The sequence below is a fragment of the Pantherophis guttatus genome, chromosome 4, assembly GCF_059756535.1.
Source record: "Pantherophis guttatus breed Tessera chromosome 4, ASM5975653v1, whole genome shotgun sequence".
NCBI lineage: Eukaryota > Metazoa > Chordata > Lepidosauria > Squamata > Colubridae > Pantherophis > Pantherophis guttatus.
Window position 1 is genome coordinate 159,699,149 of NC_142066.1, and position 122,669 is coordinate 159,821,817.

Below are 122,669 nucleotides of genomic sequence, written 5' to 3' on the forward strand. Positions count from 1 at the left end.
TGATTGTCCAGTCACTGGTGATCTCCTCAAGCCCAGGGAGAAAGAATGGTATGATCATGTCATCCATCTATCTAAACATCCATCTGTGTATCCATCCATCCATCCATCCATCCATCCATCCATCCATCCATCCATCCATCCATCCTTCCATCCATCCATGTATTTATCCACCCACCCATCCACCCACCCACCCACCCATCCATCTGTCCATCCATCTCTCCATCCCTGCATCCATCCATCCATGCATCTATTCATCCATCCCTCTCCATCACTCCATCCATCCATTCATCTCTCCACCCATCTATCATTCACCAATCTGTCCATCCATCCATCCAACTACACTCCCACACTCCCTGCAGAAGGATCAATTGCAGAACATTGTTCAAGGGTGAAGTCACACAATCCACAAGGGGTGTGTGTGTGTGTGAGAGAGAGAGAGAGAGAGAAAGAGAGAGGGAGAGAGGGGGGGGGCTACTTCGAGACTTTGCCGGCTCTGAGGACATTCAGTGTCAAAGTTCTCAGAGAAGTTCAGAAGACCTCCCCAAAAAACAAGCCAATATCTCATTTGACAGAACCACAGGACTCCTCCAGGCTGACCCCTTTCTCTGCTGCCCCTCGGTGGCAGGGACGCTCTGTCCCACAGAGGCAGGATCTATTTGCTGACCCCTCGGTCAAGCCAGCTTCCTTGCTTAACAACGAGCCCTACTTTCGCTTTCCAGGATCTGTGGAGATTTCTCAGAAATGCTTCAGCTGAACTGGAGCTTTCACTTTCCACTTCAACTTCCTCTTTCAGAGTTGCCCTCAGGGGAGGAGAAAAGCCAGTTGCTGAAACTGAGCTGATCCCTTCCAACTCTGGGATTCGGGGATTCTAAAGCCAAGGAAGAGGAAATGTGAGAGGTGAGGCCTGCTGGATCTCTGAGGAAGCTGAGAAGATCCACCTCCATATCTAGAAAGACGTCCAATCAAGCAGAATAGAGCTGGAAGGGACCTTGGAGGTCTTCTAGTCCATCCCCCTGCTTAGGCAGGCAATCCTATACCACCTCAGACAATGAGTTATCGAATCTCCTCTTAAAAGCCTCCAGTGTTGGAGCATTTACAACTTCTGGAGGCAAGTTGTTCCACTGATTTATTGTCCTCACCCTTAGGAGATTCCTCCTTAGTTCCAGGTTGCTTCTCTCCTCGATTAGTTTCCACCCATTGCTTCTTGTCCTGCCTTCAGGTGCTTTGGAGAATAGGTTGACCCCCTCTTCTTTGGGGCAGCCCCTCAAATATTGGAACACTGCCATCATATCCCCTCTAGTCCTTCTTTTCATCAAGCTAGACAGACCCAGTTTCTTTCTATGGTTTAGCCACCTAATGATCTTGGTTGCTCTTCTCTGCACGCTTTCTAGAGCCTCAACATCTCTTTTACATGGTGGCGACCAAAACTGGGTGCAGGATTCCAAGTGTGGCCTTACCAAGGCCTTATAAAGCGGTATTAACACTTCACGTGGTCTTGATTCTATCCCTCTGTTAATGCAATTTAGGATTGTGTCGGCTTGTGTGCAGCTGCTGCACACGGCTGGCTCATATCTAAATGGTTGTCCACTAGGACTCCAAGATCCTCTCACAGTTACTACTGTTGATTGAGGTCCCACCTATACTGTACCCGTGCCTTCGGTTTTTCGGGGGCCTGAGGAAAAAGTAGAGAGGCTGGAGGGAAAGGGAGAGAGAGAGAGAGGCCCGAGGCACCATCTCAACTTTCTTTTTTTTGAAAAAAAAAAATTATTTAAAAACAAAACGTAAAACATCAATCCATCATTCAATACAATTGCAAACAGTGTGTCTACCGGTTACAAATCTTTTGTGCTTCGTCCCCATTTTCAAAGTTTAATAAGTATCTGCTTTCTCATATATCAAACAAATCAGTATCCTCATTTATCCTTTATTTAACTGTGGCTTTATTGCTTCATAAAAATTATTTTCAAATATTATATTTATAACATTCATTTCATGTTTCATATTTCATTTCCATGTTTTATTATCTAGCCATAGATAAAATAAATCCCATATTTTATAATATTGTTTGTCTTCTTGTTCTCTAATTTCAAATGTCAATCTACTCATTTCAGCACATTCCATAATCTTCCTGATCACTTCGTCTTGAGTTGGTACTTTCTCATTTTTCCAATTTTTAGCAAACACAATTCTAGCCACTGTTAAAACTTTCACAATCAAATATCTCAATTCTCTATTGTATGTTTCTGGCACCATCCCTAATAAAAAAAAAAAATCTGGGTTAAAGTCTATGTGTCTTTTTGTCATTTTTTCCAACGTGTGTGGATTTTAGTCCAGTATCTTTTAGCTTCTACATATGTCCACCACATATGGTAATATGAGCCCGGTGTCTGATGACGTTTCCAACACTTTTCGGATTTATTCTTGAACATTCTGGCTATTCTCGTCAGGGGTAAATGCCACCTGTAAAACATCTTATACAAATTTTCCTTATATGCAGTTGACATTATTATTTTATAATTTTGCAACCACAGTTTTTGCCCTTTCTCTAAATCAAATCAACTTTTGACGACATCTGACGGACACTCCTGAAAATCAATGCGATTTCTGAGAGCATCATCGGAGTCTGCCAATCTCAGTTGTTTCAGAGAGAGCCTCAAAGTCCGAGGTCCCCCTCTGGACCCCTCCCCTCAGACCAATGGGAGGTCCCAGGGGGATAACCATGGGGTGGAGAGTGGGGAGGGTCTCTAACCTTAACAAGGGAAGATAGACGGGGGGGCAGTGGGAGGAAGACCTGCCTCCTTCCAGAAGACCCCAACTCTTCTCTCTCTTGGAATACTCCACATTCTGGAGGAATGTCAGTCAAATTCCCTATGAGCAGAAGCAGCTCTACAGAGCAGGGGGGTCTCCACACTTGGCAACTTTAAGGCTTGTGGACTTCAGCTCCCAGGATTCCCCACTCTGCAATGCTGATGGTTTAATTCTGGGAGTTGAAGTCCAGAAATCTTAAAGTTGTGGAGTTTGGAAACATCTGCCTAGAGGAGTGAAGGCCCAAGAGAGGTCTTTGCTGCCCTCTGCTGGACGGTTGTGGAACTCATTTCTCAAACACGTTTCCTGTTTATTTTTTCTTGCAAAGTACAGAGACTTCCACATGAATCATTCAAGAGGAAACGAACTTTTTTGTTTGTTTTTTCCTGGTCTTTTCTCTTTCGTTTTCTGAACGCCCTGAAGAGAAAGCAGAAGACGAGGCTTTCCTTACAATTCCCAGGCTGAGCCTTGAACCCGGGACTGGACGGGCAGAGCGGTGGTCCAGCCTTTGGAGGAAGTGGGCGGCAGCTGCACCCCCTTGCCGGGGTCAGGGGGAAGGGCAGGTAAGGGGCTTCCCAAGGGCAGCGGAGATCCTAATGTTAGCAAAGTCAATGGGGGAGGGGAGGGGGGCTAATGGAAGGACGTTAGTAGATGAGATCCTAACATTGGGAAGGGGATCCTGGGATGTTTAGGATCCCATCTTCCTTGGTAGGAAAGGCAACTTCAGGTTGGAGGGGGGGAAGGAGGAGAAAAGCAGGGAACTTAGCAACAATTGCTCCTTTTCTGAAGGCTGCTGAATTCTCTCCTGGCAGCCAAATAAGGTGAGACCACAAATCGGGAGTAGGGAAGCAACTCCTTCTTCCGACAACCCTCCTCCCCCAATTATCCTCCTCAATTCCATCTCCCCCGCCCACAATTCCAAATTTTGGTCTCCCTGGAGGGATCACGCTTTGCCCTCTGCGGGTGAGAGGGTGGGGGGGGTCTCACCTTGGTTCTAAGTTGCTTCTCTCCTTGGATGGTTTCCAAGAATGGACAGAAATTCATCAAGGGGAGAAACAATTTGGGATTAAGGAGAAACTTCCTAACAGTGAGAACAATTCACCAGTGGAACTGCTTTCCACCAGACGTCATGGGTGCTTCATCTCTGGACCTCCAAGGTGCCCTCCAACTCTGTGATTCTATGATTCTGTAAGGGTCTCATCCATGAGCAGGGGGTTGGACTAGATGACCTCTGAGGTCATCCAAAGATCAACCCATCTTCCTTTTGGGGGAAGTTTCTGGAGAGGGTGGCTGTGTGGCAGCTCCAGAGGTTTCTGGATGAAATGGATTATCCAAAACTTTAGCAGTCTTCATAATTCAGGCTTGGATATAGGACAGAAACGGCATTGGTTGCACTTATGGATGATCTGTGTACAAGATACAAGGTCAACCTCAGGACTGTATTGTCATGTGTGCAAACAGGCGACTAGTTGGCTGGCCATCGAGAAAACTGACTTCCGTTGCCAATTCCACGGCTGAGGCGGAGCTCATAGCATTGTCAGAATTGTGTTCAGAGTTATCACGGTAGACACAATAGTTAAAGGATGTGGATAGTGAAGCAAAGAGCATGAAACCAGTGTTTGAAGATAACACAACATGTACACAAATGGCAACAGGTGAGAGAGAAGCAAACATGTTGACCTAAAGTATTTATTACGTCAAGAGAAGCAATGAAAGAAAATGCAATAGACCCAGAGGTTCGCACCGGTTCTGGCAAACCGGTAGTTAAGATTAGGCGCAGTTTGGAGAACCGGCAATTCCCACCACTGGCTGGCCCCTCCCCCTCCTGGTTTTCGGCCTGTTTTTTGGGACAGCCCTAAAAAATGGCCTGAAAACGCCCCCCAAAACGGCCAAAAAACAGGCTGAACAATGGGAAGGGGCGGGGCCATCCAGTGGTGGGATTAGTCCTAACCGGCTGAATCCTACCTCTGCCTTTGAGGCAGGTGGACAGGAGGCGGGCTGGGTGTGATGAGTGACATCACCCCCCAGTCACATGATCAACTGGCCACGCCTACCCAGCCAGAGAACCAGTTGTTAAAAAATTTGCAGCCCACCACTGAATAGACCTAATTTATTCTCCACCAGAAAACAACTTGGCTGATGTCATCACAAAGCCATGGAGCATACAAAGACACAAAGATCTTGCGGGACAACTCGGTTTAAATGCTACCCAGCTATAAAATTGGAGTAGTTCTAAGACACGGGTGTCAAACTCACGGCCCGAAGCCACCCGCACCCACTGTTTAGCGAAGGGGGGAAAGTCCCAATACGTCACGTAACGACGATGTGACAACGTGAGTTTGACACCCCTGTTCTAAGATATTTCCTTTAATAACTCAAACAGCAAAGTGTACACTGGGCCAGAGAGCATGGTTGTCGCTGATTGGTTGGAAGGCACCGTGGGCCCCTGCCTGAGGCAATCTATGTTATGATTGGTTGCTGGGGGAGAAGGGGGAGTTTCTCTTTTTCCCGCCTTTTTTCTTCTGTCTCTGCTGTTCTGGGGTTTACCTGATGATTTACCTCACGATGCTCCTGCTCCCCTGGCCGCCTTGTTTGCCGCATCTTATAAATATATATTCGTTGTTATAAAACTTCAAGTTCACGTCAGAGTTTTCTGACTCCCTTTGGACACAGAAGGTGTGGAATTCCCTGACAAAGCAAACCGACATCAGTGGGTGGAGGGTGGCCACATCCTGCGTCCCCTCGGAGAGTCATCGGTCAGTTCTGGCATCCTCCAGAAGTTTCTCCTCTCTTACAGGGAACCAGAAGGACCAGCGGCACTCAGGAGCCAAGCATGGCCCAGGCAGAGGCCCCCATTGAGACCCCAGCCCTGGGCCGCCCCTTCCAGCTGGGGATGCTGTACGACTGCCGCAGGGATACCCTCATCCCAGGTAGGAGCCGGAAGACAAGAAGCGGATGGGCATCTCCTGCGGGAAACTCTGGCAGGAAGAAGACTGGAGCTGCCATCAGTGCATGGGCTCAGCCCAGCGATGCTTCAGAGTGGGACTCCTGGGCCCATGGCCTGCTAATACCCGTATTTCCCCCAAAATAAGACCCGGTCTTATTTTCTTTTGGGCCCTTAAATAAGCACTAGGGCTTATTTTCGGGAGTGTCTTAACTTTTTGAGTGCCACCATGACGAGGCAGGCATGGAAGTGCCCGACATGCACACCGGCTCCCCTTAGGAGCCCCGTGGCTCTACGCTCTGACCACTGCCTCACTGCGTCAGCACCTGCATGCGCAGTAGGAGTCCACGTGGCCACTGGCTCACTTCTTCCCGTACCAGCCCAGCACTGGAGCAGGAGGCCAAGCGACGCAGCCAGCCAAAATGCTCCATTAGCAAGTGATCCATAGGCGCCCAAACACTTTTTGCCCGGACAGAGAAATGAGGGACGCTCAAAGCTTCACCTGCTTGCAAATGGGAGACTTTGAAAAGGAGCAATTAGCTCTGTTTCAAAGTGTCCCATTTGCAAACAGATGAAGCTTCGTCTCCCTCTGGGTGAATAGTGTGGGGTGAAGCCAGGTAAAGCCAGAGGCACGGGGCTGGGGGTGGGGGGGAGGCAGGCAATCCCAATGTGCCACCCGCTCTGTCCCACTGTGACTTGGTTTGTGTGTGGCCCTGCCGGATAGGCGTCTGTGCGGGGCATCAGGATTGGCTGCCCCCACTCTCCTCCTCCACCTCTTGCCGGTGCTGCCGCACAAGCCTCCTACTCTCCTCCTGTGAGCCACGCAGTGTCAGCGTTCCAGAAAACCCCAACTCCAATTAAAAACTCCAAGGCAAGCATTTTCTCAACGTTCCATTTATTAGAATAGATATACTGGCACATCTGGAAAAGCCCAAATCTGAGAGTTCCGGGTTTTCCCTCAGTGACTCAAGACCCCCAAATCCATCCCCTGCACCCATCGGTCCCTCACACGTCCCAATCCCCATCCGTCCCATCTTGAGACATCACTCCGACCACTCCTTCTCCAGATGCAGGACTGTCACGACCTTGACCGAAAGGAAGAATGCTATTTTGTCTAACTACATTCCCTCTACTGAATCCCCCCTCCTACTTTCCCACACATGAGAAGGTGGCAGCGTGGAAACTTCCAGGGCTAATATGGCTTCCAAAGCTGACACGCAGCCATGCAGCCTGTCCAGATCTCTGTTACAGGGTTTATGTCTGCAGCCTTGGCAGGATCTGTTTGAGATGTATTCCTGACTCTCGAGGAGCTGCCTTCAGCTGCGTCTGTGAGGTAGTTATGGTTCCTGCCTTATGTAGATATATACCTGTAATGATGGTTTGTTAAGGGGGGAGAGGGGGCTTTTACTGACGAATAAATCTACCTTGAAACAATCTCCTTCCTCCCCACTGCATCTCCCTCTGCCCTTGGACTTAACAGTATCAGTGCTGTGCCAAGCGGCAAAGGGAAGTCCGGTTTTTCTCTGGGCTTGCTTGTGGCTGCATGGAGTAGGCATCAGGATTGTTCCCCCACCCCCCATGCCTCCATCTCCACCCTCTGCCCGTGATGCTGCATAAGCCTCCCACGAGCCTCCTGGGAGCCAGGCAACTGTGCGGCACATCTGGATCACCTCTCTCTCCCCCCACTCTGCCTCTGCGGCCAGAATTAGCAGTATCTGCACTGCACCAAGGGGCCGGTGGGCCACACCCAACAACCGGGTTTATTTTGGGGGAAGAGTTATATTAAGCCCACCACCACCCCAACAAAATCAGGGTGGGGCTTTTTGGGGGAAAATATGGTAGCAGCTAGGCAAGTAGGGACTTCTGCCTAGGAATGCATATCCACCCTTTGGCCAGGCACACAGCGGGGCACCCTTGACTGCCAATCGTGGGATGAATTTTCCTCTCCCGAACCAAAGTCACTGAAATGGTTTGGTAAATGATTTTAAAAAGGAGTTCAGATCTCACAGAGTGGTGAAGTGAGGGATGTGCCTTTCCTGAGGGGGGTCTGAACAGAGAAATCACGTCAGAACATGTGATGAAAATCACAGTTTCTCCAGGGAGTGGAGATCAAGAGGTGCATAGCAGTTCCCATTCCCCTCTACTCAGTCAAAAGCCTTTGGAGTTTGTGGTATTTTGCAAAACATGCAGGTGATGGTCAGACAGAACAAATGAAGGAGCCCACTAGAGGAAATGATGTCTCCCTTGTCCCATCTCTCTGGAGCTCCTCTGTCCAGCTGCAGGTGTTTTGGAAGACAGTGTTCAATTCATGTCCCTGTTTTCTTCTGTTCCATGCAGGAGTCACCCTTTGGGATTACGACTCTCTTCAGAAGGACCTGACCATCAAGCCTCAGCCCAAAACTGAATCTGAAATCATTGCATCCGACAGCATAGATGATAAGAGCTCTGCCCTGGACATCTCAGCCTCCCTCACGGCCAGTTTCCTGGGAGGGCTGGTTGAAGTGGGAGGGTCAGCCAAGTATCTTCATGACAAAAAGAAGTCCAAGAAACAGGCCAGAGTCACCGTTCAGTACAAAACCACCACCAGGTATGAACAGCTGACAATGAACCACCTAGGAATCCAGAATATCTCTCACAAAGCCGTCTTTGAGCATGGCACAGCCACCCATGTGGTCACCGCCATCCTCTATGGAGCCCAGGCCTTTTTTGTCTTTGACCGAGAAGTTTCTTCAAAGGAGATGGTAAAAAATATAGAGGGAAACCTCCGGGCTACACTCACGAAGGAAATATCTATTGGAGGAGAAGCAGAGGTCCAACTGACTGCGAAGGAGAAAGAGGATGCTCTGAAGTTCAGGTGCAAATTCCATGGAGACTTTTCTTTGGAGAGAAATCCAGTCACTTTCCAAGATGCCATGAAAGTTTATGAAACTCTCCCAAAAATGTTAGGGAAAGATGGGGAGAAGGCTGTGCCTATGAGGGTCTGGCTCTACCCTCTGACCAAGCTGGACACCACAGCAGCTAAGATGGTCCGTGAGATCAGCCTAACGTTGATCTTTGATGCTAAAATGATCTTGGAGGATCTCAATGAAATCCATATGCAAAGCAACGATCTAGCCAAGAATCCCATTGCTGAGACCTTTCCTGAGATCCAGAGGAAGATCCAGCAGTTCAAGGATCTCTGCAAGCAACACAGGCAGACTTTCCAGAAAGAGCTGGCCAGAATGTTGCCTTCCATCCGGGGAGGAGGGCAGGAGGAAGGGACCCTGGTGGACCTCTTGATGTCCGTCAACCAGTCGCCCTTCAACAGCCAAAGACTCCATCAATTTCTGGACAGCAAAAAAAGAGAAATTAACTTTGTCAAATCTTATCTGACTATTCTAAATAATATAGAAGTTATCTCATCTCAGAACAAGCTGGAAGAAATAGTTCTGGACCCCCAGAATGTACATGTGGTCTCCTTTACATTCATTTCTTTACGTGAAGAGGAGCCATTTCTGTTGAGCTTACAGAAGTGGCTTCAGGAGCAATTCTTGCAAGAATCAACCAAGTCCACAAGATCCAGTCCTGGGGTGAAGGAAGGCATGGCCTGGTTTGAAGACAAGGAGAGGACCCGCAATTCTCGCCAAGCTGCAAAATCCATCAAAGACTTTTTCAGTATCAATCAATCCAATGAGAAGGTCCGCTTTGTTGTGGCCTCAAAACCAGATGTGGACACCCCAGGAGCCTCAATACACTTTTATGAGGATGGAGAGCTGGTCAGCAAGAACTATGAGTTGCCCTCAAAACCACTCCAATTCCTGATCAGTGAACTGAGACACGACAGCATTCAACTGAAGTTTCAGCCAGCTGAATATGGAAAGGCTTCCATCTCCAACTATCTGGTAAAGTACAAGGTTGCAGGGGAAGATAACTGGAAGACCATGAGGACAGAGGACAACAGGGAGATGTTCCTGCTGAAAGATCTACCTCCAAACACAGAGTACCAGTTCCAGTATGCTGCTTGTTGCAAGGTAGGCCATGGTAGAACCAGTGACCTGAGCCCACCCATAAAGACCCTTCCCACCAGCCCTCCTGAGGAATTAAGAATGGTCACTGCAGCATCTTCTGTCATGTCTGTGGCCTGGATGAGTCCCAGCATCGTTGCCTCAGGAATTGTGGTCAAGGAGTACAAGGTGGAGTACAGAACGGTGGAGGCTGGAGTTGGGAAGGACCAATGGGCTGAAAAAAGGACTGGGAGAAAAACAGAATTTTACTCTATCGAAGGTCTGAATCCCCAGACAGTGTACAGAATACGGGTGTTGGCCGTGTGTGATAATGGAACTCTGGGTGTCCCCAGTGAGGAGTTGGAGGTCTCCACATCACTGGAAAAAGAAGGCAGAGACAACATAGCCCAACAGTTCCTTCAGAAAAGGTTCCTGGTGGAGGACAGCCAGCCATTAGTGTTTGCACTTACTCTGGAGGAAGTCCCCTCAGTTGCCTCCACCTCCTGTCTCATGTACCAGCTTGGAAAGGAGAGCCTGGAAGTGCCCAACAAAGTCATCCTGGTGATGGGAGCAACCCTGTCTGGGAAAACCACTCTGATCAACGGGATGATCAATTATATTCTGGGTGTCCAGTGGGAAGATAATTTCAGATTCAAACTCATTCATGAAATCACCCAAAGAAGTAAAGCTGGAAGCAGGACGTCTGAAGTGACAGCCTACATGGTGAACCATCAGAAATGTTTCCGAATTCCCTATTCTCTCACCATCATTGACACGCCAGGATTTGGCGATGCAGAGCAAGACAAACTGGTTGAGAAACAGCTCCTGGAGTTTTTCTCCACCCCAGGGGGCATTGACCACGTGGATGCCATCTGCTTGGTGGCCCAAGCCTTCCTTTCCCATTCAACTCATGCCCAGAAATGTGTCTTTGATTCCATGCTCTCCATGTTGGGAAAAGATGTGAAGGATAACATCCAACTCCTGATCACCTTTGCGGATGGGGGGACCCCACCTGTCCTGGAGGCCCTCAAGGAGGCTGACCTGCCGTGTGCTCAGGATGAGTCAGGAACCCCTCTGCACTTCAGATTCAACCATTCAGCTCTCTTTGCTCCCACCCAAAATGGAGGAAGCCGTAATGCGGTTGCTGAAATGTTCTGGAAAATGAGCACTGAGAGCATGAAGGATTTCTTTGACTCTTTAAAGATGGTGGAGACCAAAAGTTTAACCTTGACCATGGACATCCTCAAGGAACGTCAGGAGCTGGAAGCTGCTCTTAGAAGTCCTCCCTCTCTTAAGGTTCAGCCTGTCAAACCAAATAGTTTCCTGATCACTATTAATCCAATGGCCGAAGCGATGGGTTCAATCTCTGGGTACCAAGTGGCATATCGGGCTGCAGGAGAGGAGAACTGGAAAAGTCTCCATGTAGAAGGTTCTAAGAATGAATTCACCCTAGAAAATGTGCACCTCACTACTCAGTACCAATTCCGATGTGCTGCTGTGACACATCTTGAGATCAGCCGATGGAGTGAGGAGACCACTTGCATCTATCCTGCAGAGAAGACTGAACAGGTAATTCTCTTCTGGGTGAATGTGAGGAGGAGAGCAGAGAGAATTCCCTGGCATCTCCTACAGTGTTTGGAACCTCTGGTACCGCTTCCCACATTCCGACTGTAAAAGAGAGATTCTTAGAATCCCTGCTTTGTCCTGTTTCTCTTGCTTCTCTTTTGGATTAATTCCCAGCCATTGTTTCTTGCTCTGCCTTCTGGTCAGTGGTGAAATCCGAACCAGTTTGCTACCAGTTCTTTTTTTTCCTTTTCTTTCTTTTTTTATTAAAAAGTTTTACAAAAAAGAAAAAAAATTCAAATATTTCCCCTTCCCCCCCTTCCTTCCCCCCCTCCCCGCCCCCCTTGCCCCCCCCGGACTTCCCAGAACAAAATACAGGGTAAAACAATTAACAATCATATGCTAAGCTAAACTAACTAACTACAGATTCCTATCCCCCCCTCGACACTTTAACTCGCCTTTTACTTAACTAAATATACATACTCTTAACTTTTCTATTCATTCATTAGCTATTTGATACTTTTCCGATATTTGTTTTGAATATAATCAATCCATCTTCTCCATTCCGATATATATCTTTCTTGTGAATGATCTTTCAAATATGCTGAAATTTTCACCATTTCTGCCAAATTGGCCACTTTTAATGTCCATTCTTCAATAGTAGGCAAATCTTCCTTCTTCCAATATTGTGCTACCAAAAGTCTAGCTGCAGTTATTAAATTTAAAATCAATTTAGTCTCTATAACCGTATAATCTGTGATTATACCCAACAAAAACAATTGTGGAGTAAACTTTATCTTCTTTTTAAGAATATTTTGGATAATTCACCATATTTTAATCTAAAATACTTTAACTTTTTTACAAGTCCACCATATGTGATAATAAGTAGCATCATCACAATCACATCTCCAACACTTAGATTGCAAATTTGGATACATACAAGCCAACTTTTTAGGATCTAAATGCCATCTATAGAACATTTTATAAACATTTTCTCTTAAATTTTGTGCTTGCGTAAATTTTAAATTTCTAACCCATATTTTCTCCCAAGTTTCCATCATTATTGGTTCCTGAATGTTTTGTGCCCCATTTATCATGCAATCCTTAACTAATTCCGTTTCTGAGTCTATTTCTATCAATATATTATATAATCTTTTTATATGCATTTGGCTTTGATCTCTAATTTGTTTTACCAAATTTTCCTCCTTCTGCATGATACCAATTCTCTGGTCTTCTTTCCATCTAGCTTGCAACTGTCCATACTGAAACCAAGTTTGAATTATTTTTTCTTCTTTTAATGCCTTTATAGATTTTTAACTGCAATATACCGCCTTCCATTTTAAGAAGCTCTTTATAGGTAATCACCTCTTGCTTTTGTTCTACACTTATATTCTCTACCTCATGTCTGGGTATTGCCCATATAGGTATCTTATAATTTAACTTATATTGATACTTCTTCCAAGCTCGTAACAAGGCATTCCTTAGTATATGGCTTTTAAAGGTCTTATCCACCTTTTTGTCATATAATAAATAAGCATGCCAGCCATATAACAAATCATATCCTTCAATATTCAATATTCTTTCTTCTGTTGAATTAATCCACTCACTAATTATTATTAAAACAGCTGCTTCATAGTATAATCTTAGATTAGGCATTTTAAGACCTTCTCTTTCACATATATCTTGCATTATCTCGGTCTTTTCCCTGCCCAAACAAAATTATTAATACCCTTCTGCCATTCCCTCAAATTATCATCTTTCTTAAGTATTGGTATCATTTGAAACAAAAATAAAAACCTAGGTAAAACATTCATTTTTATTGCTGCTATTCTCCCCAACAGAGATAATTGTAGTTTTCCCCAATTCTCCATCTCTTTCTGTATTTTTTGCCATAGCAATTCATAATCATTTTTATATAATTTTACATTTGAGGCTGTAATATATACCCCTAAATATTTAACCTTTTTTACTATTTCAAATCCTGTTAGTCTTTCTAGTTCTTCTTTTTGCTTTACCGTCATATTTTTAGCTATTATCTTTGTTTTTTGTTTATTTATTTTAAATCCAGACATTTGACCGTATTGGCTAATTATATCCAGTAAGCCTGTAACTGATTGTACTGGTTGGGTTAAAGTAACAACCAAGTCATCCGCAAATGCTCTTAATCTATAGTCATGATGTCTAATTTTAATTCCCTTTATTTTATTTGACCCTCGTATTTTATTCAGTAAAGGTTCCAAAGTTAAAATAAGCAATAATGGTGATAAGGGGCATCCCTGTCTTGTTCCTTTTTCAATTTTAAAAGTTTCTGTTAAACCACCATTAATTATTTGTGCTGTTTGTCTCTGATATATTGCCCTAATAGATTGTGTAAAGTATTCTCCACACTGCATCTTTTCTATTATTTTCAATAAAAATTGCCAATTCAATTAATCAAATGCCTTCTCCGCATCCAAAAAGATAAGTGCTGCAGGGACTTGGTTGTTCCTTTCCAAATATTCCAATAAGTTTACAATTTGTCTTACATTACCTTTCATTTGTCTCCCACTTATAAATCCAGATTGGTCATTATGAATCATTTGTCGCATAATTACCATTAACCTATTTGCTAGTATTTCAGCAAAAATCTTATAATCAGTATTTAAAAGCAATATTGGCCTATAATTCTTAGGTTGACTATGATCTTTTTTATTATTATTATTATTATTATTATTATTATTATTATTATTATTATTATTATTATTATTATTATTATTATTATTTATTGAATTTATATACCGCCCTTCTCCCTGAAGGGACTCAGGTCAGTGAACAGCCGAAAATTAAAATAACATACAATATAAAAGTTAAGATAACTAAAAATAAATTAAATTAATCGGCCTCCTAATTTAAAACCCCAAGCTATACAATTAAAAACTAACCCATAAAACCTATTCAGGCCAGGCTGGCTTGCCGAAATAAAAACGTCTTCAGGGCCTTACGGAAAGTGCGGAGATCCGGTATCAACCGTATTCCAGGAGGTAGCTCATTCCAGAGGGCGGGTGCTCCCACACAAAAGGCTCTCCCCCTGGGGGACGCCAGCAGACATTGCCTGACCGACGGCACCCTGAGGAGGCCCTCTCTGTGAGAGCGTATTGGCCAGTGGGAGGTTATCGGTAGCAGAAGGCGGTCTCGTAAATACCCTGGCCCTAAGCCATGGAGTGCTTTAAAGGTGAGAACCAACACCTTGAAGCGCTCCTGGAAGACCACTGGGAGCCAGTGCAGCTCGCGCAGGAGAGGTCTTATATGGGAGCGCCATGTCGCTCCCGTAATCACCTGTGCGGCCGCATTCTGGACCAGTTGGAGCCTCTGGGTGCTCCTCAAGGGGAGCCCCATGTAGAGAGCGTTGCAGTAGTCCAGGCGAGAAGTGATGAGAGCATGAGTGACTGTGCATAAGGAATCCCGACTCAGAAAGGGGTACAACTGGCGTATCAGGCGAATTTGATAAAAAGCCCATCTGGCAACGGCCATTGTGTGCTCTTCTAAAGACAGCCGTGTGTCCAGGAGGATCCCAAGTTGCGAGCACCCTCTGTGGGGGTCAATGACTCGCCCCCAATAGCCAGCGATGGCATCAGCTGGCTATATCGGGATGCCGGCATCCACAGCCACTCGGTCTTGGAAGGGTTGAGTCGAAGCCTGTTCCTCCCCATCCAGACCTGCACGGCCTCCAGACACTGGGACATCACTTCAAGGGCATCGTTGGGGTGATTTGGGGTGGAGATGTACAGCTGAGTGTCATCAGCGTACAGATGGCACCGCACCCCAAATCCACGGATGATCTCACCCAGTGGCTTCACATAAATGTTGAACAGGAGTGGCGAGAGGACCGACCCTTGTGGCACCCCACAAACAAGGCACCTCGAGGTCGACCTCTGCCCCTCTGCCAACACAGACTGTGACCGGTCAGAGAGATAGGAGGAGAACCACCGCAACACAGTGCCTCCTACCCCAATCCCTCCAGCTGGTGCAGCATGATACCATGGTTGATGGTATCAAAAACTGTTGAGAGATCTAATAGGACCAGAACAGAGGAACAACCCCTGTCCCGAGCCCTCCAGAGATCATCAACCAACGCGACCAATGCCATTTCCGTGCTGTATCCAGGCCTGAAGCTGAACCGGCATGGGTCTAGATACACGGTTTCATCCAGGTACTGCGGAGGCTGTTGCGCAACCACACTCTCAACAACCTTCGCAATAAATCTTCTTCAATAAGCGAGGTCTCTCCTGCAGCTTGTGGCTGTTTACTTTCCTTCTGTCCCTGTATTGCCAGCTCTTCTTTTCTTCTCCTCATTTCCTGAGATGGTGGGCATCCAGCCTTTAATACATTAGTATAAAAATTTCTTGCCTTCCAAATTGTGTTAAGGCGATACCTTTCTCCCATATAATTCACCATCAGTCCAACTGGAACATCCCATCTAAACTGAATCTGTCGTTTTCTAAGTTCATCCACCAAGAAAGCAAACTCCTTTCTGCTTCTCAACATTTTTGGGGAAATTTCTTTCAGCACTAAAACCTCTTGTCCTGCAATTTGAAGTATATTTTTACAGAAAGCTTGTAAAATTTCATTTCGGGTCCTCCTCGTTGTAAAATAAATCACAATGTCTCTTGGCAATTGATTCTGTCTGGCAAACCAGGAATTAGCACGATATATTTTGTCAATTTGCAATGAGAGATCTGCTTGTTGCTCCCCATTATCTATGCAAAAGCCTCTGCAAAGATCTCTCTCAAGTTCTCTCGATTGTGTTCTCTCAAACCTCTTACTCTCAGGGCAAATTCCATCGCGCTATACTGTAACATCACCACTTCATCGTCTGCCCTTTCCACCTTGGTCTGAACTTCATCCATTTTATTTTCCAAATTCAGATTGGACTGGTTAATTTCTTCTACTCTTTCATCCAACAATTCAATGTGTTTTGCCAGACCCTGAAATGCCATTACTATGTCTTCTCTTATTTCCTTATTCCGAATTTGTATAACTTCTTTAATTTCAGCCATTTCTTCAAACACTCCCTTAATTTTCTCCTCTAAAAAAGAGGTTTGTTGCTTCAAAGCGTCCTGCAGAGATTCCTGTAGAACTTCCAAAGTCAATATTTGTGGGTTTGAAGTAGACAAAGATTGTAGTTTTGATGGTTGTGCTGGCGATCCTCCAGCACTTTTAAAGCCAGATTTTATCTGCTTAGAAGCCATTTTTAGCTTTCAATTTATACTTCCTACAGCAACCAAATCAATAAATCCAAATATTTTAAAATCTTTTTAAAGTATTATAGTTTATTTAAAGTCCAAAGTGTAGCCTTTCCACTTTAAATCTTTCTTTCTTTGTTGTAGAACCCAGCAATCTTAAACAGCCTCAGAAGCGCTAACGATGTTAACTATCACTTTCACTATCACTTTCACTTTCATGCCCTGTTACAGTTCAGGCGCCATTTTTGCTTTCATTTTAAAAGTCTTAGAAGGAAGAAATATAGACACAGAGTTAAAGTTCAGTACTTGCAGTTGCTAGGACTCCTGTTTTTGTTCTGCCTGCTTTAAGCTTATTTTGAATCTGAATGTTGATTGCATTGTTGAGGGGAAGGTTTCCAAGCCGCCAGACAGCTGATTTGCACTGTCTTGGCGGTTTTAACAAAATCGCGGGGCTGACGGTCCGAAAGGAGCATCTGTCAGCGCCTGCGATGCCACTGGAAGTCCTCCCGGTAGCTTTTTCTTTTACTACCGGTTTGCTCGAACTGGAGCAAACCGGTAGCATTTCGCCCCTGCCTATGGTGCTCTGGAGAATAATTTGATCCCATTTGACTTCATGGTGGGATTCAAAAATTTATGGCTGCAGTTCGGGTGTGTAGGTGTAATTGGGGACCCTCATGCTCTGGCTTGTGTGAAGGGGTGCCTGGAAGTCCATTCTGGAAGCTGGAGACATATGAGATGTTGGCCAAGGTTTACTCTCCAAGCTTGTTTCAATTTCATTTCTGAACATTTCATTACCAGGCTAGGTAACGTCATCAGCAGGATTTTCTTGTCCTATTTTTCTTAGCTTATCAATGTCTTGTGGGTCAGTAGGTCAGTAGGTCGTGTGATTGGTTGTTCCTTTGGAGCTATATTTGAATTCTGAGCAGCTGATTGGTTCGCTTGTTGATTGGTCGTTCGAATAGTCTGGTTTCTTATGTATTCATATCCTGGATCTAGATCCATATGCTTGTGAATTGCTCCTTTGGTAGAATAAGAAGGTAAAGGTTCCCCTCGCACATATGTGCTAGTCGTTCCCGACTCTAGGGGGCGGTGCTCATCTCCGTTTCAAAGCCAAAAAGCCAGCGCTGTCCGAAGACGTCTCCGTGGTCATGTGACCGGCATGACTGAATGCCAAAGGCGCACGGAACGCTGTAACCTTTCCACCAAAGGTGGTCCCTATTTTTCTACTTGCATTTTTTACCTACTTTCGAACTGCTAGGTTGGCAGAAGCTGTGACAAGTAATGGGAAATCACCCCGTTACGCGGCACTAGGGATTCGAACCGCTGAACTGCCAACCTTTTGATCGACAAGCTCAGTGTCTTAGCCACTGAGCCACTGCATCCCTTTTGATAGAATACCAGACTTCAATAAATTCATGTGTGTGGTGGGTGCTGATATGGCCGATGATTTTTGTTCCTTCCCAATCGAACTGCTGTTGTTCATTGTCAATGTGGGTCGAGATCAGGGATTTTTGGTTGTGCTGTTTAAGTTCTAGTTGATATTCACAAACCCTTGTTTTTAATTGCCTTCCTGTTTGTCCCACATAGGAGATGTAAAAGTCAAAGCGAGAGAAAAAATACTCACCACACCAAAATACCAAAGAGAGAATGTCGCTCTGTCTCTACTCGATCCTCCAAATCTTTAGGCTCCCAAGAATCAAAAGCAGCTCCTCTTCCTCCTCTTAGTCCAACAACGAGGCTCTGTGGGGCCTGATCCGTCTGTGGGTTCAATCATTGGGCTGTGGGAGCTGAGCAGGAGAGGCAGGTCTCTGAGCTGATGGAGACTTTGCAGAGAACTGTTTCCGAGAATTGGGGGAGATACGTCAACCGGCTGTAGTTGGAGCCCAACTTACGGGACAAGCACATCAGAGTGTCCCAAGGCTGAGTGGGACCTGGCAGGGCTACTTGGGGGAAACTCCTAGGGGGGGCCAGGCCTGATCCAAGTCACCTATGCTTGGGATGAGGGAGCATCAGAGTTGCTTGAATTCAGCAAGATTGCTGGAGGGATGGGCCCTTGAGGTCTTGAACATAGACTGTCAGGCTTGTCCCGACTGGATCATTTAGGAAAGAAAGACCCTCGATTCCATCGTTGAATTGAAGGTGTTGGTTTTAGTGGTCAAAGTCAAGTGGTTACAGCCAGTGGTGGGATTCAAGTAATTTAACAACCGGTTCTGTGCCCTAATGATTTCTTCCAACAACCAGTTTGCCAAACTGTTCAGAAAGTTAACCACCGGTTCTCCCGAAGTGGTGCGAACTGGTTGAATCCCATCACTGGTGACAGCACAAGCAAGGCCTGCATTTTTTACATCTCCCATTGCATTCCATCTTCCCAGCACTGTCCTTGATCAGCTGGACTGTTCCAGACTAACACCTCTGGTTCCTGACACCCTGTCATTCCCCCCTCCTATCACCCTGACTTCTCCCTACATTTCATGGCAAAATGCCAGCAAAGCTGCATATGTTGGAGATGGCAGACCTGACAGGAGTGCCAAAGGGCAGGGAAGTATCCTAGGAGGCAGCATCAGGTGGGGGCAGGCATGCATGGGTGCAATCAGCATTTCCAGCAAACGTTGCTTGCCCAGGATGGAAGGGGTTGGAACAAAGAGCCTCCACCACAGAGCTTCCCCTCAACCCCCGGGAAGGATTCCTACCAGCAAAGAGACAGGTGGGAGAGGAACCCGGAGGACGAGGGTCTGGGGAGCACTTGGTGTCATTCTGGAATTGCAGCTGAAGGCCCAGAGAACAGGATCCCTTCAGCATCGCATTGGCTGCGGGGAACTGCCAGCCATTTGGGGCATCAATGCCCACTGTTCCCGAAAGCCCCAAAGTGCAGAATCCAAAAGTTTGAAGGGTTGCATAAAAAGGGGGGAAGGGATCCGATGACTGCCTCAAGGGCAGTGAGGAGGGGGTGACCCTCTTTTAAGGCCCCTTCAGGTCCTGCCTGTTCGTTCTGGGAGAGGACACTTCCTGGCCACTTCTGAGCAAGGCAGCTTCTCCTTTGGCTGATTCTGTTTCTCTTTTCATGCAGAAACCGCCAGATCTGTCCTGGGCGACTCCTCTGGGTAGGACTGCAAACTTCGGAGGTAAAGCCATGAGCCCTGGGGGCTGGCAGGGTGGGGGTGGGGTGGGAAAAATGATGGAGCTGCTGACCACGTCTCCTTCTTGTTTCCCCGTTTGGTAGGACCTGAGCGGAGGATCGTCCTTGTGGGCAAAGGCGGAAACGGGAAAAGTGCAACAGGAAACACAATTCTGGGAAGAAAAGCCTTTGTGTCTGGGATGTCACTTAGACTACTGACCAAAACTTGCCAAAGAGAAGAGGCACAGCTGAATGGCAGGAAGGTTGTGGTGGTCGATACACCTGGCATCTTGGACACTGGCTATCCCATGAGAGAAACTCTTCCCGAAGTGAGCAAGTGTATGAAGTTTTGCTCCCCGGGTCCACATGTCATTCTGCGCATCGTGCGTCCTGGCCGTTTCTCCCATGAGGAGAGGGAAGTGGCTCAGCTGATCAGAGAGATGTTCAGCTTTAGGGCCCTGAATTACATGATCCTCTTGTTCACCCGGAAAGAGGACCTGGACGGAAGGTCTCTGGAGGAATACATATCTGGGGAAGGTGTCTGTTTTAGGGAAGAGGCATACCATTGTGGGAACCGGTTCTTGGCTTTCGACAACAAGGCCACAGGAGAAGAACGAGAGGCTCAGGTGGCCCAGCTGATGACCATGATTGATCAACTGGTGCAGAAGAATGGGGATGCTCCTTATTACACGGAAGACATGCTGATGGCGGAGAAGTTCAAGGAAAAACTCAAGTCCTGGTTGTTTTGTAGAGACTGATTGATCCTCTGCTCCACAGTGGCAACTCTCCCAAAGGCCCTCCATTTCCTTCCTTCTGTTCTGTGTTCTAATCCAGCCCTCGCCAGGTGACTTCCAAAGTACCTGAGACTCATGGCTGAGTCTCCCTGAGCCAATTCCTTCTCCTGAGAACCCAGTTTCTCCCCTTGGATGACAGGACTTTCTTCAAAGCCACGTGAAAATCCTGCCCCCCACCCCACCCCAGTATCAACCGGCCCCACAGCCTAATTCTCTCCCATCTTGGACCCCTGTCCCTTTGGAAGCACAGACACTCCCGGGCTTCCCATCTGTCAATCATTTGAGGTATATCAGGCTGAGAAGCCACCAACGCAAGAAATATTAGAAGAAAAGAAGTCGAAAGTAGAAATTGGGAAAATAGCATTATGTATCCTGAAATATAATAGCCTATTATAATTACTATGTATACACAAATATTCAAAATTGAAAGATTATGATTATGTATATTTAAATGGTAATATCATTATCAGAATTGTATGCAAAGTATATTAACCCAGACAATACACGGTTCCCCAAGCACGTTTGGATGTTAAAGAAAAAAATCATAAATAAAATTGAAGCCCCCACAACTTCTGAAAACAAGCAGTTGATTGTTCGTCTCTTCCACTCCACCTCCCTCCTCCCTTCTCTGCTTGCTTTTCCTCAGAGGAGGGTCTCAGCTCCCCCCACCCACCCATTTGCTTCCCCCAGAAAGGAAGGACCGCTCGTCCTCGGGTCAAAGGGGCAGCTCCTTGGCTTGCTTCCCACCGGAGGCCCAGAAGAAGCCCTTCCCTCGCCCCACTCCACTCCGCTGCCCCTAACTCTCAGAGCTTCTGGGGAGGGGTCTCACCTGGTTGCAGGGATCAGGAATCCCCGGCGGAGGGTGGATCTGCTGCTCTCCTTCTCTGCTTCGCCGCTCGATCTCTCCGTCCTTTTCAAAAAAAGGGGGGAACAGTGACCCCCCTCTCTTTAAGGTCTGCTTCTCCTTCCTTTAACCGTGCTCCAACCTGGGGTCCCAGGGGAGAGGAGGGGGAGCTTCCCTTAAAAGATGTCAGACTGGGGGAACGGAGAGTTCCTGGTTGAAGAAATCAAAGGATGTGATTGTGTGCATTGTGTGTGTGCATGTGTAAGGAAGATGGACCTGGAAGGGGGGATGTCTTCATTGCACTGATGGCACTCACTGCCAACATTAGCATCCTTTCCACTTCCATCGTCCTCTCCTGGTTATCCCTTGGGGCACTTCGGTGGGTCTGAGGGGTGTGTGTGTGTCCCCAGCTGCACCTCGGACTTCAGAGGGTCTCTCCCGAGATAGGAGGGTGAGTTCCTGAGATTTTTGGACTCGGATCATGGGGGAAATCACCATGATTTTCAGGAGTATCTGCAGGACGTGGTCAAAAGGTTGAGAGGGTGCCACCACGGAGCAGTAGAACCTCTCTCCGTCTTGTAGGCACCTCCGGTCTACTCCATTGCATTTGGTCCAGCCTCTGCTTCCAGCCCTGAGCATGGATTTCACACCAGGACAACGAGATGGTCTAGGACTCCCATTTTCTTAAGGAGGTTCCATAGCTTGAGAAGGTCCAAACAATCCAAGGTCTTTTTAGAACTTCCTTTGGGACATCTTGGCTTGCTCAGAGATCCAGCAGGCATCCTCCATCACTTCTTCCTTGATTGTCCAGTCACTGGTGATCTCCTCAAGCCCAGGGAGAAAGAATGGTATGATCATGTCATCCATCTATCTAAACATCCATCTGTGTATCCATCCATCCATCCATCCATCCATCCATCCATCCTTCCATCCATCCATGTATTTATCCACCCACCCACCCATCCATCTGTCCATCCATCTCTCCATCCCTGCATCCATCCATCCATGCATCTATTCATCCATCCCTCTCCATCACTCCATCCATCCATTCATCTCTCCACCCATCTATCATTCACCAATCTGTCCATCCATCCATCCAACTACACTCCCACACTCCCTGCAGAAGGGTCAATTGCAGAACATTGTTCAAGGGGGTGGGGGTGGGTAAAGTCACACAATCCACAAGGGGTGTGTGTGTGTGTGTGTGTGTGAGTGAGTGAGAGAGAGAGAGAGAGAGAGAGAGAGAGAGGCTACTTTGAAACTTTGCCGGCTCTGAGGACATTCAGTGTCAAAGTTCTCGGAGAAATTCAGAAGATCCCCCCAAAAAACAAGCCAATATCTCATTTGACGGAACCGCAGGACTCCTCCCGGCTGACCCCTTTCTCTGCTGCCCCACAGCGGCAGGGACGCTGAGATAAATCTCTGTCCCACAGAGGCAGGATCTATTTGCTGGCCCCTCGGTCAAGCCAGCTTCCTTGCTTAACAACGAGCCCTACTTTCGCTTTCCAGGATCTGTGGAGATTTCTCAGAAATGCTTCAGCTGAACTGGAGCTTTCACTTTCCACTTCAACTTCCTCTTTCAGAGTTGCCCTCAGGGGAGGAGAAAAGCCAGTTGCTGAAACTGAGCTGATCCCTTCCAACTCTGGGATTCGGGGATTCTAAAGCCAAGGAAGAGGAAATGTGAGAGGTGAGGCCTGCTGGATCTCTGAGGAAGCTGAGAAGATCCACCTCCATATCAAGCAGACGTCCAATCAAGCAGAATAGAGCTGGAAGGGACCTTGGAGGTCTTCTAGTCCATCCCCCTTCTTAGGCAGGCAATCCTATACCACCTCAGACAATGAGTTATCGAATCTCCTCTTAAAAGCCTCCAGTGTTGGAGCATTTACAACTTCTGGAGGCAAGTTGTTCCACTGATTTATTGTCCTCACCCTTAGGAGATTCCTCCTTAGTTCCAGGTTGCTTCTCTCCTCGATTAGTTTCCACCCTTTGCTTCTTGTCCTGCCTTCAGGTGCTTTGGAGAATAGGTTGACCCCCTCTTCTTTGGGGCAGCCCCTCAAATATTGGAACACTGCCATCATATCCCCTCTAGTCCTTCTTTTCATCAAGCTAGACAGACCCAGTTTCTTTCTATGGTTTAGCCACCTAATGATCTTGGTTGCTCTTCTCTGCACGCTTTCTAGAGCCTCAACATCTCTTTTACATGGTGGCGACCAAAACTGGGTGCAGGATTCCAAGTGTGGCCTTACCAAGGCCTTATAAAGCGGTATTAACACTTCACGTGGTCTTGATTCTATCCCTCTGTTAATGCAATTTAGGATTGTGTCGGCTTGTGTGCAGCTGCTGCACACGGCTGGCTCATATCTAAATGGTTGTCCACTAGGACTCCAAGATCCTCTCACAGTTACTACTGTTGATTGAGGTCCCACCTATACTGTACCCGTGCCTTCGGTTTTTCTGGGGCCTGAGGAAAAAATAGAGAGGCTGGAGGGAAAGGGAGAGAGAGAGAGAGGCCCGAGGCACCATCTCAACTTTCTTTTTTTTGAAAAAAAAAAATTATTTAAAAACAAAACGTAAAACATCAATCCATCATTCAATACAATTGCAAACAGTGTGTCTACCGGTTACAAATCTTTTGTGCTTCGTCCCCATATTCAAAGTTTAATAAGTATCTGCTTTCTCATATATCAAACAAATAAGTATCCTCATTTATCCTTTATTTAACTATGGCTTAATTGCTTCATAAAAATTATTTTCAAATATTATATTTATAACATTCATTTCATGTTTCATATTTCATTTCCATGTTTTATTATCTAGCCATAGATAAAATAAATCCCATATTTTATAATATTGTTTGTCTTCTTGTTCTCCAATTTCAAATGTCAATCTACTCATTTCAGCACATTCCATAATCTTCCTGATCACTTCGTCTTGAGTTGGTACTTTCTCATTTTTCCAATTTTTAGCAAACACAATTCTAGCCGCTGTTAAAACTTTCACAATCAAATATCTCAATTCTCTATTGTATGTTTCTGGCACCATCCCTAATTAAAAAAAAAAAATGTCTGGTTTAAAGTCTATGTGTCTTTTTGTCATTTTTTCCAACGTGTGGATTTTAGTCCAGTATCTTTTAGCTTCTACATATGTCCACCACATATGGTAATATGAGCCCGGTGTCTGATGACATTTCCAACACTTTTCGGATTTATTCTTGAACATTCTGGCTATTCTCGTCAGGGGTAAATGCCACCTGTAAAACATCTTATACAAATTTTCCTTATATGCAGTTGACATTATTATTTTATAATTTTGCAACCACAGTTTTTGCCCTTTCTCTAAATCAAATCAACTTTTGACGACATCTGACGGACACTCCTGAAAATCAATGCGATTTCTGAGAGCATCATCGGAGTCTGCCAATCTCAGTTGTTTCAGAGAGAGCCTCAAAGTCCGAGGTCCACCTCTGGACCCCTCCCCTCAGACCAATGGGAGGTCCCAGGGGGATAACCATGGGGTGGAGAGTGGGGAGGGTCTCTAACCTTAACAAGGGAAGATAGACGGGGGGGGCAGTGGGAGGAAGACCTGCCTCCTTCCAGAAGACCCCAACTCTTCTCTCTCTTGGAATACTCCACATTCTGGAGGAATGTCAGTCAAATTCCCTATGAGCAGAAGCAGCTCTACAGAGCAGGGGGGTCTCCACACTTGGCAACTTTAAGGCTTGTGGACTTCAGCTCCCAGGATTCCCCACTCTGCAATGCTGATGGTTTAATTCTGGGAGTTGAAGTCCAGAAATCTTAAAGTTGTGGAGTTTGGAAACATCTGCCTAGAGGAGTGAAGGCCCAAGAGAGGTCTTTGCTGCCCTCTGCTGGACGGTTGTGGAACTCATTTCTCAAACACATTTCCTGTTTATTTTTTCTTGCAAAGTACAGAGACTTCCACATGAATCATTCAAGAGGAAACGAACTTTTTTGTTTGTTTTTTCCTGGTCTTTTCTCTTTCGTTTTCTGAACGCCCTGAAGAGAAAGCAGAAGACGAGGCTTTCCTTACAATTCCCAGGCTGAGCCTTGAACCCGGGACTGGACGGGCAGAGCGGTGGTCCAGCCTTTGGAGGAAGTGGGCGGCAGCTGCACCCCCTTCCGGGCTCAGGGGGAAGGGCAGGTAAGGGGCTTCCCAGGGTCTCCTGCTTTGAGGAAGACCCTCTGTTTCCCTCATCCTTTTCCCCAGCCTCCCAGGCTGGAGCAGACACTGAAGAAGACCTCCAAGGACGGGGAGGAAAGGTTGTCCCCATTTCAGGGACCCTTTTTAGGATAGGAAACCCAGAAGAGCTGATGAGATGCGGCTGGAAAGGTCTATTGTCTCATCGGGTTTCCTGTGGACTTTGTTCCCAAGATAAACTCCACCCGCAGTTCAAAGGCCGGGGAGATCTGGCGGAGCAGAAGCAGAAGCAGAAGCAGAAGCAGAAGCAGAAGCAGAAGCAGAAGCAGAAGCAGAAGCAGAAGCAGAAGCAGAAGCAGAAGCAGAAGCAGAGGAGGACTGGCAGATCCACCTGCCACCCAGTATTCCGGATCCCTTCAACCAGGTGGGACCCCACAGAAGCCCCAGGACCCCCAAGCGGGCATTCCCCAGGGCCGCAGGGTGGAGCGGGGCGAGGGCAGAGCTCCTCCTGGGCCTGTGGTGGGGAAGCGGGTCAGGGAGCAGCCGAGAGCAAGAGGTTCCTTGTCTGTGGGGAATGCCAACGGATGGATGGGGCAGCGGAGATCCTAATGTTAGCAAAGTCAATGGGGGAGGAGAGGGGGGGCTAATGGAAGGACGTTAGTAGATGAGATCCTAACATTGGGAAGGGGATCCTGGGATGTTTAGGATCCCATCTTCCTTGGTAGGAAAGGGAACTTCAGGTTGGAGGGGGGGAAGGAGGAGAAAAGCAGGGAACTTAGCAACAATTGCTCCTTTTCTGAAGGCTGCTGAATTCTCTCCTGGCAGCCAAATAAGGTGAGACCACAAATCGGGAGTAGGGAAGCAACTCCTTCTTCCGACAACCCCCCCCCCACAATTATCCTCCTCAATTCCATCTCCCCCGCCCACAATTCCAAATTTTGGTCTCCCTGGAGGGATCACGCTTTGCCCTCTGCGGGTGAGAGGGTGGGGGGGGTCTCACCTTGGTTCTAGGTTGCTTCTCTCCTTGGATGGTTTCCAAGAATGGACAGAAATTCATCAAGGGGAGAAACAATTTGGGATTAAGGAGAAACTTCCTAACAGTGAGAACAATTCACCAGTGGAACTGCTTTCCACCAGACGTCATGGGTGCTTCATCTCTGGACCTCCAAGGTGCCCTCCAACTCTGTGATTCTATGATTCTGTAAGGGTCTCCTGCTTGAATAGGGGGTTGGACTAGATGACCTCTGAGGTCATCCAAAGATCAACCCATCTTCCTTTTGGGGGAAGTTTCTGGAGAGGGTGGCTGTGTGGCAGCTCCAGAGGTTTCTGGATGAAATGGATTATCCAAAACTTTAGCAGTCTTCATAATTCAGGCTTGGATATAGGACAGAAACGGCATTGGTTGCACTTAGGGATGATCTGTGTACAAGATACAAGGTCAACCTCAGGACTGTGTTGTCATGTGTGCAAACAGGCGACTAGTTGGCTGGCCATCGAGAAAACGGACTTCCGTTGCCAATTCCACGGCTGAGGTGGAGCTCATAGCGTTGTCAGAATTGTGTTCAGAGTTATCACGGTAGACACAATAGTTAAAGGATGTGGATAGTGAAGCAAAGAGCATGAAACCAGTGTTTGAAGATAACACAACATGTACACAAATGGCAACAGGTGAGAGAGAAGCAAACATGTTGACCTACAGTATTTATTACGTCAAGAGAAGCGACGAAAGAAAATGCAATAGACCCAGAGGTTCGCACCGGTTCTGGCAAACCGGTAGTTAAGATTAGGTGCAGTTTGGCAAACCAGCAAATCCCACCACTGGCTGGCCCCGCCCTCCTCCCATTTTTCGGCCTGCTTTTTTTTGGACGGGGCAGGGATCCCAACCAGCTGAATCTTACCTCCGTCTTTGAGGCGGATGGAGAGGAGGCGGGGCTGGGTATGATGACCCCCCCAGTCACATGATCAACTGGCCACGCCTACCCAGCCAGAGAACCGGCTGTTAAAAAATTTGCAGCCCATCACTGAATAGACCTAATTTATTCTCCATCAGAGAACAACTTGGTCAATGGTGCCTCTATCCAATATATTAGCCTCTGTACCTCTCTACTCTGTAATGACTGGCTTCTGTGAATATTGCTTCTGTGTTCCTGATTTTTTTTTTTTTTTTTGGCAAAAAGTTTATTTATTTTTATTTTTCTCGACACACAAATTACATGTTTTTGGAACAGAGTCCTGATCCGGTCATCAATTTACACAATTTTTCCCCCATCTTTAACATGATTTTATATATTCTGTTTTGCCATAATGCTTATTTCTTAATCTTAAATCACCTATCTCAACTAATACCATCTTAAAAAAAAATTACTCAAATTTACTTAATCAAAACATTTACCCTTCCATTAACCCCCCTTAAATCTTTTAAATAATTTTATTTTACATTTTAAACAAAATTAAAGCCCAGCTCCCCCCCATTACCCCCCTCCCCCTCCCCCAGACTTCCCAGAGCAGAGTACAGGGTATTACATCTAACAATCTTAAACAATGTTAGGGAATGGGGTTGAGGGGTCCCCCGGACCTGGAACCAGTTCATGAGCAAACGCACTAGGACTGAAATAAATCTGACAGAGGAGTCTTGTGTAAAAATATAATTTACTTTAAAATGTTTAAAAAGCACTATGTCTTTAAGAAAGCACATTAAAAACAAAGTCTTATCTTGGTTATGTGAAGCAAGGCTATCTCCCTAGATTCCTCTCCACAATACCGAAACAGTTCACAAGAGAATAAAGCTAACATGAAGATAAGCAGCTTCGGTGTCGATACATCATCGAGGTAGTAGAAGGGCGGCAGCACAAACTTCACAGCTAAAAGTCACCTGAAGTAAAAACAGTTCAAACAGCAAACGTAGCTTGAAGTTTGTGGGAGGAAGAATGTCCAGCAACAGCAGTTCCGATGATAGCTTGCGTGCTTCAAAACAGCAAAAGGCAAGCATCTGTAGGAGTATCTCTGCAACAGCGTCTGGAGTCCTTATCTGTGCTTCTCCTCCCATCTGCGACGTTGCACTGAGCTCTGCATGCAGCTTCCAGCAGGAACTCTTGCATCTAGGCCTAAAACAGGGTTTAGGCCCAAGTAGCAAGCGAAAAAGTCCTTGCTTATATGGGGAGTTAACCTGCAATTAACTAGGGCGGGGAAGGCTTGCAGGTAATTGCAAACAGGAGATGGCTTGATTGAAACCATATTGTTTGTGACTGATCAAGTAGCCACAGCAATCCTGAAAACACGTGACAATCCCCTTCTCTGCGGCTTTTTGATTTTGTTAACAAACATACATTCTACATTGGGTACATGTACACATCAATGGTAAGTACATTCACATAGCCATCGATATTTTACCCAGGAGATAATGGTGTTGGTCACGGGGCAGCAGTTTGGTAAACACATCCGCTACCTGTTCCTTAGTTTCACAGTATACAGTCTTAATGAAACCTGTTTTCACCAATTGCCTCATATGTTTGCTTTTGATATCAATATGGCGCGATCTCTGGCCTACAGCATCGGCTTCCGATATGTTAATGGCAGCCATGTTGTCCTCATAGACTATTATAGGATGTATGGACTGCCTCCATAAGCTTACCAAGAGATCGTCGAACCAAACTAGGTTGTTGGAAGCTTTGGACAAACTGACATACTCAGCTTCTGCTGTGGAAGTTGCAATTAACTTCTGCTTCCCAGAGTACCAATATACGGGGCTACTATTTAGGTATACGATGTACCCCGAGGTACTTTTTCTAGATCTAACATCTCCTGCCCAATTGGCATCCGAAAAACAACTCAATCTTAGCTCTTTAGTTGCTTCTGGTTCCAATAACAATGAATAATTCACAGTACCTTTTAAATATCTCAGGAGTCGTTTGATTCCACTCCAATGGAACTGTGTGGGATGTTCAGAATGTCTAGATAACCCATTCACATTAGACTGATGTCCGGTCTAGTCCAATTTGCAATGTACAACAACGACCCAATCACGGACTTGTAAAGGGTCTTATCTTCAAACTTCATGCTCTGAGTGTACATACTCTTAAGGAAGTCTGTTGCCATAGGGGTATTGCATGGCTTCGCCTCTACCATGCTACACTTTTTAAGCAATTCCTGAATCTTATCTTCCTGAGAGAGCCGAAACCCCTTCTCGGTTTTTACGAATTGCATCCCTAAAAAATTATTAATGTGACCTAATGGTTTTAAGGCAAAACTCTTACTTCTTATGCCTGTTCTCTGATCTGCAAATATATAGGATGTCATCAATGTACAACAGTACCGTTTCCTTAATGCCCTGATCTTCCTTGACAAAAACACACTCGTCAGCCGACAATGGTAAAAAGCCCATCTCTCTCAGGCTTTTAGTGAGACACTCATACCATCGCTTACCAGATTGTTTCAAGCCATATAGGCTCTTGTTCAACAACCAAACATCGTCTTCCCGATGGCTTACTCCCTGAGGAATCTTCATGTACAGCTCTTTGTCTAACTGGGCATGCAGGTACGCGGTCTGAATATTGAATTGATATACATGTTCGCCTTGCATGGTAGCGATAGTGAGATCTGTTCTCACGCTCTCAGGGCGCACCGTGGGCCAGAAGGTGTCCTCATAATCGTCAGGGAATCTCTGCGAGAATCCCTGCGCTACTAGTCTCGCTTTATAGATAAAGCCTCCACCTTCAATGGGCTTTTGCTTGAAAAGCCACCTGGTGCCGATCACCCTCTTGTCCTTGGGCAATCTTGTTGGCATGAATACATCCAGCCTTTTCAGGCTGTCTAGTTCTGTATCCATGGTGGCCAGCCACTTCTGTCGTTCATGGTCAGGTAAGGCCAGCACATCCTCATATTTCTGAGGTGTGGCCGAAACCTGGTTGATTGAGGTAACAAAGTCGTTATACCTCTTAGGCTTATTGCCTCTAGTAGCCCTAACTGGTCTGCCTCTGGGCGTGTCACTGACATCAGAGTCATCTGATGAGTCATCTGCCTCGTGACTCTCGCTACGCATCTCAAAAGCTGGGTGCCTATCCTTCCTGGCTACCCCCATCTTACACTTTAATATCCCTTTCAAGGGTGCCTGGGATACACGCTCCCCAGAACTAGATGTATCCCTATCATCGGATAGGTTCTCCGATACATCCTCCGTTTGCCTACGACAACTACGGGAAGGGTTCCGAGTAAGAATCTCATTGGCATGGATCTTACTCCAGTTGGCCCCTTCGTGAAAGGTGGCAGACCTTGATATCATTAGTTTTCCATTAGGGTAGCAAACCTAAATGCCTTGGAGCCCTGCTCGTAACCAACGAATCTGAGTTTAACAGAGATTCGGTCTCCCTTTCTCCTGAACTCCTTCGGGACATGAACATCGGCCATCACTCCGAAAATGTGGAAGTGTGCCAAGCTAGGCTTATGGCCATATAGCACCTCGTATGGGGTCTTCTGCATCACGCTAGACCACACTCAGTTCAAGGTGTAATTCGCGTATCTAACTGCTTCTACCCAGTACGTGAAGTTTAATCCGGAATCCTCTAGGGCGCACCGCATCATAGTTTGTAATACGCCATTGCGTCGTTCTATGATGCCATTTTGAAACGCAGAGTAAGGCGTGGTGCGTAAGTGGACTATACCCTTACTCCTCAACCAGCTAGAGAACTGATTAGAATTAAATTCAGTCCCTCTGTCAGTTAAGATCTTCTTAACTCTGACCTTATGCTGGTTCTGGACTAAGTTACAAAATTCTTTAAACTTAGTCAACGTTTCACTTTTGGACATTAGGGGAAAAACGAAACCAAATCTGCTATGGTCGTCTACTATGGTAAGGAAGTACTGTCTCTTACCAATGGAAGGTGCGAATGGACCCACCAAATCCATATGGACGAGCTGAAACGGGTGGTTGGAGTACCTCTGAGACCTCTTGGGTGCAGATTTCACCTTCAACTTTGCACTCCTACAAATTGAACAATCTAGAAATGTGTTACAATCATTGATCTTGGTTCCCCTTGAGTGTTCGGTTTTTTTCACTATAGGGAAACTCACATGACCTAACCTGTAATACATCAAGTGAGCACATTCATTGTGCAACGGTTCACCTATATCAATTGCATTAGCATTTTCAGGTTCCCTATTATCTGACTCTAAAGTAAAACTTATAAAATTTTTATTAGCTTTATTGCAAAAGTTTTACAATTACATTTTCACCCCTTTTTTCACCCCCCCACCTCCCTCCCCAAACTTCCCGTCCTCCCTAACCCTCCCTAACCCTCCCCCCCAGACTTCCCTATTATGTACTCATAACTAATAACACTGATATATAAACCTGAACCCATCCCTCCCCCTATATAATTTTTCCTCTTTGTCTCTTTACATTAAGATATTTCTAATACATTATTTTCAAATAAAAGCTATTTGATACTTTCTAGTTTGGTATTTGTTCTGAACATATTCTATCCACCTTTTCCATTCCCATTCATAAGTCTCTTGTGAACAATCTTTTAAATATGCTGAGATCTTCGCCATCTCTGCAAAACTTGCCATCTTCAAAGTCCATTCCTCGATAGTAGGCAAAACTTCATTCTTCCAATATTTACCTATCAACAATCTTGCTGCTGTTATCATATACAATATTAGTTTTATTTCACCCCGTGTAAAACCCTTAACTATACCCAATAAAAACAATTGTGGAGAAAATTGAATTTTTTTCTTCAAAACATTCTGCATGACCCACCATATTTTTATCCAAAAAGCCTTAACTTTCCTACAGGTCCACCAAACATGATAATACGTAGCATCCAAACATTCGCATCTCCAACATTTTGGCTGAACATTAGGGTACATACATGACAACTTTTTAGGATCTAAATGCCATCTATAAAACATTTTATAAAAATTTTCCCTCAGATTCTGCGACTGTGTAAATTTAACATTCTGAACCCAAATTTTTTCCCATGTTTCCAACATCACTGGTTCTTCAAAATTTTGTGCCCACTTAATCATACAATCTTTAACTAATTCAGTTTCTGAATCCCTTTCTAGCAAAACATTATAAAGCCTTTTAATATGCATTGGACCTTTCTCTCTTATATGTCTAACCAATTCTTCCTCATGCAACATAATACCAGTTTTTTGGTCCTCTTTCCATCTCAATTGTAATTGATTATATTGTAACCAGGTTAAATTAATCCCTTCGTCCAACAGTGTCTGCAATGTCTTCAGCTGCCATCTGCCCGCATCTGTAAAAAGAACCTCTTTGTATAAAAACCCCCCGAGTGACATTATATTTGTATTCCACAAGGTATGACCAAGATCCAGCCATAGCGGTATTTTATAATCCCATTTGAGTCGGTGCTTCTTCCAAACTCTCATCAAAGAGTCTCTAAGTATATGACTTTTAAATACTTTATCAACTTTGTCATCATAAAATAGGTAAGCATGCCATCCAAATTCAAGATCAAAACTTTCTACATTCAATATTCCAGCCTTTTTACTTCCAAACCAATCACTTGTTAAAGTTAAAGCTGCTGCATCATAATATAACTGTAGGTTTGGAAGTTTAAGGCCTCCTCTTTCTGGAACATCTTGCATAATTTTCAATTTCACTCTCGGCTTTTTCTCGTTCCAGACAAACTTATTAAGTCCAGTTTGCCAAACTTTCAATTGTTTATCACTTTTAAGCACCGGAATCATTTGAAACAAAAACAGAAATATTGGCAAAATGTTCATCTTAACTACTGCTATTCTTCCAAGTAAAGACAGTTGCAGCTTTTTCCAAGTCTCCATGTCTTTCTGGACCTCTCGCCACAACACCTCATAGTTATCTTGAAACAATTTCATATTTGATTCTGCAACCTGAACTCCAAGATATTTTACCTTAGGTACAATTTCGAAACCTGCCCTCCTTTCAAGCTCATGTTTACGATCTTGTGTCATATTTTTGACTATCATTTTAGTCTTTTTTGAATTCAGTCTAAAACCTGAAACTCTACCATAGTCTTGTATAATGTCGTTCATCAGGATTATTGATTCCATTGGTTGTGATAGGGTAACCACCAGATCATCTGCAAATGCCTTTATTCTATAATCCTCTTGCCTTATCATTATGCCTTTCAAAATTTTAGAGTCCCGTATTGTATTTAGCAAGACTTCCAATGTTAAAATAAATAAAAGTGGGGACAACGGACATCCCTGTCTTGTTCCTTTTTCAATTTTAAACTCTGTCGTCAAACTTCCATTAATAATAATCTGTGCTTTTTGCTCTTGATAAATTGCTGAGATCGCCTGTATAAATTGGTCCCCAAAGCCCATCTTTTTTAAAGTCTTTAGTAGAAAATTCCAATCCACTCTATCAAAGGCCTTCTCCGCATCCAAAAAAACCAGCACTGCAGAAATCTGTTTATTCTTATCAAGATATTCCAATAAATCTATTACTTGCCTTACATTGTCCTTCATATATCTGCCCTCAATAAATCCCGCTTGGTCCGCATGAATCACCTTTTGGATTACTGGCATCAACCTGTTGGCTAATACCTTCGCATAAATTTTATAGTCTGTGTTCAAAAGAGATATTGGTCTGTAATTCTCTGGTTTTTTAGGACCAACTTGTTCTTTTGGTATCAAAGATATATAAGCAGTTGTCCAAGATGGGGGTATTTTACCCCCTTGTTGAATATTGCAAAATAAATCTCTAAGTTGTCCCACCATTTCAGCTTGTAAAGTTTTGTAATACACTGCAGTCAAACCATCCGTGCCAGGAGCTTTGGCTGTTTTTAGCTGTTTAATTGCTGCTGTTATCTCCTCCTCTGTTATAGGATAATTCATTCTTTCCTTTTGTTGATCAGTAATTTTTGTAACTCTCTTATCCTTTAAATATTTTTCTATAAGTCCATTCTGCACCTCTTCTTTGGCATATAGTTTAGTATAATAATCCACAAAAGCTTCTTTAATTAGTTTTTGTTGAAAGATTTCTTTCCCTCCAATATCAATACTATCAATAGTCCGTATACTTTGTTTTTTCCTCAATGTGTAAGCCAACCATCTGCCCGGTTTGTTAGCGTTGCAAAATGTATTATGCTTCGCGTATTGTAAGCTTGTTGCGACTTGTTCCGCCATAAGCATTTGAAATTGGTCTTTCAAAAGTTTTATAGCACTTCGTATTCTTTCATCTGTTGGGTTTTTAATAAGTAACTGTTCTTTATTCTTTATTTCCATTTCCAACTCAGATCTTTTCTTTTGTCGGAACAGTCTATGTTTAGAATTCATGTAGATAAGTACCCCTCTCATATAAGCTTTACTTGCGTCCCAAACAATTTCAATTGGGGTACCTTTATTCAAATTTATTTCAAAAAATTCTTTCAAATGCTTTTTAAGTTCTATTGTATTTTTTTCATATCTAAACAAGTTCTAAACATTTAATCTCCAAGAACGTCTCTCAACCTTATCCATCTCAATTTCTATCCATACAGGGCTATGGTCAGTCAGAGTTCTTGGAAAAATCTTTGTTCTTTTTGTCTTAACAAGTAGATCATTTGACAACAGGATAAAATCAATCCTAGAAAAGGATCTATGTCTATCAGAAAAGAAAGTGTAATCCAATTCATTTGGATTATGTATTCTCCAAACATCTTTTAGTTCCATATCTTCTTTCATATCAAAAAAAGTCTGTGGTAGTCTAATTCTAGACTTTGCCAAGCTCTTTTTATCTAGTTTAGAATCAATTACTCCATTCCAGTCTCCCATAATTAAAATAGATCTGTAGTCCCATTGCAATATTTTAGTATGTAACATCTTATAAAAATAATCCTGTTGTTGGTTGGGAGCATAAATTCCAATCAAAAGAATTTGGCCATTTGCTGTGAGCAATTCAATTGCTACAAACCTACCATCTTGATCTGCTTCTATAACTTTCGCTGTTAATTTTTTATTTACATAAATAACCACACCATTCTTTTTCTGCGAAGTTGAAGATATATAATGTACTCCTAGTTTTGAGTTTATCAAATATTTTTGATCTTGAGTTGTGATATGCGTTTCTTGTAAACATATTATATCATTATTAAATTGTTTCAAATATGTAAATAATTTCTTCCTTTTCTGTGCTGAATTCAACCCATTGACATTCCAAGATAGACACTTAAAGGTCATCAGCCTCTTTCTGGAGCACAGAGCAAAATATTTGAAGTTCATCCGAGAGCTTCGATCTCGCTCCTCCCATAGCTCCACTCTCTTGTACGGTACTCTTAACTGCCTTCTTGTCTTGTCTTTCCTGTTGTTGTTGTTGCTTTTGTTTAAGTAGCTTGGATTGAGCTCTAGTTATATGTTGATCTTTAACTTCAGTCAACTGAATCAAATCCAAAATTGGAGAAGAATCCAACAAGGGCTCACTCAGAAAACCTCCTTCTGCACCTTGCACGTTTTCTAATTCCTGCTTAGACTGTTCTTTCAATTGCCTCTCTTCACTCTCCTTAATCTCCAAAACTGTAGATGTACGTGGAGATGGTGTTCTTTCCTTACTGTAAAAGTGTTGTGCCTTCTCCACGGTATTCAACCGATATCCTTCTCCCTTATATCTAAAAATTATCCCAGCTGGTGCGTCCCACCGGAAGGGTATCTGTAAATTTTTCAATTCCTTAACAAGAAAACCAAATTCTTTTCTAGCTTTCAGCATTTTAGGAGGTAATTCTTTAAAAATTTCAAGTCGTGAGCCCCCCACTTGTACAGAAGTATGAAAAGATTTTTGCAGGATATCATTTCTAATTTCTCTCTCAGTAAAGTATATGACCACATCTCTGGGCAGTTGTCTTTGTCTGGCCACCCAAGAGTTCACTCTGTAAATTTTATCTATTTTATGAAATACCAAATCAGGATTAGCTTGTAAAATCTTAGCCAAGGCTTCAGAGCAAACCTGTCTCAAGTCCTGTCTCTCCTCCTCTCGAATTCCTCGAAGCCGTATGGCAAATTCCATTGCCCGGAATTGTATCATAACAATCTCATCTTCAATTCTCTGCATTTTATTGTCAACTTCATCAATTTTATAATCATTGTCTTTCATCTTAACATTAACTTCTGATTTAAATTCTTCAACTTTAAAATCAACTTTCCCAATAAATTCTGCCAGGCCAGACGCCACTTCTGATATTTTTTTGGTCACCTTATTTTGATTCTGTTTCACCATGTCTTTAACTTCATTAATTTCCTGCATAAATTCCTGATGTGATTTTTGAAGTTTATCATCTATCTCCTGTTGAGATTTTTGAAATTTGTCATCCAGAGTTTTAGAAATAAATTCTTTTAAATCTCCCACATCAAATTCTTTTTTCTGAGTTTGTAGCTGTTGAGCAGGGGGAAGTTGCGTTTGATGTTTGTGTGTGGGGGATCCCCCCCCCTAATGCCTTCCCTTCCTGCTTCTTTGAAGCCATCCTGGCTCGTGATCTAGTTTTTCTAAAGAGGGAAGTTCCTTTTCCTTTCCCTCCTGCACAAAGACTTCTAAAAAAGTCCCCCAGATTTGATCAAATAAGGGTTAAAATAAAGCAAAGTCCAATATTGAAAAGGGAAAAAATTTCCCAGTTGTTTCTTTTATAACAAGCAAGGCAGCTTAGTAGCAACTTGGAAACTTTGTAACAAAACAAAGTAACTTCACCAATCCACACTCGCTGGCTCGTTAACTCTGAAGCTAGGCGCCATGTTTTTTCAAAGCACTTTCACTCACTCGCATTTTCTCAGATTGAAAAGTCAACAAAGTGCTAATACTTGCGTTTCCAAATTTCAGGATTCAGGTAGTTTCGCTGTTTATTAAAACTGATTCTTTCGCTTTAAGTTTCCTGCAGCCGGCTTGTTCTGCAAAAGCAGAATCGTCCCACGTCGCCCGGAGTTCCAGCAGGTTGGGAGGGAGCCATGCCTGTTCTCTCCCCAGAAACTTCCCTGGGGGGTTACAGGGGCTCAACCTGTGCCCTGCGATCTCTCCTTCTTCAATCCTGTGGATTTAGAAGTTTTCGAGCCGCTTCTTCGTCTCGAAGCGGCTCTACAGGCGGCGGGGCTGGCGGAGCTTCAAAGAGCGCCGCCGTCGCCGAAGACAAGGAAACCGGAAGTCCCTATTAGCTTTACATTTATTGTTGCAAGGCTTCCTCTGGTGAAAGTCTTGATTCTAATCACCTAGTTCTAACAGTGATTCATTGTTGCTACCAAATGAAATAGTATAATTGCTATCACTGCAGGTTTCAGCATTCATATTGGGGGAATAATAAGGCAAACCACCTATCTTCAAAACCTCCCCAATCACACATTTGTTTTTGTTTTTGTTTTTATTGAAAAAGTTTTACAAATACAAATTTTCCCATTTCCCCCCTCTTTCCCTTCCTAACCCTCCCTAGCCCTCCCCTCTTCCCATGACTTCCCCAAGGTGAAATCCAAATCCACATCATATTATATCATACCTTACCTCCCTTCTATTCTCCCCCCTGTATACTATAAATTTCTACATAACATTGAACTATTCTACCCCCTATGTACTATACATTTCTACACAACATTCAACTAAAAGCTATCTGATACTTCCTAGTTTGATATTTATTCTGCACATAATCTATCCATTTCTTCCACTCCCATGCATAGGTCTCTTGAGTCCGGTCTTTTAAGTATGCTGATATCTTCGCCATTTCTGCAAAACTGGCCACCTTCAAAGTCCATTCTTCAATAGTAGGCAAGACATCCCTTTTCCAATATTGACCAATCAGTAACCTAGCTGCTGTCACCATGTACAATATCAATTTTGTTTCACCCATTGAAAAACCCTTAACTATACCCAACAAAAAAAATTGAGGAGAAAATTGGAGTTTTTTCTTCAGAACATTTTGCATGACCCACCAAATTTTTATCCAGAAAGCCTTCACTTTCTTGCAAGTCCACCATATATGATAATATGTAGCATCCAAACAATCACATCTCCAACATTTTGGTTGAACATTAGGATACATGCATGACAATTTCTTAGGATCTAAATGCCACCTATAAAACATTTTATAAAAATTTTCCCTCAAGTTCTGTGACTGCGTAAATTTAACATTCTGAACCCATATTTTTCCCACGTTTCCATCATAACTGGTTCTGCAAAATTTTGCGCCCATTTTATCATACAATCTTTAACCAGTTCATTTTCTGAGTCTCTTTCTAACAAAACATTATAAACCCTCTTGATATGCATTGGGCCTTTCTCTTTTATCTGTCTAACCAATTCTTCTTCATGCAACATTAAACCAGTTTTTTGATCTTCTCTCCATCTCAGCTGAAGTTGATTATACTGTAACCAAGTTAAATTAATCCCTTCTTCCAACAGTGTGTTTAATGTCTTTAGTTGCCATCTGCCCCCATCATTAAAAAGTACTTCTTTGTATAACCCCCACCCCCGAGTGACTTTATATTTATATTCCGTATAATATGACCAAGATCCAACCACAACGGTATTTTATAATCCCATTTGAACCGGTGCTTCTTCCATACTCTCATCAAAGAGTTTCTAAGCATATGGCTGTTGAATACTTTATCCACTTTATTTTCATAGAATAAATATGCATGCCAACCAAATTCAAGATCATAACTCTCTATATTCAATATTCCAGTCTTTGTCCTTCCAAACCAATCACTTGCTTGTGTCAACGCTGCTGCTTCATAGTACAATCGCAGGTTTGGAAGTTTAAGACCACCCCTTTCATGAACATCTTGCATAATTTTCAATTTCACTCTTGGCTTTTTCTCATTCCAAACAAACTTATTCACTCCATCAAATGTTTATCACTTTTAAGCACCAGAATCATTTGAAACAAAAATAAAAATCTAGGTAGAACATTCATTTTAACTGCTGCTATTCTTCCAAGTAGAGACAGCTGCAGTTTTTTCCAGGTTTCCATATCCTTTTGTACCTTTCGCCACAACACCTCATAATTGTTTTGGAACAGTTTTATATTTGAATCTGCAACTTGAACTCCTAGATATTTCACCTTTGGTACTATTTCAAAGCCTGCCTTCCTTTCCAGTTCCTTCTTTTGATCAACTGTCATATTTTTAACTATCATCTTGGTTTTTTTCTGATTCAGTCTAAATCCTGATACCATACCATATTCTTCTATAATGTCTTTCATCTGAATTATTGATTCCATTGGCCGTGTTAGGGTAACAACCAGATCAACAACCAGATCTGCAAATGCCCTTGTTCTGTAGTCCTCTTGCCTTATAACTATTCCCTTCAAAGTACTCAAGTCCCATATTGTATTCAACAAGACTTCTAGAGTTAGAATAAACAACAACGGGGATAACGGACAACCTTGTCTTGTGCCCTTTTCTATACTGAAGTTTGTAGTTAAGCTTCCATTAATGATAATTTGTGCCGTTTGCTCTTGATAAATTGCTGAAACCACCTGCACAAACTGCTCCCCAAAGTCCATCTTTCTTAAAGTGTTTAATAGAAAGTTCCAGTTCACTCGATCAAAGGCCTTCTCCGTATCCAAAAACACCAGCACTGCAGAGGTCTGTTTATTCTTCTCAAGATATTCCAATAAATCTATAATTTGCCTTACATTGTCCTTCATGTATCTGCCTTCTATAAATCCTGCTTGATCATGATGAATCACCTCTTGAATAACTGGCATTAATCTGTTGGCTAATACTTTTGCAAAAAATTTATAATTCGTATTCAGGAGAGATATTGGTCTAAAATTTTCCGGTTTTGTAGAACCTGCTTCCTCTTTCCGTATCAAAGAAACAAAAGCTGCTTTCCATGAAGGGGGTATTTTACCCCCTTGTTGTATGCTACAAAATAAATCTTTAAGATGTTCAATCATTTCTACTTGTAAAGTTTTATAATACACCGCAGTTAAACCATCCGTTCCTGGAGCTTTATCTGTTTTCAGTTGTTTAATAGCAGCAATAATCTCCTCAACTGTTATTGGTAAACTTGTTCTTTCCTTTTGATCACTAGAAATTTTCATAACTCTCCTTTCTTCTAAATATTTATTTATAAGTTCATTCTGTATATCATCTTTGGCATATAATTTGGTATAATAATCTAAGAAGGCTTCTTTAATTAGTCTTTGTTGAAAAACTTCCTTCCCTCCATACTCAATACTACCAATAGTCCGAGTACTCTGTTGTTTCCTCAATATGTAAGCTAACCACCTGCCTGGCTTATTAGCGTTGCAAAATGTATTATGTTTCGCAAATTGTAATTTTTTTTTTTGATTTGATTTATATGCCGCCCTTCTCTGGAGACTCAGGGCGGTTTACAATGTGTTAAGCAATAGTTGTTGCTTGTTCGGCTATAAGCATTTGAAATTGGCCTTTCAAAAGTTTTATAATTCCTTGTAATTTTTCATCTGTTGGATTTTTTATAAGCATCTGTTCTTTTTTCTTTATCTCTCCTTCCAATTCTAATCTTTTTCTTTGTCTATTTGATTTATGTTTAGAGTTCATATGGATCAGTACCCCCTGCATATACGCCTTACTCGCATCCCAAACAATTTCAATAGGGGTACCCTTATTCAAGTTCATTTCAAAAAATTCCTTCATTTGTTTTTTAAGTTCATTTACATTCTTTTCATATCTAAACAAGTTTTCATTTACTCTCCACGATCTTCTCTCAATCTTTCCCATTTCTATTTCTATCCAAACCGGGCTATGGTCAGTTAAAGTCCTCAGAAATACCTTTGTTTTCTTTGTTTTTAAAAGTAAGTCAGCCGTAAGTAGAATAAAGTCAATCCTAGAGAAGGATCTATGTCTATCTGAAAAAAAAGTAAAGTCCAATTCTTTGGCGTTATGCACTCTCCTTATATCTTTCAATTCCAAATCTTCTTTCATATCAAAAAAGATCTGTGGTAATTTAACACATGACTTTGCCAAACTCTTTTTATCTTTTTTGGGATCTATTACTCCTTTCCAATCTCCCATAAGTAAAATAGATCTGAAGTCCCATTGTAGTATTTTAGAGTATAATATTTTATAAAAATTTTCTTGTTGCTGATTAGGAGCATAAATTCCAATCACCAAAATTGGACCATTATCTGTAGAAAGTTCAATTGCTATATATCTTCCACAGTCATCTGCTTCTAAAATTTTAGCTGTCAATCTTTTATTTATATAAATCACTACACCATTCTTTTTCTCCAAATTTGAGGCTATAAACTGTGCTCCCAATCTAGGATTTATCAAATATTTTTGATCTTGTGTTCTAATATGAGTTTCTTATAAGCAAATAACATCATTATTAAATTGTCTCAGATAATGAAATATCTTCCTTCTTTTCTGTGGTGAATTCAGTCCATTTACATTCCAAGATAGAAACTTAATTGTCATTTGTAGTCTCCTGAAGCGTTAAGACCATTTGCTGAAGTTTCTGTTCTAAACTGTTAGTTTTCGGCTTAGCTCCTCCCATAACTTTGGATTTTTGTGCTTTACCATTGACTCCCTTCTTATCTTGTGATAGCTTAGATCTCTGATGTTGCTGTTTCTCTAGCATTTGTTTATAAGCTGCTCGAGTTATACGCTGGTCTTTAGCTTTATGCGACATCAGCTCGAGATCCACTGCCACTTCTCTTGTATTTTTGGGTGGTCCTCCTAAAGCCTCTAAAGGAAGATCCAGCAAGGGTTCATCCAAAAAAAACCCTGTTGCTCCTTGGGTTTCCATTGCCTCCACCTCCATCTGTTTCCGCTGCTCTTCAAGCTCTTGTTCAAATTGCTTCTCTTTCTCACCCTCCTCTATACCTAACACTGAGGATGTATGTGGAGATGTTGCACCAGTTTTAAAAACATTGAAGTAAAAATCTTCCGCTTTTTCAACAGTATTCAATCGATATCTCTAACCTTGATACCTCAATATTATGCCAACTGGAGCGTCCCATCTGAATGGAATTTGTTGTTTCTTTAATTCAGTCACCAAAAATCCAAAGTCCTTTCTATCCCTTAACATCTTAGGCGGCAGTTCTTTGTAAATCCCAATCTCCCTTCCATCCACTTGAATAGTAGAAACAAAAGACTTTTGCAAGATATCATTTCTTATTCTTCTATCTGTAAAGTAGATCACCACATCTCTAGGCAATTGCCTTTGCCTTGCCACCCAAGAGTTCACTCTATAGACCTTGTCCATCTTACACAAAATCTCCTCAGGGCTAACCTTTAGCATTACAGCCAGGGCATCAGCACAAACCTTTCTCAAATCTTCTCTATTATTTTCTTTTATTCCTCTCAGTCTCACAGCAAACTCCATGAATCTAAATTGCATCATTGTCACTTCATTTTCAATCCTTTGTGCTTTATTGTCAACATTAAAAATTTTATAATCAGCTTCCTTCATTTTAGATTCTTCTTCTAAACTAAGTTCTTCCACTTTTTTTTATCAATCTGGACAACTACTTCTGACAAGCCAGTCACGACTGTCAGTATGTCATGCTTCATCTTGTCATACTTTTCTTGAACCACCTCCTTAATTTCCTGTTAAGATTTTTCAAATTTCTGGTCCAAAACTTCATTTTGATTCATCAGAACCGCGGCAATAAATTCCTTCAAATCTTTAAAACCAGTCTCCTGTGCTTGGCTCTGAGTCTGCAAACTTAAGGGCTGCTCTTGTGACTTGTGAGTGGGGGAACACCCCCCCCTGCAGCTTTGGCTGGCTTTGTCTGCTTTGAAGCCATTCTGCCACGCAGACTGATTCTTTCCAAGAAGGAAGTCCTCCCTCCCTTTTCACCACAGAATCCTTTCAAAAATTTCCCCAGCTTTAATCAAGTCTCTAAGGGAGAAGGAACAGATCAAAATCACTTTTAAAAAAACTTTTCCCTTTTCTTCTAGCCAGTGCTGTAACGTTTAGATACTTTGTAATGTATTAAACACTCAGGCAAATCCACTTTCGCTTTCAGCTTTTCCTTCCGCTGAAGCCGGACGCCATTTTAGCAAACTTTCACTTTTTCTCCAATCTTAAGTTCAATCACAGGGCTAGTACAAATACTTGCAGTTTTGAGTTTCAAGTCCAGATTCCACCCTGTTTATTTTTGATAATTCTCTTGGCTTTCACTAGTTATGTTGGTCGCGTTGTCTGGCTCTGCTGAATGCAGAGTTGTCCCCGGAGTCCGGAGCCTCGGCGAGCTGGATAGGGAGCCTCACCTTGCTTCCTCCCCAGAAGCAAAAAAAAAAAAAAAAAAACAATCTGGGGACTTCGCAGGGGGCTCTACTTGGTCTCGCCGGCTCTCCTCATGTTTCCTTAGGAACTCGGAGTTTTTCAAGCCGCCTCTCAGCTGTAAAGGTGGCTCTTTACAGGCGGCGGGGCTGGCGGTCTTGAGGAGACCGTCTAACGACGACAGCGGAACCAACTGGAAGCCTCACATTTGTTGTTTTTGATCACAGCTGTTCCTCCTGAGAAGAAAATCTCCATTCTAGGGTTCTCACATATCCTCATTAGGCTTAGCAAATTATGGTCTGTCTCAGGTACATACAATGCTCCATTAATTTCTCCTATCCCAGGAATATAAACATCTCCAATGCCAACAACATTCACCTTTTTACCGTCTGCAACTTTGACCATGGATTGATGCCTTCTCATATTAACAAACAACCTTCGGTCACTCACAACATGGTTACTGGTCCCACTGTCCATTAACCATAGTTGCTCTCGCTGTTGCCTTGTAAGCTCTGATTCAGTAGTTTTCACTATACCTACAGAACTATCATTAAACCTGGGATTGTTCCCTTTGTTGCCTCTATTTGGCTTTTTACCCCTTCTATGGTTAGGAACATCTCCACTTGGCTTTCTACCAGGAGGCAATGGCCTCCTTTTACATTTATTATCAGAAGGTGTCCTTGAACATGCCCTAGCATTCACGTTTTGTGGGCAATCCCTTCTATAATGTTCTCTTGAACCACAATTGAAGCATTCTCTGATAGTATATGCTCTATCTGAACTATCGGGCCTTTTTAAAGGTTTTTCCTTTTTGTGAAAAGCTGCCCTGCATTTTCACAAGTTATCTTCTGCAATCAGTCTGCCAGATAACACTTCTAAAGATAAGTTATTACAATCAACATTATCCAGTTGCGATATAAAATTATCCCAGCTAGGATCAAGGGAATTGAGTATAACAGTAATGAGGGTTTGTTCAGACACTGTTTCCCCCCCTCAACATCAATTCCTGCCTTAACCTGTTTAACTCACATAAGTGTTCATTAATATCTACTCCCGCCTTCAACCTTGCGGAATAGAACTCCCTATAAACTCTGTTTGTAACATGGGAGCTTTTTGAACAAAATAGCTTATGCAGTTTACCCAGATTTCTGTTACGGTCAGGTTACAAGATATACTGAGATATAGCGCAGGGTCAATGGACATCAATAAGATACAAAAGGCCTTATGATGTAAAAGATCAACTTCTAAGGACCATGGTCTAGGTGGGGGTTTTAACAACAACGATAAAACATTCTCCTTCATTAATATTACTTGAATACTCTTAACCCATTCCTTAAAATTTCCTCCACCCACACTTAAACTTTTAAAATTAGGAGGAAGAACCTGTACATTATTAAACATGGAAACAGACGTTAATTGATGTTCAAAATGTGGTCCGTCCTGGAACGGGCAATAAGGCATTGGAATGGAAGCACACAGCACAGTGTTTTCCATCAGGCATTCTGGCGGTTGTTCCTCCCCAATGGGAGGGATTAAAACCTCATGTTGTGAGGATGCAAAGCTCATCCTGGTTTGATTACAAAAGCTCAAGGGTCCTCTCTGGTGCACATCTCTAGGAATTTTCGGATGCCCTCCCAAATTCCTATCTTCAGTTGAGGCAGCCTCCGGAACAGTCCTGGATGTTGATGTCATCACGGATGGATATATCCCACTTGTGGCGTGCGCTGAATTGGTTGCAGACATCAGGGGTAAATTGGTACATGCAGCTACTATTTGTTGAGCCGATGGCGCCTGCAAACCTTCGCCTAAAATGGTTGCCAAAGTTTCTATCCCATTTGCAACCTTATGCTCAACATGAGAGTCTCTTAAATTTTTAGCAGAAGTCATTGACGTCATCAAAGGAGCTAGGATTTTTATGGCCTAATCTATAATGGCTTCAACAGCAGGTGGCGCAATATCAACTTGGCCATGCTGGTTTAACAAAGAAGCAGGAACATTTGAATCAGGCAGTCTGTTATCCCCCATTCTCCACTTATGGTCTGAGGTAGGGGTTTTAGGAAAAGATTTAAAGTCTCTTACCGAACCGGTGTTTTCTAGGACTTCGATCTTCTTTCCTTTCACGGCTGGATTCTTTAACAATTCACTAGAATCAGCAGTCGGGTTCTAACTTGTTATGGGCAAACCTAAAAACTGAAGGATTGCCTTCCTAAATTCATCATCCACCTCTAAATTTGTTTTCAAGACCTGAAGTGGCGTTCTTCCAGTCTCTACTTCTTTAGGTGATGATGGTTTACTCACTATCTTAGGCACTTCAGAAGTTAAGGCCTCTGCTCCAAAACCTACAGCTCCACTATTCTCTAAGTCAATTAGAGTTTGGGGTTCTTCAGCCAAAACATTTTTGGCCTGAGCCCCAGACAGTCCAGTTTGTGACTTCATACTTTTTGCTGCTGCTGCTGCCCTAGTCAACATCTGTTCAACTGCAGACATTCCAGTCTAGCGCATTACCACATGAGTGAAGGTTCGCTCAACCATCCTCTGCTACCAACTGTTAGGGAATGGGGTTGAGGGGTCCCCCGGACCTGGAACCAGCTCATGAGCAAACGCACTAGGACTGAAATAAATCTGACAGAGGAGTCTTGTGTAAAAATATAATTTACTTTAAAATGTTTTAAAAGCACTATGTCTTTAAGAAAGCACATTAAAAACATAGTCTTATCTTGGTTATGTGAAGCAAGGCTATCTCCCTAGATTCCTCTCCACAATACCGAAACAGTTCACAAGAGAATAAAGCTAATATGAAGATAAGCAGCTTCGGTGTCGATACATCATCGAGGTAGTAGAAGGGCGGCAGCACAAACTTCACAGCTAAAAGTCACCTGAAGTAAAAACAGTTCAAACAGCAAACGTAGCTTGAAGTTTGTGGGAGGAAGAATGTCCAACAACAGCAGTTCCGATGATAGCTTGCGTGCTTCAAAACAGCAAAAGGCAAGCATCTGTAGGAGTATCTCTGCAACAGCGTCTGGAGTCCTTATCTGTGCTTCTCCCATCTGCGACATTGCACTGAGCTCTGCATGCAGCTTCCAGCAAGAGCTCTTGCATCTAGGCCTAAAACAGCGTTTAGGCCCAAGTAGCAAGCAAAAAGGTCCTTGCTTATATGGGGAGTTTAGTTTAGTTTAGTTTAGTTTAGTTTAGTTTAGTTTATTTGATTTGTATACCGCCCTACTCCCGAAGGACTCAGGGCGGTGAACAGCCAAGCAATAAAATACACAAATACACAAAATTTAAAACCAAATAAAATCAAATTAAATCATTTTGGCCCAGACAGATTAAAATACCCCAATAATTTAAAAACAGATTAAAATTTACATATTAAAAGAGGGAGGAGATGAGGCCAAGCCTGCTTGATGAAATAAAAAGGTCTTCACAGCGCGGCAGAAGGTGCGCAGATCCGGGATCCTCCGTATCTCTGGGGGGAGCTCATTCCAGACGGTAGGTGCCCCCACAGAGAAGGCTCTCCCACTAGGGGCCGCCAGCCGACACTGTTTGGCTGACGGCACCCTGAGGAGTCCCTCTCTATGAGAGCGTACTGGCCGGTGGGAGGCTATTGGTGGTAGTAGGCGGTCCCGTAGATAACCAGGTCCTAAGCCATGGAGCGCTTTAAACGTGGTAACCAAAACCTTGAAGCGCACACAGAAGACCACCGGGAGCCAGTGCAGCTCGCGCAGGAGAGGTGTCACATGGGAGCGCCATGACGCTCCCCTTACCACCCGCGCGGCCGTACTCTGCGCCAGTTGGAGCCTCCGGGTGCTCCTCAAGGGGAGCCCCATGTAGAGAGCATTACAATAGTCCAGGCGGGAGGTGACGAGGGCATGAGTGACCGTGCGTAACGAGTCCCAATCCAGAAAGGGATGCAACTGGCGAATCAGACGAACCTGATAAAAAATCCTCCCGGTCACGGCCGTCAGGTGCTCTTCTAAAGACAGCCGTGAATCCAGGAAGATGCCCAAGTTGTGAGCCCTCTCCGTGGGGGCCAATGATTCGCCCCCAATAGTCAGTGATGGCATCAACTGACTATATCGGGACGACGGAAACCACAGCCACTTGGTCTTGGATGGGTTGAGCCTGAGCCTGTTCCTCCCCATCCAGATCCGTACGGCCTCCAGACACCGGGACATCACTTCAAGGGCATCGTTGGGGTGATCCGGGGTGGAGATGTACAGCTGGGTGTCGTCAGCATACTGATGGTACTCCACCCCGAAACCACGGATGATCTCGCCCAGCGGCTTCACATAAATGTTGAACAGGAGAGGCGAGAGGACCGACCCCTGCGGCACCCCACATATGAGGGGCCTCGGGGTCGACCTCTGTCCCCCTGTCAACACAGACTGTGACCGGTCAGAGAGAAACACAGTGCCTCCCACCCCTAACTCTTCTAACCGCTGCAGCATGATATCATGGTCGATGGTATCAAAAGCCGCTGAGAGATCTAACAGGACCAGGACAGAGGAGCACCCCCTGTCCCAAGCCCTCCAGAGATCATCAACCAATGCGACCAATGCCGTTTCTGTGCTGTACCCGGGCCTGAAGCCCAACTGGAACGGATCCAGATACGTCGTTTCATCCAGGTTCTGGGGGAGCTGTTGCGCGACCACACTCTCAACAACCTTCAACACAAAATGAAGGTTGGAGACCGGACGATAATTTACCAACATTGCCGGAGGAAGGGAAGGCTTCTTGAGGAGAGGCCTCACCACCGCCTCTTTCAAGGCGACAGGAAAGACACCCTCACCCAAAGAAGCATTTATAATCCCCTGGAACCAGCCTCGTGTCACCTCCCGAGAAGCCAGCACTAACCAGGAGGGACACGGGTCCAATAAACAAGTGGTCGCGTTCAGTCTACCCAGAATACTGTCCACGTCCTCAGGGGTCACAGGATCAAACTCATCCCAGATAACATTCTCAAGACCTGCCCCAGTCCCTCCCCCTGAGACTACCCAGTCAGAGTCCAGATCTTAACCTGCAATTAACTAGGGCGGGGAAGGCTTGCAGGTAATTGCAAACAGGAGATGGCTTGATTGAAACCATACTGTTTGTATGGTTTCATACAACCATACTGGTTGTATGATCAAGTAGCCACAGCAATCCTGAAAACACTCGTGACAAACAAACATATGCTAACTGTCTATAAACACTTTTTCCACCCTTTCACACTTTAACTCCCTTTTTACATAACTAAATGATAACGCATCTCCATTGAAGTACCCTTATGCATATTGATAGCAAAAAATTCTTTCATTTGTTTTTTTCATTCTTTCACATTTTCCTCATATCTAAACAAATTTTCATTTAACCTCCAAGATCTTCTATCTCCCTTTTCCTGATCCAATTCCATCCATACAGGACTATGATCAGTTAAAGTTCTTGGGCATATCTTAATCTTCTTTACCCTAGAAAAGAAATCATTGGTAATTAGTATAAAGTCAATCCTGGAAAAAGATTGATGTCTATCAGAAAAAAAAAAGTAAAATCCTTCTCTTCAGCATTTCGCTCTCGCCAAATATCTCTCAGTTCCAGATCATCCATCATCTCAAAAAAAGATTTAGGCAGTCTAGCACGATTTTGACTACCTTGGAAAAATCCTTTTTTATCTCTTTGTGCATCCAATACTCCATTCCAATCTCCCATTAAGATACACGATTTATAATCCCATTGTATTATTTTACTATGTAAAAGTTTATAAAATTTTTCTTGCTGTTGATTTGGTGCATATATTCCAATTAAAAGTATTTTCTTCCCTTCTATTAAAAGTTCAGTTATAATGTATCTTCCTTGATTATCTGCTTCAATTAATTTAGCCGTTAAGTCCTTCTTTAAGTATTTAACTATTCCATTTTTCTTATCTGGAGCAGATGCTACAAAATGTGTTCCCAGTCTAGAGTTAATCAGATATTTTTGATCTGTTGCTCTGATATGTGTTTCTTGCAAACAAGTTACATAATTTTTATGTTGTTTCAAATATTGAAATATTTTCTTTCTCTTTTGCGGTGAATTTAAACCATTAACATTCCAAGTTAAGAACTTGGTTGCCATTTTTTGCGACTTGAAGCTTTTGAAGCACCTCATGCAGACCCAGATGCACCTGCCTCTTTGGCTTCGCTCCTCCCACTGCTTCCATTTTAATAGATTCTTGATCTTTGGTTTTAAGTTGCTGTCTCTGTTGTTCTTCTTTTCATCTAGTTGCTGCACGTGTCATTCTTTGACCTTTTGGTTCTTCTATTGATACCAAAGGCTGTTCAATATCCAAAGCTTGCTGTATTTCTTCTTCATTCAACACAACCACTCCTTCAACTTGTGCCTGTTTCCCTTCCATTTGTATCTGATTTGTCCCTTCTTCCTTTCTGTTTTTAACTTCCGGAGATGGTGGAGATCCAGCTTTTAACACATTATTATAAAAGTCTCTTGCCTTCTAAATTGTATTAAGTCTGTATCTTGTTCCTAAGTAATTCACCACTATTCCAGCCGGTATATCCCATCTGAACTGATGCTGTCGTTTTTTTAATTCATCTGCCAAGAAGGCAAACTCTTTCCTCTTTCTTAAAATTTTTGGAGGAATTTCTTTCAATATTAAGACCTCTTGGCCTTCCACTTGGAATCTATTATTATAGAAAGCTTGTATAATTTCATTTCGAATCGTCCTCTTTGAGAAATAAATCACAATATCTCTTGGCAATTGCCTCTGTCTAGTAATCCAGGAATTAACCCGAAATATTTTATCAAATTCCATTATAAGCTCTTCATATCGCCATCCCATTATAGATGCAAAGGCCTTTGCAAATACCTCTCTCAGATTTTCTTGCTGGTTCTCTTTCATTCCTCTTACCCTCAGGGCAAATTCCATATTGTAACATTACAATCTCCTCATCAATCTTTTCCATCCTATTTTGAACATCATTCATTTTATCTTCCAAATTTAAATTACTTTGGTTAACTTCTTCCACATGTTCATCCAATTTCTCATTATGTTTTGCCAGGCCCTGAAATGCCATTACAATATCTTCTCTTATTTCCTTATTTTTAATTTTAATAATTTCTCTAATTTCACCCATCTCAACTGACATTACTTCCATCCCTTCCGTTATTTGCTCCATTTTATTATTCATTTTATCGATTTTATTGCTCATTTGTTCTTCTATTTCTCTGGTTTGAAGTTTTAAAGCCTCCTGTAAGTCCTTTAGTGTCAATGTTTGTGGTGATGATGTGAGTGACGAGGTGGGTGGCATCAGGGTCTGCAATATTGATTGTTGTACTGGTGATCCCCCTGCGCTTCTAGAAACTACAGTTTTTACTGGTTTAAATGCCATTCTTCAAATTAATAATTTTCACTTTCAGCCACTAGAGGTCTTACTAAGTCAGGTTATTCTTGACTCCTTTTACAGAAAGCACTTCCTTATTTTAAAAAAAAAGAATGTTAGAAAAAGTCGATACTGTAAGTTTGAGTTTAATTCTTTTCCTTTTGAATCTTTCTTTTAATTCTTTTATCCAGTCTCCAAATATTTTTAAAAGGTCTTAGACAGCACTAGCAACCACTTTTACTATCCATTTTCACTTTCACACTTCCTTTTAAGATTTACTCAGACGCCATTTTTCCTCCCCTCTTGAAATAGTCTTTGAAGAAGGAAAGTTAATATTCCAGAGTTAAAGTCCAATACTTGCAGTTTTAATTACTCCCGTCTCCACTCTGCCTGCTTTCTGTTTCTTTCCATGTCAATCATTGTTTGCTGGGATGGTTGCAGTGTTTTTTCCTGATTTAAAGCAGAAGAGTCCCCAGATCCGGAGTTGATTCAGGCTCCCAGGGACCTCTCACCCTTCGAGCCCCAGATTCTTTCCCCTGGGGCTCTAGGGGAGCTCTACCTCCATCCAAATACTCACTTCCCCCTCTTCGCCCGAGAGGAAAGTTTTCCAAACCATGAGACAGCTGATTGTCACTGTTTCACGGTTTTGACGAGATCATCAGGGCTGGCGATCAAGCCTGACTGTCTTCAGACTTCCGGTGGCACTGCGAGCTCCGAGAGATGCTTCTCTCTGAAGCGCCAGCCCCGCGATCTGTAAAGCCGTCAGAAACAGCGAAAATCAGCTGTCTGACGGCTGAAAAGTTTCCTCCCGGGAAAAGGGAGGAAGAAGAGCAGGCAGACTTGGGTTGAGCCCCCCGAAAAAGTCCTAGAAATCTCAATTCTGGGGCTGGATGGGTGAGGGCTCCCCGGATAGTCTGCCTGAGGCTCCAGATCTGAGGTGCGTCTGCCTTTAAGGCAGAAGAAGAAGCCGCGACCACATCTGCTAATTAACAGGACTTTTATATTTTAACAAAGCAAAGCAGGCAGAGCAAGCCCAAGAGGAACAAGAATTGCAAGTATCTATCTTTAACTCCATTTATTTAATACCTTCTTCTGAAACGAAGGGAAGAAAGGGAAAAGATGGCGCCTGAAGTATAAGTAGGTGTGACAAGAAACGAAAGTAGTGAAAGTGAAAAGTAACAAGCAACCCTTGCATGGCTAGTTTTTGTTACAAATTGTTTTAAATTGTGGCAGTTAACTTCATTAAGAAGAAGTATTTAAAATTAAAACTATTTGGATTTAACAGAGCATTGGAAGGAGTTACTTTCCTGGCTGTGGGACTTTAAATATGGCTTTGAAGCAAATTAAAACTTTTACCACTAAAAGTGCTGGGGTATCACCGATTGGATCCCCAGCCCATACATCTAAACTGCAATCTTTACCTGCCTCTTCAGAGCCACAAATGGTAACCACAGACTTTTTACAGCAAGCTTTAAAAACACAAGCCTCAGAAATTCTTTCTGCTCTTCAAGATAAAATTACAGGAGTTTCAAATGAAGTGGCAGAAGTTAGAGAACTTATTGAGAAATGGAATAATAAAATTAGAGAGGATATAGTTTTGGCATTTCAGGGCCTGGCAGGCCATGTATAACGGATAGATGAGAGAGTGGAACAGTTGGAGAATTTTAAATCTGATGTGGAAAAAAGGCTGGCTGATGCCCAGGCAGTCTCTGAAAAAGCAGAGATGGAAGTCTCAATTTTGCAATTTAAATCGATGGAACTGGCCCTAAGGATTAGAGGATTGAAAGAGAATATGAAGGAGGCTCTTAGACAGATTTTTGTTGAAGCCTTTGCAGCTTTGCTGGAAATAAAGGAGGAAGATGTGGAATGGCAAATAGAAAGAATTTATCGTGTTAATTCCTGGATTGCTAGACAGAGAAATTTGCCAAGAGATATTGTTGTTTATTTTACAACAAGAAGAGCAAGAAATGAGATTTTGCAAGCCTCTTTTAAACAAAAGTTTCGGGTTGAAGGTCAGGAAGTCCTGATTTTGAAAGAAATACCTCCTAAGATGCTGAGAGTGAGAAAAGATTGTGCTTTTTTGGTTCAAGAATTGAGAAATCAGCAGATACAGTACAGATGGGAGGTTCCAGCCGGATTGGTGTTTAATTATTCGGGACAGAGATATTGGTTGAACTCAGTTGATAAAGCGAGACATTTCTACAATAATGTGTTGAAGGCTGGAACTGTACCATCTCCAGAAAGTAAAAGGAAAAAAGAAGAAGCTGAGAAAATGAAAGAAAAGGAGAAAGAAGATACATTGGCATTGACACAGGCACAAGGGACTTCCATATCAATTCAAGGTGACTTAATACAACTTTTGAGCTCAGTGCAAGTTATGGAAGAAGTGGGAAAGTCACAAGACCTTCAAGAACAAATACAGACCCGGGCAGTAACCAGACGTAAAGAAGAAGAAATTAAAGCTCAGCAAATTCAACAATTCTCTCAAGAAATATCAAAGACGGAAGCTGTGGGAGGAGCCAGGCCGAAAAGGAATATCCAGGATGATGTTCAACTGATGCTCCAAAAGCTTCAAGGGTCAAAGGATGGCAACTAGTTTTTTGACATGGAACGTAAATGGTTTAAATTCTCCTCAGAAGAGAAAGAAAATATTTCATTATTTGAAACAGTTTAAGAATGAGATAATCTGCTTACAAGAGGCACATATAAGGGCACAAGATCAAAAATATTTGATAAATGCTAGACTAGGAACACATTATATTTCTTCACACATTATATTTCTTCGGCTCCGGGGGAAAAAATGGAATAGTTATATACTGCAAAAAGGATTTAGTGACAAAATTAGTTGAATCAGATGACCAAGAAAGATATATTGTGATTGAACTTTTAAAAGCTGGAGAAAAAATACTTTTAATTGGAATATATGCCCCAAACCAGCAGCAGCAACAGGAAGGATTTTATAAGACTTTACATTCCAAGATATTACAATGGGATTATAAAACATGTATTTTGATGGGAGATTGGAATGGAGTTTTGGATCCTAAAAAAGATAAGAAAGGATTGTTGCAAAAATCTCAAACCCGAGCTAAATTACCAAAGGCCTTTTTTGAAATTATGGAGGATATGGAATTAAGAGACATATGGCAGGAACGGAATGTGACGGATCAAGATTTTACTTTTTTTTCTCATAGACATCAATCACTTTCAAGGATTGATTTTATACTAATTACCAGTGATCTTTTTTACAGGGTGAAGAAAACGAAGATATGCCCAAGAGTTTTATCTGATCATAGTCCAGTTTGGATGGAGTTGGATTATAGAAGGGGAGAGAGGAGATCATGGAGACTAAATGAAAATTTGCTTAGATATGAGGAAAATGTGAAAGAATGTCAGAAATGTATGAAAGATTTTTTTGCGTTAAATATGCACAAGGGTACTTCTATGGAAATGGTATGGGATGCTAGTAAAGCATATATGAGGGGAGTTTTGATATATCTGAATACTAAATTTAGACGTAAAAGGGGGGAAAAAAGGCAGGATTTGGAAATTGAAATAAAGCATAAAGAGCAAGCCTTGATGATAAACCCAGGGGATAAGAAGATACAAGAGACAATTAATTTATTGCGTGGGCAATTTAATATGCTTATGGCTGATCAGGTTGCAACTAATTTGAGATATGCTAAACATAATACTTTTTGTAATGCTAATAAACCAGGAAGGTGGTTAGCATACTTATTGAGGAAAAAACAAAAAGCACGGATTATAGAGAAAGTAGTGTATAAAGGTAAAGAGGTTTATCAACAGGATTTGATTAAGAAAGCATTTGTAGATTTTTATAAGAACTTGTATGCTAGTGATAATATTCAAAACATAGATGTTGATAGATATTTGCAAAATGAGAATATTCCTGTGCTTACAGAGGAACAAAGACAGGCTTTAAACCGACCAATAACTACTGAAGAGATTGTTTTTGCAATTAAACAATTGAAACTTGGTAAAGCCCCTGGGACGGATGGACTGACAGCAGTTTATTATAAGAAATTACAATTAGAAATAGTGGATCCCCTAAGGGATCTATTTATTAAGATACAGAATGGGGGGGGCGTACCTCCATCATGGAGATCAGCTTTTATTTCATTGATCCCCAAGGAAGATCAGGACCATACACAGCCAAAAACTTATAGACCTATATCACTTTTAAATACGGATTATAAGATTTTTGCAAAAATATTAGCAAATAGATTAATGGTAGTTATGCAACAAATGATTCATAATGATCAAACGGGATTTATAAATGGAATATATATGAAAAATAATGTAAGACAAATAGTTAACATATTAGAATACTTGGAGAAAAACCACCAGGTCCCTGCAGCGCTGATATTTTTGGATGCAGAGAAAGCGTTTGATCGTCTGAACTGGCAATTTTTATTGAAAACAATAGAAAAGATGCAATTTGGTGAATATTTCATAAAATCTGTTCAGGCAATATACCAGAAACAAACAGCACAAATAATTATTAATGGTACATTAACAGATATTTTTAATATAGAAAAGGGGACACGACAAGGGTGTTCTCTGTCCCCATTATTGTTTATATTATCATTGGAATAGCAGTGGTAAAGATGAATGTTTTACCTAAATTTTTATTTCTTTTTCAAATGATACCAATACTTAAAAAAGATGCAAATTTGAAGGAATGGCAAAAGGGATTAAGTAATTTTGTTTGGGCAGGGAAGAAACCATGAATAAAGCAAAAAATAATGCAGGATATACGTGAAAGAGGAGGTCTTAAAATGCCTAACTTAAGGTTATATTATGAAGCAGCTGTCTTGTCAGTAATTAGTGACTGGATAAACATGACAAAAGAAAGAATATTGAACATTGAAGGGTATGATTTACTATATGGTTGGCCTGCTTATTTGGTATATGGAAAAAAAGTAGATAGAGCATTTAAAGGTCATATAATAAGGAATTCTTTATTGAGAGTCTGGAAAAAATATCAATATAAATTAAATGAAAAAATACCACTTTGGACGATACCCAGACACTCGATAGAGAATATAAGTATAGAACAAAGACAAGATGTAATTGACTACAAAAATCTTCTTGATATGGAAGGTGGTGTATTACAATTGAAGACTTTGAATGAATTAAAAGAGAAAAGAATAGTACGAACATGGTTTCAATATAGGCAGCTGCAAGTAAGATGGAGTGAAGATCAAAAGATTGGTATTTTATCAACGGATGAAAATTTGATAAAACAAATTAGGGATCAAACTTCAAAACATATAACAAGGTTATATAACGCTTTGATAGAAATAGATTCAGAAACGGAATTGGTTAAAGAATGTATGATAAAGTGGGCACAAAATATTCAAGAACCTATAATGATGGAAACATGGGAGAAAATATGGGTTAGGAATGTGAAATTTACACAAGTCCAAAATTTGAGAGAAAATTTTTATAAAATGTTTTATAGGTGGCATTTAGATCCGAAAAAATTAGCTTGTATGTATCCTAATCTGAGATCTAAATGTTGGAGATGTGATTGTGAGGATGCCACATACTATCATATATGGTGGACATGTAGAAAAATTAAGGCATTTTGGATTAAAATATAGTGGATTATGCAAAATATTTTTAAGAAGAGAATAAAATTCACTCCGCAGTTATTTTTGTTAGGAATAATTACAGATTGTACTGTGATAGAAATTAATTTGATGTTAAATTTAATAACAGCAGCCAGATTGTTGGTGGCGCAATATTGGAAGAAGAAAGATTTACCAACTGTACAGGAATGGACATTAAAAGTGAACAACTTAGCTGAAATGGCAAAAGTTTCAGCATACCTGAAGGACCAATCAAATGAAAGATATATTTTGGAATGGCGAAGATGGATAGATTATATTCAAAATAAATATCGGACTAAAATTTTTTATTTAGCATATGAATAATGGAGAGGTTTAAGAGAGAGGTTATGTTTAATTTATCAAGAGAGGAGTTAAAATGCAAAAGAGGAAGGAGACTATTAGGTAGTTAATATATGTTAGATTATGTTTGTTAAGAGTAGGTTAAAATGTGTTCGTTAAATTTTATACCTTGTGTTTGCTCTGGGAAGTCGGGGGAGGGGGACGGAAGGGGAGGAGGGAGGGGGGAGGAGGGATGGGGGGGGAAATGTAAAATGGTTTTTCTTTTTAAAACTTTTCAATAAAAAAAAAAAAAGCCTGACCATCTTCAACGCCTGCCTTGCCACCCGGAAGTCTGTGTTCCTGATTTTTGTATGCTGACTTCTGCTGTATGGTATTTTATATATAAAGAGGTTTTTCTTATGTGGATGAATCCTGCAGAATTATTTACTTGTGTGCTGGTTGGATGTGCTGCAAACTCTGACAAACTTCAAGTTCACGTCAGAGTTTTCCGACTCCATTTGGACACAGACTGCGGAATTCCCTGACAAACCGAACCGAATCAGTGCATGGAGGGTGGCTGGTGCCCACATCCTGCATCCCCTCAGAGAGTCATCGGTCAGTTCTGGTGTCCTCCAGAAGTTTCTCCTCTCTTACAGGCAACCAGAAGCACCAGCGACACGCAGGAGCTGAATATGGCCCTGGCCGAGGACGCCATTGAGACCCCAGCCCTGGGCCGCCCCTTCCAGCTGGGGATGCTGTACAACTGCTGCAAGGATACCCTCATCCCAGGTAGGAGCTGGAAGAGAAGGAGGCGGATGGGCATCCCCTGAAGAAAACGCTGGAAGGAAGAAGGCTGGAGCTGCCATCAATGCACAGGCTCAGCCCAACTTTAGAGTGGGACTCTTGGGCCCATGGCCTGCTAATGCTGTGTTTCCATGAAAATAAGACCCACTCTTATTTTCTTTTGGGTCCTAAAATAAGCACTAGGACTTATTTTTGGGGGGGGGGGGTTGTCTTAATTTTTTTTGAGTGCCACTGCGATGAGGCAGGGGTGGAAGCACCCGGCATTCACACTGGCTCACCTTAGGGGCGCATGGTTGAACGCCCCGACAATTGCCTCATGGCGGCAGCACCTGCAGTCATGTGCAGCAGGAGCCCATGTGGCCACTGTCTATGATGAAAATCAGAGTTTCTCCAGGGAATGGTAAATCTGCCAGGAGACCAAGAGGTGCATAGCAATTCCCATTCCCCTCTACTCAGTCAAAAGCCTTTGGAGGTTGTGGTATTTTGTAAAACATGTCAATAACTTTCACTGCAAGAAGCCAGCAGCCGCTGCCTCTTTTTTTCATTGTAGCTGGACTCCAGCTGAACTGAAAAAAAGAGGCAGCATCTGCAGGCATCTCGCAACAAGGGGGGAAACATGTGGGGTGGGGGGGAGCCCAGTGGCGATGGCTCAGCATGGCTTGCCTTCCTCAGAAGCCAGCTGCAGGAGGAAGGTAAGATCACAGCTGTGGGATGAAGAAAGAGGCGGTCATGGGTGAGGAAGTGGGGAGATTAAGGCCCAGGGCCTCTGAAGGAGGGGAAATAGGGTGATGTGTCACACTTAATGGTGAGTGGGTGGTGAGTGGGCGGAGACTCTGGGGGAAGGTTGGAGCAAGGGAATGGCGCATCCCTGGGCTCTTGGCCCCAACCCAAGGTGAATGGTGAGTGGGCAACATGCATTGCTTACGTTTGGTGAGCTGAGCAGAGCAGGGGAGGTGAGTGGCAAGGTGATTAGCTAGTGATTAGCAACATATATGGGGGTGGGCGGGACAAGCAGCTGGAAGGGGTGAGTGGCGACATGGCAACCGGGTGGGCGTGGGCAGGGACAGGCAGAGGTGGTACTTACCGGATCGGTGAACCAGGTCAAACTGCCGCTACCAGTTCACCTGAACTGGTCCAAATCGGTGGAATACCACCTCTGAAATGATGTCTCCCTTGTCCCACCTCTCTGAAGTTCTTCTGTCCACCTGCAGGTGTTTTGGAAGATGGTGTTAAATTCATCTACCTGTTTTCTTCTGTTCCGTGCAGGGGTCACCCTTTGGGATTACAGCTCTCTTCAGAAGGACCTGACCAACAAGCCTCAGCCCAAAACTGAATCTGAAATCATTGCATCCGACACCATTGATGATAAGAGCTCCGCCCTGGACATCTCAGCCTCCCTCAAGGCCAGTTTCCTCGGAGGGTCGGCCAAGTATCTTCGTGACATCAAGAAGTCCAAGCAACAGGCCAGAGTCACCGTTCAATACAAAACCACCACCAGGTATGAACAGCTGACAATGAGCCACCTGGGAATCCAGAATATCTCTCACAAAGCCGTCTTTGAGCATGGCACAGCCACCCATGTGGTCACCGCCATCCTCTACGGAGCCCAAGCCTTCTTTGTCTTTGACCGAGAAGTTTCTTCAAAGGAGATGGTAAAAAATACAGAAGGAAGACTCCAGGCTACACTCACGAAGGAAATATCTATAGGAGGAGAAGCAGGGGCCAAACTGACTGAGGAGGAGAAAGAGAATGCGCTGAAGTTCAGGTGCAAATTCCATGGAGACTTTTCTTTGGAGAAAAATCCAGTGACTTTCCAAGATGCCATGAAAGTTTATGAAACTCTACCAAAAATGTTAGGGGAACATGAGGAGAAGGCTGTGCCTATGAGGGTCTGGCTCTACCCCCTGACCAAGTTGGACACCACAGCAGCTAAGATGGTCCGTGAGATCAGCCTAGCATTGATCTTTGATGCTGAAAATATCTTTGAGGAACTCAATGAAATCCAGATGCAAAGCAACGATCTAGCCAAGAATCCCATTGTTGAGACCTTCCCTGCGATCCAGAGGAAGATGCAGCAGTTCAAGGATCTCTGCAAGCAACACAGGCAGACTTTCCAGAAAGAGCTGGCCAGAATGTTGCCTTCCATCCGGGGAGGAGGGCAAGAGGAAGAGACCCTGGTGAACCTCTTGATATCTGTCAACCAGTCACCCTTCAACAGCCAAAGACTCCGTGAATTTCTGGACAGCAAAAAAAGAGAAATTAACTTTGTCAAATCTTATCTGACTATTCTAAATAATATAGAAGTTATCTCAACTCAGAACAAGCTGGAAGAAATAGTTCTGGACCCGCAGAATGTACATGTGGTCTCCTTTACATTAACTTCTTTACGTGAAGAGGAGCCATTTCTGTTGATCTTACAGAAGTGGCTTCAGGAGCAATTCTTGCAAGAATCAAGTAAGTCCACAAGATCCAGTCCTGAGGTGAAGAAAGCAAAGGCTTGGTTTGAAGACGAGAAGAGGACCCGCAATGCTCGCCAAGCTGCCAAATCCATCAAAGACTTTTTCAGTATCAACCAATCCAATGAGAAGGTCCGCTTTCTTGTGGCCTCAAAACCAGATCTCGACACCCCAGGAGCCTCAATATACCTTTATGAAGATGGATATCAGGTCAGCAAGAACTTTGAGTTGCCCTCAAAACCACTCCAATTCCTGAGCAGTGAACTGAGACACGACAGCATTCAACTGAAGTTTCAGCCAGATGAACATGGAAAGGCTTCCATCTCCAACTATCTGGTAGAGTACAAGGTTGCAGGAGAAGAAAACTGGAAGACCGTGAGGACAGAAGATGCTGGGGAGATGTTCCTGCTGAAAGATCTGCCTCCAAACACAGAGTACCAGTTCCAGTACTCTGCTTGTTGCAAGCCAGGCCTTAGTAAATCCAGTGACCTGAGCCCATCCATAAAGACCCTTCCCACCAGCCCTCCTGAGAAATTAAGAATGGTCACTGCAGCATCTTCTGTCATCTCTGTGGCCTGGATGAGTCCCAGCATCGTTGCCTCAGGAGTTGTGGTAAAGGAGTACAAGGCGGCGTACAGAACGGTGGAGGCTGGAGTTGGGAAGGACCAATGGATTGGAAAAAGGACTGGGAGAAAAACAGAATTTTATCCCATTGAAGGATTGAAATCCCAGACGGTGTATAAAATACGAGTGTCAGCTGTGTGTGATAATGGAGCTCTGGGTGTTCCCAGTGAGGAGGTGGAGGTCTCCACATCACTGGAGAAAGAAGATGGACGAAATGTGTCCCACCAGGTCCTTCAGGAAAGCTTCCTGGTGGAGGACAAACAGCCATTAGTCTTCGCCCTTCCTCTGGAGAAAGTCTCCTCAGACGCCTCCACCTCCTGTCTCGTGTATCAGTTTGGAAAGGTGAACCTAGAAGTGCCCAATAAAATGATCCTGGTGACGGGGGCAACAGGATGTGGGAAAACCACTCTGATCAACGGGATGATCAATTATATTCTGGGTGTCCAGTGGGAAGATAATTTCAGATTCAAACTCATTCATGAAATCACCCAAAGAAGTAAAGCTGGAAGCAGGACGTCTGAAGTGACAGCCTACGTGGTGCGCCATCAGAAATATTTCCGAATTCCCTATTCTCTCACAATCATTGACACGCCAGGATTTGGCGATGCAGAGCAAGACAAACTGGTTGAGAAACAGCTCCTGGAGTTTTTCTCCACCCCAGGGGGCATTGACCACGTGGATACCATCTGCTTGGTGGCCCAGGCCTTCCTTACCCGTTCAACTCATGCCCAGAAACGCTTCAGATTCAACCATTCAGCCGTCTTTGCTCCCCAAGAATACGGAGGAAACCCTAATGCTGCTGCTGAAATATTCTGGAAAATGAATACTGAGAGCATGAAGAATTTCTTTGACTCTTTAAAGATGGTGGAGACCAGAAGTTTAACCTTGACCATGGACATCCTCAAGAAATGTCAGGAGCTGGAAGCTGCTCTTAGAAGTTCTCCTTCTCTTAAGGTTCAGCCTGTCAAACCAAATAGTTTCCTGATCACTATTAATCCAATGGCCGAAGCGATGGCTTCAATCTCTGGGTACCAAGTGGCATATCGGGCTGCAGGAGAGGAGAACTGGAAAAGTCTCCATGTAGAAGGTTCTAAGAATGAATTCACCCTAGAAAATGTGCACCTCAGTACTCAGTACCAATTCCGATGTGCTGCTGTGACACATCTTGAGGTCAGCCGATGGAGTGAGGAGACCACTTGCATCTATCCTGCAGAGAAGACTGAAAAGGTAATTCTCTTCTGGGTGAATGTGAGGAGGAGAGCAGAGAGAATTCCCTGGCATCTCCTACAGTGTTTGGAACCTCTGGTACTGCTTCCCACATTCCGACTCTAAAAGAGAGATTCTTAGAATCCCTGCTTTGTCCTTGCTTTGTTTCTCTTGCTTCTGTTTTGGATTAATTCCCAGCCATTGTTTCTTGCTCTGCCCTTTGGTCAGTGGTGAAATCTGAACCAGTTTGCTACCAGTTCACTGGCTGCGCATGTGCAGTGCGAGCCAAAAGAGGGCTTGGGAAGGTAAGTAGAAGTGAGGGGAGTGGTCACCTGTGGTGCGTGATTTAGTTTTGCTAGAAAGCAGGATTTCCTGCTTTCTAGCAAAGCTAAACCCTGCTGCACAGCTGATCGTTGGAAATAGTTGTTCGGAGGAAACGGTAGCTTTTTAAACTACCGGTTCAACCGATCCGGTAGCTTTTTTTTACTACCGGTTTGCCCAAACTATCAGTTCGCTTGAACCGGAGGAAACAGGTAGCATTTCATCCCTGCCTCTGGTGCTCTGGAGAATAATTTGACCCGATTTGATTTGATGATGGGATTCAAAAATTTATGGCTGCAGTTGGGGTGTGTAGTGTAATTGGGGACCCTCATGCTCTGGCTTGTGTGAAGGGGTGCCTGGAAGTTCATTCTGGGAGCTGGAGACATATGAGATGTTGGCCAAGGTTTGCTCTCCAAGCTTGTTTCAATTTCATTTCTGAACATTTCATTACCAGGCTAGGTAACGTCATCAGCAGGATTTTCTTGTCCTATTTTTCTTAGCTTATCAATGTCTTGTGGGTCAGTAGGTCAGTAGGTCGTGTGATTGGTTGTTCGTTTGGAGCTATATTTAAATTCTGAGCAGCTGATTGGTTCGCTTGTTGATTGGTCGTTCGAATAGTCTGGTTTCTTATGTATTCATATCCTGGATCTAGATCCATATGCTTGTGAATTGCTCCTTTGGTAGAATACCAACCTTCAATGAATTTACGTGTGTGGCGGGTGCTGGCATCAGAGTTGCTTGAATTCAGCAACATTGCTGGAGGGATGGGCCCTTGAGGTCTTGAACAGAGACTGTCAGGCTTGTCCCGACTGGAGCATTTAGCAAAGAAAGACCCTCGATTCCATAGTTGAATTGAAGGGGTTGGTTTTACTAAAGTCAAGTGGTTACATCACAAGCAAAACTGGATCTGAATATTTCTGCACAAAGCCTGCATTTTGCTACATCTCCCACGCCCTCATCCCTGACCAGTCCACTGTCCAATGGTGTTTGAGTTAGATGTTTTGAGAACGGCTTTGAGGTTTGGTGCCTCTTGGATGTAGTTTTGCATCCAAGTTTTGCATCCAAACACCGTCCGTGATTAGCTGGACTGTTCTGGATTGACACCACTGGTTCCTGACACCCTGTCATTCCCCCCTCCTATCACCCCAACCTCTCCGCTCCCTACATTTCATGGCAAGATGCCAGCAAAGCTGCATATGTTGGAGATGGCAGACCTGAGAGGAGTGCCAAAGGGCAGGGAAGTATCCCAGGAGGCAGCATCAGGTGGGGGCAGGCATGCATGGGTGCAATCAGCATTCCCAGCGGACGTTGCTTGCCCAGGATGGCAGGGCTTGGAGCAAAGAGCCTCCACCATGGAGCTTCCCCTCAACCCCCGGGAAGGATTCCTACTAGCAAAGAGACAGGTGGGAGGAGGAACTTGGAGGACGAGGGGAGCACTTGGTGTCATTCCGGAATTGCAGCGGGGCAGCTAAAGGCCCAGAGAACAGGATCTCTCCAGCATCGCATTGGCTGCGGGGAACTGCCAGCCATTTGAGTCATCAATGCCTACTGTTTTAATTTTAATGCATTTTAATGCAGGCTGTTCCATCAGTACGATGAGTGGGAGAGGCAGATATGGTGGTGGCAGGGGGCCGTATCATATTTCGGGAGCGCGCACCCGCTGTCTTAGAGCGGTGGTGCGCTCGGGCTCCCAAGGCCTTTCTCGTTCCCCAGGGTGTGCAGACTCTCAGGCCCAGGCCTTCGACTGATGTTATGAAATGCCAGATCCGTGGTAAATAAAGCCCCCCTCATTTGTGATCTTGTTCAGGAGGGGGGTGCCGATCTGGTGGGGGTTACGGAGACCTGGTTGGGCCAAGAGGGGGGTTCCCCTTGTTGAGATGTGTCCACCAGGCTTCCACACATTCTATCAACCTAGAGCTCAGGGCAGGGGCGGAGGGGTGGCGATCATTATAAAGGAAGATCTGTGTCCGAGGGACGCCACTGTTCCTCAGATAGCCGGGTGTGAATCCCTCCTTGTGAAGTGGGGCCGGGGGGTGCAGATGGGTCTGCTGACTGCGTACTTGGCTCCCTGCTATGTAGCGGCAGCCCTGCCTGAGCTGCTCAATGAGATTGCCAGGGTGGCGGTTGATACCCCCAGGCTTATGGTCATGGGGAATTTCAACCTGCCATCTGTCGGTGAAAACTCAGAGGCAGCTCGGGAGTTCATGGCTTCCATGATGGCCATGGACCTGACCCAATTAGTTCAAGACCCCAAATACATGGGGGAACACACCCTGGATCTGATTTTTATCTCTGGTCAGTGGCTGAATGATTTAGGAATAAGGGATTTAGTTATCAAGCCCTTGTCATGGTCAGATCATTCGCTCCTTCGACTCGACTTCCGATCCGCTACCCTCCATCGCAGGGAGATGGAACCGACCAGGTGGTTCTGTCCCAGGCACCTGATGGATCCGGATAGGTTCCTGATGGAGCTTGGGCCATTCCCTCTGGCCCACGACTCGACTGAAGACCTGGTGGGTGCCTGGGATAGGGCTGCCGCTGGGGCTTTGGACCGAGTCGTGCCTTTGCGGCCTCTGACCCGGTGCCGATCTCAATGGGCTGCTTGGTTCTCTGAGGAGCTGAGGGAGCTGAAGCGCTGGAAAAGATGCCTAGAGAGTGGTTGGCGGGCCAGCCATTCCGAATCTGACCGAACACTGGTGAGGTCTCATATTAAGACCTACTTAGTGGCGATGAGAGTGGCGAAGTCGAATTACTTTTCCGCTCTCATCGTGTCTGCAGATAACTGCCCAGCTGCTCTGTTTAGGGTGACCCACTCCCTATTTCATCTGGGAGTGCGGGTAGACCCTTTGCAGGGTAGGGCTGAGGACTGTGCAATATCTGCATGACAAAATCACTCATGTCAGGGACGGTTTGGACTCTGACTGGGTAGCTTCGGAGGGGGGGAGATGGAGGCGGGTCTTGGGACTGTTATCTGGGAGGAATTTGACCCTGTGGCTCCCGAGGATGTGGATAGGATTCTGGGTAGGCTTAGCGCAGCCACATGTTTATTGGACCCGTGTCCCTCCTGGTTGGTGCTGGCCTCCCGGGAGGTTACGCAAGGCTGGCTCCAGGGGATTATTAATGCTTCTCTGAGAGAGGGCTTCTTCCCCTCCGCCCTGAAAGAGGCGGTGGTGCGGCCCCTCCTCAAGAAGCCTTCCCTGGATCCGACTGTATTAGCAAATTATCGTCCAGTTTCCAACCTTCATTTTGTGGCGAAGGTTGTTGAGAGTGTGGTGGTGCGACAGCTTCCCTGGTACCTGGATGAAACTGTCTATCTAGACTCGCACCAGTCAGGCTTCAGGCCTGAGCATAGCACGGAAACGGCATTGGTCGCATTGGTTGATGATCTCTGGAGGGCTCGGGACAGGCGTTGTTCCTCTGTCCTAGTCCTATTGGACCTTTCAGCGGCTTTTGATACCGTCGACCATGGTATCATGCTGTGATGGCTGGAGGGGTTAGAGGTGGGGGGCACCGTTTTGTGGTGGTTCTCCTCCTTCCTCTCTGACCGTTCACAGTTTGTGTTGACAGGGAGGCAGAGGTCGACCTCGAGGCAGCTCCTATGTGGGGTGCCACAAGGGTCAGTCCTTTCGCCCCTTCTGTTCAACATTTATGTGAAGCCACTGTGAGAGAACATCCATGGGTTCGGGGTAAAGTTCCATCAGTATGCTGATGATACTCAGCTGTACATCTCTACCTCGGGCCACCCCAATAATGCCCTTGACGTGATGTCCTGGTGCCTGGAGGCCGTGCAGATCTGGATGGGGAGAAACAGACTCAGACTCAACCCCTCCAAGACTGAGTGGCTGTGGTTTCCGGCACCCCGTTATAGTTAGCTGACTTCATCGCTGGCTATTGGGGGTGAGATTTTGCCCCCTACAGAGAGGGCTCGCAACTTGGGTGTCCTCCTGGATGTATGTCTGTCCTTGGAAGATCATGTGATGGCTGTAGCCAGGGTGGCTTTTCATCAGGTCTGCCTGATACACCAATTGCGCCCCTTTCTGGATTGGGATGCCTTACGCACAGTCACGCATGCCCTCGTCTTTTCCTGCCTGGACTACTGTAACGCTCTCTACATGGGACTCCCCTTGAGGAGCACCCGGAGGCTCCAACTGGTCCATAATACAGCCGCACGGGTGATTGTGGGAGTGACAAGACGCTCCCACGTAACACCTCTCCTGTGCAAGCTGCACTGGCTGCCGGTGGTCTTCCGGGTGCGATTCAAGGTGTTGGTGACCACCTTTAGAGTGTTCCATGGCTTAGGACCTGGGTATCTACGAGACCACCTTCTGCCGCCGATAGCCTCCCACCCACCAGTACGCTCCCACAGGGAGGGCCTCCTACGGGTGCCGTCGGCCAAACAATGTTGACTGGTGACACCCAGGGGGAGAGCCTTCTCTGTGGGGGCGCCTGCCCTTTGGAACGAATTGCCCCCTGAGATACAGAAGATCCCTTCCGCCGTGCCCTCAAAACGCTATTATTTCAACAAGATGGCTTGGCCTAAATAGATTTTAAATGAGATTTTTAATGGGTTTTACTGATTAGTTTTAATGCTGGGGCCAAGCTGTTTAATAGATTTTAATTGTCTTTTAACTTTTGTATATTGTTTTTTATTGCTGGCTGTGCACCGCCCTGAGTCCCTCGGGAGAAGGGCAGTATAAAAATCAAATAAACCTAAACCTAAACTGTTCCTGAAAGCCCCAAAGTGCAGATTCCGAAAGTTTGAAGGGTTGCATAAAAAGAGGGGAAGGGATCCGATGACTGCCTCAAGGGCAGTGAGGAGGGGGCGACCCTCTTTTAAGGCCCTTCAGGTCCTGCCTGTTCGTTCTGGGAGAGGACACTTCCTGGCCACTTCTGAGCAAGGCAGCTTCTCCTTTGGCTGATTCTGTTTCTCTTTTCATGCAGAAACCGCCAGATCTGTCCTGGGCGACTCCTCTGGGTAGGACTGAAAACTTCGGAGGTAAAGCCATGAGCCCTGGGGGCTGGCAGGTGGGGGTGGGGTGGGAAAAATGATGGAGGGACAGATGATGATCTTACGCTGTTGACCACGTTTCCTTCTTGCTTCCCCGTTTGGTAGGTCCTGAGCGGAGGATCGTCCTTGTGGGCAAAACTGGAAATGGGAAAAGTGCAACAGGAAACACAATTCTGGGAAAAAAAGTCTTTGAGTTTGGGTTGTCATTTACGCTACTGAAAAAAACTTGCCAAAGAGAAGAGACGTGGCTGAATGGCAGGAAGGTTGTGGTAGTTGATACACCTGGCATCTTCGACTATGGCTATCCCATGAGAGAATCTGTTGCCGAAGTGAGCAAGTGTATGAAGTTTTGCTCCCCGGGTCCACATGTCATTCTGCGCATCGTGCGTCCTGGCTGTTTCTCCCAGGAAGATATCGAAGTGGCTCAGCTGATCAGAGAGATTTTTGACTTTAGGGCCCTGAATTACATGATCCTCTTGTTCACCCGGAAAGAGGACCTGGAAGGAATGTCTCTGGAGGAATTGATATTTGAGGGACATTTCCGTCTTAGGGAACAGGCATACCATTGTGGGAACCGGTACCTGGCTTTTAACAACAAGGCCACAGGAGAAGAACGAGAGGCTCAGGTGGCCGAACTGATGACCATGATTGATCAACTGGTGCAGAAGAATGAGGATGCTCCTTGTTACACGGAAGACATGCTGAAGGCGGACATGGAGAAGTTCAAGAAAAAACACAAGTCCTGATCATTTTCATAGAGACTGATTGATCCTCTGCTCCACAGTGGCAACTCTCCCAAAGGCCCTCCATTTCCTTCCTTCTGTTCTGTGTTCTTTCTTTCTTTTTTTTATTGCAAAAGTTTTACAATTACATTTTCACCCCTTTCCCCCCCCTCTACCCACCCCAAACTTCCCAACCTCATCCTCCCTAACCCTCCCTAACCCTCCCCTCCTCCCGGACTTCCCCACAATATACTCACATCAGAAAAAACCCCCCTTTATATAAAACTTGAACCCCTCCATCCCCCTTATAATTTTTCATCTTCACTAATCTATCTTAATATAACATTTTCAAATAAAAGCTATTTGATACTTCCTAGTTTGATATTTGTTCTGCACATAATCTATCCACTTTTTCCATTCCCATTCATAAGTCTCTTGTGAACAATCTTTTAGGTATGCTGAAATCTTCGCTATCTCTGCAAAACTGGCCATCTTCAAAGTCCATTCCTCGATAGTGGGCAAAGCTTCATTTTTCCAATATTTACCTATCAATAATCTCGCTGCTGTTATCATGTACAATATCAACTTTGTTTCACCCAATGTAAAACCCTTAACTATACCCAGTAAGAACAATTGTGGAGAAAATTGAATTTTTTTCTTCAAAACATTCTGCATGACCCACCAAATTTTTATCCAAAAAGCTTTAACTTCCTTGCAAGTCCACCAGACATGATAATATGTAGCATCTAAACAATCACATCTCCAACATTTTGGCTGAACATTAGGGTACATGCATGACAATTTCTTAGGATCTAAATGCCATCTATAAAACATTTTATAGAAATTTTCCCTCAAATTCTGTGACTGTGTAAATTTAACATTCTGAACCCAATTTTTTTCCCATGTTTCCAACATCACTGGTTCTTCAAAATTTTGTGCCCACTTAATCATACAATCTTTAACCAATTCAGTTTCTGAATCCCTTTCTAACAAAACATTGTAAAGCCTTTTAATATGCATTGGACCTTTCTCTTTTATATGTCTAACCAATTCTTCCTCATGCAACATAATACCAATTTTTTGGTCCTCTTTCCATCTCAGTTGAAGTTGATTGTACTGTAACCAAGTTAAGTTAATCCCTTCATCCAACAGTGTCTCTAATGTCTTCAGTTGCCATCTGCCCGCATCTGTAAAAAGAACCTCTTTGTATGAAACCCCCCCGAGTGACATTATATTTGTATTCCAAATAATATGACCAAGATCCAGCCATAGCGGTATTTTATAATCCCATTTGAATCGGTGCTTCTTCCAAACTCTCATCAAGGAGTCTCTAAATATGTGGCTTTTAAATACTTTATCCACTTTATTTTCATAAAATAAGTAAGCATGCCATCCAAATTCAAGATCAAAACTTTCTATATTCAGTATTCCAGTCTTTTTCTTTCCAAACCAATCACTTGTTTGAGATAAAGCTGCTGCTTCATAATATAACTGTAGGTTTGGAAGTTTAAGACCTCCCCGTTCTGGAACATCTTGCATAATTTTCAATTTCACTCTCGGTTTTTTCTCGTTCCAGACAAACTTATTCACTCCACTTTGCCACTCTTTCAATTGTTTATCGCTTTTAAGCACTGGAATCATTTGAAACAAAAAAAGAAATCTTGGCAAAATATTCATCTTAACTGCTGCTATTCTTCCAAGTAGAGACAGCTGCAGTTTTTTCCAAGTCTCCATATCTTTCTGCACATCTCGCCACAACACCTCATAATTATTTTGAAACAGTTTCATATTTGATTCTGCAACCTGAACTCCTAGATATTTTACCTTTGGTACAATCTCAAAACCTGCCCTCCTTTCAAGCTCGTGTTTACGATCTTGTGTCATATTTTTAACTATCATCTTAGTTTTTTTCTGGTTCAATCTAAAACCTGAAACTTTACCATAGTCTTGTATAATGTCTTTCATCTGGATTATTGATTCCATTGGCTGTGTTAGGGTAACAACCAGATCATCTGCAAATGCCTTTATTCTGTAGTCCTCTTGCCTTATCATTATACCTTTCAAGATATTAGAGTCCCGTATTGTATTTAACAAGACTTCTAGTGTTAAAATAAATAGCAATGGGGATAACGGACATCCCTGTCTTGTTCCTTTTTCAATTTTAAAATCTGTTGTCAAACTTCCATTAATAATAATCTGTGCCTTTTGCTCTTGGTAAATTGCTGAAACCGCCTGTATAAATTGGTCCCCAAAGTCCATCTTTTTTAAAGTCTTTAATAGAAAATTCCAATCCACTCTATCAAAGGCCTTTTCCGCATCCAAAAAGACCAGCACTGCAGGTACCTGCTTATTCCTCTCAAGATATTCCAATAAATCTATTACTTGCCTTACATTATCCTTCATGTATCTGCCCTCGATAAATCCTGCTTGATCATCATGAATCACCTCTTGGATTACTGGCATCAACCTGTTGGCTAGTACTTTTGCATAAATTTTATAATCATTATTCAAAAGAGATATTGGTCGATAATTCTCCGGTTTTTTAGGACCTACTTGCTCTTTTGGTATCAAAGAAATATAAGCTGTTGTCCATGATGGGGGTATTTTACCCCCTTGTTGAATATTGCAAAATAAATCTCTAAGTTGTTCCACCATTTCTGCTTGCAAAGTTTTATAATACACTGCAGTCAAACCATCCGTTCCAGGAGCTTTAGCTGTTTTTAATTGTTTAATTGCTACTATTATCTCCTCCTCTGTTATAGGATAATTCATTCTTTCCTTTTGTTGATTAGTAATTTTTGTGGCTCTTTTATTATCTAAATATTTTTCTATAAGTCCATTCTGCATATCATCTTTAGCATATAGTTTAGTATAATAGTCTACAAAAGCTTCTTTAATTAATTTTTGTTGAAAGATTTCTTTCCCTCCAATATCAATACTATCAATAGTCCGTATACTCTGCTTCTTCCTTAATGTATAGGCCAACCATCTGCCCGGTTTATTGGCGTTACAAAATGTATTGTGCCTCGCATATTGTAGATTTGTTGCAACTTGTTCCGCCATAAGCATTTGGAATTGATCTTTCAAAAGTTTTATAGCACCACGTATTCTTTCATCTGTTGGATTTTTAATAAGTAGCTGTTCTTTATTCTTTATTTCTGCTTCCAGTTCAGATCTTTTCTTTTGTCGATTCAGTCTATGTTTAGAGTTCATATTAATGAGTACCCCTCTCATGTAAGCTTTGCTCGCATCCCACACAATTTCAATTGGGGTACCCTTATTCAAGTTCATTTCAAAAAATTCTTTCAGCTGCTTTTTAAGTTCTGTTATATTTTTTTCATATCTGAACAGGTTTTCATTTAATCTCCATGATTGTCTCTCAATTTTACCCATCTCAATTTCTATCCATACTGGGCTATGGTCGGTCAAAGTTCTTGGAAAAATCTTTGTTCTTTTTGTCTTAACAAGTAGATCATCTGACAACAAAATAAAATCAATCCTAGAGAAGGATCTATGTCTATTGGAAAAAAAAGTATAGTCCAATTCTTTTGGGTTATGTATTCTCCAAATATCTTTTAATTCCAAATCTTCTTTCATATCAAAAAAAAGTCTGTGGTAGTCTGTTCCTTGATTTCGCCAAACTCTTTTTATCTAATTTAGAATCAATTACTCCATTCCAATCTCCCATAATTAGAATAGATCTATAATCCCATTGCAGTATTTTAGTGTGTAACATTTTATAGAAGTGATCCTGTTGTTGGTTGGGAGCATAAATTCCAATCAAAAGAATTTGGCCGTTTACTGTAAGCAATTCAATTGCTATAAACCTACCATCTTCATCTGCTTCTATAATTTTAGCTGTCAATCTTTTGTTTACATAAATAACCACACCATTCTTTTTTTGCAAAGTTGAAGCTATAAAATGTGTTCCTAATTTAGAGTTTATCAAGTATTTTTGATCTTGAGTTCTAATATGAGTTTCTTGTAAACAAATTATATCATTATTAAATTGTCTCAAATATGTGAATAACTTCTTCCTTTTCTGTAATGAATTCAACCCATTCACATTCCAAGATAAGCACTTAATTGTCATCTTTATCTTTTTGAAGCAACGAGCAGAATAGCCGAAGATCTTCCGAAATCTTCGGTTTTGCTCCCCCCATGGCTTCAATCTCTTGTGTAGTACTCTTAGCTCCCTTTTTGTATTGTCTTTCCTGTTGTTGCTTTTCTTTAAGTTGCTTAGATTTTGCACGAGTTATACGCTGGTCTTTGACTTCAACCATCCGAGCCGGGTCCAAGATTGGAGAAGATTCTAACAGGTGCTCCTCCAGAAAACCTCCTGCAGCACCCTGCATTTCCTCTGGCTCCGCCTGCTTAGACTGTTCTTCTATCTCTTGCTGAGGTTGCTTCTTATCACTCTCCTTAATCTCCAACACTGTGGATGTACGTGGAGATGGTGTTCTCTCTTTAAGAATAGTAGAATAAAAATGTTCCGCCTTCTCAACAGTGTTCAACCGATATCTTTCTCCATTGTATTTCAAAATTATACCAGTTGGGGCATCCCACCGGAATGGTATCTGTTGTTTTTTTCAATTCATTCACTAGAAAACCAAAATCTTTTCTATCTTTCAACATTTTGAGTGGCAATTCTTTATAAACTCCAATTTGAGCCCCCCCCCCACTTGCACAGAGGAAAGAAAAGATTTTTGCAGAATATCATTTCTCATTCTTCTATCTGTAAAATATATCACTACATCTCTAGGCAATTGTCTTTGTCTGGCCACCCAGGAGTTCACTCTGTAAATTTTGTCTATTTTATAAAAAACCACTTCAGGATTAATTTTTAATAACACAGCCAGGGCATCAGCACAAATCTGTCTCAAATCCTGTCTGTCATTCTCTCTGATTCCTCTGAGCCTTATAGCGAATTCCATGGCCCTGAATTGCATCATTGCAATTTCATTTTCAACTCTCTGCATTTTATCATCAACATCAGAAATTTTATAATCAGTATCCTTAATCTTAACATTGACTTCTGATTTAAATTCTTCCACTTTGGAATCCACTTTAATAATAAATTCTGAGAGGCCAGACGCCACATCCAATATTTTTTTAGACACCTTGCCATAATCCTGTTTCACCATATTTTTAATTTCATTAATTTCCTGCATAATTTCCTGTTGAGATTTTTGAAGTTTATCATCTATTTCCTGTTGAGATTTTTGAAATTTATCATCCAAAGCCTGAGAGATAAATTCTTTTAAATTTTCAAAATCAAAATCTTTTTTCTGAGTCTGTTGAGCAGAAGGAAGCTGCTGTTCATGTTTGTGTGTGGGGGATCCCCCCCCCCCGCTGCCTTTCCTTCCTGCTTCTTTGAAGCCATCCTGCCACGTAAGTTAGATTTTCTGAAAAGGGAAATCCTTTTTCCTTTGCCACCTCCACAGAGACCTCTGAAAAAGTCCCCCAGGTTTAATCAAATAGAAACTAGACTGAAGCAGACTCGGATTTTAAAGAAAGAATTTTTTCCTCTTCTCCTGTTCCTCTTTATTACAGACAGCGCAACTTTGTAGCAGATCAAAGTAGCTTCACAAATCCACTCTCGCTAGCTCGTTAACTCTGCTGCTGGGCGCCATTTTTTTTTTCAAATCACTTTCACTCGCTCGTACTTTCTCTTAAATCAAAAAGTCACCAAAGCATTAATACTTGCGATTTCCAAGTTTGAGGGTTTAAGTTGATATTTCCGCTGTTTGTTAAGGTTGGTTTCATTCGATTTAAACGTTTGCTGCAGCCGGCTTGTTCTGCAGGAAGCAGAATCGTCCCACGCCATCCGGAGTCTGGCAAGTTGAAAGGGAGCCACGCCTGTTTCCTCCCCAGTAGCAATTTTCTGGGGGCTCACAGGGGCTCAACCTGTACCTTGCCTACTCTCCTCCTACGATCCTACGGATTTCAGAGTTTTCAAGCCGCTTCTCGATATCGAAGCGGCTCTACAGACGGCGGGGCTGGCGGTCCTTAAGAAGAGACCGTCTTCACCGAAGGCCAGCAAACTGGAAGTCCTTCTGTTCTGTGTTCTAATCCAGCCCTCACCAGGTGACTTCCAAAGTACCTGAGACTCATGGCTGAGTCTCCCTGAGCCAATTCCTTCTCCTGAGAACCCAGTTTCTCCCCTTGGATGACAGGACTTTCTTCAAGGCCACGTGAAAATCCTGCCCCCCACCCCACCCCAGTATCAACCGGCCCCACAGCCTAATTCTCTCCCATCCTGGACCCCTGTCCCTTTGGAAGCACAGACACTCCCGGGCTTCCCATCTGTCAATCATTTGAGGTATATCAGGCTGAGAAGCCATCAACGCAAGAAATATTAGAAGAAAAGAAGTCGAAAGTAGAAATTGGGAAAATAGTATTATGTATCCTGAAATATAATAGCCTATTATAATTACTATGTATACACAAATGTTAGAAGTTGAAAGATTATGATTATGTATGTTTCAATGGTAATATCATTATCAGAATTGTATGCAAAGTATATTAACCCAGACAATACACTGTTCCCCAAGTACGTTTGGATGTTAAAGAAAAAATCATAAATAAAATTTTATATATATATATATATCTTTGTTTTCTGAGGTTTTTGCAGGTGTTTGTATGGAGGTCTTTGGTTATTCAGGTTTTCTCACACGTAAATTTGGAAGTATCTTCGCGACAATGAGGTCTCACTCGTCATCTTCAGGCTGGTGCTTTTGGCTTCGTGCTTCTGCGAGCAAAGAGTGATCGGAGTTGCCGTCTCTCTATAAATACTGGTGGGGAGGTGGGGAGGGCTGGCTTTGTTGCTGTAAGTGGGTTGGTTGGCTGTGTTGTTACATCTGTGTTATTTATAGAGAGCCGGCAGTTCCAATCACGCTTTGCTCGCAGAATCATGAAGCCAAAAGCTCCAGCCTGAAGATGACGATATTAGAACTCAACTTTATTGATATGGATTATACTAGCAGAATTTTGAAAATATTTCCCCTTCTCTCCCTTGGACACCAAAGAGCATCAAGGCAGGACAGCCTTGAGGTTCTTCCTCAGCCCTTCCTCTTTTCCTGGGGGGAATTCGTGGTTCCACATATTATCTGCAAGACTGTTTCTGTATTGCTCTACACCACTTTCCATTGGCCAACGTGGACTCATTAAAAAGAGCATTTCTCTTTCAACCAAAGATCTTCTTGGTAAATCTCCTCCTTCCTTATAAAAGAGGCTGTCTTTTTGGGACCGTCAAGGAAACTGGGCGGTTTGGGCTGATGGGCTGTATGCTAAAATAAAGCCAGGTCATGTCACTCACTGGAAAATAAATCAGGAAGCCTGTAATTGGGGAGTGTGTCCGGCAAGAACCAAGAATGCTTATCTACAGGAAATACGCATGTGTAAATCTTGTAACAATTCTGGGTCGTTAGAAATCTGACAACTTGCAGATCTCAGCTAACAATTAGGAATAGAGATGGCCTGCGGTCAATAAAAGGTGTATTAGATAACTCCTGGGGCATTCATTAGCCAAGGCTTAGGAATAGGGACAGCTAGAGACCAAGAGAACAAATTGTAGAATTATTGCTAAAATGTTCATTAGATGATATTTCTTATTATCCCACCTTGTCCCGCCTTCTCTTTTAGTGAAAACGTCTAAAGCAGTGATGACTAACCTTTTTGCCGTCGTGTGCCAAAAGCAGGGGGAAGCACGGGTGTGTGTGTGTGTCACACGCACTCGTGCCCACACCCATAATTCAATGCATCCTGCCCCCCCGCACAGGCATGTGTGACCCCCTCCGCGCTCCCCCCGTATGCCCATTTTTCACCCTCCCCAGGCTACAGAGGCTTTCTTGGCGCCTGGGGAGGGTGAAAACAGCCTTCCCCACCCTCCAAAGGCCCTCCAGAGGCCGGAAATGGCCCGTTTCCTGACTTCCGGTGGGACCAGAAGGCCCGTTTTTTGCCCTCCCCAGGCTCCAGAGCCTTTCTAGGAGCCTGGGGAAGACAAAAGCGGCTTTCCCTCCCCCACCCCCCCGGAGGCCCTCCGGAGGCCAGAAACAGCCCGTTTCCTGACTTCCAGTGGGCCCGGAAGGCCCAAAAATTAGCTGGTTGGCGCACACATGCACTGGAGCTGAGCTAGGGCAACACTCACGTGCCCACAGATATGGCTCCACGTGCCACCTGTGGCACGCATGCCATAGGTTTGCAATCACGGGTGGCTAAAGCTTACTTAACCTTTTGTTCTTGGTTCTTGGCATTTTGTCCAGGACCCCATTTCCTTGGGGTACCCCAATAAAAAGCAATCAGAAAACCTGCACCTCGTGTCTGGTGTCCATCATTGGCTTCAGCACCAGGCTCAGACCCGAATTGGGGACAACTCCTGGGTGCCTGGAAAGGAGGGCCAGGGAACCTGGACTTTCAGAAACACAGATTCTGGGGAAGCATCGGCCAAATTCCCCATGAGCAAAAGCAGCTCTACACATCAAAGGGTCTCCATACCTGGCAACTTTAAGGCTTGTGGACTTCAACTCCCAGAATTCCTCAGGTAACATAACAGGCTATGGAATTCTGGGAGTTAAAGTCCACAAGTCTTAAAGTTGTCAAGTTCGAGGACCCCTGAGGAGTGAAGGACCAAGGGAGGTATTTGATCCTCTCTGCTGGGCGGTTGTGGAACTCCTTTCTCAAACATATTTCCTATATCTCTTCGTGCAAAGTAAAGAGACTTAAATGTGAATAATTAACAGGCTGTTTCAAAAGAGGAGGTGAAACTTTCCACTTTCCTTTTCTGAATGCACTGAAGATAAAGCAGAAGACGAGACTTTCCTTAAGATTCCCAGGCTGAGCCTTGAACCCGGGACTGACGGGCAGAGTGGTGGTCCAGCCATTGGAGGAAGTGGGCTGCAGCTGTTCCCCCTTGCCAGAGGCAGAGGGTAGGGCAGGTGGAGGCTTCCCAGGGGTCTCCTGCTTTGAGGAAGACCCTCCCCTTCCCCCCTCCTCTCCCTCAGCCTTCCAGGCTGGAGCAGACACTGAAGGAGACCTTAAAGGATGGAAAGAAAACATGGTCTCTATTCCAGGGACCCTTTTTAGGATAGGAGAACCGGAAGAGCTGATGCGATGCAGCAAGATATGCTAATTGCTTGAAAGGAGATTACAGTCTCTGGACTCTGTTCCCATCATAAACTCCATCAAAAAATCCACCAGCAGCTCAAAGGACAAGGAGATCTGACAGAGAAGCAGCGAAGGAGAGAAGCACGTCCACCTGCCACCGGGGATTCCTGATTCCCTCCAACCAGGTGAGGCCCCCAGAAGCGCGGAGACCCCCAAACTGGCATTTCATGGGGCAGGGGAGTCAAACGGGGTGAGAGCAGGGCTCCTCCTGGGCATTGGTGGAGTGCAGGTCAAGGAGTGCTCCTTTTACACCAGAACAAGCGATTCCTCATCTGTGGGAGATGCTGATGGGTGGGTGGGACAGCCGAGACCCCAATATTAGGAAAGGCAATCAGAGGAGGAGTAGCAGCCGAGACCTTCAGGATCCCTTCTTCCTTGTTGGGAAAGGCAACCGGAGAAGGGAGGGGGAGGGAAAAGCAGGGTGCAGGACAGAAACACCTGTATTTGGGGGGAATTCCAGGTAATTTGAGGAGGGGGGTTTACTCCTTTTCTGAAGGCTGTCAAGTTCTGCCCAGGTAGCCAAACAAGGAGAGAGCTGAAACAGAGTGCAGGGAGAGGAAACCTTCGTCCTATTCCTCCCATTCAATTGGAGCTCTCTCCCTCTCGGGAGCTTTTCCATTGAGATGCCAAATTCTGGCCCTCCTGGTGAGGGTGTCGACCTTTCCCCCCCACCCCCCAATGCAAGAGGGAGACTGCAGGTGGGAGTGTTCCTGCCTGGAGGCACCAACTGCACCTTCGAAAGAGGAAGCAGCTTCATTCCTCTTCCTCCTTCCCTGAACGCTTCTGGCTGGTGGGCAGAGGGCGTCTGTTGTGACCCAGTTGGTCAAGGCAAGGCAGAGGTCTAGAGAGATCTCTCCACAAATGGTCCAGCCAACAGCCCTCCAATGACCGGCAGGGCTCCATTTCCATGCTACCCTGATGGTAACCACCCTCTGTCCCCAAAACAACAGCCTCTATAGTAGGAAGAGCGCCCAGAGAGTAGGAGCCCATTCAGAGGGCAAGGTCCAGGGTTCCAAATCCAGTCCACAAGGCACAAAAGAAGGGGGATCCTCAGGGCAAGACAAGGTCTTAGGCAAGAAGCAGTTCCAAGGGCCCAGCGAAGCAAAGGCCGAAAGCGGTCTGCAAGAGAAGGGCCAGGTCCAAGACAGAAGGCGGAGAACAATTTTCCCAATCAGGCAGGGCAAAAGCCAAGAGTCGAAGTTGGGGGAGTGTAAGCCAAAGCAAACAATTGTTCCTGGCAAAGACTAACTCTCTATGGCTTCTCCTTACAAAAAAGCAGAATAGAATAATAGAGTTGGAAGGGATCTGGTAGGTCATCTAGTCCAACCCCCACGCCCAAGCAGAAGACCCTGCACCGTTTCTGACAGAGGGCAGTCCAGTCTCTTCTTGAAAGCCTCCAGTCATGAAGCTCTCACAACTTCTGAAGACGACTTCTGTTCTGTTGGTCAATTGTTTTCACTGTGAGAAAATTTCTCCATCAGGTTCCATCCATTATTCCTTGTCTGGGCTTTAGGTGCCCTGGAAAACAGGTTGATCCCTTCGTCTCTGTGACAACCCCTCCAATAATGGAGCACTGCTATTATCTCTCCGATGATCCTTCTCTTCACTAGACTAGCCATGCCCAGTTCCTGCAACCGTTCATCGTATGTTTTAGCCTCCCATCCCCTCATCATCCCGGTTGCTCTTCTCTGCACTCTTTCTAGAGTCTCAACATCTTTTTTATAGTGTGGTAACCAAAACTGGATGCAGTATTCTAGGTGTGGTCTTACTAGGGCTTTATAGAGTAGTATTAGTACCTCCCTTGATTTTGATTGTATCCCCCTGTTAATGCAATTTAGGATTGCATTGGCTTTTTTGGCTGCTGCTGCACACTTTAGGTTCACATTTAATTGGTTGTCCACTAAGACTCCAAGATCCCTCTCACAATTAACTGCTATTAAGCTTGGTTTCCCCCAGTCTGTATATGTACTTTTGGTTTTTCTTGCCTAAGTGTAAGACTTGACTTTTCTCTACGTTGAATTTCATTTTGTTAGTTAGGGCCCAGGGTTCAAGTCTATCAAAATCCATCTGGATCCTGAGTCTATCTTCCAGTTGTTGGCTACTCCTGCCATCTTAGCATCATCCGCAGATTTAATATGTTCCCCTGGTCTACTTATTTAGTCACTATGTTGAAGAATGAAATAAGATTGGTTTGGCATGATCTGTTTTTAACACACCCATGGTGTCTTCTAGTTATTACTTTACTTGTTTCTAGGCGTTGGCAGATCTGTTGTTTTTTTAAAAATCTTTTCCAGTATCTTCCCAGGTATCGATGTTAGTGTCAGCCTTGGAAGCCATATGAGGCTGGAAGCTTCAAGGCTGCCACCTCCTCGTGTGTGGGAAAGTAGAAGGGGGGATTTAGGAGAGGGGAATTAGTAGACATAATAGCATTCCTTCTATTGGTCAAGGTCAGGGCGATCCAGCATCTGGAGGAGGAGTGGTCAAGGGCTGGGTCAAGGTGAAACAGACGTTGATTGGAGCATGTGACTGACTGGGGAGAAAGGGGTTGGTTTTGGGAGTTTTGAATTACTGAAGGAAAGCCCGGGCTTTTCAGATTCAGGATTTCCCAGATATATCAGTTTACCTATTTCTAGTAAAGAGAACTTTGGAAAATGCCTGCTTCCGTGTCTTTACTGGGAGTTGGGGGTTTTCTGGAATGCTGACACTATCCCGAATCTGACTAAAACCTAATGGCACCCCATAAGGGGGCTGTCGGGGGTGCGGAGACCCAGCATCTACCTAAACCCTGGGTGGTGCGAAGATTCAGTGAAGATGGAAGAGAAGGAAGGAGCTGTCGGGGGACTGGGGGCTCAAGGAAGTACCGACCCCTTGTTTTCTTCCCCTGAAGAAATGGAACGGGCCATGAAGGCTGCAGAGGAAGCCCTTCAACTCGGGGCTCGACCCAAGACATCAGAGTCCTGGAAGAGTTGCCAGTCCGACCCAGCTTCAGGAGGGGATTTGAAGTCACCGTGTGAGAGTGACTGGAGGATGGAGGCCTCTGTGGGCTCCGGCGACTCCCAGGATTGGGAGTTGCCACACCCAACGTGGAGCCAGTCCTTGTCTGGACTTTCTGAGTGCTTTGAACAGATGGAAGTGGGGAGTTACGCACCCTCTTCAAAACCCCTTGAGGTGAGATGGCGGCTAGCGCAACCTACTTTCACTTTCCCTGGCCCAGGACAAGGATGGGGGGGTTAATGGAATGCAGGCCCCTCTCTACCTGGCCAGGAGCGAATTGGAAGGATCGACGCACCATGGCCACCCTGCAGCAGTGGGATTCCAAACCCCCCCTTTTGGGCCCCTCGCCAGCCTGCGTTAGCATTACCTACTGTGGAGAGCATACTGCCCGGGTGGGCTTGTTACCCAGGCCAGGGATGGATCCAGTGCCACTGGTATCCCGCGCCATCTGTCCCAAGCTCCCAGGGATCCCCCTGGCCTCCCTCCTATGCCTCAACGATCCTGGCACCACGGGGGGGGGGGTGTTAATCCAGCAGCCGGCTGGAGTGCCTTTCCCTCCAGTGCAACAAGCAGCTCAGCAGCCAGGCCCCCTCCCCCAACAGCTGACGCCATTGCCTGCCCCCCCTCCAACCCAGCTACCTTCACACCAACCTGTTGGAATGCAACAACAAGGGGCACCACAGGGGGGAGTAATCCAACAGCCGGCTGGAATGCCACCCCCCTCCAGCGCAGCAAGCAGCTCAGCAACCAGCCCCCCTCCCCCAACCAGCCGCAGCCAATGCCCCTCCACCTGCAAGGCCACCACCACCCCGCTTCAGAGCAACTTTTGACAGAACGCCAGCCAAGCTAGTTTATTTCCTCAGCAGGGTCTGGGCTCACGTTGATCAGTATGCTGACCAATACGAATCAGAACGGGACTTGGTGTCGGCAATCTCAGATGGGATGAATGAGGGGGAGGCCTCTGAATGGATAGCCCAGCTGCCTGATGAGGGTGCTGTTGAACTGTATGATATCAATGGCTTTATCACACTGCTATGGTCCCGCTTTGACGACCCAGACCACGTAAATGAAAATGAAGCCACGCTAAAAGTCATGAAGCAAGGTAATCGACCGATGAAGGACTTTGTATGGGACTTTGCCTCAGGAGTTGTGGTCAAAGAATACAAGGTGGAGTACAGAATGGTGGAGGCTGGAATTGGGAAGGACCAATGGACTGAAAAAAGGACTGGGAGAAAAACAGAGTTTTACCCCATCGAAAGTCTGAAGCCCCAGATGGTGTATAGAATACGAGTGTTGGCCATGTGTGATAATGGAGCCCTGGGTGTCCCTAGCGAGGAGGTGGAGGTCTCCACGTCATTGGAAGAGGAAGAAGATGCAGGCAACGTAGCCCTCAAGTTCCTTCAGAAAAGCTCCCCGATGGAAGAGAGTCATCCATTAGTGTTCCAACTTCCTCTGGAGGAAGTCCCCTCAGATGCCTCCATACCCTGTTCCACCTACCGACTTGGAGAGGAGAACGAGGAAGTGGAGACCTACCGGTTTGGAGAGAAGGATGACAAAGCAATCCTGGTGATGGGAGCAACAGGGTGTGGGAAAGCCACTCTGATCAACGGGATGATCAATTATATCCTGGGTGTCCGGTGGGAAGATCATTTCCGATTCAGACTGATTGATGAAACCACTTGGAGAAGGAAAACTGGAAGGAAGACATTTGACTGCAAAGTGTACCTGGTGAGCCACGAGAAGGGTTTCCAAATTCCCTATTCTCTCACAATATTTGACGTTGAATTGTTTGGGAACCCAACCCATGTAGACCCAAAGATGGTTGAGGAGGAGATCCGAGATAATTTTAACGTTGACTGTTTTGATGCCATCTGTTTTGTGACCAAGGCTGTCTTTCCTCATTCAAGTCACACCCAGAAGTCCATTTTTGATTTCATGCTCTCTCTGTTGGGAAAAGACTTAAAGGATAACCTCCAATTCCCGATCCCCTTTTCAGATGGGGGGACCCCACCCGTCCTGGAGGCCGTCCGGGAGTCTGACCTGCCATGTGCTCAGGATGAGTCGGGAATCCCTCTGCCCTTCAGAATGATCTTTTCAAGTCTCTTTGCTAACCATCTTCAAGAAAGTGACGGAAGCCGTGATGATGTTGAAATGTTCTGGAAACTGAGCAAGGACAGCATGAAGGATTTCTTTGACTTGTTGAACGTGCCAGAAACGAAGATTATAACCTGGACCCTGAAGGTCCCAAAAGAACATCAGTAGGTGGAAGCTTCTCTTAGAAATGGTCCCCTTACCAAGATTGAGGAAGTCCAACCAGTCTATTCTGGAAAGGGGAGGGAGGAAGAGGACAAGGATGAGGACATGGAGGAAGAGGATGAGAAGGAGGATGAGGGGAACATGGATGACAATGAGGAGGATGAGAGGGAGGAAGGCAGGGAGAAAAATGTTCTGTAGTTGAAGAAGTTTGAGGAAGTCCAATTTCTGTTTCAATGCAGCCGATTGCTTGTCTCAGACAGATAAACTCCAAGTAGAGGGCTTCATGCAGATTACGTTTATTTATCCGGTATTCACAGTCAATGAAGAGATTCTTCTGATTGTTCATAATCTGCCCCAGTTACGTAGTGTGAAAAAGAGGTAGATTTACTCCCATGATGAGAAAAAGCATTGCTGCTCCTGCTCGGCTGGAATTCGTAATGGACGGGCTTTGTTCTGCATGTAGGCAGTTTGCCCCCAGTGGCCAATCAGAAACACAGATGAAGAATGGACTTTGAAGATGGCCAGTTTTGCAGAGATGGCGAAGATTTCAGCATACTTAAAAGACCGGACACAAGAGACTTATGTATGGGAGTGGAAAAAGTGGATAGATTATGTGCAGAATAAATATCAAACTAGGAAGTTAAGTTCCAGGTAATCTTTATTGCTCGTGCCTTTACACAATAATCCAGTCAACTAACAGAGAGCATTGCATTGACGCTAGATAAGCATTAACAGAAATCCAAAGGGGTTGGAGTTGGGCCATTTGTGGGAATGATTCCAGGCTTATTCCTCTCTGGACTCTTCCCCCAGGCTTGGCCTCTTCTTCTCCTATGGGAGGGGAGAGAAAGGGAAAGGGAGGGGAGGGAAAGGGAGGGGAGGGGGGAGGGGGAGAGAGAGAAGGGAGGGAAGGTGACGGCTACTCCTCTCTTGGAAAATCTTGTTAAGTCATCTGGAGTCATCTACATTTGAGTTGGGCGGTGTAGGAACTCAGCACACACACCCCTCCTAGAGAATGAAATATTTTGGGGGATATTAATGTGTGTATGCCTGGGTGTGTGTGAGTGAGCGGAACTGGATCCTGCTCCCTCCGTGCCTTTCCTAGCTGCCCCCAACAGACCCTGGAAAGCAAGGCGGTTTGGCTGGAGCCCAGGACCTTCTGTCAGGGAAAAGGGAATGGAGAACAGAGGATAAGAAATAGGCAGGTGTAACGGGGTGGTTAGCTTGCAGGCAGGGTTTGGGTCACCCGCAAAAGGGGGAGGAGGTCTTGTTCAGTGGTGAAAGGTAAAATTTGTTACTACCGGTTCTGTGGGCGTGGCTTGGTGGGGGGTAATATGACTGAGTGGGCGTGGCCAACTTCTTTTTTTTTTTTTTACTTTTAAAACCATTTTTTCTACAACCTCTTGAAGAGATTGTAAAAAAATGCTTTTAAAAGCCTCTGACGATCCCAGCTGACTTGCCTGATCGGCAGAGGCTTTTTTCTCTTTTAAAAACATTTTTTTCTACAACCTCTTCGGCGAAGAGGTTGTAAAAAAATGCTTTTAAAAGCCTCTGACGATCCCAGCTGAGCCACACAATCATCAGAGGCTTTTTTTTTTCCTTTTAAAAGCATTTTTTCGGCCGAGGAGGTTGTAGAAAAAATGCTTTTAAAAATTAAAAAAAAGCCTTTGATGATTGCGCGGCTCAGCTGGGCAATGGGGTTTTTGCGACCGGTTCTCCGAACCACCCATCTCCATCGCTACCAGATCGGGTGATCCGGTCTGAACCGGGAGCATTTCACCCCTGGTCTTGTTCTCATATCTTTCAGCCCTGCACAGATGACTCCACAAGCTGTGGAAGCAGAGCGTGCTGATCCAGGCCCTGCCTCCAGAGGGGACCCTCCATCCATTCGAACCAGGGAATTGGTAGACAGTCATCACTGCAGCCAGAGGGGAACAGACCTTCCCAAGCCTGACTGACCGGCCTTAGCACCAAGCCAAGCCCAACACCACCCACCGGACTTAAAAGAGAGGACCCTGAGATGGACCGGTGGTCTCTCTTTGAAACCCTAGAAGACAACTGGAAAGTCTATGGGGGGAGGGTGGAAACTCACTGTCGGGTTTTCTTTCTTTGCCTCATTTACATTGTAATTAGTTAAAGGGATTCACGGAGGGATGGCATTTGGGAGTGGTTGGCACAGCAAGTCTCGAACATCTTCTGTCTGGAGGGAGGGAGAATTGTCAAGAAAGTTTGTGCTAGGGGTAGCTGCACACCCACACCATTCAAAACCACACTGAGGCTATCCCCCTTCACCTAAAGGTAAAGTTTCCCCTCGCACCTATGTGCTAGTCATTCCTGACTCTAGGAGGCGGTACTCATCTCCGTTTCAAAGCTTAAGAGCCAGTGCTGTCCGAAGACGTCTCTGTGGTCATGTGGCCGGCATGACTAAATGCCAAAGGTGCATGGAACGCTGTTACCTTCTCATCAAAGGTGGCCCCTATTTTTTTACTTGCATTTTTTTCCTGCTTTCGAACTGCTAGGTTGGCAGAAGCTGGGACAAGTAATGGGAGCTTACCCCGTTACACAGCACTAGGGATTCGAACCACTGAACTGCCTACCTTTCAATCGACAAGCTCAGTGTCTTAGCCACTGAGCCACCGCATCCCCCTCCACATAAACCTTCCCCTAGGCTTGCTCTGTGGCACTAAGGCCCATGCAGTCATACCACCGTGCCAATTCCATGTCGGAGGGGGTTGTGCCCCCTCAGGCAATTCCCTCACGGAAGAGGTAGCAGAGATTTCCATACCCCAAGCCCTGATTGTGACTCACAAACGATGCTGCCCAGTTGCCCAGTGAGGCAGAATACGTTGCGCTGATGGTCTCATTACTGGGAATCCCAGTGCTCGCTGTGTGCAATTTCAGAAATATTCATAGCCTGAGCTTGCACACTGGATGGCCTTTGGCCTCACAAACCCTGGATGCACTAAATTAAGAGCTAAGGCAGGTTCAGGAAGCAACCCTTGGAAATGGGCAGCCTTTGATTATCTGCTAAGGCACGATCACGGCTGCGAAGAATTTTGGGACATGTGCTTGCTTCAAACCTGACTGAAAGCTGACAGAAAGTGACATCAAACATCTAAAAAAAGAATTGACACAGAATATTGGGTACTATACATTTCTTTCCTACTTAAAAGAAATGTTTGCCCTGGCTGCTAGACCTTCATGGTGTCAAACCTCAGTTTTCCCTTGGCGTTTGCCTTACCGACCTCTTGAGACATGGGTTGAAAGCTCTCCTTTCGGGAGCCACTGCCATAACCATCATGGGAGTCCTTCTCTGCAGCCTCCACCCGGGTATCTTCCCTTGACCCAGTAGCCTGCAAAATCACCTCCCATGTCAACAGACACCCAAGTAAGGATGCCAGGCAAATATCCCTCATGATGGACCAGGTATACAGGAAGTACAGAGACCATTCTGATAGTGCGTAGGTTGGGCAATTTATGTAAATATATATCAGAGTTTGTTGCAGAAAATTAAATCCAGAAAGCACACACAGGCAGACTGATGCAGCAGGAGTCATTAATTTCTTTATGTCAGATGTAAATGCCTTATTCCCTAATGTGTAAATAATGTATATATGGGATATCAGGGGTTAACTTATTCTTTGTTTCTTAATGTATTCATAATTCACCACTCCCACTCTTGGCTCCACCCTTTGTATATATAAGGAGCCACCTTCGCCATTTTTCCTTGCTTCTATCTGTGAATATTCAGTGAATATAGAATGCCTACTATGATTAAAGAGAACTATATTTGAACCTCTAATTCTAATTATTATTATTGAGTCTGATCCTAAAAATATTGCAACAAACTGGTAGCAGAGGATGGTTAATTGACTCAATAAATAACTAAAAATGTCTAAGAAAGATAGGCCCAACACCAGGGCCTACAGCAAAGAAATAGAAACTGAACAAGAAATAATCAACGAATCCACAAACGCGATTTCGAGAGAATCCGAAGAATACACCACTGAAGAAGAAGAACTAATAAAGGAAAATGATGGCCAGGAAGAAATCGAAATAGAAAATAACGAACTCAGGTCAGAGATACTAAAGATTTTGAAAAGCCAGAAGAATGATGAAAGCCTCATCGCGAACCTCCAAGAAATGCTGAAGAACAGCGGAGCAGCGAGAGAGAAAAACATCGCTAAAGAGAAACCCAAAGAACAAAAAACTGTGAGTGATATGACTACAGAGAAAGTCGTTACGAAAAAGAAAAGATGTGATCCCGCGCGAAATTTTGAATGGCAGCCATCTTGGTTTCAACAAGCCTCCAAAGTGAGCGAAGCAGAGCCAATCAAAATGCTCAGTTCAAAATTTCTGGCGCGAAAAACGTTATCAGACAACGAAAGTGAAAAGGAGGATTCAAACTCTTCGGAAGAGCCAGAATCAGAAAATGAAAACGATTTAACGAAATCCCAAGTAAAGTCAGCAATGAAGACGCTTTTTGCCGCATTCGGGCCAAAATTAAAAATTTCCAAAGCGCCAACGAAGAAGCAAGCAAACAAGCCGATACTTCAAGACCTGCACGCTCCCATCCTGACTTCGAGAACAACGACGCCCGAGCCCAGAGAGCCGTGTCGATTCCGACCTACACCGCAGACCGAAGCAAGTGCCAACGCACCCAAAAGAAAGAGAAGAACAGTCACCGCCGTCAGAACTCCTAAGACCGAGCCAGAGACCGACTCATCTGAAGAGGAACGGAGCGAGCGAGCTGCGACGGAGAGAACCTTCCACGACGAAGTCAAAGAAGAAATGAACAACGCGCATGTGCGAAACTACGTAGACGGTCCGGAAAGACTTGAACTGGCCAGAGAACCGCGCAGACTCGTTGCGAGCATCCCCATGCCGTTTTGCAATTTTCTACACTTGCGAGACCACGGACTGCCTCAGGTTGTAAGTAATGGACAAAATAATGTGGGTAACTTACCCAGTGACTTCCCAAAACTTAGAGTTGATGGCATTAATTTACAAGAATGGTATCAACAGCTCCAGGTTGTCTTTATGAAAGAAAATTTACTATTCTTTATCACTAGTCCCCCAAGAAGACCTTGGACTTTAAAAATAGATTGTTTACACCATAAGGCATTTTTCTTAATAATATCTAGCGTGTCTCCTGCAATGTATCATAGCATCAAACCAAATCTAACTGTCTCAGAAATAATTCAATGCATGTTTAATTTGTTTCACAGCGATAGTGTAGCTACCACCACAAGAATGTCTAAGGACTTCTTTTCTTCCAGAGTAAAACCAGGGGTTTCCATAAGTGAGCATTTAATATCTTTAAACAAAATAAGAGCTGAACTGCATTTGAGGGGGGAAGTGATTTCAGATCAAACAATGAAAAGTGTCATTATTAACTCACTTGATTCATCATGGGATAGTTTTATGTCACACTTAGACACCATCAATCTAGGATATTTATCAGTAGAAAGTCTGTCTAACAAATTGATAGCAGAAGACAATTCAAGAAAAAATCGTTATAGCAATCACACAGAATACAAACCTTTTAGGAAGGTAGCTTTCCAAGAAAAATATAATGAAATCTTTAAATGCCAGAATTGTGGGTCCAGAGAACACAATAGAAGAGATTGCCCCAAAAGTTTAAAGGAAAGACATAGGTCAGAATATAGGAATAAATACAATTATAGACAGTCTTCCACAGATAGACATAAATATAGAAGCCCACCAAATTACAGAGAAAGTAGAGGGGGCAGGGAAAATTCAAAAGAGAGAAAATCTGGTTCATTGAATGGACTAAATAAACAAGATAGCACCAAAACGCAACCAAATGAGAACAATAATTGGCTTATTGATTCAGGAGCAACTAATCACACCACTAATAACAAAAATATATTGTCTTCATTTACAGAAGATAAATTTGTAATAAAGGTAGCTAATCAAGAAAAAGTTCAAGTACTAGGCAGAGGGAATGTGACCTTGCCTGGTCTAGGAAAAATAGAGGGGGTATTGTTAATACCAGAAATACCTCATAACATACTAAGTGTCATAAAATTAAGCAGAGATTCTGACATCAATATAGTTTTCTCAAAGGGAAAAGCAACTTTAGAAAAGAATAAAACAAATGTAGGCACTGTGATGATTAAAGGAGGCCTACCCTATCTGATAACAAAAGAAAGATGGTTACATAACATTGATTCAAATATGGAAGATTGCATTGAGGCAGATGATGAAAATATTAGTAACAGTGACAATGATGAATGTAAAATATCTCATGATCACACAGATACACACAATGAGAAGAAACCAAAAATAGGTAAACCAATTCATGACGAGTGTGCTCATATCTTACATAGGAAGTTAGGACATGCAAGTTTTCCTGTAGTACAAAAAATGACTGAACACGCAGAAGGTGTCAAAATAAAAAATTGTGAAAATTATTTGGAATGCTCAGTATGTAAATCTACTAAATTAAAGACTAGTCCCAGACCAAAAAAATCCACCAGATCAACTAACAAAATTTTTGACTTAGTACACATGGACTTAGTTGGTCCATTAACTCCATCAATCACTTATAGAAAACGTTACTTCCTAACAATAGTAGACGATTACAGTCGCTATGGTTTTGTTTACACATTAAAACACAAGGATGAAACCTTTCAAAAATTTAAGGAATTTTACAAACGCATAGAAACACAACATAATATCAGAATAAAACAAATTATGACAGATAGGGGATGTGAATTCATGTCTAAGGAATTCTCCCAATGGTTAAAGGATAGAGGAATGTTACATTACACGTCTAGTCCATTTTCTGCGTTCCAAAACGGGATTGCAGAGAGAAAGAATTCCACATTACAAACCATGATTAGATGCACATTAGAGGATGCTGGTTTAGGCAAACAATTTTGGTCAGAAGCCCTACATTATTCAAATTACACTCAAAATAGAACCTGGTCCAGTATTGTGAATAAGACACCATATGAGGTGATGTATAATAGGAAACCAAAATTAGCACACATGCACATATTTGGGGTCACTGCAGACGTACACATACCCAAACAATTGAGGAGAAAAGGAGAAAACGTATCCAGAAGATTAAGATTTATGGGATATGAAACTGGCACCAAAGGGTACAGATTCATTGATAATAATAATAAATTTATAGTTTCCAGAACAGCTGTGTTCCATGAACAGGCCAACTGGTCTAAATTACATCTTAATGAAATATTTCCAAGTAAATGCAAGGATACCAAATCTCGTGAGGAAGGGACGATAGAAAATCAAAATATTAACAAAAGTAAAAGAAAAACCAAAACATGGACAAATAGCCAACACAAAATAAAGACAGACACATTAACAAAAAAGGAAGCAAGATATTTACATGACTACCATAGCAAACCAGAAAGAGCTATTAGGAACAACAGAAATCAAATACCAAATAAATACAAAGATTACATAATGCACATGGATGGTGAACAAATAACACCTAATACATATGAGGAAGTATTAAAACTACCTCGTGAAGAAAAAGAAAAATGGGAACTAGCTATGAAAAAAGAGATGGAGAGTTTGCAAGGATTAAATGTATTCACACCTGCGATTGCACCCAAGGATAAAACAATTATTGGTACCAGGTGGATTTATAAAATTAAGAATCTAGAAGGAGGCAATACCTTATACAAAGCTAGATTGGTTGCACAAGGTTATGCACAAAAATATCCGGAGGACTATACTGACACATACTCCCCCACAGTAAGGACAGAGAGTGTTAAAACAGCTCTAGTAGTAGCATCCACTCTCAATCTTGATGTATTTCAATATGACATACAGACTGCGTACCTACACGCAAAACTAGATAAGGAAATATACGTAAGAGCACCTCACAGTCAATACACTAATAAAAATGAAATTTGGCTATTGAACAAGAGTTTATACGGGTTAAAGCAATCTGGCAAAAGATGGTACGATTGCTTGGTAAAAGTACTTAAAACCATGGATTTCAACGCTACCACTGCTGATAACTGTTTCTTTGTCAAAAAGAGTGATGATCACGTTGAGTTTGTATTGATTTACGTAGATGATATTTTATATATAGGAAAACACAGAGAGAGAAGAGAAATCTTTGTAAACAAGTTAAATGAACATTTCTCATTAAAATCTCTAGGTAAAATAAACAAATACCTTGGTGTACAAATTAACAAAACTAGAAGGGGTTTCAAACTTACCCAGAAAGATAAGATTATTGAACTTCTAAACAAATGCAATTTAAACAATGCCAAACCCTGTGACACTCCTATGCAAACTGATTTCCTCAGAAATACTGATGAATCTTCCCCTGAATTCAAGGATAATACATTCTATAGATCAGTCATAGGTTCACTTCTTTATATATCCAATTGGACCAGGCCAGATATTGCATTACCACTCAATTTATTATCAAGGCACATTAGTAAACCAACAATGTACCACTGGGAAGCTGTCAAAAGAATTTTAAGATACCTGAAAAATACATTAGACTTTTGTCTAGTATTAGAGCCTAGTGATAACAAAGAACCAAGACTTACATGTTACGCAGATGCGGATTGGGCTGGAGATACATCATGCAGAAAAAGTACTTCTGGTTATGTTTTCCTGTTAAATGACTGTCCAGTTTACTGGTACACTGGTAAACAAGAATTGGTAGCCACTTCAACCACAGAAGCGGAATATGTTTGTTTATCCAAAGCTGCAAATAACCTTGTATGGTTTAATGATTTAATTTCAGATGTTTGGAAAAAACCTGCTTTGCCTTTTGTTATGCATGAGGACAATAAAGCGGCCATTGAAATATCTAGGTCCGATGCCATTGGACAAAGATCTAGGCATATAGATATAAAATTTAAGCATGTGAGACAATTGTCCCAAGATGGATTTATCAAAGCAGTACATTGCGATACCTCTGAACAATTAGCTGACATATTGACGAAGCCTTTACCTTCTAAACAGCACAAATACTTAACTTCCAAATTGTATGTCTTATATTGTCCTGAATCTGAATGTAATTGGTGTTGTATAGCGAACCGGCATTTAGAGGGGGATTTGTCAGATGTAAATGCCTTATTCCCTAATGTGTAAATAATGTATATATGGGATATCAGGGGTTAACTTATTCTTTGTTTCTTAATGTATTCATAATTCACCACTCCCACTCTTGGCTCCACCCTTTGTATATATAAGGAGCCACCTTCGCCATTTTTCCTTGCTTCTATCTGTGAATATTCAGTGAATATAGAATGCCTACTATGATTAAAGAGAACTATATTTGAACCTCTAATTCTAATTATTATTATTGAGTCTGATCCTAAAAATATTGCAACACTTTATATGCATAATAACAGATGAAGTATTTACAATACCAATATAGATTTCTTCCAACATAGCAGTTACAACACAAGGCAGGAGAGAACAGTTAGTTTCATTTCAACAGAGCAGACCAGCAGACAAGTTCACACACTGGTTTCAGTTTTGATTCTCTGCACAGACTCAGAAGCTGCAGACTAAGACACGCCCTGACTTCAGTCTGTCTCAGCTCCCAATTGGCTGACCTTGTTACTATGTCCTATTCCAGTTGATGAATATACTCTGACAATAGATACAGCCCAAAAGGGGGGACTTGTGGGAAACCCATCCCCCCTTAGAAGAATGAAATATTTTGGCGAATATTAAAAGGCAGATATTAAAGGGATATTTGGTGCTGTCTCTTTTCTAGGTGTCTGCATGTTTCCTTGGAGGAGGAGGTTGTGGGTCTACGTCAGTGGTGAAATCTAAAATTTGTTACTACCAGTTCTGTGGGCGTGGCTTGGTGGGGGAGTAATGTAACTGGGTGGGTGTGGCCATTTTTTTTTTACTTTTAAAACCATTTTTTCTACAACCTTTTCAGTGAAGAAGTTGTAAAAAAATGTTTTCAAAAGGCTCTGACAATCAGGCAACTAAGCTTGGATCGTCAGAGGCATTTAAAAGGAAAAAAAGGGTTTTTTTTCCTTTTAAAAGCCTTTGAAGATCCCAGCTGAGCCACGCTATCATCAGAGGCTTTTTTTTTCACTTTTAAAAGCATTTTTTTTGGCCAAAGAGATTGTAGAAAAAATGCTTTTAAAAGTAAAAAGAAAAAAAGCCTCTGATGATTGTGCAGCTCAGTTGGGCATCGGGGGGGGGGGGTTCAGGGATTTTTGTTACCAGTTCTCCAAACCACCCACCTCCATCGCTACTGGATCGGGCGATCTGGTCCGAACTGGGAGCATTTCACGCCTGGTCTGCATATTTCCATCATTGGGGAGAAATTGGTTGCCCAGTTTTAATGGGGCTGCTCCTGGTTGGGTTAGATTGGGCAGCAGGGGTTTGTTAGATGTGTGCTGCTTCTTTCTTGGATTATTGTGTTTCCTTTTATGTGTGACATACCTCCATTTGTCTTCCTCCAAGGGTTTATCAGGTTTGAGTCATTCAATGATCCCTCCGTTTGTTTTCTGGATGTCCGCGAGATTCTCAGGAGTCTTCCCCAATGTCAACCCTGAAGCTGGCCAATCTGAGGCCACTTTTTGGCTTCAGTGCTGACACACTGGAGCTGAGGGATAGGGAGGGGGGAACAGAGATAGCCAAAACAAAATACTTTCTCTTGGGAACCAAGGACATTCCCACAGGTGTTCAGGAGGAGGAGGCAACTGGACTGTCTCCTGATTGGACCATGTGACGGATTGTTTTGGGAAAGTGACAGACTATTGTTTTTAATAGAACGTTCAGAGTCCGCTTTCACCAGCCTGTACCATTATGATATATCAAAAATAAAACTATTCTTTGAGGAACTCAAAGGTTTGGTTGGCATGGGTGTATTACTTGGAACCCTGACATCCCACATGAAGAGCTTTGGTTTTCTTATCCTGCCCTTTTGTCCTTCTGATCCACATCCACAGAATGTCGCTTGCATTTTTCTTATAGATAATACTTATACAGGAGTAGAGTTTTTGGAATAAAGAGTTGCAAGCATTTCTAATATGTCCAAATTCCCTGTTTTGGTAGTAAGGCTTTCCTAATGCTGCAAGATTAACCCCCCACCCCACCCCAACCACAGATGAAAAACCAGCCACGTGTCCAGGTGTCCAGTGTTTTGTGTCTTCACCACGTTTGGGTCAGTCGGATTATTGCTGGATCCTAAAGACACCACCAAAGGCGGAATGGGACAACTGGCCATGACCAACTTACTGCGGGGCAATTCTACAATTCAATTTAATTATTTGAAATAATCAAAGAATGTATTTTAATTTTTGTCGTTCTCATTTCATTTTCTCCCTCCTTTTACGTTCTTTCTTTTAATGATTCCCTTCCACCATTTCTGTGACATTAGTGTACCTCTTGTCACATGTTGAGTTGGCCATGGCGAGTCGTCCTAGACCCCACAAAAGCTTTTCCCAGTGATGCCAAGTGTGTCTTACAAGGGGGGATTTTGGAGAAACGGAGGCCAAATGCACTGCTCAGCCTGAGCGTGAGGTCCTGCCTTGCCAATCCTCTCAAGAAAGCAGAACCGTCAGCCCTGGAGCCATTTCCCTTGGCGTCTTCAGGGCTGCCACGGTGATAGCTGGGAGAGCTGTGGGAAGGGGAGGGGGGAGGTAGAGAAAGTGAGGGCTTTGTAGCCAAAATAAGATTCTTCCCTCTGAGAACCAAGGACGTTCCCACCAGGTGTGAGGAGGCGGGAGGTGAGTCTGGATGAACTTTGGATTGTGACCTGATTGGGCCATGTGATGGTCTGAAGGGGAAGGAGGATGGAAAATGTGTTTTTTTTTTTACTAGGAGGAAACTCGAGGGACTTTAGATTCAGGATTCTCCAGATGTGCCAATATGACATGCCTAATAAATCTGTTCTTTGAGGAATATGCCTGCCTCGGAGTTTTGATCCTGTTGGGTGTGTTACTTGGAACCCTGACAGAACTCTGGAAACAGAAGCCATTTCAAAAGGAAACCTTTATTGGAAGGTTGTGATAGCAAGAGTTCTAGCCAGGAATTAGGTTTCCCCACTTAAAACAGTGAATTAAAGCAGTGCAGACAGAGCCCCTCCCAAAGTCCAATACATCGTCAAGCCAATCCCGAGGTGTAAAGATATTATGAGAAACTCAGGCCGAGGAGGTGATAAAGGCCGGTCTCCAAGGCAACGCTGCTGCTCTTCTCCAGAGACGAGATAAGGCACATTCCTTCCCCCCTCCCAAGGCCCCGAAAGTTACAGCAAAGCAAAGCAGGAAATAGAAACAGAAACTCCATACAGAGATCCCCCCCAAGCCTCCCTCCTCCCACCAGAATGACAGCATCCCTATAGAAATCTATGGGAACTGACATGGAGGACAGGCCTCAAGAGGCCTAGGAGGAGCATTGTGGTGACAATCTTCCCCCTCCCCTTTTTTTAATATGAAACAACTAAGAACACAATTTCACATTGGAAATGTAATGCTATTCAACTTGCCAAAACTTGGGGGGAGGGGAGGAAAGAATGCAGACACTTCAGAGACAGTCTGTGGGAGCCAAGGCCACCAATGCAGGTGTCTGCAAAAGAAGCAAACCTTTCTCATAACAAAAGGACAATTTATAATTGGACTGTGGGATCAACAAGGGGTTGGGGAGAATGTAAACCATTGTTTAACTATGCATGCTTGCACAGGAAAACCTAGAGCTGGTTTTATTTCTTCAGTGCTGAAATGGTGTATCCAATAAAGTTTTGCTTTTGGGACAACAAAGTCCCTGACAGTGCCTACTTTCTTTGGGTTCACGAGTTGGACCATTGACAAAAGGACTCACAAGACTCCAGTAACAGCGGTTTACAACTTGATAAAACTTTGAGTGTGAGTTTGGCATTAGGGGACCAGCTAAAAATGCTGGATGTCATAACATCAGCTGGGAACCATGGGAGTTATCATCTGAACACATAGCAAAGGCATAACTGCACAAGAGGAAATGTAAGATAACTGGAGAGGGTTCATCAAAGAAGCTGCTAAAGAAAAAAAAAGTCATAAAGAGCAATACACCTCAGTGCCTCTTCATCTTGGGGTAAGAGTGGACCCCTTATTTTTTTGACTCTCTAGAATAAAGTAGGGCTTCCCGCCATTCTCCTGCAGCAACATCTCATCCAGCATCCCCAATGGAAAAACTTGCTCCACTCTTTCCTCTCGTAAAAACTTGGCTTCCGGTTCTGCTAGATGAACATTCTGAAGAGCTCATCCTGTAACTTGGGCTCCATGTACAGACAGTTGGTGTAGTATCTACCCCCATTCTCACAAATGGTTCTCTGCACTATCTTCATCAGCTCTGAAACCTGCCTCTCCCACTCAGCTCCCGTGGCATTGTTGTTGAACCCACAGAAGCGGTTCCCACACATCTGGATCAGCTCCCGCAGATTCTTGTTTTTGGACTTTTGGACGTACTCCTGCAGGGAGGTCCTGCCCAAATTCTCCATGCCGGTGAAAAGGACAATTGTGTGCTTGGTGGATTTGGCCCCAAAGATATCCCAGATTCGCGCTGCAACGGCCATGTCTTCTGAGGTATAGTGCTCCACTCGGGTCACGAAAATGAGGGCATGGGGGCCAGGCCGGGAGAGCTCAATGCAAGCCCTGATCTCTCGTCGCACAATCTCATTGTAGTCTTTGCAACTGAAAATGACAGGCGTGTTGACCACGGAGATCAACGCACCCCACCAGCTTCCCTGCCCTTTTTGGCTCGTCAGGGTAGTGGTCTTGAACTCGCTCCGGCCGAGGATGGAGTTGCCTGTGCTGCTCTTCCCGCTTCCAGGCTTCCCCACCAGGATGAGCCGGAGTCCAATGTCCTTCCCTGAGAGTTTGGAAAACAGAAAAGAGCATAGTTAGATTACTGGGGGAATGGAACACAGCTGTGCAATTTCTATCACTGAAGGCAGAAATAAGCAGGCAGTGAGGATGGCAGGTGATGCCAACCAAGTTCTCTGAGTCCTCGTAGGCCCCAAATGGACCCGTTCAGGGTGGCAGCCAGAGGTGATATTCAGCTGGTTGGCACCAGTTTGGGCAAACCAGTAGGGGAAATTTGGCCTGGGTCGCTGAACCAGTAGTGACCTCTGACTGGCCTCACTCCCTGCCTGGTTACCCGGTCGCTGCTCACTCACTCATTCAATGCTCGCCCACCCCGTCTGCCCGCTTGACACTCACCCACCCCACCTGCCCGCTCGATGCTCGCCTGGCCTGCCCGCCCGCTCAAGACTCGCCCACCCCACCCATCTGCTCGAGGCTCGTCATACCCATCCCAGCCCTATAGCAGGGAGGAGGGCTAGGGCTGGGGCCTCTGAAGGAGGGGAAATGGGGCAACACATGTGACTGACAAAGGGAGAGCGGGCGGCATGCAGGATTAGGCCAGGCCTTTGACAGATTAGGCCAGGCCTGGGCAGAAAATAGGTAGAAAGAATAGCTATAAGTTCAATTTTTTTCCTACTGGGTTCTGTGTGCGTGGCTTGATGGGGAGGGGGTTGTCATGTGACTGAGTGGGTGTGGCTCTAAGTGACATCAAGTTGGACATGCCCACTCAGTCACATGACCCCCCAACCAAGCCACACCCACAGAATCGGTAGGAAAAAATTTTGAATCCCACCACTGGTGGCAGCCCCATACCTGTAGAGAGACATGGAAGGCCTACCCTGCATTTGTGCTGACCTTGCACATCTCACCGGGACATGATGGATTACATCCCAGATGTTTGAAGGAGATGGCAGATGTTATCTCAGAACCATTGTACCAGGGGTGAAATGCTCCCGGTTCAGACTGGATCAGGTGATCCGGTAGTGATTGTGGCAGGTGGATCGGAGAACCGGTAGCCATGTCATTACTTCCTGCTTTTAAAAAAGGCTCTGACGATTGCGTGCCACAGCTGTAATCATCAGAGCCTTTTTTTTAACCTTTTAAAAGCATTTTTTTACAACCTATTCACCCGAATAGGTTATAAAAAAATGCTTTAAAAAGTGTGGGGGGGGGGAAGTTGGCCACGCCCACCCAGTCACATTACCCCCCCACCAAGCCATGCCCACAGAACTGGTAGTAACAAATTTTACATTTCACCACTGCATTGTACCATATCTTAAAAAAATCCTAGAGCAGCAGGGAACTGCCAGAAGATTGGAAAGAGTTGATGTGGTTCCCATCTTTAAAAAAAAGGGGGGACACACACCAGACCTAGGAAACTACAGGCCAATCAGCCTAAAAATCAATACCTGGGAAGATACTGGGATAGAAAAAAAAAAAAAACCAGATCTGTAAACATCCATAAACTAAGTTATAACTAGTACCTAGCATGCATTTGTTAAAAAGAGATCATGCCAAAGCAATCTTATTTCATTCTTTGATAAAGTGACTTAATTAGTAGACCAGTCAAATGCTGTGGATGTAGTAGACTTAGACTTCAGTAAGGGATTCGACAGAGTAGACCACAACCTACTTCTTGCTAAACTAAAAAAATGTGGTGCAGACATCATCACCACCAGATGGCTGACTAACCGTACTCAACCAGTAGTCCTTAATGGTACTGCATCTAAATAAATGGAGGGGAGTAAGCAATGGGGTACCACAAGGTTCTATCTTAGGACCAGGACTCTTCATCAATGACTCAGATGAGGGAGTAGAAGGGGAACTCATCAAATTTGCAGGTGACACTAAGCTGGCAGGAATAGCCAACAACCCAAAAGACAAGCTCAGGAGCCAAAAAGGTCTCAGCAGTCTTAAACAATGGGCCCTATCCACCAACATGAAATTTTACAGGGAGAAAAGCAAGGTTTTATATCTAGGCTGGAAAAAAACCAAAGGTACAAATACAGATTAGGCAAAACCGGGCTCAAAAACAGTAATTGCGAGAGAGACCTCAGAGTCCTAGTGGACGATCCTTTAAACATGAGCCAGCCGTGTGCGGCAGCAACTGAAAAAAACTAGCAGAATATTTGGTTGCATAAACAAAGGCATAGTAGAATCAAGATCACATGAAGTGTTAGTAGCACTTAATAAAGCCTTAATAGAGACATGTCTGGAATCCTGCATCCAGTTTTGGTCTCCGCATTACAAAAAAGAGGTTGAGACTTTGGAAAAAGTGCAAAGAAGAACAACAAAACATATGAAGAATGGTTGCAGGATTTGGATTTGGCTCATCTAGAGAAAAGTAGGACTAGGAGGGACATGGTAGCAGCCTTCCAGTATTTGAGGGGCTGCCCCAAAGAGGAAGGGGCCAATTTTTTTCCCAAAGTACCAGAAGGCAAGACATGAAATGATGGAAACTAATCGAGGAGAGACGCAACCTGGAACTAAGGAGAAACTTCTTGGCAGTGAGGACAATTAACCAGTGGAACAGCTCGCCACCAGAGGTTGTGGGTGCTCCATCACTGGAGGTTTTGAAGAAGAGACTGGACATCTATTTGTCTGGAATGGTATTGGGTCTCCTGCTTGTGGAGGGGTTTGGACTAGAAGACCTCCAAGGTCCCTTCCAGCCCTATTTTGATTGATTGAGTGATCATTTGGGGGCCAGATCATAGAACTGGGGCCATCCTGCCTCTTCTAGGTTGCCTCCTTTCCTTGAAATGACGCCTCTGCTTTGCCATCCAACAGTGCAGAATTCTTCGCTTGCAACCAGGACCTGCTCTTGACTGCTGGGGTGGGTGGAAAAAGCAGGCTGTGATTTGCCTGGGAAGGAAGGAAGGAAGGAAGGAAGGAAGGAAGGAAGGAAGGAAGGAAGGAAGGAAGGAAGGAAGGAAGGAAGGAAGGAAGCAAACAGGAAGGGATGTGTGTGTAGGTGGGTTCTGGATTATCGTCACCGGAGGTTAAAGAGGAATACAGGTTTTATAAAGAATCTTAGAGAAAATATCTACGGCTTCTCGCTTCATCTCATATGTAATGTATATAGTTTTGGTGGGAAGTTTAAAGGAACAATAGCACGTTGGTGATTGGCTAACTCCCTGGCCAGAGAAGTATATAAAGGGAGCTGTTTACTGTATGCTTTGCTGGATTTACACTGTGAATTAAAGAGCTGTTGTTACTGAAGTCCTTGCTTCTGCCTCCTCATTCGGCTAACTTAACATTGGCGATAAAGGTGGGATTGAGGTGAACAAGAAGCAAGCCGAAGAGCTGACAACAACCAATCCAGCCAGGTGGATGAGCTCAGTGCCAAGCGAGACGACTAGGATGTCTGCTTTTGCACCACCAAAGCCTTTTGACCCAGCCAGAGAGAAGTGGGGGTCGTATATGGCTCAGTTCGAGTGTTTTCTGGAGGCTAGCGACCTACAGAGCCTCTCTGACAACAGAAAAAGAGCTCTCTTTCTGAACCACTGTGGCCCCGAAGTCTTCGACATGGCTGAGTCACTATCTGAGCCGATCCCGGTTCAGTTGGTACCGTGGCAGGTTTTACAAGTCACGCTAAGGGCATACTATGCCCCGGTACCCTCCAAATTCGTCCAGAGATATGAGTTCTGGCAACGCAACTCCCTTCCAACGAGTCCCTTCCTGCGCAAGGCCGCCATGCACTGCGAGTACCAAGACCTTAGTTGTACTCCTAGAGCAACTAATCTGTGGCATTAGAGATATTCACCTACAGAGAAGACTTCTGGCCAGGTTAAATCTGACTCTACACATCACTCTTGATGAAGCAAGAGCACACGAATCCTCCAGTAAGGCTGCGGAGACCCTGCAATGACCAACACCATCGCAGACAACGCACAAGTCAGCCCCGGTGCACGGTGAAGTAACCCAGACCGACAGGGAAGAAGAGTCTGATGAAGACGTCTTCCAAACAGAAAGGCATAGACATGATCAGAGAGAGCGGCGAGAGGACTTTGCGAGCTGTGGAGGGTCACACCAATGGCAGACCTGTAAGTTCAGAGACGCCATCTGCAGACGCTGCGATAAAAAGGGACATTTGGCAAGGGTGTGCAGGGCAAGTCCAACCATAAGCCGAAGAGTGGACCTAGCCAATCTGAGCCAGCTAGCACAAAAGGGCCAACAAATATGGCGATCCCAAAAAGGGTGAGAATTTCAAAAGTCACGAGACCTGCAGCACCAGAGTAGGTCAAGCAAGTACCGCCCTAGAAAAGAAGATACACACTGTGGTGGAAATAGAAGGAAGTCCACGTAAATGTAGATCGATAGCAGCTCGTCTCTATCAATCATGTCCTGGGCCACCCTGAAAACGGCCATACCCAGCTTGAAAAGATGTCAACTAGAGCCCCAGCGACTACGGCTACGCGACTACCAAGGGAACAGCATCCCTGTAGAAGGAGTAGACATGTTCCAAGTACGGACAGCATCGGGAGAAGCTATCCCTCACCATGGTCAGCAGACACCTACCGAGCCTCCTGGGCCTGGACTGCTTTAAGGCCCTGGGAATGGGAGTCACCGGAGTCCACAGCATGAGTGGCAGCCTGAGGGACAACCTGATGCAAGAGTTCCAGGACATGTTTGACAACCGGCTGGGCAAGTATGTGGGGACCCCTATCTCCTTTAACTTAGACCCTAACGTAGCCCCAATCAGGCTTAAGGCTTTCGCACTAAAGCCAAAAATTGACCTGGAGCTGGACAAACTCATTAAGCAGGGGGGTGTTAGTCCCAGTAGATCACGCAAAATGGGAAACCCCAGTAGTAACCCCCATCAAGCCAGATGGGTCGGTGTGCATCTGCACTGATTATAAATGCACAATTAATAAGGCTCTCCAATAAAGCACTTATCCTGTTCCAATCGTGCATCATTTACTTCATTTGCTGGGAACCATATGAGATTTATATATTCTGCCCACAAACGATCAGGTTCATCGACGCCCCCCCTCCCACTTATTTCGAGGCCAAGAAGGCATACAAGCTAGCCCTTTAAAGAGCTAAGCAAGACTGACACCGGCTAAGGTGGAACGCATTACTAGAGGCCGCGAAATCCAGCAACCCTCGAGATTTCTGGAGTCTGTTAAACAGGAGGCCAACTAATAGGCTCACTCATTCCGTCTCTGCCACTACGTGGGAACTCTTTCTACACCGAGTCTTTTACGACACTGACGTGCCAGTTTCTTCGACCTCAGGCTCTCTCCCTAACCACCTTCCCAGATGGCCTCCTGTTGAACCATCCACGATTGCCAAGCTAATCGGACAACTCAAACTTCGAAAAGCCCCCGGCCCGAATCTCATCCCAGCCGAAGCCATTCTAGCCCACAAGGACTGGTGGACCCCGGTTCTTACCGAGGTATTCAATGCGATCAACCAAACAGGCCTTATCCCCAAGCTCTGGAAGGATGCCATAATCATCCCAATACATAAGAAAGGTGCCCACTCCGATCCTGGCAACTCCAGGGTGGCCACGGCCGGGAAGAAAAGGAAGAAGAGCAGCAGCAGTTCCAGGAGGAGAAGGAAATCTCCCCTTCCTCCTCCTCCTCCTGGAGATATCTTTGAGGTATATTTGCCTGATTTTTCCATACAAAGCCGACTGGCTCTTTCCCCTTCTTTCCTGTGGCTCTTTCTGGGGAAAAATAGAAAAGGCTCCTTCCTCTTTTTGTATCCAGCTGGCGCTTCCCAAAGCTGGCTTTTCCAGTGTTAGCTGCCCAAATCCCCTTTGATTGTGATTTTTAAAAATTATTATTTACATCGGCCGTCCCTTTCTAGACATCACCAGGCTTTAAAGACTTCTCTTTGTATTAGATTGGTGGATAAATCCCAGGCATGAATATGCCTATGTATTTAAAATGGGAATGAGCAGAAATTCTTAAAAGAAATTTAGCATGAAGCGGGGGAACTGAGATTTGTTAGATTGCTTTCTTTGCGGCATTGCCTTGCTTATGTTGTGCAAAAAATAATAACGGTGCACTGGTTAAGATTCTAAGTTGATGCTGATTGAATTTAAAATAGGACAGTTAAGAAGAGTGTACTGTAATGTAGGGAAGAAATGATAAAATGGAAAAAAAGCTGTATTGCTTCCTGGATGCGGTTTACCACTCTGAGCCCCAAGAGGCAGGAGACAAGGGCTGCCTTGGTGCTACCAGCTGGCACAAATATACCATGGTGAAGGCGGAATGCTGATGCCATGCAAATGCAAGTAGCACTTCACTCCTGCACCTTCCAGCCATCGCCACCGCCACTTCTGCCCGCTTGGGCCGCCCCCCCTCCCTCTGTAACAGCACCATTATCTCATTCAGGCCAGCAAGGGCTGTGCTCCTTTTCGCATGTTGCACCACCTGCAAAGTTGCATGTTGCACGTGCCACCCCCTATGGCAGAGATTTCCAGCCCCATCATGGCCTGGTCCCATATTCCAGAGCTGTGGTAGTCACAGGACCGGCCCTTTGGTCATCCCGGAGCAGCTCCTCCACCCAGGTGCACCAGCCTGCAGGGTGGAGGAGCAGCTCCGGGATGACCAAAGGGCCGGTCCTGTGACTACCACAGCTCTGGAATATGGGGCTGACTATCCCACCAATGTCAGCAAGCCACCGTCAGTCTGCCTACCTTCATTTTCCTTCACTCAGATTGACCAAGCTCCTTGAGAGAAGGAACGCAAAAGAGGTTTCCAGGCTGTGTGCCTGGACCAGGCACTTTCTCTTGGGCCTCCCACCTGAAGGCCTCGCAGAAGCAGACAGGTAGGCCCAAAAGGCAGCTGAGCCTCTCCCCCCCCCAGTGGTCCACGGGATTTAAAATTATGAGTTTGGTGGTCCCTGAGGTCCAAAAGGTTGGAGACCCCTGGGCTACAAAATGGATAAATCCACCCATCCCAGGACTTTGAAGTACACACAAACACAAACACACACACACACACACAAGCTTTGTGCCGGGCCATTCCCCTGTGGTAAGATTGGCAAGCAATGAAGCAGAATTCCTGGGGGACCCTCACCTTCTTCCTTTGCTTGGGCCCCGTGGTCCTCCTGGGATCCCTGAAAGAGAAAAGCAGAAGATCAGACAGGAGACGGTGGAGTTCCTGGGCAGAGTAGAAGAGATGCAATCAATGCCCAGGATGGATGGGAAGAGGCCTTTTTTTTTTGTTTGAAGTCTTGGAAGACATGAAGTTTATGATGGGAATTAAGTTAATGTATATATCTCAGAGGGCCGCGGTGGCTCAGTGGTTAAGATCCTGAGCTTGTCGATCAGAAATGCCAGCAGTTCAGCGGTTCAGTGCCGCATAACAGGGTGAGCTCCCATGACTTGTCCCAGCTTCTGCCAACCTAGCAGTTCGAAAGCAGGTAAAAAATGCAAATAGAAAAATAGGGACCACCTTTGGTGGGAAGGGAACAGCGTTCCGTGCGCCTTTGGCATTGAGTCATGCCGGCCACATGACCACAGAGACGTCTTCGGACAGCGCTGGCTCTTTGGCTTTGAAACGGAGATGAGCATCGCCCCCTAGAGTCAGGAATGACTAGCACATATGTGCAAGGGGAACCTCTGCCTTTACCTTTATATATCTCAGAAGGACCAAATTATGATTCCTGGGAATTTCACTAAACCTTGTGAAATCCAAACCCCCTGCCTCCTTTATTATCCATGAGAATAAACAATCCATGATTGTTGAATAGAGACATTTGACCCAATGAAAACAGAATGGGATTAAAATAAAAAAGAGAGAGAGAGAGAGACTCATGAAAGCTTTTGCAGAAGTCTTGATGTTACCACCCAAGACAATAAATGCCTCTCTTGATGACTCTTGTTCAGGGCAAAAAGATATCTCCAAATTTGTACGGCCTGGCAAGAAACAAAGAATGAAATACAAGCTGCTACAAGCTATTAAAAGTGCCCTGATCTCCCCCTGAAAGGGAAGGCTGGAGAAGGATTGATGTGCCCAAGGTGTCAGGAAATATAATATCCTGCCCTTTTTTTAAGGGGGGGGGACGGGGAAACAAGCGTAATTAATTTGATCCTGTCATCTGTTGCCTTTAGCCTGCCTTTCTTAATGGGCCAGTATTGTTTCCACCTTTCTCAATGAATGGAGTTTAAGGTCATATCCTGTCCTTAATCCCATCACCTGGAGGTGAAGATATTTTGTTTATGAAGGATTTCTTAATGGGCACAAATATTCTCTAAAGACCTCTTGTTGGAGGCTATTAAGAAGGCCTGGGGGCTGTTTCCTGCCTTTAAGAACATGTTTTTTCTCTCTCCCCTCTCCCTCTCTTTCTCTCTCTCTCCCTCTCTTTCTCTCTCTCCCCTGTCCTTCTCTCTTCCTCTCTCTCTCCCTCGCCTTTCTTTCTCTCTCTCTCTACGCTCTTTCTCTCTCTCCCTCTCTTCCTCTCTCTCTCTACGCTCTTTCTCTTGCCCCCTCTTTCTCTCTCTCCTCTATCTTTCTCTCTATATATCTTTCTCTCTTCTCTCTCCCCTCTCTTTCATTCACTCTCCCCTCTTTCTCTCGCTCTCCTCTCTCCCCCCCTTTCTCTCTCTCCTCTCTCTCTTTCCTCTCTCTCCCCCTATCTTTCTCTCTCCCCTCTTTCATTCACTCTCCCCTCTCTTTCTCTCTCACTCTCCTCTCTCTCTTATTGGGTAGTGGGCTTCAGTAAGCATGAAGCAGACCAGCATAGCTACAACAGCATTTATTGACACTAACGGGGCCAGCTAGTGATGGGATCAGCCTTGGTTGTATAAACGGAGGCATAGAATCAAAATCAGGTGACGGATTAATACCACCTGATACACCTGGAACACTGCATCCAGTTTTGGTCTCTGCATTACAAAAAAGAGGTTGAGACTTTGGAAAAAAGTGCAAAGAAGAGCAACTAAGATGATTAAAGGCCTGGAGGCTAAAACATATGACGAACGGTCGCCAGATTTGGGTTTGGCCAGTCTAGAGAAAAGAAGGACTAGGGGGACAGGATAGCAGTCTTCCAGTATTTGAGGGGTTGCCCCAAAGAAGAGAGGGTCAACCTATTCTTCAAAACACCAGAGGGCAGGCGAAGAAACAATGGATGGGAACTAATTACGGAGAGAAGCAACCTAGAAATAAGGACAAACTTCCCAACAGTGAGGACAATTAACAAGTGGGACAGCTTGCCACAAGAAGTGCTTCATCACTGGAGGTTTTTAAGAAGAGACTGGACAGCTATTTGTCTTGGATGAAATAAGGATTCCCACTTTGGATAGAACACCTCTAAGGTCCCTTCCAACCCTACGTCTAGGATTCTCTGAGCCTTCCCTTTCCCTTCACCTTGTCCCTGTCCCTTCTGCTTCCCCTTCCCTCTCCCTCTCCCTCTGCTTCCCCTTCCCCTTCTCTCTCCCTTCCCCTTCCCTTTTCCTCTCTCTCTCCCTCTCCTAATCCTTCCCTCTCTCTTTCCCGTTCCCTTTCCCTTCCCTCTCCCTCTGCTCCCATTCCCTTTCCATTTTCTTATAATCAGACCAACTGCTGGATTCTCTGAGAGAGCCCAGGGCATCTTCACTTCTCGGTGGCATCCAAAAATTGGTTGGTGAGGAAATCATAGTCTTCTTTCTCACGCAAACCAAGTTGGCCTGAGTGGTCCCTGTGTTGACAGGATCTCCGCATAGAGTCAACCCATTTTCTAGGCCAGCAAAGGGAACTGCTTCTCTGGGGAACACGGGACTCTGGGTCTTTTTAACTGCCCAGATTTCAGGAAGCTTTAAAGTTGGGGGAGAGGAGGCAGAGGTTCCCAAGGAGGAGCCCTGCGGGAGGTCTCAGACTACTCCACTCTACTCCATCCTCGCCCTCCTCTCCCCCCATCACCTCTCCTCCTCCAAAGAAGGTGTCAAGTTACCTCAGCCATCCTTCTCAGAGGACAGATGCAAGTGATTGCCTCACTCCATTGACCAAGTCCTACTTCAGTCATAGCAGCGCATCGGAATTGGTACTGAAGGTTTAGGTGGACATCTTCCAGGGTGAATTGATCCTTTGGGCCTTCTGTTTGGAGACTTTTCCAATTCTCCTCTCCTGCAATCTGATATTCCACCTGGTACCTGGAGACCGAAGCCTTCCTGATGGCTACCGGATCAATACTGATGTGGAAACTATTTGGGTGCACTTGCTCAACCTTAGGAGGGGGCGGTCTTCTTTCCCAACATGGAGAGCATGGAATCAAAGATGCACACGGCTGTCTTTAGAAGAGCACATGATGGCCGTTGCCAGAGGGGCTTTTTATCAGATTCGCCTGATACACCAGTTGTACCCCTTTCTGAGTCGGGATTCCTTATGCACAGTCACTCATGCTCTCGTCACTTCTCGCCTGGACTACTGCAACGCTCTCTACATGGCGCTCCCCTTGAGGAGCACCCAGAGGCTCCAACTGGTCCAGAATGTGGCCGCGCAGGTGATTACGGGAGCGACATGGCGCTCCCATATAAGACCTCTCCTGCGCGAGCTGCACTGGCTCCCAGTGGTCTTCCAGGAGCGCTTCAAGGTGTTGGTTCTCACCTTTAAAGCACTCCATGGCTTAGGGCCAGGGTATTTACGAGACCGCCTTCTGCTACCGATAACCTCCCACTGGCCAATACGCTCTCACAGAGAGGGCCTCCTCAGGGTGCCGTCGGTCAGGCAATGTCGGCTGGCGTCCCCCAGGGGGAGAGCCTTTTGTGTGGGAGCACCCGCCCTCTGGAATGAGCTACCTCCTGGAATACGGTTGATACCGGATCTCCGCACTTTCCGTAAGGCCCTGAAGACGTTTTTATTTCAGCAAGCCAGCCTGGCCTGAATAGGTTTTATGGGTTAGTTTTTAATTGTGTAGCTTGGGGTTTTAAATTAGGAGGCCGATTAATTTAATTTATTTTTAGTTATCTTAACTTTTATATTGTATGTTATTTTAATTTTCGGCTGTTCACCGACCTGAGTCCCTTCAGGGAGAAGGGCGGTATATAAATTCAATAAATAATAATAATAATAATAATAATAATAATAATAATAATAATAATAATAATAATAATAATAATAATAATAATAATAATAATAATAATAAAGATCATAGTCAACCTAAGAATTATAGGCCAATATTGCTTTTAAATACTGATTATAAGATTTTTGCTGAAATACTAGCAAATAGGTTAATGGTAATTATGCGACAAATGATTCATAATGACCAATCTGGATTTATAAGTGGGAGACAAATGAAAGGTAATGTAAGACAAATTGTAAACTTATTGGAATATTTGGAAAGGAACAACCAAGTCCCTGCAGCACTTATCTTTTTGGATGCGGAGAAGGCATTTGATCAATTGAATTGGCAATTTTTATTGAAAATAATAGAAAAGATGCAGTGTGGAGAATACTTTACACAATCTATTAGGGCAATATATCAGAGACAAACAGCACAAATAATAATTAATGGTGGTTTAACAGAAACTTTTAAAATTGAAAAAGGAACAAGACAGGGATGCCCCTTATCACCATATTGTTTATTTTAACTTTGGAACCTTTACTGAATAAAATACGAGGGTCAAATAAAATAAAGGGAATTAAAATTAGACATCATGACTATAGATTAAGAGCATTTGCGGATGACTTGGTTGTTACTTTAACCCAACCAGTACAATCAGTTACAGGCTTACTGGATATAATTAGCCAATACGGTCAAATGTCTGGATTTAAACTAAATAAACAAAAAACAAAGATAATAGCTAAAAATATGATGGTAAAGCAAAAAGAAGACTAGAAAGACTAACAGGATTTGAAATAGTAAAAAAGGTTAAATATTTAGGGGTATATATTACAGCCTCAAATGTAAAATTATATAAAAATGATTATGAATTGCTATGGCAAAAAAAAGAAAGAAAGAGATGGAGAATTGGGGAAAACTACAATTATCTCTGTTGGGGAGAATAGCAGCAATAAAAATGAATGTTTTACCTAGGTTTTTATTTTTGTTTCAAATGATACCAATACTTAAGAAAGATGATAATTTGAGGGAATGGCAGAAGGGTATTAATAATTTTGTTTGGGCAGGGAAAAGACCGAGATAATGCAAGATATACGTGAAAGAGAAGGTCTTAAAATGCCTAATCTAAGATTATACTATGAAGCAGCTGTTTTAATAATAATTAGTGAGTGGATTAATTCAACAGAAGAAAGAATATTGAATATTGAAGGATATGATTTGTTATATGGCTGTCATGCTTATTTATTATATGACAAAAAGGTGGATAAGACCTTTAAAAGCCATATACTAAGGAATGCCTTGTTACGAGCTTGGAAGAAGTATCAATATAAGTTAAATTATAAGATACCTATATGGGCAATACCCAGACATGAGGTAGAGAATATAAGTGTAGAACAAAAGCAGGAGGTGATTACCTATAAAGAGCTTCTTAAAATGGAAGGCGGTATATTGCAGTTAAAAATCTATAAAGGCATTAAAAGAAGAAAAAATAATTCAAACTTGGTTTCAGTATGGACAGTTGCAAGCTAGATGGAAAGAAGACCAGAGAATTGGTATCATGCAGAAGGAGGAAAATTTGGTAAAACAAATTAGAGATCAAAGCCAAATGCATATAAAAAGATTATATAATATATTGATAGAAATAGACTCAGAAACGGAATTAGTTAAGGATTGCATGATAAAATGGGTACAAAACATTCAGGAACCAATAATGATGGAAACTTGGGAAAAAATATGGGTTAGAAATGTAAAATTTACGCAAGCACAAAATTTAAGAGAAAATGTTTATAAAATGTTCTATAGATGGCATTTAGATCCTAAAAAGTTGGCTTGTATGTATCCAAATTTGCAATCTAAGTGTTGGAGATGTGATTGTGATGATGCTACTTATTATCACATATGGTGGACTTGTAAAAAAGTTAAAGCATTTTAGATTAAAATATGGTGAATTATCCAAAATATTCTTAAAAAGAAGATAAAGTTTACTCCACAATTGTTTTGTTGGGTATAATCACAGATTATACAGTTATAGAGACTAAATTGATTTTAAATTTAATAACTGCAGCTAGACTTTTGGTAGCACAATATTGGAAGAAGGAAGATTTGCCTACTATTGAAGAATGGACATTAAAAGTGGCCAATTTGGCAGAAATGGTGAAAATTTCAGCATATTTGAAAGATCATTCACAAGAAAGATATATATCGGAATGGAGAAGATGGATTGATTATATTCAAAACAAATATCGGAAAAGTATCAAATAGCTAATGAATGAATAGAAAAGTTAAGAGTATGTATATTTAGTTAAGTAAAAGGCGAGTTAAAGTGTCGAGGGGGGGATAGGAATCTGTAGTTAGTTAGTTTAGCTTAGCATATGATTGTTAATTGTTTTACCCTGTATTTTGTTCTGGGAAGTCCGGGGGGGGCAAGGGGGGCGGGGAGGGGGGGAAGGAAGGGGGGGAAGGGGAAATATTTGAATTTTTTTTCTTTTTTGTAAAACTTTTTAATAAAAAAAGAAAGAAAAGGAAAAAAAAGAACTGGTAGCAAACTGGTTCGGATTTCACCACTGACCAGAAGGCAGAGCAAGAAACAATGGCTGGGAATTAATCCAAAAGAGAAGCAAGAGAAACAGGACAAAGCAGGGATTCTAAGAATCTCTCTTTTACAGTCGGAATGTGGGAAGCGGTACCAGAGGTTCCAAACACTGTAGGAGATGCCAGGGAATTCTCTCTGCTCTCCTCCTCACATTCACCCAGAAGAGAATTACCTGTTCAGTCTTCTCTGCAGGATAGATGCAAGTGGTCTCCTCACTCCATCGGCTGATCTCAAGATCTGTCACAGCAGCACATCGGAATTGGTACTGAGTAGTGAGGTGCACATTTTCTAGGGTGAATTCATTCTTAGAACCTTCTACATGGAGACTTTTCCAGTTCTCCTCTCCTGCAGCCCGATATGCCACTTGGTACCCAGAGATTGAACCCATCGCTTCGGCCATTGGATTAATAGTGATCAGGAAACTATTTGGTTTGACAGGCTGAACCTTAAGAGAGGGAGGACTTCTAAGAGCAGCTTCCAGCTCCTGACGTTCCTTGAGGATGTCCATGGTCAAGGTTAAACTTTTGGTCTCCACCATCTTTAAAGAGTCAAAGAAATCCTTCATGCTCTCAGTGCTCATTTTCCAGAACATTTCAGCAACCGCATTACGGCTTCCTCCATTTTGGGTGGGAGCAAAGAGAGCTGAATGGTTGAATCTGAAGTGCAGAGGGGTTCCTGACTCATCCTGAGCACACGGCAGGTCAGCCTCCTTGAGGGCCTCCAGGACAGGTGGGGTCCCCCCATCCGCAAAGGTGATCAGGAGTTGGATGTTATCCTTCACATCTTTTCCCAACATGGAGAGCATGGAATCAAAGACACATTTCTGGGCATGAGTTGAATGGGAAAGGAAGGCTTGGGCCACCAAGCAGATGGCATCCACGTGGTCAGTGCCCCCTGGGGTGGAGAAAAACTCCAGAAGCTGCTTCTCCACCAGTTTGTCTTGCTCTGCATCGCCAAATCCTGGCGTGTCAATGATGGTGAGAGAATAGGGAATTCGGAAACATTTCTGATGGTTCACCATGTAGGCTGTCACTTCAGACGTCCTGCTTCCAGCTTTACTTCTTTGGGTGATTTCATGAATGAGTTTGAATCTGAAATTATCTTCCCACTGGACACCCAGAATATAATTGATCATCCCGTTGATCAGAGTGGTTTTCCCAGACAGGGTTGCTCCCATCACCAGGATGACTTTGTTGGGCACTTCCAGGCTCTCCTTTCCAAGCTGGTACATGAGACAGGAGGTGGAGGCAACTGAGGGGACTTCCTCCAGAGTAAGTGCAAACACTAATGGCTGGCTGTCCTCCACCAGGAACCTTTTCTGAAGGAACTGTTGGGCTATGTTGTCTCTGCCTTCTTTTTCCAGTGATGTGGAGACCTCCAACTCCTCACTGGGGACACCCAGAGTTCCATTATCACACACGGCCAACACCCGTATTCTGTACACTGTCTGGGGATTCAGACCTTCGATAGAGTAAAATTCTGTTTTTCTCCCAGTCCTTTTTTCAGCCCATTGGTCCTTCCCAACTCCAGCCTCCACCGTTCTGTACTCCACCTTGTACTCCTTGACCACAATTCCTGAGGCAACGATGCTGGGACTCATCCAGGCCACAGAGATGACAGAAGATGCTGCAGTGACCATTCTTAATTCCTCAGGAGGGCTGGTGGGAAGGGTCTTTATGGATGGGCTCAGGTCACTGGATTTACTAAGGCCTGGCTTGCAACAAGCAGCATACTGGAACTGGTACTCTGTGTTTGGAGGTAGATCTTTCAGCAGGAACATCTCCCTGTTGTCCTCTGTCCTCATGGTCTTCCAGTTATTTTCCCCTGCAACCTTGTACTTTACCAGATAGTTGGAGATGGAAGCCTTTCCATATTCAGCTGGCTGAAACTTCAGTTGAATGCTGTCGTGTCTCAGTTCACTGATCAGGAATTGGAGTGGTTTTGAGGGCAACTCATAGTTCTTGCTGACCAGCTCTCCATCCTCATAAAAGTGTACTGAGGCTCCTGGGGTGTCCACATCTGGTTTTGAGGCCACAACAAAGCGGACCTTCTCATTGGATTGATTGATACTGAAAAAGTCTTTGATGGATTTTGCAGCTTGGCGAGAATTGCGGGTCCTCTCCTTGTCTTCAAACCAGGCCATGCCTTCCTTCACCCCAGGACTGGATCTTGTGGACTTGGTTGATTCTTGCAAGAATTGCTCCTGAAGCCACTTCTGTAAGCTCAACAGAAATGGCTCCTCTTTACGTAAAGAAGTGAATGTAAAGGAGACCACATGTACATTCTGGGGGTCCAGAACTATTTCTTCCAGCTTGTTCTGAGATGAGATAACTTCTATATTATTTAGAATAGTCAGATAAGATTTGACAAAGTTAATTTCTCTTTTTTTGCTGTCCAGAAATTGATGGAGTCTTTGGCTGTTGAAGGGCGACTGGTTGACGGACATCAAGAGGTCCACCAGGGTCCCTTCCTCCTGCCCTCCTCCCCGGATGGAAGGCAACATTCTGGCCAGCTCTTTCTGGAAAGTCTGCCTGTGTTGCTTGCAGAGATCCTTGAACTGCTGGATCTTCCTCTGGATCTCAGGGAAGGTCTCAGCAATGGGATTCTTGGCTAGATCGTTGCTTTGCATATGGATTTCATTGAGATCCTCCAAGATCATTTTAGCATCAAAGATCAACGTTAGGCTGATCTCACGGACCATCTTAGCTGCTGTGGTGTCCAGCTTGGTCAGAGGGTAGAGCCAGACCCTCATAGGCACAGCCTTCTCCCCATCTTTCCCTAACATTTTTGGGAGAGTTTCATAAACTTTCATGGCATCTTGGAAAGTGACTGGATTTCTCTCCAAAGAAAAGTCTCCATGGAATTTGCACCTGAACTTCAGAGCATCCTCTTTCTCCTTCGCAGTCAGTTGGACCTCTGCTTCTCCTCCAATAGATATTTCCTTCGTGAGTGTAGCCCGGAGGTTTCCCTCTATATTTTTTACCATCTCCTTTGAAGAAACTTCTCGGTCAAAGACAAAAAAGGCCTGGGCTCCATAGAGGATGGCGGTGACCACATGGGTGGCTGTGCCATGCTCAAAGACGGCTTTGTGAGAGATATTCTGGATTCCTAGGTGGTTCATTGTCAGCTGTTCATACCTGGTGGTGGTTTTGTACTGAACGGTGACTCTGGCCTGTTTCTTGGACTTCTTTTTGTCATGAAGATACTTGGCTGACCCTCCCACTTCAACCAGCCCTCCCAGGAAACTGGCCGTGAGGGAGGCTGAGATGTCCAGGGCAGAGCTCTTATCATCTATGCTGTCGGATGCAATGATTTCAGATTCAGTTTTGGGCTGAGGCTTGATGGTCAGGTCCTTCTGAAGAGAGTCGTAATCCCAAAGGGTGACTCCTGCATGGAACAGAAGAAAACAGGGACATGAATTGAACACTGTCTTCCAAAACACCTGCAGCTGGACAGAGGAGCTCCAGAGAGATGGGACAAGGGAGACATCATTTCCTCTAGTGGGCTCCTTCATTTGTTCTGTCTGACCATCACCTGCATGTTTTGCAAAATACCACAAACTCCAAAGGCTTTTGACTGAGTAGAGGGGAATGGGAACTGCTATGCACCTCTTGATCTCCACTCCCTGGAGAAACTATGATTTTCATCACATGTTCTGACGTGATTTCTCTGTTCAGACCCCCCTCAGGAAAGGCACATCCCTCACTTCACCACTCTGTGAGATCTGAACTCCTTTTTAAAATCATTTACCAAACCATTTCAGTGACTTTGGTTCGGGAGAGGAAAATTCATCCCATGATTGGCAGTCAAGGGTGCCCCGCTGTGTGCCTGGCCAAAGGGTGGATATGCATTCCTAGGCAGAAGTCCCTACTTGCCTAGCTGCTACCATATTTCCCCCAAAAAAGCCCCACCCTGATTTTGTTGGGGTGGTGGTGGGCTTAATATAACTCTTCCCCCAAAATAAACCCGGTTGTTGGGTGTGGCCCACCGGCCCCTTGGTGCAGTGCAGATACTGCTAATTCTGGCCGCAGAGGCAGAGTGGGGGGAGAGAGAGGTGATCCAGATGTGCCGCACAGTTGCCTGGCTCCCAGGAGGCTCGTGGGAGGCTTATGCAGCATCACGGGCAGAGGGTGGAGATGGAGGCATGGGGGGTGGGGGAACAATCCTGATGCCTACTCCATGCAGCCACAAGCAAGCCCAGAGAAAAAACGGACTTCCCTTTGCCGCTTGGCACAGCACTGATACTGTTAAGTCCAAGGGCAGAGGGAGATGCAGTGGGGAGGAAGGAGATTGTTTCAAGGTAGATTTATTCGTCAGTAAAAGCCCCCTCTCCCCCCTTAACAAACCATCATTACAGGTATATATCTACATAAGACAGGAACCATAACTACCTCACAGACGCAGCTGAAGGCAGCTCCTCGAGAGTCAGGAATACATCTCAAACAGATTCTGCCAAGGCTGCAGACATAAACCCTGTAACAGAGATCTGGACAGGCTGCATGGCTGCGTGTCAGCTTTGGAAGCCATATTAGCCCTGGAAGTTTCCACGCTGCCACCATTTCATGTGTGGGAAAGTAGGAGGGGGGATTCAGTAGAGGGAATGTAGTTAGACAAAATAGCATTCTTCCTTTCGGTCAAGGTCGTGACAGTCCTGCATCTGGAGAAGGAGTGGTCGGAGTGATGTCTCGAGATGGGACGGATGGGGATTGGGACGTGTGAGGGACCGATGGGTGCAGGGGATGGATTTGGGGGTCTTGAGTCACTGAGGGAAAACCCGGAACTCTCAGATTTGGGCTTTTCCAGATGTGCCAGTATATCTATTCTAATAAATGGAACGTTGAGAAAATGCTTGCCTTGGAGTTTTTAATTGGAGTTGGGGTTTTCTGGAACGCTGACACTGCGTGGCTCACAGGAGGAGAGTAGGAGGCTTGTGCGGCAGCACAAGCAAGAGGTGGAGGAGGAGAGTGGGGGCAGCCAATCCTGATGCCCCGCACAGACGCCTATCCGGCAGGGCCACACACAAACCAAGTCACAGTGGGACAGAGCGGGTGGCACATTGGGATTGCCTGCCTCCCCCCCACCCCCAGCCCCATGCCTCTGGCTTCACCTGGCTTCACCCCACACTATTCACCCAGAGGGAGACGAAGCTTCATCTGTTTGCAAATGGGACACTTTGAAACAGAGCTAATTGCTCCTTTTCAAAGTCTCCCATTTGCAAGCAGGTGAAGCTTTGAGCCTCCCTCATTTCTCTGTCTGGGCAAAAAGTGTTTGGGCGCCTATGGATCACTTGCTAACGGAGCATTTTGGCTGGCTGCGTCGCTTGGCCTCCTGCTCCAGTGCTGGGCTGGTACGGGAAGAAGTGAGCCAGTGGCCACGTGGACTCCTACTGCGCATGCAGGTGCTGACGCAGTGAGGCAGTGGTCAGAGCGTAGAGCCACGGGGCTCCTAAGGGGAGCCGGTGTGCATGTCGGGCACTTCCATGCCTGCCTCGTCATGGTGGCACTCAAAAAGTTAAGACACTCCCGAAAATAAGCCCTAGTGCTTATTTAAGGGCCCGAAAGAAAATAAGACCGGGTCTTATTTGGGGGGAAATACGGGTATTAGCAGGCCATGGGCCCAGGAGTCCCACTCTGAAGCATCCCTGGGCTGAGCCCATGCACTGATGGCAGCTCCAGTCTTCTTCCTGCCAGAGTTTCCCGCAGGAGATGCCCATCCGCTTCTTGTCTTCCGGCTCCTACCTGGGATGAGGGTATCCCTGCGGCAGTCGTACAGCATCCCCAGCTGGAAGGGGCGGCCCAGGGCTGGGGTCTCAATGGGGGCCTCTGCCTGGGCCATGCTTGGCTCCTGAGTGCCGCTGGTCCTTCTGGTTCCCTGTAAGAGAGGAGAAACTTCTGGAGGATGCCAGAACTGACCGATGACTCTCCGAGGGGACGCAGGATGTGGCCACCCTCCACCCACTGATGTCGGTTTGCTTTGTCAGGGAATTCCACACCTTCTGTGTCCAAAGGGAGTCAGAAAACTCTGACGTGAACTTGAAGTTTTATAACAATGAATATATATTTATAAGATGCGGCAAACAAGGCGGCCAGGGGAGCAGGAGCATCGTGAGGTAAATCATCAGGTAAACCCCAGAACAGCAGAGACAGAAGAAAAAAGGCGGGAAAAAGAGAAACTCCCCCTTCTCCCCCAGCAACCAATCATAACATAGATTGCCTCAGGCAGGGGCCCACGGTGCCTTCCAACCAGTCAGCGACAACCATGCTCTCTGGCCCAGTGTACATTTTGCTGTTTGAGTTATTAAAGGAAATATCTTAGAACAGGGGTGTCAAACTCACGTTGTCACATCGTCGTTACGTGACGTATTATGACTTTCCCCCCTTCGCTAAACAGTGGGTGCGGGTGGCCACGGGCCGTGAGTTTGACACCCGTGTCTTAGAACTACTCCAATTTTATAGCTGGACAGCATTTACACCGAGTTGTCCCGCAAGATCTTTGTGTCTTTGTATGCTCCATGGCTTTGTGATGACATCAGCCAAGTTGTTTTCTGAGAGAGAATAAATTAGGTCTATTCAGTGGTGGGCTGCAAATTTTTTAACAACTGGTTCTCTGGCTGGGTAGGCGTGGCCCGTTGATCATGTGACTGGGGGGGTGATGTCACTCATCACATCCAGCCCCGCCTCCTGTCCACCCGCCTCAAAGGCAGAGGTAGGATTCAGCCGGTTAGGACTAATCCCACCACTGGATGGCACCACCCCTTCCCATTGTTCAGCCTGTTTTCTGGCTGTTTTGGGGGGCGTTTTCAGGCCATTTTTTAGGGCTCTCCCAAAAAGCAGGCTGAAAAATAGGAGGGGGCGGGGCCAGCCAGTGGTGGGATTTGCCGGTTCTCCAAACTGCGCCTAATCTTAACTACCGGTTTGCCAGAACCGGTGCGAACCTCTGGGTCTATTGCATTTTCTTTCGTCGCTTCTCTTGACGTAATAAATACTTTAGGTCAACATGTTTGCTTCTCTCACACCTGTTGCCATTTGTGTACATGTTGTGTTATCTTCAAATACTGGTTTCATGCTCTTTGCTTCACTATCCACATCCTTTAACTATTGTGTCTACCGTGATAACTCTGAACACAATTCTGACAATGCTATGAGCTCCGCCTCAGCCGTGGAATTGGCAACGGAAGTCAGTTTTCTCGATGGCCAGCCAACTAGTCGCCTGTTTGCACACATGACAATACAGTCCTGAGGTTGACCTTGTATCTTGTACACAGATCATCCATAAGTGCAACCAATGCCGTTTCTGTCCTATATCCAAGCCTGAATTATGAAGACTGCTAAAGTTTTGGATAATCCATTTCATCCAGAAACCTCTGGAGCTGCCACACAGCCACCCTCTCCAGAAACTTCCCCCAAAAGGAAGATGGGTTGATCTTTGGATGACCTCAGAGGTCATCTAGTCCAACCCCCTATTCAAGCAGGAGACCCTTACAGAATCATAGAATCACAGAGTTGGAGGGCACCTTGGAGGTCCAGAGATGAAGCACCCATGACGTCTGGTGGAAAGCAGTTCCACTGGTGAATTGTTCTCACTGTTAGGAAGTTTCTCCTTAATCCCAAATTGTTTCTCCCCTTGATGAATTTCTGTCCATTCTTGGAAACCATCCAAGGAGAGAAGCAACCTAGAATCAAGGTGAGACCCCCCCCCACCCTCTCACCCGCAGAGGGCAAAGCGTGATCCCTCCAGGGAGACCAAAATTTGGAATTGTGGGCGGGGGAGATGGAATTGAGGAGGATAATTGGGGGAGGAGGGTTGTCGGAAGAAGGAGTTGCTTCCCTACTCCCGATTTGTGGTCTCACCTTATTTGGCTGCCAGGAGAGAATTCAGCAGCCTTCAGAAAAGGAGCAATTGTTGCTAAGTTCCCTGCTTTTCTCCTCCTTCCCCCCCTCCAACCTGAAGTTGCCTTTCCTACCAAGGAAGATGGGATCCTAAACATCCCAGGATCCCCTTCCCAATGTTAGGATCTCATCTACTAACGTCCTTCCATTAGCCCCCCCTCCCCTCCCCCATTGACTTTGCTAACATTAGGATCTCCGCTGCCCCATCCATCCGTTGGCATTCCCCACAGACAAGGAACCTCTTGCTCTCGGCTGCTCCCTGACCCGCTTCCCCACCACAGGCCCAGGAGGAGCTCTGCCCTCGCCCCGCTCCACCCTGCGGCCCTGGGGAATGCCCGCTTGGGGGTCCTGGGGCTTCTGTGGGGTCCCACCTGGTTGAAGGGATCCGGAATACTGGGTGGCAGGTGGATCTGCCAGTCCTCCTCTGCTTCTGCTTCTGCTTCTGCTTCTGCTTCTGCTTCTGCTTCTGCTTCTGCTTCTGCTTCTGCTTCTGCTTCTGCTCCGCCAGATCTCCCCGGCCTTTGAACTGCGGGTGGAGTTTATCTTGGGAACAAAGTCCACAGGAAACCCGATGAGACAATCGACCTTTCCAGCCGCATCTCATCAGCTCTTCTGGGTTTCCTATCCTAAAAAGGGTCCCTGAAATGGGGACAACCTTTCCTCCCCGTCCTTGGAGGTCTTCTTCAGTGTCTGCTCCAGCCTGGGAGGCTGGGGAAAAGGATGAGGGAAGCAGAGGGTCTTCCTCAAAGCAGGAGACCCTGGGAAGCCCCTTACCTGCCCTTCCCCCTGAGCCCGGCAAGGGGGTGCAGCTGCCGCCCACTTCCTCCAAAGGCTGGACCACCTTTGTTGCCAAGTGTGGAGACCCCCCTGCTCTGTAGAGCTGCTTCTGCTCATAGGGAATTTGACTGACATTCCTCCAGAATGTGGAGTATTCCAAGAGAGAGAAGAGTTGGGGTCTTCTGGAAGGAGGCAGGTCTTCCTCCCACTGCCCCCCCCCGTCTATCTTCCCTTGTTAAGGTTAGAGACCCTCCCCACTCTCCACCCCATGGTTATCCCCCTGGGACCTCCCATTGGTCTGAGGGGAGGGGTCCAGAGGGGGACCTCGGACTTTGAGACTCTCTCTGAAACAACTGAGATTGGCAGACTCCGATGATGCTCTCAGAAATCGCATTGATTTTCAGGAGTGTCCGTCAGATGTCGTCAAAAGTTGATTTGATTTAGAGAAAGGGCAAAAACTGTGGTTGCAAAATTATAAAATAATAATGTCAACTGCATATAAGGAAAATTTGTATAAGATGTTTTACAGGTGGCATTTACCCCTGACGAGAATAGCCAGAATGTTCAAGAATAAATCCAAAAAGTGTTGGAAATGTCATCAGACACCGGGCTCATATTACCATATGTGGTGGACATATGTAGAAGCTAAAAGATACTGGACTAAAATCCACACGTTGGAAAAAATGACAAAAAGACACATAGACTTTAAACCAGACATTTTTTTTTTTTATTAGGGATGGTGCCAGAAACATACAATAGAGAATTAAGATATTTGATTGTGAAAGTTTTAACAGCGGCTAGAATTGTGTTTGCTAAAAATTGGAAAAATGAGAAAGTACCAACTCAAGACGAAGTGATCAGGAAGATTATGGAATGTGCTGAAATGAGTAGATTGACATTTGAAATTGGAGAACAAGAAGACAAACAATATTATAAAATATGGAATTTATTTTATCTATGGCTAGATAATAAAACATGGAAATGAAATATGAAACATGAAATGAATGTTATAAATATAATATTTGAAAATAATTTTTATGAAGCAATTAAGCCATAGTTAAATAAAGGATAAATGAGGATACTTATTTGTTTGATATATGAGAAAGCAGATACTTATTAAACTTTGAATATGGGGACGAAGCACAAAAGATTTGTAACCGGTAGACACACTGTTTGCAATTGTATTGAACGATGGATTGATGTTTTACGTTTTGTTTTTAAATAATTTTTTTTTTCAAAAAAAAGAAAGTTGAGATGGTGCCTCGGGCCTCTCTCTCTCTCTCTCCCTTTCCCTCCAGCCTCTCTATTTTTTCCTCAGGCCCCAGAAAAACCGAAGGCACGGGTACAGTATAGGTGGGACCTCAATCAACAGTAGTAACTGTGAGAGGATCTTGGAGTCCTAGTGGACAACCATTTAGATATGAGCCAGCCGTGTGCAGCAGCTGCACACAAGCCGACACAATCCTAAATTGCATTAACAGAGGGATAGAATCAAGACCACGTGAAGTGTTAATACCGCTTTATAAGGCCTTGGTAAGGCCACACTTGGAATCCTGCACCCAGTTTTGGTCGCCACCATGTAAAAGAGATGTTGAGGCTCTAGAAAGCGTGCAGAGAAGAGCAACCAAGATCATTAGGTGGCTAAACCATAGAAAGAAACTGGGTCTGTCTAGCTTGATGAAAAGAAGGACTAGAGGGGATATGATGGCAGTGTTCCAATATTTGAGGGGCTGCCCCAAAGAAGAGGGGGTCAACCTATTCTCCAAAGCACCTGAAGGCAGGACAAGAAGCAATGGGTGGAAACTAATCGAGGAGAGAAGCAACCTGGAACTAAGGAGGAATCTCCTAAGGGTGAGGACAATAAATCAGTGGAACAACTTGCCTCCAGAAGTTGTAAATGCTCCAACACTGGAGGCTTTTAAGAGGAGATTCGATAACTCATTGTCTGAGGTGGTATAGGATTGCCTGCCTAAGCAGGGGGATGGACTAGAAGACCTCCAAGGTCCCTTCCAGCTCTATTCTGCTTGATTGGACGTCTGCTTGATATGGAGGTGGATCTTCTCAGCTTCCTCAGAGATCCAGCAGGCCTCACCTCTCACATTTCCTCTTCCTTGGCTTTAGAATCCCCGAATCCCAGAGTTGGAAGGGATCAGCTCAGTTTCAGCAACTGGCTTTTCTCCTCCCCTGAGGGCAACTCTGAAAGAGGAAGTTGAAGTGGAAAGTGAAAGCTCCAGTTCAGCTGAAGCATTTCTGAGAAATCTCCACAGATCCTGGAAAGCGAAAGTAGGGCTCGTTGTTAAGCAAGGAAGCTGGCTTGACCGAGGGGCCAGCAAATAGATCCTGCCTCTGTGGGACAGAGATTTATCTCAGCATCCCTGCCGCTGTGGGGCAGCAGAGAAAGGGGTCAGCCTGGAGGAGTCCTACAGTTCTGTAAAATGAGATATTGGCTTGTTTTTTTGGGGGGATCTTCTGAACTTCTCTGAGAACTTTGACACTGAATGTCCTCAGAGCCGGCAAAGTTTCAAAGTAGCCTCTCTCTCTCTCTCTCTCTCTCTCTCTCTCCCTCTCTCTCTCTCTCTCTCTCTCTCTCTCTCTCTCTCACTCACACACACACACACACACACATCTTGTGGATTGTGTGACTTTACCCACCCCCACCCCCTTGAACAATGTTCTGCAATTGACCCTTCTGCAGGGAGTGTGGGAGTGTAGTTGGATGGATGGATGGACAGATTGGTGAATGATAGATGGGTCGAGAGATGAATGGATGGATGGAGTGATGGAGAGGGATGGATGAATAGATGCATGGATGGATGGATGCAGGGATGGAGAGATGGATGGACAGATGGATGGGTGGGTGGGTGGATGGATGGGTGGGTGGATAAATACATGGATGGATGGAAGGATGGATGGATGGAAGGATGGATGGATGGATGGATGGATGGATGGATGGATGGATGGATGGATGGATACACAGATGGATGTTTAGATAGATGGATGACATGATCATACCATTCTTTCTCCCTGGGCTTGAGGAGATCACCAGTGACTGGACAATCAAGGAAGAAGTGATGGAGGATGCCTGCTGGATCTCTGAGCAAGCCAAGATGTCCCAAAGGAAGTTCTAAAAAGACCTTGGATTGTTTGGACCTTCTCAAGCTATGGAACCTCCTTAAGAAAATGGGAGTCCTAGACCATCTCGTTGTCCTGGTGTGAAATCCATGCTCAGGGCTGGAAGCAGAGGCTGGACCAAATGCAATGGAGTAGACCGGAGGTGCCTACAAGACGGAGAGAGGTTCTACTGCTCCGTGGTGGCACCCTCTCAACCTTTTGACCACGTCCTGCAGATACTCCTGAAAATCATGGTGATTTCCCCCATGATCCGAGTCCGAAAATCTCAGGAACTCACCCTCCTATCTCGGGAGAGACCCTCTGAAGTCCGAGGTGCAGCTGGGGACACACACACAAACCCCTCAGACCCACCGAAGTGCCCCGAGGGATAACCAGGAGAGGACGATGGAAGTGGAAAGGATGCTAATGTTGGCAGTGAGTGCCATCAGTGCAATGAAGACATCCCCCCTTCCAGGTCCATCTTCCTTACACATGCACACACACAATGCACACAATCACATCCTTTGATTTCTTCAACCAGGAACTCTCCCTTCCCCCAGTCTGACATCTTTTAAGGGAAGCCCCCCCTCCTCTCCCCTGGGACCCCAGGTTGGAGCACGGTTAAAGGAAGGAGAAGCAGACCTTAAAGAGAGGGGGGTCACTGTTCCCCCCTTTTTTTTGAAAAGGACGGAGAGATCGAGCGGCGAAGCAGAGAAGGAGAGCAGCAGATCCACCCTCCGCCGGGGATTCCTGATCCCTGCAACCAGGTGAGACCCCTCCCCAGAAGCTCTGAGAGTTAGGGGCAGTGGAGTGGAGTGGGGCGAGGGAAGGGCTTCTTCTGGGCCTCCGGTGGGAAGCAAGCCAAGGAGCTGCCCCTTTGACCCGAGGACGAGCGGTCCTTCCTTTCTGGGGGAAGCAAATGGGTGGGTGGGGGGAGCTGAGACCCTCCTCTGAGGAAAAGCAAGCAGAGAAGGGAGGAGGGAGGTGGAGTGGAAGAGACGAACAATCAACTGCTTGTTTTCAGAAGTTGTGGGGGCTTCAATTTTATTTATGATTTT

At 44.4% G+C, this 122,669-nt stretch overlaps 4 protein-coding genes across 5 annotated transcripts; 3 read left to right on the plus strand and 1 right to left on the minus strand.

Annotated features, from left to right (window-relative positions):
• The first annotated feature begins 3,080 nt into the window (after window positions 1–3,080).
• LOC148114440 (uncharacterized) lies at window positions 3,081–21,008 on the plus strand. Its single transcript, XM_087894339.1, has 5 exons — window positions 3,081–3,368; window positions 5,603–5,735; window positions 8,087–11,301; window positions 19,585–19,639; window positions 19,738–21,008. Exons 2-5 carry the CDS (start codon window positions 5,639–5,641, stop codon window positions 20,388–20,390), a joined length of 4,020 nt encoding a protein of 1,339 aa, XP_087750465.1. The 5' UTR covers window positions 3,081–3,368; window positions 5,603–5,638; the 3' UTR covers window positions 20,391–21,008.
• Window positions 21,009–25,674: 4,666 nt separating this feature from the next.
• Window positions 25,675–68,374, plus strand: LOC117658294 (uncharacterized). 2 transcript variants are annotated; one of them, XM_087894342.1, is made up of 5 exons: window positions 25,675–25,849; window positions 57,521–57,653; window positions 58,935–61,975; window positions 67,217–67,271; window positions 67,389–68,374. In XM_087894342.1, the coding sequence occupies exons 2-5, from the start codon at window positions 57,557–57,559 to the stop codon at window positions 68,027–68,029; spliced, it is 3,834 nt and encodes a 1,277-aa protein (XP_087750468.1). In that variant the 5' UTR covers window positions 25,675–25,849; window positions 57,521–57,556; the 3' UTR covers window positions 68,030–68,374. The 2 variants fall into 2 exon arrangements, with proteins under 2 accessions (XP_087750468.1, XP_060538026.2); XM_060682043.2 differs by lacking the exon at window positions 25,675–25,849 and having other exon boundaries at window positions 55,601–57,653.
• Window positions 68,375–81,020: 12,646 nt separating this feature from the next.
• Window positions 81,021–82,426, plus strand: LOC148114441 (uncharacterized). The gene has a single exon (XM_087891645.1). It carries the CDS (start codon window positions 81,107–81,109, stop codon window positions 82,424–82,426), a length of 1,320 nt encoding a protein of 439 aa, XP_087747771.1. The 5' UTR covers window positions 81,021–81,106.
• A 13,070-nt stretch (window positions 82,427–95,496) lies between these two features.
• On the minus strand, window positions 95,497–118,559 carry LOC117656698 (uncharacterized). The gene is made up of 5 exons (XM_087894341.1): window positions 118,498–118,559; window positions 115,573–115,705; window positions 110,007–113,221; window positions 103,281–103,320; window positions 95,497–96,256 (listed from the first exon to the last, which is right to left on the minus strand). The coding sequence occupies exons 2-5, from the start codon at window positions 115,667–115,669 to the stop codon at window positions 95,625–95,627; spliced, it is 3,984 nt and encodes a 1,327-aa protein (XP_087750467.1). The 5' UTR covers window positions 115,670–115,705; window positions 118,498–118,559; the 3' UTR covers window positions 95,497–95,624.
• Between the last annotated feature and the right edge of the window lie 4,110 nt (window positions 118,560–122,669).

Coding starts and splice junctions, on each gene's coding strand:
- LOC148114440 (XM_087894339.1), top strand. CDS start 5,639: ATGGCCCAGGCAGAGGCCCCCATTGAGACCCCAGCCCTGGGCCGCCCC. Junction 5,736..8,086: donor CAGGGATACCCTCATCCCAG/GTAGGAGCCGGA, acceptor TGTTCCATGCAG/GAGTCACCCTTTGGGATTAC. Junction 11,302..19,584: donor CTGCAGAGAAGACTGAACAG/GTAATTCTCTTC, acceptor CTTTTCATGCAG/AAACCGCCAGATCTGTCCTG.
- LOC117658294 (XM_060682043.2), top strand. CDS start 57,431: ATGGAGGGTGGCTGGTGCCCACATCCTGCATCCCCTCAGAGAGTCATC. Junction 57,654..58,934: donor CAAGGATACCCTCATCCCAG/GTAGGAGCTGGA, acceptor TGTTCCGTGCAG/GGGTCACCCTTTGGGATTAC. Junction 61,976..67,216: donor CTGCAGAGAAGACTGAAAAG/GTAATTCTCTTC, acceptor CTTTTCATGCAG/AAACCGCCAGATCTGTCCTG.
- LOC148114441 (XM_087891645.1), top strand. CDS start 81,107: ATGAATGAGGGGGAGGCCTCTGAATGGATAGCCCAGCTGCCTGATGAG.
- LOC117656698 (XM_087894341.1), bottom strand. CDS start 115,669: ATGGCCCAGGCAGAGGCCCCCATTGAGACCCCAGCCCTGGGCCGCCCC. Junction 113,222..115,572: donor CAGGGATACCCTCATCCCAG/GTAGGAGCCGGA, acceptor TGTTCCATGCAG/GAGTCACCCTTTGGGATTAC. Junction 103,321..110,006: donor CTGCAGAGAAGACTGAACAG/GTAATTCTCTTC, acceptor TTTCTCTTTCAG/GGATCCCAGGAGGACCACGG.